At 58.4% G+C, this 132,553-nt stretch overlaps 11 protein-coding genes and 1 non-coding gene across 32 annotated transcripts in view; 5 read left to right on the top strand and 7 right to left on the bottom strand.

The window, feature by feature from the left end:
* The window catches only part of ADAR (adenosine deaminase RNA specific), an 11,171-nt gene extending 882 nt beyond the window's left edge, over positions 1-10,289 (top strand). Inside the window, exons 1-14 of the mRNA XM_059832200.1 lie at positions 1-289; positions 1,601-1,791; positions 1,882-2,026; positions 2,486-2,636; positions 2,909-3,036; positions 3,281-3,437; positions 4,469-4,640; positions 5,222-5,315; positions 6,722-6,850; positions 6,961-7,094; positions 7,575-7,757; positions 8,233-8,345; positions 9,243-9,370; positions 9,682-10,289. The exon at positions 1-289 is cut by the window's left edge and continues 882 nt beyond it. Coding sequence (XP_059688183.1) covers positions 1-289; positions 1,601-1,791; positions 1,882-2,026; positions 2,486-2,636; positions 2,909-3,036; positions 3,281-3,437; positions 4,469-4,640; positions 5,222-5,315; positions 6,722-6,850; positions 6,961-7,094; positions 7,575-7,757; positions 8,233-8,345; positions 9,243-9,370; positions 9,682-9,922 — 2,255 coding nt within the window. The 3' untranslated portion in view covers positions 9,923-10,289. The remainder of the gene's footprint in view (positions 290-1,600; positions 1,792-1,881; positions 2,027-2,485; positions 2,637-2,908; positions 3,037-3,280; positions 3,438-4,468; positions 4,641-5,221; positions 5,316-6,721; positions 6,851-6,960; positions 7,095-7,574; positions 7,758-8,232; positions 8,346-9,242; positions 9,371-9,681) is intronic.
* Positions 10,290-12,645: 2,356 nt separating this feature from the next.
* On the bottom strand, positions 12,646-16,658 carry CHRNB2 (cholinergic receptor nicotinic beta 2 subunit). The gene is made up of 6 exons (XM_059832034.1): positions 16,616-16,658; positions 15,835-15,980; positions 15,688-15,732; positions 14,499-14,608; positions 13,415-14,375; positions 12,646-12,855 (listed from the first exon to the last, which is right to left on the bottom strand). Exons 1-6 carry the CDS (start codon positions 16,656-16,658, stop codon positions 12,685-12,687), a joined length of 1,476 nt encoding a protein of 491 aa, XP_059688017.1. The 3' UTR covers positions 12,646-12,684.
* A 911-nt stretch (positions 16,659-17,569) lies between these two features.
* Positions 17,570-26,167, top strand: UBE2Q1 (ubiquitin conjugating enzyme E2 Q1). The gene is given in 14 exon segments (XM_059832229.1): positions 17,570-17,617; positions 17,619-17,855; positions 19,246-19,350; positions 19,702-19,806; positions 20,163-20,213; positions 22,346-22,486; positions 23,061-23,145; positions 23,609-23,669; positions 24,212-24,302; positions 24,404-24,462; positions 24,736-24,784; positions 25,014-25,109; positions 25,277-25,343; positions 25,744-26,167. Coding segments are annotated over 14 exon segments (1,227 nt in total). The 3' UTR covers positions 25,776-26,167.
* Positions 26,168-30,092: 3,925 nt separating this feature from the next.
* On the top strand, positions 30,093-34,058 carry SHE (Src homology 2 domain containing E). The gene is made up of 6 exons (XM_059832352.1): positions 30,093-30,506; positions 31,152-31,278; positions 32,111-32,419; positions 32,869-33,019; positions 33,120-33,239; positions 33,689-34,058. The coding sequence occupies exons 1-6, from the start codon at positions 30,111-30,113 to the stop codon at positions 33,873-33,875; spliced, it is 1,290 nt and encodes a 429-aa protein (XP_059688335.1). The 5' UTR covers positions 30,093-30,110; the 3' UTR covers positions 33,876-34,058.
* A 2,361-nt stretch (positions 34,059-36,419) lies between these two features.
* On the bottom strand, positions 36,420-40,066 carry IL6R (interleukin 6 receptor). The gene is made up of 10 exons (XM_059832333.1): positions 39,967-40,066; positions 38,266-38,517; positions 38,057-38,180; positions 37,716-37,900; positions 37,471-37,631; positions 37,243-37,387; positions 37,115-37,158; positions 36,904-36,982; positions 36,695-36,803; positions 36,420-36,609 (listed from the first exon to the last, which is right to left on the bottom strand). The coding sequence occupies exons 1-10, from the start codon at positions 40,064-40,066 to the stop codon at positions 36,420-36,422; spliced, it is 1,389 nt and encodes a 462-aa protein (XP_059688316.1).
* Positions 40,067-41,494: 1,428 nt separating this feature from the next.
* ATP8B2 (ATPase phospholipid transporting 8B2) lies at positions 41,495-53,441 on the bottom strand. Its single transcript, XM_059832105.1, has 27 exons — positions 53,381-53,441; positions 50,069-50,127; positions 49,241-49,354; positions 48,956-49,054; positions 48,703-48,764; positions 48,479-48,551; positions 48,038-48,108; positions 47,789-47,868; positions 47,420-47,578; positions 47,257-47,345; positions 46,986-47,182; positions 46,043-46,251; positions 45,776-45,819; positions 45,535-45,700; positions 45,269-45,457; positions 44,946-45,061; positions 44,616-44,780; positions 44,422-44,533; positions 44,175-44,280; positions 43,904-44,048; positions 43,633-43,816; positions 43,219-43,442; positions 42,805-42,888; positions 42,383-42,628; positions 42,109-42,247; positions 41,883-42,013; positions 41,495-41,782 (listed from the first exon to the last, which is right to left on the bottom strand). Exons 1-27 carry the CDS (start codon positions 53,439-53,441, stop codon positions 41,495-41,497), a joined length of 3,612 nt encoding a protein of 1,203 aa, XP_059688088.1.
* Positions 53,442-54,173: 732 nt separating this feature from the next.
* Positions 54,174-56,159, bottom strand: AQP10 (aquaporin 10). The gene is made up of 6 exons (XM_059832104.1): positions 56,055-56,159; positions 55,217-55,343; positions 54,984-55,121; positions 54,773-54,891; positions 54,472-54,689; positions 54,174-54,399 (listed from the first exon to the last, which is right to left on the bottom strand). The coding sequence occupies exons 1-6, from the start codon at positions 56,157-56,159 to the stop codon at positions 54,174-54,176; spliced, it is 933 nt and encodes a 310-aa protein (XP_059688087.1).
* Positions 56,160-56,766: 607 nt separating this feature from the next.
* Positions 56,767-58,718, bottom strand: HAX1 (HCLS1 associated protein X-1). Its single transcript, XM_059832373.1, has 8 exons — positions 58,663-58,718; positions 58,194-58,408; positions 57,934-58,085; positions 57,778-57,823; positions 57,544-57,659; positions 57,277-57,427; positions 57,057-57,203; positions 56,767-56,911 (listed from the first exon to the last, which is right to left on the bottom strand). Exons 1-7 carry the CDS (start codon positions 58,713-58,715, stop codon positions 57,085-57,087), a joined length of 852 nt encoding a protein of 283 aa, XP_059688356.1. The 5' UTR covers positions 58,716-58,718; the 3' UTR covers positions 56,767-56,911; positions 57,057-57,084.
* A 1,998-nt stretch (positions 58,719-60,716) lies between these two features.
* On the bottom strand, positions 60,717-87,207 carry UBAP2L (ubiquitin associated protein 2 like). 6 transcript variants are annotated; one of them, XM_059832368.1, is made up of 27 exons: positions 87,081-87,207; positions 86,423-86,500; positions 85,880-85,990; positions 83,146-83,347; positions 82,754-82,849; positions 81,966-82,011; positions 81,570-81,682; positions 76,216-76,268; positions 74,641-74,726; positions 74,022-74,193; positions 72,926-73,127; positions 71,394-71,671; positions 70,939-71,111; positions 70,005-70,194; positions 69,327-69,381; positions 68,699-68,873; positions 68,427-68,499; positions 67,526-67,721; positions 67,331-67,419; positions 66,558-66,611; positions 65,809-65,890; positions 64,048-64,265; positions 63,854-63,959; positions 62,571-62,638; positions 62,050-62,247; positions 61,552-61,602; positions 60,717-60,925 (listed from the first exon to the last, which is right to left on the bottom strand). In XM_059832368.1, the coding sequence occupies exons 1-27, from the start codon at positions 87,168-87,170 to the stop codon at positions 60,830-60,832; spliced, it is 3,351 nt and encodes a 1,116-aa protein (XP_059688351.1). In that variant the 5' UTR covers positions 87,171-87,207; the 3' UTR covers positions 60,717-60,829. The 6 variants fall into 6 exon arrangements, with proteins under 6 accessions (XP_059688351.1, XP_059688352.1, XP_059688346.1 ...); XM_059832369.1 differs by having other exon boundaries at positions 83,179-83,347; XM_059832363.1 differs by having other exon boundaries at positions 66,558-66,605; positions 83,179-83,347.
* Positions 65,993-66,127, bottom strand: LOC132320167 (small nucleolar RNA SNORA58). Its single transcript, XR_009484552.1, has one exon. It is a non-coding gene; the product is annotated as a small nucleolar RNA SNORA58 (small nucleolar RNA).
* A 4,234-nt stretch (positions 87,208-91,441) lies between the features above and the next one.
* C33H1orf43 (chromosome 33 C1orf43 homolog) lies at positions 91,442-95,416 on the top strand. 3 transcript variants are annotated; one of them, XM_059832290.1, is made up of 7 exons: positions 91,442-91,510; positions 92,382-92,483; positions 92,744-92,852; positions 93,105-93,158; positions 93,473-93,639; positions 93,759-93,817; positions 94,244-95,416. In XM_059832290.1, the coding sequence occupies exons 1-7, from the start codon at positions 91,442-91,444 to the stop codon at positions 94,440-94,442; spliced, it is 759 nt and encodes a 252-aa protein (XP_059688273.1). In that variant the 3' UTR covers positions 94,443-95,416. The 3 variants fall into 3 exon arrangements, with proteins under 3 accessions (XP_059688273.1, XP_059688275.1, XP_059688274.1); XM_059832292.1 differs by lacking the exon at positions 93,105-93,158 and adding an exon at positions 93,217-93,225 and having other exon boundaries at positions 91,443-91,510; XM_059832291.1 differs by having other exon boundaries at positions 91,443-91,510; positions 92,744-92,870.
* Positions 95,417-99,864: 4,448 nt separating this feature from the next.
* Positions 99,865-119,805, top strand: TPM3 (tropomyosin 3). Of its 14 annotated transcripts, XM_059832212.1 has the most exons (11): positions 104,105-104,236; positions 107,651-107,784; positions 108,624-108,741; positions 108,986-109,056; positions 110,421-110,496; positions 110,980-111,042; positions 111,205-111,274; positions 113,103-113,181; positions 115,107-115,170; positions 118,789-118,911; positions 119,514-119,547. In XM_059832212.1, the coding sequence occupies exons 1-10, from the start codon at positions 104,105-104,107 to the stop codon at positions 118,864-118,866; spliced, it is 885 nt and encodes a 294-aa protein (XP_059688195.1). In that variant the 3' UTR covers positions 118,867-118,911; positions 119,514-119,547. The 14 variants fall into 14 exon arrangements, with proteins under 14 accessions (XP_059688196.1, XP_059688197.1, XP_059688200.1 ...); XM_059832213.1 differs by lacking the exons at positions 104,105-104,236; positions 115,107-115,170; positions 118,789-118,911; positions 119,514-119,547 and adding exons at positions 99,865-99,978; positions 100,355-100,480; positions 117,940-117,992; XM_059832214.1 differs by lacking the exons at positions 104,105-104,236; positions 113,103-113,181; positions 115,107-115,170; positions 118,789-118,911 and adding exons at positions 99,865-99,978; positions 100,355-100,480 and having other exon boundaries at positions 119,514-119,805.
* The last annotated feature ends 12,748 nt before the right edge of the window (positions 119,806-132,553 follow it).

Raw genomic sequence — 132,553 nt, 5'->3', positions numbered from 1 at the left:
TGAGTAATTATGATAACTCTGAAAACGGCAAGTGGGCCACGGATGATATCCCAGATAATCTGAACACTATCAACAAGCAGTCCGATGAGTTAGAATCCATCATGAATTCCCAGTCTTTCTCCAGTTACGCCGCCCAGTTTGAAACTGCTTTCCCATGTACGCCCGTAGAGAAACTGATGGCTTGTCAGGAGAAGAACCCAGTGAGTGGTCTTACCGAATATTCCCAGTACACATACCAGCACTGTGAGTTTGCCATGCTGGAGCAGAGCGGACCCTCTCACGAGCCACGGTAAGAAAATATCCTACCTTTCCTTAGCTGTCTTTTTGCTTAAAATGATCAGACTTCAACTAATTTCACCCACTCAGCTCGGTCCTGAAGGGTCTGCTCATTAAGGTTTACTTCGTTTCAGAAGAATTAGCCTAGTTGATTTCTTGCAGCAGCTTAAAAAAAAGAAACACAACAAAACAAGGCTAAAATTTAACCCCAGGTAGCCCAGTTTTGGCAACCCTGCACCTCATTCTGAGCAGCAAAGGTGGGATTCATCCCTTCAGCTAGGTCCTGTCTGATTTAATCACTTGGCTTTCAATTTCATTGTATAGGGAGAAACTGGTATTTCAAAGCTAACTCTTAAGAAGCTCTCACCCTGGAAGTGGTATAAAGGGAGCCCGGAACAAAGTACTTGGGTGCAGATATCTTGGGTTAGACGAGGTGAACCCACTCGGGACATTTCTGTGGTGTAGCAGGTCAGAGCGGCCTCTGTGAGCAGAGCGTGTAGAGTGACACTAGGTTTTGTGGAGTCAGTCTCTGGAGTCCTGCTTCCCCTTGCTAAATCGTGGCTGTTCCTGAGCACCAGTGAGACGGTGAAAAGCACCATATGTGCCACACTGGAATATGTCAATAGATCCGCTAGACAGGAAAATTGGCCTAATTTCTAAAGATGGAATCCCAGGCTTTTTATTTTACTTTTTTTCTTAAGGAGGGATCTGAATGGATTCAGCCCCATAACCCTTCTCCAGATCTGATTTGACCCGTTCTTGTTGGAAGCAGGTTTCCTCTGTATAGGGCTGGAGGACAGAAGAGAAGCTGTGTTTGTTAGAGTTCATAGGGAGGAGAGAGACAGAAACATCACAGGCAAGAGGTTTACGTCTCTGAGATGGTGTGAATGCACTGGATAGCCAGGGAGAATGCCGGAGGGGTGAGTGACCCCAAATGACCAGGTGCAGATGGAACAGGGTAGGCTGCTTTTAAGCTCTCTTCATCCCTGTGCAGAAGACAGAACTGAACTGCACTTTGTGTACAGCCATTACATGTTTCTGGCGCTTGTGGAACAAGGCAATTCCTCCTGTTCCTTCAGAACAAAATCTGGACCTGCTCCTCTTGTGAACAGCTCTGGAAACGCGATGAAACGAGGCACAGATGCAGAGCTGTCGGGGCACCCTTGGTATTTTTGTCTTCTTCATGTGGCAGCCTGGGTTTGCTCTCCCAGCCAGGAGCTAGCTGTTCCTTCTCGCTTGAATTCCAAGAGCAGCCTTACCCGCTTGCTCTGAGGAGATCCCACTTTTGCCTCTCGATTTACCTCTTTGGTTTTCTCTTTCAAAGATTTAAGTTCCAGGCGGTGATTAATGGGCGCCGATTCCCACCAGCAGAAGCAGGGAGCAAAAAACTCGCTAAACAAGAGGCAGCAGCTAACGCTATGAAGGTCCTGATGAGTGAAGCGGAGAATGGAAGACATGGTGGAATTAAACGGGAAGAGCCGTTTCCCTCCGACAACTCTGAACCGGAATTGGTGAGTCTTGTTTTCTTTACTTGCGAGGCTGGTCAAACGGTGTTTAGTCTGAAACTGGTTTCCTCCATCTTCTTGCTGTAGCCTTTGCATCCAGAGCCAGAGTCGTCATCTGCGCCAGCTCATCTCAACCTGCTTCCTGGGAAGCACCCTATCAGTGTATTAATGGAGTACGGACAAAAATCGGGGAACACGATTGAATTCCAGCTGCTCTCTCAGGAAGGCCCACCTCATGATCCTAGGTATGGCATATTGTTGTCAGCATTGGGCAGGAGAGAAACCCTTTCTTTAATATCCTTCCTCTTCAGCACGCTACGCCCATTCCTGGACTCGTTACTGACCGAGCTGAGTGCTCCTCTTATCCGAGGAGTCTGGGCATGGCTCCTCCAAGACATCTGCCTCCAGAAAGAGACCAAAACCAATGCCCTTTCTCAGAGAAAGGCTGCTGTTTCTTCTACCAGGCCAGGAACAGGTTCCAGTCCTGTACCTTACCTGGTAGTGCTCTACTGGGAGTATTTAGGGCCATAGTGGTAGATTTAGGTTGGACTTGATGATCTTACAGGTCTTTTCCAACCTTAGTGATTCTGTGATTTAAATTGGAGATAACCCAGAAGGATTTAACTTGAACTGGGAGAAGGGGATAATAAACAGATCAAGACACCTATGCTTAACACTTTTCATATGCTATAATGTCCTGTCAGGTTCAGCTACTGTGTGAAAATGGGTGACCAAATTTTCCCTGCTGTGGTAGGAAACAGCAAGAAGGGAGCAAAGCAAATGGCAGCAGAAGTTGCTGTGAAGATTCTTTCTGGAGAGTCTGTACCCCAAGTCTTACCTGAACAGGTACAAAGAGCTTCTTTATAAGACCCAAGTGTTTTGTGTTGGGTTCCCCCGCACTTTATTTCATATTCCACTGGATTTCCCCCCACAAGGGCACGTGCTGGCTCTGGCGGAGGCTTGCTGAGTGCTCTTGGCCTGTGGTAATACCAGCTGCTCAGTATTTAACAGCCTTCTCCTGTCTAACTCTGCTCTAGCCTGTCGTGAAGCCCCTTGGTGACCAGTCCATGCACAGCTGTGGACCGTGGATCGCCACTCCGGATGAATCCAAGGTGGCGAAAGCGAAGGGTGTTGGGGAGCTCATCAAATACCTTAATGTCAATCCTGTCAGTGGCCTGCTGGAATACGCCCGCTCCAATGGGTTTGCCGCAGAGTTCAAACTCATTGACCAGTCAGGACCTCCCCATGACCCCAAGTAAGTAGCTGCATCTGTCCAGGAGGAAATTTTGCATTGTTGTCCTGGAGAAAGGGCAGAGAAAGCAAAATTCCTGATGCAGTTCGAGATGGCAACAGGTTGAGCTGCTGCCTCTGCCAAACCTTACATCCTGATGGCAATAAGCTACCTCCACTCCTCTCCTCTCTCCGCTGAGAGAATTTAAAAACCAGACTGAAATCCATAGGTTTCTTGGTTTCTCAGAGGTGTGCTGCTCTCTTTATAGGTTTGTCTATCAGGCGAAGGTTGGAGGCCGTTGGTTCCCAGCTGTAACTGCGCACAATAAAAAGCAGGGCAAGCAGGAGGCAGCTGACGCAGCGCTGAGAGTCCTGATTGGGGAAACAGAGAAGATTGAGCGCATGGAAGGGACGAACACCACCGAGGTAAATCCTCTTCCTCCAAAGCTGGGACTGCTTTTGTAGCCCTGCCTGTCCTGTGCCGTTCAGTCCAGCAGAAAAATGCCTTCAAGATTAACTGTGAGATCTTTGTTCTCTGAAGGTGTAGATAAGCTGACGTTTTCCTGAAGTGGGTTAGATGTTTCCTGAGGGCACAGACGTACTCTTCCCTCCTGCTGGCGTCTGCTTTAGGGCTAAATTATCATCAGGTTCTTCCACAAGCTACTGAAATGTGTTCCTGTGGTGGAGCAGGAACACGCTTGTTTTTAATTCTGTGACTTTTTTTTTTTTTCCCCCCTCCTTCCAAATTCCTTCATGCTGCGTTAAAAATTGTGTGTCAGCTCAAAAAACTCATGCATCAGATAAGAGCAAAGCTCTGGTTTTGTCAGGATGGCTGTCCCAAACCTGTGCCGCTTTAAATCTCACTTAGAGTTCTGTGATCTCTTAAAAGCCGCGTTCCAGGCTGCACAGCTGAGCACAGCAGCTGTGGCTCTAAATAGAAAAGCCATCAGGGAGAATTCGTCAGTCAGCAGTGGCAGAGGAGGCAAGTGCCCGTCTGCAATGGGAGTGACTGTGCAGTCTCCTCACAGGCAGCCAGAGAAGGAATTCCTCCAAAGCCAGTAACAGATTTCCTTGGCTGAAGCTCTGGGAACAGGCAAGATGGGTTTTGTTCCTTTGCGATGGGGGTTTCCCCTGGCAATCTCAGGAGGCCATTCCTCAGCCCGTTTCGCTCGCTGCCAGGAAGACAGCTTGCTGCTGTCTCTAAATGACGTGCTCAAAGCAGAACTCAAAGCGTTGGACAGGGTTTTCCCAGAAATACCTAAAAGAACTTCACCCACCCCTTGACACAATACCGTCCATGCACTCAGCCCAAAATTGCGCTGCCTGTAGCTCATGTTTTCTGTGTTCCTGCCTTCTGCTTGGATAGCTGTGCTTCAGGTTCGCTACTTCTGGAGCCGTTTTGTTCCGTGACCTGCTCGTGATCCCTTAGCAATCCTGGTCTTGTGTCCCTGTTCCAGCTCCCCGTGAGTGGCAGTACCCTACACGATCAGCTGGCTATGCTGAGCCACCAGCGCTTCAACACCCTCACTGCTCGCATCCAGCACAGTCTGCTTGGACGGAAGATCCTGGCTGCCATCATCATGCGGAAAGGAAACAAGGGCCTGGGAGTGGTGGTCAGCATCGGAACGGGTATGAAGAGCTTCTTCCAGCATAAGCTGAACTCTCGCTTCCCCGCTAGACTCCCTGTCAGCTACGACTAGGGAATGGCTCTTGCTGTAAGCTTCTTCAGAGAGGGCAAGAAGCGTTCCCAGGGCTCGCGTGGTGTCACAAGTGATCCGATTATAGAGAGAGAACAAAGCGAATGTGCCTGCAGCTATATTGCTCTTAATCTTTGCTTGCATTGCTACGCGCTAGGCTGTGCATCAGAGCATGGATTCCTCACGTCGTACAGCACAAGATCCCTCAGCTGCCTGTACCTGAGCTCCCTTCCTAGTTATCTGCCACGCTTCCACCCAGAGCGGTGGGCTGAAAAGCACTCAGGAAGGGATACTGCCCCTAATCTTGTGGCAATTTACGTCTCTGCTGTCCCTAAAGTAGCGTGTGCTCTTTGTCCCTTTTCCTAACTGCGTGGATTAGGATAATGATTTAATAATCAGGGTGCTGCTGCTGCTCAGTAGCCCAAAGAAGTAAAACTTGAAGCAAGATGAAACCCTCCCTCTTTCTGTGAAGCTGTGTGTTGACTTTGACACTTGCCTTTTTATTTATTTCAGGCAATCGTTGCGTGAAAGGAGAAGAGCTGAGCTTGAAGGGGGAGACAGTGAATGACTGTCATGCAGAAATCATTTCTCGAAGAGGCTTTGTGAGGTGAGACAAGGGGAAACCTGAAGGAGAAGGAGAGGGGCCTGCCAAGAGGTGCTGACCCATTCTAGAGGGATGTAGCTGTGATGGTTCCTTGCTGTGTTGACAGAGGCTGTGATCCTCTAACACTACTGTTTACCCATGTGTTGTTAAATAGAGGGAAGTTATTTCTGATAAGAAAGGGCCATGCCTGAATGGTGCCCAAATTAGTACCGAACTGGAAACTTGCCAAGAGCCCAAGGGCTGCATCTGATGTACTTAAAATAAAGTGTCCTGCAGAGGCTGCTTGGCCGGCACACAACGCGCTGCTTCAGTCTGAGCACAGCTCTGAGCCAAGGTGCTGGGAATCTGCAGGCCAGGTCCCTTTGTGGCCTTTCTGGATCTGGGTGTAGAAGGCTTCAGGAAAACATATCGAATGTGTTTGTGTTGATAAGTCAGAAATCCTTTTGCATTGGTTGGAAAGGGTTTTCCCAACTCAACGGCACAATTGTTCTCTTCTCTTTATAAACTTTCAGTGCGACAATTTCTTTTTTAAAAATAAAGTGAGATGAAGTTGGACTAGCCTTGTCTACCCTTCCACTTATGAACAGCAAAACCAGCTGCTTTCTTAAAGCCTTTGCCTGCTGCCACTATACTCTCTGTGTTCCTCAGCACTGGAAGGTGTTGAGGGCAGGTCCCCGGCAAGCTGCGTACTGTCTGTCTCGGCTGTTAATCTTGACAGCCGTGGCTTCTGGGCTGCTCAGGCACAGCAGAGCCTGTCAGAGGTGAGAACAGTGAGCTCCACCTCTCCTTGCAAAATAATTCCCTGCACAAGCTCTGCTCGAGTCGTCTCTGTGAAGTTGCAGTTTTTCTTTAGTCCTTGACACTATGTTGGAGACCTCAGGGTTTTTCCCTGTCCCCAGACAGAAGCAGCCATAAAAGACCCAGTCATTGTAAACAGATCATGGGGTTGTGCTAATAATATCGCTTGCGTTCAGCTGCCCATGGGGCTGTTTACTCTTAATGCAAACTTGGTGCTGACTAAAGGCGCTGGGTTAACAACCTTGAAGTCTTCTTCGCACTCGGATCAGATGCACACAAGCAGCAGCCAGCCAGGCTCCTTTCTCTCTTGCCAGTGCTTCCCTCTGCTCACATGACAGAATGCTTATTTTCTATCACGTGTCCTCTGCGTGGTAGGAAATGTGCTTTATTTCATGCCTTTTCTGGTAGCATCAAACACTATTCGTTGGCTTCCAAGTATTCTCGGCTCCTGGTCTTTGCTCTCCCATGCGGCAGGACCAGGAGCAGGTGACGTGGTGCGACAGAGGCAGAGCTTGGGACCCTGCCTGTCCCGGGCACGGGCGGTGGTTGGATTGAAGTGCTCCTTGTCTGAGGAGCAAAGCAGCCTTTTGACGTGATGTTGTTATTTTCAGGTTTCTCTATAGTGAGTTGATGAAGTATGACCCGTCTAATCCTTCCTCTGCAGAAGAGAGCATTTTTGAGCCAGCGGGAGGGAAGAGACTCAAAATAAAGAGCAGTGTTACCTTTCACCTCTACGTCAGGTTTGTGCGGGGCTCTGCAGGGAGCGAGCGGCGTCAGCAGCGCTGTCGCACCCCTGGGCCTGGCTGTTTTCAAAGAATCAGTGCTAACCTGGGGAGTGTTTGTTTTCTAGCACAGCGCCTTGTGGAGACGGGGCGCTCTTTGATAAATCCTGCAGCGATCAGGCGAGCGTCGTGGGGCAAGCCCAGCATCAGCCTCTCTTTGAGAACCCCAAACAAGGCAAGCTGCGGACCAAGGTGGAGAACGGTGAGTGCGTTCGCTCCTTGCGCGGTGGGGTGGCTCCAGTCCTCTCCTCTGAGCCTTTCTGGAGCTCCGGAGTTTCCTTAGCCCTCTCTGTGTGGTGCGGTTGTGGGATTTGAAGCATTCGGGAACCAAAGGGATGGGGCCATTAGGGGGATTCCCTTCTCCTTCCTCGTTCTGCCTGTTGGACTGCCACACTAGCAAGAGTACAGCTGAAATTTGCAGCAAAGCTTATATGTCTTTGACCTCCCTTTCAAGCACTATTTCATTCTGCTTCAGCCACGTGAAAAATTACTCATCTAATCAGTCCTGAGTTCCCATTTTTGTGATACTAAAAAGTTCCCCGAACCTGGAGAGAGTCTCACTCCAGAGGTCACTCCATGCCTGCGCATAGAAGATAGTTTCTTGTGCGGTCGCTCATGGGGTTTTGATTTATTGAATATCTGACTCTTTTTACAGAAAAGCTTTTCTTCTTCTCTTGTGCAGGGGAAGGTACCATTCCTGTGGAGTCGAGTGACATTGTGCCCACGTGGGATGGGATCCAGCACGGGGAGCGGTTGCGAACCATGTCCTGCAGCGACAAAATCTTACGCTGGAATATACTCGGCTTGCAAGGGGCGTTGCTGTCACACTTCATAGAACCAGTTTATCTCAGCTCCGTTACACTCGGTATGAGACCCGCCGTCCTTTCTGGCTTGGGATGGATGTGCTGCTCCGCTCCTTAGAACTGGCTGCAGCAACAAGTAACCTCCCTTCCCCAAGTGATGGAAAAGCTTGTTTGTGGAGGCTGTAGGAGTAACAGACTGAAACGTCGTTCTTGGCAGAGCTGTGCTGTTTGGAAGTGAAAAGGGAGTTTGTGGATTTGATGCTGTGGGTGGAGTGGATTTTTCTCCAAGGTTCTTGATTTTTAGAAGGCACATGTGATCTAGGAGGGTGAGACAAAAATTGCCTGTTTGTGTCTTTGGTGAGAAATGTTGCAGTCTATAAACCTTCGTTTATCCATCTAGGGTAGACGTAGCTGTCGCTGATCCACATGGCCGTGAGCTTTCCGGAGCTTGTGAGAAGTGCTGTGGTTCGCAGGGTTTGGCCTGTCCGTCGCCCGTGGCCATCCTGTTTCCTAATGCCTTCACGTCTGTCTTCACAGGTTACTTGTACAGTCAGGGTCATTTAACACGTGCAATCTGCTGCCGCGTGGCAAGAGATGGGAACGTGCTGCAGGAAAAGCTCCAGGCTCCGTATCACGTTAACCATCCTGAGGTACTGCGGGCTTGGCACCTCTTCGTTTTTCCGTCCCCCCTTCCACCTCCGCCCTTGGCTTCAGGCCTCACTCTGCAGGGGGGTCACCTGGCAGAAGTTCTCCAGCCAGGGTCACAGAATCATTAGGGTTGGAAAAGACCTGTAAGACCGTCAAGTCCAACCACCAACCCAACCCCACCATGCCCACTAAACCATGTCCCGCAGTGCCACGTCCACACGTTCCTTGAACACCTCCAGGGATGGTGACTCCACCACCTCCCTGGGCAGCCTCTTCCAGTGCTTCACCACTCTCCCGGTGAAGACATTTTTCCTAATATCCAGCCTAAACCTCCCCTGGCGCAACTTGAGGCCATTTCCTCTTGTCCTGTTGCTGTCACTTGGGAGAAGAGACCAACACCCACCTCCCCTCAACCCCCTTTCAGGTAATTGTAGAGGGTCAGGAGGCGAACAGCCAGAAACCTGCCCCCTTTGTCTCATCCCACAGTGTCCGGGGGTTACTGGCAAAGGCTTGGTATGGAAAAAAGGCAACCAAGCTCACCCCCGTAGCCTTCAGCTTAGTAAGAACCTAATGCTTGCTGCTCTCAGGAGTTTGGGATGAGCTGAACCCCTGCCTACAGGGGATGGAAACTCCTTGGCTTTCACATGTCCCAGATGAGATCAGACCTTGCGTGCCTCTCGAAAGAAACAGCAGCAGCAGCGAGGCACTTCGAGCGTGGGGTAACAAGTTTTAACACGCAAAGCACCAAGCATCTGGGACGGAAAGTAAACACTAGGCTCTGCCACAGGCGAGTGTGGGGTGGGGGGTGCCGTGTGCCCCGTCCCTGGCCAGAGACTCCCCTTACCAGCGCGCTCGCGCAGCAGGACTGGTGTTAAGAAACCCTCTTACCTCTTGTGCAGGTTGGGCGAGTCAGCGTATACGACTCTGCAAGGCAGACGGGCAAGACGAAGGAGTCTTCGGTGAATTGGTGTCTTGCTGATGAAAGCGAAGTTGAAGTCTTGGATGGCACAAAAGGGAAAGTAGATGGGTAAGAAGAGCCTTTCCTGACGCTGCTTTTCTGTTTGGGGAAAGGGGGACAGCTCTGAAGTCGCGGGTACACTGTGCGCTGTTACAGCACCTTACGTGTGGGGAGGGTTGGAGAGAGGAATTGCAAGCTGATGTAAGCAAGCGCTCTTGAAGCACAACAAAATATTGCCCAGCCCGGACCCTACAGCAGAGCCCTGCTGAGCCAAGAGATCTCACAGGCATCCCATTGCGGGTTTTCCCCTGTGCTCCCTGCTCCTCTTTGCTCTTCAGAGTGTCATGTCCTTCATTGCTGCCTTTTGTCTCCCTTCTCAGACCAAAGCTGGAGGTGTCTCGTGTTTCCAAGAGGAAAATGTTCGCCCTGTTCCAGCAGTTATGTGCCAAGAACAACTGCAAAGACCTGCAGAACCTCTCGGTGTACTCAGAGGCTAAGGAGGCGGCCACGGCGTACCAAGAAGCCAAGCAGCGCTTCTTCAGCACGCTGGAAGAGATGGGCTACGGCAGCTGGATCCGCAAACCCCAAGAGGAAGATAATTTCTCTTTCCCTGATGCATAATGAGACGCCCTGCGTGTGGGGGGGGGTGAGTGTGCACAGGCGTGTGCGTGGGTGTGTGCGTCCTTCTTTCACCACCTTCTTTTTGAAGTGGAACCAGGAGCGTGCAGCAGTTTCCCCTGTAGGCCTGGCTGCCTTCTCTCTCTGCTCTTGTCACTCTGAGACCCTGCCCTTTCTCTTTTTAAAACGTGCATGAAAAATACTGTCTTTCTTTTTTAAGCTAGGGCAGGCTCAGTCCCTCTTTGCTTTTATGTTTTCCTCTCCTCTTTTTTTAAAAGAAGGCACAAGAAACCAGAGGGATTTTCGGACTGCGAGCTCGAAATCTTTGGACTGCGCATTACAGATCCCTCTGGCAGGTTTTGAGGCAAATTTTCTCTTTTGAGGAAAAAAAAAAAAAGGCAAAAAAGCTGACTGACTGGTTTTATGTCTCTCTGTCGGAAGGTGGCTGGCAGCCCATCTGAGCTGGGACACGGGACTGATCTTTGCAAGACAGCCGGCAGGACCAGCATAACATTCCGCGTTAATAATAAAAAAAAAAAAGAGAATTTCTGTATTACAGCTGGCTCTGTGCCATGGGTGTATTAATCCCTGCAGAGTGAAAGAGGGGCCCTGGGTGGGGTTTGGAGAGGAACGGAGGTGAGTTATGAGTTATCGTTTGCTAAATGATGAATGATCTTGTGCAGAACTGTGGCAGTTGAGAATTAAGCCTCTTGCCTTAAGCCAGGGGCTCATCAGGTAGAACTGAACCCTCGGAGGGCTTGAGCATACCCTGAAGTGCCGGGGCAGGGTTCTCCTGGCTCCTTCTCCCACCTCTGTCTCTTCGATGGGGTGTCTCCTTTCCAGTCCGGGAGGTCACCTGGGAGGCTGGTGGTGGCTGCAGGCCACGGTGTGTGTCTGCTTACATCTGAGCTCAACCACACGCCAGATGTGCTTGTGGAAGGGGAGAAGTAAAGACGCTGTTCCCATCCAACCGCAAGTTTATTGGATGTTGCAGAGCAGCCTGCTCTTGGAGCAGCCCCTTTTCCGGGGCACAGCTTGTGCCGCCTTTGCCTGGGATGGGACAGTTGACACCGGTGAGGTCAGACAAAGAGACCACAAAGCGCTTAGCGTGGAAGCGTAGCCCAAACCCAAGAGGAGCCCAGCCCGGGGAGCAAGGCGCCGGCTCTGCCGGTGCCTCAGGCTTGTGCATCTCTCCCTGCGCAGCAGGAAAGGATGCCAGTGGGCAGACGTGCTGTGGCCGAGCAGGTTAAACGCTTGCTGAAAGGCTGGCTGTCGTGGGCTCGCCCTGCCCGCAGCTGCTGAAGGGCGCTGGGACGCTGACTGCGGCGCAGAGCTGCGAGGGGTGGCGACAGCCTTGGCCTCCCCCTCTGGAGCAGGGCCCCAGGGGCAGCGATGGCACAAGGACAGAGCTGGGGCAGGGGGGGTTCTCCGTCCCCTGTGACCCCCAACATGCTGCCCGCTGCTCAGGGTGCTGTGACTGGGGCTATCAGGGCACCCTCCTGCTCTCCCGGGACTCGCGGGGCTCCGCTCCCCGCTGGGACGCAGCGGGACCCCCCTGTCCTGCACTCACCCAGGGCTGCACTGACAGCAGAGGGGATGCAGAGGTGGGTCAGGTCCCTGGTGTGGGGCCAGCAGGATGCTGATTTCATGGCGAAGCTCTTAATATTTAACTATTGGGGTGCATCCCTGAGAGGAGGAGGTCCAGGGGCATCCCCTGGAGCAGCCCGGGATTTCCCTGGCCAGGTGAAGTGCTGGGATTTAAATTAATTTCTAGCGTGCGGCTTCCCCCGGCGCTGCATGCCGCCGGCCGCCGTCTGCGCCGTGCTCCCTCCAGCACGGAGGATTAGTGGTGTTTATAGCAAATGCTCTGGTTCGATTTACCCCGATGAGGCCGATCCCCACCTGCGAGGGGAAACGTGGGAAGCGCTGCCGGACCAGCCAGGGCTGCGCTGTGACCTGCGGCGGGGGCCTGGCTGCCGGCTGCCCCCGGCTTGAGTTGTGATTGAGTTGTATTTTCCTTTTTCCGTGCACAACTCGTATCGTGGCTGCTCTCTGCTCCAGTGCACCGAGCCTGGAGTTTAGCAGGGGATGGTGGCACTGCCAGAGCGCGGAGCAGCCCCTGGCACTCGCTACCCTGGCCCTGCCTGCAGGTAGGACCTAAAAATAGCATCCTCCTGCCTGGTACATGTGCTCATCTCGAGGAGCCGGAGCGGAGCAGCCCCATCCTGCTCCTGCTGCGTCAGCGCGGCTCTGCCCGGCTCCTGGGAGCCCCAGGGATGGCGCGGGGGTCCGGCCGGGGGCTGCCCGCAGGGGCTGGGGCACCAGCCCATGGCCCCACATGGTTGTCTGAGCGGGAGGAGATGCGGTGAGCGGCCGGCGCTCCCGGGAGCGAGCCAGGCACGTCCCGGTGGGGCCGGTTTCAAGCTGCCACGCTCCCTCCCTCGGGAATTGGCATTTTCCACTTCCAGAGCTGATTCCTCCCCGGCTTCTTACCTTGGTCACAGGGAGCCGGAGCTCCCCCCCAGCCCTGGCTGCATCCTGCTTCCTCCTGCCCCCGGGGAGCGGTGCGGGATGAAACGACACTAAAATGAACCAGCCCCCTCCTGTGTGAGTATTTATTGGTTTGCAGTGGCTGCCCGGAGCCCGGCACCCGGCTCTCCGGCCCCGGGACCGGCTGGCCCCCGGCTCGGCGGTGGGGAGAGGGCATGGGGCCCACGGTCCCTCGCTGTCCCTGGGGCCGGCGAGGGTGGGCGGCTGCCCGGGCACTATTTGGAGGTGGGGGTGCCCTGGCCGAGCTGCAGCAGGGAGTTGGTGGCGTAGTTCTGGAAGAGGGGCTGGAGGAACATGCCGACGGTGCCGAAGACGCAGACGAAGACGAAGATCCACAAGAAGAGGCGGTCGATGACCATGGCCACGTACTTCCAGTCCTCGCTCACCTGCGCGGGGCCGGGAGAGATGCCGGGTCAGGTCGGGGCCTCCGGCATCACCCGGCACTGCCTGTGCCGCTGCCGGCAAGCGGCTGGACGGGGAGCTCAGCGGCTCTGCAGAGCCCCGAATCTGCTCCCTCAGCACTGCGGCTCCCAGGGCTGCCTGCCAGCCGCTGTGGGCCCCGTGGGGCTCAGTCCCCCCGCTGCCACCCGTGCCGCTGAGCCCGGGAAACTCATCTCCCCAGTGAGCTGAGCTGGGGGAGGTGGGCAGCGTCCCCTGGCCCTGCAGCCCTGTCCGGGGCCGGCTCCGCCAAAATCTGCAGCCTCCCGGGAGCCCTCCGGGTTTGCAGAGCAACTGCTCCAGGCTGGGGCCACAGTGGCGGGTCGGGGGCCAGGGCTGGGCCCCCTGCCCGGGCAGGGGCTGCGGGGGGTCCCGGGGCATGGGGCCGGGCAGGGACCCCCGTGGTGCTCATGCATGTCCCTTCCTGCCATGCAGCCATGCACCAGCACACGCTCTGCGCCCCACGGCCATACGTGCACCCCACATCCCCTGCCCACCCCGACTCACGCTCTGGTCGTCGTCCTCGCTGCGCATGTGGTCGGCGATGAAGCGCACGCCGTCCACCGCCTCCTCCAGCCCGCAAGCGCAGCCGGCCGCAGGGGCCGGCGCCTGCCCCTGCCGCTCCCGGTAGCCGTTGAGCCCCTCGGCCTTGGCAGCGCCGGGGTTGGCGTAGCAGGTGCAGGCGCGGGCGCCGGTCCGGAGGAAGAGGGTGGCGGTGGTGGCGTGCTCCTGGGTGTGGCGGCGCTGGCGCAGGCGCTGGCGTGCGCAGTTCTGCCGCGGCTGCTTCATGAAGAGCAGCGCCGGGAGCTTGTGGAGGAAGAGGGTACGGACCCAGGGCGGCATGGTGTGCGTGGTGGGCGAGCGGTGGTGCACGTTGAGGACGCAGACGCTAGTGACGATGGAGAAGGTCACCAGCACCATGGTGAACATGAGGTACTTGCCCACCAGCGGCACGTCCAGCGAGGTGGGCGGCACGATCTTGGAGATGAGCAGCAGGAAGACGGTGAGGGCGAGCAGGACGGAGATGCAGAGCGTCATCTTCTCGCCGCAGTCGGATGGCAGGTAGAAGACGAGGATGGCCAGGGAGGTGATGAGGATGCAGGGGATGATGAGGTTGATGGTGTAGAAGAGCGGCTTGCGCCGGATGATGAAGTCGTAGGTGATATCCACGTAGGTGGAGTCGTCGGGGTTCTCGTTGCGCCGTCCCGGCAGCGCCACGATGTCCCACTCGCCGCTGGGTGTGAAGTCATCCAGGCTGGCCACCTCGCTCTTCAGCACCAGGTCGATCTCGGTGCGGTCGTAGGTCCAGGAGCGGAACTTCATGGTGCAGTTCTGCTGGTCGAAGGGGAAATGCTTCACCTCGATCTTGCACGCGCTCTTGTAGATGGCCGGCGGCAGCCAGAAGATGCTGCCGTCGTAGGAGATCACCGCGTTGGAGTAGAAGGAGACCTCGTACATCCCGTCAGCGCTGGGGCAAAGGGATGCGCTGTCAGCCCTGGCCCTGCCCCAGCGGTGCGACGGCACCGGCCCGAGCCCCGGATGGGGTTGGGGCACACATGGGCCCCCCCCTGCCTCCCCGAAAACCACCTACTTGTTGTAGAGCACCACGTCGGGCAACCAGATGTGCTTGGAGGGCAGGCGGACCTTCTTCATGTTGTCAAAGTCCTCCGGCTTCCAGGTGAGGCGGTAGTCCTCCCACTCCTGCGGACAGGCAGGCTCAGCCTGGCTGGGGGGGGGCCCGGGGCAGGGGGGGGGGCAGGACAGGGTGGGACATGGGGGGTCCCGGGGCAGTGGGGGGGTGGGCCCAGGGCAGGGTGGACATGGAGGGTCCTGGGTCCTGGGGCAGGGGGGGGCCCAGGACAGGGTGGATATGGGGGGCCCTGGGACAGGGTGCAGGGGGGTCCCAGGGCAGGGTGCAGGGGGTCCCGGTGCGGGGTGGAGGGGGGTCCCAGGGCAGGGTGCAAGGGGGGCTCCTGGGCTGGGGTGCAGGGGGGTCCCCGGGCAGGGTGCAGGGGTGTCTCGGGGCAGGGTGCAGGGGGGTCCCGGGGCAGGGTGCAGGGGGGTCCTGGGCCGGGGTGCAGGAGGGTCCCAGGGCAGGGTGCAGGGGGGTCCCGGGGCAAGGTGCAGGGGGGTCCTGGGCCGGGGTGCAGGGGGGTCCCGGGGCAGGGTGCAGGGGGGTCCTGGGGCAGGGTGCAGGGGGGGGTCCCGGGGCGGGGTGCAGGGGGGGTCCTGGGCCGGGGTGCAGGGGGGTCCTGGGGCAGGGTGCAAGGGGGGGTCCCGGGGCAGGGTGCAGGGGGGTCCCAGGGCAGGGTGCAAGGGGGGTCCCAGGGCGGGGTGCAGGGGGGTCCCGGGGCGGGGTGCAGGGGGGCCCTGGGACGGGGTGCAGGGGTGTCCAAGGGCAGGGTGCAGGGGGGTCCCGGGGCAGGGTGCAGGGGGGGGTCCCGGGGCAGGGTGCAAGGGGGGGGTCCCAGGGCAGGGTGCAGGGGGGTCCCGGGGCAGGGTGCAGGGGGGGGTCCCGGGGCAGGGTGCAGGGGGGGGTCCCGGGGCGGGGTGGAGGGGGGTCCCGGGGCAGGGTGGAGGGGGGCCCTGGGACGGGGTGCAGGGGTGTCCAAGGGCAGGGTGCAGGGGGGGGTCCCGGGGCAGGGTGCAGGGGGGTCCTGGGGCAGGGTGGAGGGGGGGTCCCGGGGCGGGGTGCAGGGGGGTCCCGGTGCGGGGTGCAGGGGGGTCCCGGGGCGGGGTGCAGTGGGCCCCATGGCCACGGCAGAGTCCAGGGCTCCCACCTGGGTCAGCCAGACGTTGGTGGTCATGATCTGCTCCCGCTCGTGCTGCGGAGAGAGCGGGACCGGTTACTCGGGGTGCCGAGGGGGGGCTGCAGGACCCCCTCCCTTCCCCGGTGGACAGGGGGAGCAGAGCCCCGGCCAACTCACCACACTGATGAGCTGCGCCAAAGACACCATCAGCTGCACGGTCACCAGTTCGGAACCGTTGGTCGCCGGCCGGATCAGCTTGTTGTAGCGTGCGGGGTCCAGCAGATACTCGACCAACCGCTCCTCCGTGTCCGTGCCCAGGCTCCCTGGGGGGCGGCGGGAGGCTGAGCCCCACGGCGGCGGGCAGAACCCCCCGGGAGGGTCGGGACCCCCCCTCCCGGGGCTGAGTCTGAGCCCACCCCGGGCCGGGGGGGGTCTGGGCCTGGCAGCTCGGGGGTGGGTGTGACGGTGTGCGGGTGTCACAGGCGGTCACGGGCCGTTCTCAGGGAGGGGGGGTCCGGGTGTGGGGGGGGGGGGGAGATGGGGGGACCCGGGGGGCTGCCGTGCCCGGGAAGGAGCGGCTCCGGGGGGGTCTGGGCAGGGCCTGGAGCCCCGGTGCTGCCGGAGAGTGAGCCTGCAGCTGGGTGCCCCCCCCCGCCCCCCCCCATCCGCCCCCTGCCCACCCCCGGCACCGCCCCGGCGGAGCGGTTGGGGCAGCCGGAGCCCCCGGGACCGGCGGTGCCGGGGGGGCCGCAGAACCCCGGGGCGGGGAGCACCGGGAGCGCCGCCGGACCGGGTCGGGGCAGCGGGAGGAACCGGCACCGCAGCGGGGCCGGGACCGGGTCTGTGCCGGGTCGGTACCGGACGGTCCTGTGCAACAGGCGCAGCCCCGGGGCCCGGTCCGGTCCCCTCCCCACCGGTGCCGGTGTCTCCCCCCCCCGCCCCGGTCCCCGGCACTTACGTCTGAGGGCGGCGAGGAGGCAGAGGACGCGGAGCAGCGCCATGGGGGCGGCCCGTTGCCGGTGCCGCTGCCGGTGCCGCTGCCGGTGCCGCTGCCGGTGCCCGGGCGCTGTCCCCGGTGCTGCCCGCGCTCTCCGCGGTGCTGGAGCCGGCGGCGGCGGCTGCCCGGGCGGGGCGGCCCCGGGCGGGAGGCGGTGCCGGGCGCTGCGCCGGGGCCGCCCCGCGCTCCCCGCTCCGCCGCCGTCACCGCCGCCGTCAGCGGCCCCGGGGCCGCCCCCGCCTCCGCCCCGCCGCGCCCCGGGGACACCGGGGGAGCAGGGGGCACCGCGGTGGGCTCCGGGCACCCCCCCCCCCCCTCCGCTCCACCGGGGTCCGGGCCCCGCCGCCCCCGGTCCCTGCACCGGCACAGCGGGGCGGGGGAGCCCCCGGTCGGGAACCGAGGGGGGGGAGCGGAGAAGGGGGGAAGGTCCCGGGCAGATCCCGCGCCCCGGAGCCTCTCCGCGGCCCCAGAGCCCCCCCCCGGCCCCGCCACACACGGGGAGGGGGGGCTCAGGCCCCGGGACCCCCCCCGGATTTTAGGGACCCCCGGGCCCCCCCAGGCTCCAGCCCCCCCCCGCCGGTGCCCCCCCCCCCCCGCCGGTGCCCCCCCCCCCCGCCGGTGCCCGATCCCTAGGCAGCCACGTGACCCCCACGTGACCCCCTCCCGACCAGGGGCGGGGCTCGCCCCTCCCGCTCGTCCCGCCCCCTCACTTTCCGGGGGCGCCTCCCTGGCGTCACTTCCGGCTCGGCGGCGCCCCGCCCAGTTGCGCAAGCGCTTCCGGCGGTTGCGGCCCCGCCCCTTCCGTTGGCAGCGGGAGGGGTCACTTCCGGAGAGCGGGGCCGTCCCGCCGCCATCTTGGGCCGGCTCCGGGGGCTGCGGCGGCGGCGGCGGCGGAGCGGGTCCCTCCATGGGAAGATGCAGCGGGCGGGGGCGGAGGAGGCGGCGGGGTCGCAGGCGGCGGCGGGGGGGGCCCGGGCGGAGCGGGGCCGAGGTGGCGGCGGCCCCCGCCGGGCGGCTCCTGAGGCGGGAGCTGCGGCTGCTCGAGTCCATCTTCCACCGGGGCCACGAGCGGTTCCGCATCGGCAGCGCCTGCCCCGACGAGATCAGCTGCGAGTTCGTCCCGGGGGCCGGGGCCCGAGCCGGTGCCTCCGGTTCCCGGGGGCCGCCGCCGGGGCCCGTCCGCATCCACTGCAACATCACGGTGAGGCCCGGGGGGGGGGCGGGGGGTGGCGGCACCGGCCCTCTGCGACGGGCCCTGGCTCCGGGGGGCACCCGCGGGGGCGGCCCTGGGACCGAGAGGCCACCCCGGTTCGGGGAGCCAGCCGGAGCGGCGGCTGGGGCTGCCGACCGTTGGGCGACGGCGGCCCGTTGGAAGCCGGCGCCGTTGCCCGGGGGGGTCTTGTGGCGAGCTGGGCCCCGGGCCCCGCCGTCCCCCGGTGTGGCCGGGGCCGGCTGCAGGGCACGGGGGGACCGAGGGCAGGCTCAGGCGGGCGCGGGGGGGGATTCTGCCTCCGCACCCCCCGCCTTCCCCGGGCCCCTGTGAGTGGGGTGCGGGCCACGCTGAGCCCCCGAGCTCCGCGGGGCTGCCTTCACCGTCTCCCGGCAGAACAAGTCCCGGAGCCTTCACCCTCGCCCAGCGGGCGCAGGCAGGGCCTGGGGGGCCTGGTAACGCCCGGGGGGACACAGGGTGCCCTGGCCATCCTGATGGCCCCTTCCTCCCCGGTACAAGACTCTGTGCCCCCTTTTTCCGTGCTTGCCCCGGGGTGGGTTTTTTTTTGGGGAGTTCCCAGGTGGCCCTGACCAGTGATGCCCGGAGGAGAGGGGACCCGCAGCATCAGCGTCAGGCTCTTGGTGTCCACTCTGGCTCGTCCTCGCCTGGGTTTTAGGGGAACCTGGTTCTGGGTCAGTTTGCAATGGGGTGCAGATCCCATCTCGCTTGGCGAGTTACAGCTGGTGTTGCGACTCCAAACGAGGAGTAGCAGGGCACGGAAAGCCCCCGGTGTGGACTCTGAACGGGGCCAGTGTCCGGGATTTTCCAGAGGGGCGACTCAGGAGCATTGTCAAAGGCCGTCAGCGGCTTTGCCCCGGATTAAAGGCACCTGCTTGGCCTCTGCCCCTGCGCGGGTGCTGTCAGGTTGTGCACACTTGATTCTTCTCCTGCTGCGCTTCTGATCTGGAGCTGGGGAGGCAAGAGGCCCGCGGGGCAGCGTGAAACACCCTCGGTGTCCTGCCTTAACCGCTTTGCCACCCCGCAAAGGCCTCAGTGACCAAAGAGGTGGCCAAAATGCCCCCACCCTCCATGTTCCACCCCGCTCCCCTGGGCTTGGGGGAAGCGGCACAGAGCTGAGCCAGATCAGCGTGGTTGGAGCAGGGGTTTGTTTTGCCCTTGGCCCCAGGATTAGCCCGGAAGGAGGATGCCGGTGCTCGTGGGCTGTTCCGCTGATCTCTGCGGTCTGGAGGGATCCATTTGCGGGACGCGTGGGGCTGCAGCTCCCTGTCCTGCCTGGCTCGCTGCTCTGTTCCCCACCGGCTGCGTTAGTGGGACAGACGCAGTTGCAGCAGCTCAGACACCACCTTCTCCTTCTCTCCAGGAGGCTTATCCAGCTGTTCCCCCGATATGGTCTGTGGAGTCGGACGATCCGAACCTGGCAGCTATCCTGGAGAGGCTGGTGGAAGTCAGGAAAGGAAATACGCTGGTGAGGGGGTGCTGCCTGGGGAGAGGGGAGTGGTGGCAAGAGGCTGGCTGCTTCGGGAGGGTAAAATCCCTGCTGCGTGCCTCCAGCCACCCGAGGCAGGGGGTTGCGTCTGGTCTCAAGGGTTCAGGAAATTTGGGATGAGCAGCTCTGACTTCTCTTCGGTTTGATGCTGGCGTGTGATTTTTTTTTTTTTTCCCCCGTGCCCGCCGCCGCTTGGAGCGGGAAGGAGCGGCCTCCGGGCCTTCGCTCACTCCTTTGCAGGGGAAGGCGTCGGAGCGCTGAGGACTGCTGAGGCTTAGCTTGGCGTGTGGGTCTCTGCGCTTCTCTGATGCTTGTCTGGTCTCTGTACAGCTTTTGCAGCACCTGAAGCGGATAATCTCCGACCTGTGCAAACTCTACAACCTTCCCCAACATCCAGATGTTGAAATGCTGGACCAGCCTCTGCCGGCAGACCAGGTGAGTGACTCGGGAAGAGACTTTCTAAGCTTATCAAACAAGTTCCCTGGAGTTTGCTTTAGAGGCTGGGGGTTCCTAACCCCCAAAGGAGGAACGCAGCAGGTGAGGTGTTGATCTCCTCTCCCTGGGGTGGATTCCTGTCCTGGCTGATGCCAGCTTGCTCCGTTGGGCCTCGGTGCGGTTTAGCTGCACTGGTGTAGTTTCCTGGAAAGGTTCCCGGCTTCACTCTGCCTTTAATTTAGTTCTGCTTGTAAATCCTTGTTTAACTTCACCTCAGAAGTGTCTGGTAAGGCAGGAGAGCGTTGCCCCGGGAAGCTGACAGTGCGATCTTCGTATCTGTCCTTTTGTCCCCACAGAGCACACAGGAAGAGGTGTCCTCTGAAGAGGAAGATGAAGAGATGCCAGAGGTAAGTGGCATCCTCGCTGTATGAGGAAGTACCTCAGAGAGCTGAGCACAGCGAGATGCCTGCTGAAAGGTGTGACGGCACAGGGATCGTGTCTGGGAGGAGCTCGTGGAGTCCAGACAGGGAAGAGCCCGCTCTTTCGCTCAAAGGCTTAGATTTTTCTCAGAGTTTTGCTGCTGGGGACCCAGGTCCTGAGCTGTGGATGGGAGCGATGCATTCACAAACCACAAGGGACCGCAGCAGCCGAGAGGCGTAGCCGTGGCCTCCAAAGGCATGCAGACGAGCTGAGAGCGGAGCCCCTTGGACAGTTTCTCTCTTGGCGTCTGCTGCTGTGCTCTAGAGCCTGAAATTTACTCACGAGCGATGGGATTTCCGAGTTGCCCTTGCTGGCGGGGAAATCACACCGTGAGAATGGGACTCCCGCAGAGAGGATTAGGTAGGATGGCTCAGTGTGCGAGCGAGCTAGTTGGCAGGAGTGGCAGAGGCAGCCATACTTCACTGCAGGCTGAGAATATCGTGCTGCAAAACCCACAGGCTTCAGTTGTTTGGTTTGCGGTTTAGAGATCTCTAGAAGTGGGTGGAATAATCTTGAATCTCCATGGTGACGTGTAGCGATGCCTCGCAGACTTCTCCTGGGGTGTGAGAGGCACGGGCACCGAGTCAGCAGCTCTGCAGAACCTGGGGGCAGGTCACTTAGCAGCAGCATGCCTAGCAGTTGTTGGGGTTTAAGCAAAGTTAATAGCTTGCTAAATCAAGGCTGGCCTTTGCCAGGGTCCCCGGAGAAAATGAGGAGGCTTAAACTAGTACCAGCAAAACCTCGCATATCTGCAAACTTGCTGCTTCGTGGCAAATTTGTGATGTGTGAGTCCTCACGCTCCTGTGGGCTGGAAAAGAAATCCTCGGGAACTGAGTGTTCCCCCTCGTGCTTTCTGCTAACACCGCGCGTCGTTGTGCAGGGACAACGCTCCTGCTTACAGCAGAGGTTTCTTGCTGAGCGGTTGGATTTGTTGGGCTGTGTCGGAAGAGCAGAGCAGCAGAGCCGTACCCTGGTGCTGATATGCATTATGCAGGTTAATCCACTCGAGGGATTTTCTAGGAGGATCTCTTTTCCTGTGTGACAGTCTAAAAATGTCAAAGCCCTTCCAAAAATGCTGCTCATCCAGAATAGCAGCAGCTAGCCTGGAGAGGCCGAAGTAAATACTTGTTCAGAAGATTTAATACCAGCGCTGGAGCTGTGCATACCCACAGCCGTTTGCAGGCGGCTTCCAGGTAGCTGAAGCCTGTGTGCTGACGCAGCGCAGTAGCCACTGTGCATGGGGAGAGATCTCTGCAGTGGCCCCTGATTGCTGTGACTGGTTTTTACTGATTATTAACATTGGGATCTTTGACAACAGCGCTCGTCAGGCTGATATGTGGAAAGAGGTGAGGTGCTGAGCCTCTGCCAGGGTTAGGGAGGGCATCGGGGGCGTGCTGTGCAGTGGAGAGCTGAGCTGATCTACAAAGAGCCTCCAGACACGCTGTGAAACATCACCTCTTTTTGAGGGGAAAACGTTCCGTGCTGCTGAATTTTGTGTGTGAGGGTCTCTTCTTCTTGTGCTGATGGCAACCTGTGTTCGTGTTGGGTTTTTGCTTGTAAAGGGGGAACAACGCAGCCCGGCAGCGCTGCGCCAAGAGTCTGCGCTTTGTTCCGGCCATCCAGGAACGCGGCACAGTGCTGCTTGAGCCCCGTGCGTGCTGAGATGCAAGTGCCCTTGAGTTACATGGGGCTCGTTGGGGAGCATACGTAAGACTAATGGCTAATTATAAACAGGCGTGAGGCTTGGCAGGGAAGAATCCAACGAACAAAGAGCTTGTATGAGCCCAATTTTAATTCTGGAAAGGGAAGTGTGCCGCTCTGCCTGCTGGCTTTGGTATGGGAGGGCGGCAGGGGCCCAGTGCCTGAAACTTCTTCACAGACCGTGCCCAGGCCTTGTGTCTTCCACCCGGTTTGTGCCTCAGATCAGGGCTTGGGACTTCTGGGGAGGGAGAGTTGCACCGGGCATCCTTCCTGGTTCAGGGCAGCTTCCGTATGCAGTACTCGAAGCAGGGAGGAGTGAAGATGAGTCTCCTGCCTAGCTGTCCTCTCCCCTTCCCAGGACACTGAGGACTTGGACCACTATGAGATGAAAGAGGAAGAGCCGGCAGATGGGAAGAAGACAGAGGATGAAGGCATTGGGAAGGAAAACCTGGCCATTTTAGAGAAAATAAAAAAGAACCAGAGGCAAGATTACTTAAATGTACGTGTCACCCGGCGGGCGGGCGGGCGGGTTGGGGAAGCAGAGGGGCCCAAGGGCGAGAGCGATGGAGGCACCAGCTAGCCCTAAATCAAAGGGGGCGTCTCTGGCCAAAGGTACAGCAGTTGCTCTCAGGGCTGGCGTGGCTGAGGCAGAGAAGTCTGTGAACTGCCTCTGCAGCTCAGGGAAGTAAGCGTGGGCCTTGGGTGCCCCCGAGGCATCGATGCTACGTGGGGCAGCCTTCCTGCAGTGGGATCTGGGGCTCCCCTCTGCTCCCAGGAGCTGCACCTCGCTTTAGGCCGTGGAGGTGGCTGGTGGATTGTGCTTTCATACTCCTGGGCTGAGATTCTTAGGCAGTTGAGATTCTTACGTGCTTCTGCTGCAGCTGCGCTGCCTGGGGTGGCATATTTGGGGCACGGGAGGTTGCTGTAGGGGGAAGACTGAGAGGTGGGGGACACGGTAAGGTCTGGTTTAGAGGCCAGACAGGAGTTCTAGCTCAGGTGTTGGCCTCGTAGAGCAACAGCCGTGGTGGGTGCGGTGTAACAATGCAACTTCCCTCCTCCCAAATTCCTTGTAGGGTGCAGTGTCTGGGTCTGTGCAGGCCACCGACCGGCTAATGAAGGAGCTCAGGGATATTTACCGATCACCAAGTTTCAAGGGCGGTAAGTACTGTGGGGAGCCTGAGGGAGGGAGCTGCTGCTCTGCTGTTCGTGCCAGGGTTTTCCTCGTCATTCTGGGTGGCACCTAATGGGCCTTAGAGCTGTTCTGCTCTGCTGGGGAGAGGATCTCCGGCCTTCGGTGGTTGTGGCTCTGTCAAGAGCGAGCAAAACTGCCTTACTGGCTCCGTTCCCTGCCAGTGCTGGATGGAAGCAAGGAGCATGCTGTGGGTGGGAGAATTATCTGGCTTTGAGGGTGCTGGTGCTCCTGCCCCTTTCCGAAGCTGAAGGACTCGGGGGGGAAAAAGCAGTCATAGGAAAACTGCTGCCCTCAGAACGGTCCTTCTGGATAAGTGCTGCTTTTCACAGGGGTCTGTGCCAGGCCGAGGTCATGCTAAAGGGCCAAGGGGAATTTGAAATCTGGGTGGTGGCTCAACCCCCCGTAGTGACGCGCTTCTCTGCCTTGCAGGATACTATGCAGTTGAACTAGTGAACGACAGCCTCTACGATTGGAACGTCAAACTCCTGAAGTAGGTGGCATAGCTTGGGATCATGCAACTGTGGTGGATCTTGGTGGTGGGACCAAAACGTCCCCGTGAGCCAGAGGGGAAGTGAGCAGGGCAGGGGAGCACCTGGCAGACCTTGGGTTAGCCTCTCTCGGGCAGCTTGCTTGCTGTCTCCACATCAGAAAGGAGATGACATCTCCAGAGAAAGATGAGATAATCTGAGGGCTCTGCAAGTCTGTCTGCTGTTCCTAGAGTCCTGGAAGAGGTGCATCAGACAAAACCCCGAGCTTTCACACCCTCCAGACACCAGTGCTGCCTTTTCCTTGGGCCAGGCAGTCTTTATTTTTAAGCTGGCAGCATGCAAAAAGGGTGTGATGGTCTTCTCTGCAAACCGGGAGCAGAATGCTGACAGCCCGTGCTGTCGCTGCCCTCTGGGTGAGAACCCGAGGGCCCACGCGGCAGCCAGGTTGTGCAGGTACGGTAGCTCTGGGCTTCGGTGGCAGTGAGCGCGGCTGACTTGAGGTGCACCGCCTTGACTCTGACCCTCTGGGGTTTTCCTTCGGCAGGGTTGACGAGGATAGCGCTTTGCACAATGATCTCCAGATCCTAAAAGAGAAGGAAGGAACAGATTTCATCCTCCTAAACTTCTCCTTTAAAGTAAGGCTTCCCGTACCTCCCCCTCCTCGAGATACGCCTGCCTCAGTGAGTCATCAGAGAAGACGTTTCTCAACGGCTTTGCTTCCCTTCTCTTGTTCCAGGATAACTTTCCTTTTGATCCACCATTCGTAAGGGTCGTGTCCCCGGTGCTGTCAGGGGGGTAAGTAACTGCCTGTCTGCTCGCTGAGGTCTCCAGCACCGCTTCCTGCAGCAGTTTTCACTAAGAGTTTATCCAGTCCCGTAATCTCCCCCATACGAGTTTGCAGTAGCTCTCCCGGGAAGCGTAGACGGGGTGGGGGGTGGATTTTTTTTTTTTTTGAATGTGTATTTTTCCATCTGAGATCTGCTCTGAGAAAATGGTTCATCTCTGGAGCAGCGGGTGGGTGAGGCTGTGTCCGTCTCTGACGTAACTTTGCCCAATTCTTTCCCCAAGGTATGTTCTGGGTGGCGGTGCCATCTGCATGGAGCTACTTACAAAACAGGTGGGTACTGGCCGCTACGTGGACTTGGGTAGCTGCTGCCGTCTGCCACGCTTCGTATTCCTGCTGCTCGGAGCCTGCTGGCAGCTGAATCCTGCCTGTACCCCTGGCTGGCAGCTGCCTGGCACGGCTTTGCGATGCCTGTGCCGGGCTCGGGAAGGCCCTTTCGTTGTTGCAGGGAAGCGGGGATCCCGTCCGCATTGGCCTCACTGTGTTCCGCTCTGTCCCTCAGGGCTGGAGCAGCGCGTACTCCATCGAGTCGGTGATTATGCAGATCAGCGCAACTCTGGTGAAAGGGAAAGCGCGAGTACAATTTGGAGCCAATAAGGTAGGGCCCGGTCAGCGTAAGAGAACTTGAGGAGCGGTTGGTAGCGGGATGGAGGCAGATGAGCGGACAACCGGCTCTGCGGCAGCGCGGTTCACGTAGGGAGGGCGCGTGGGATGGCTCGCACCGGGTTCTAGCTGGACTGACAGTCGCCTTGGCTTCCCTTGCAGAATCAGTACAGCCTGACAAGAGCACAGCAGTCCTACAAGTCCCTGGTTCAGATCCACGAGAAAAACGGTAAGGGCTGAGGGAGAGGGCGTGCGTTTTCCCTTGCGAGTCCGGGCTCCCCTAGGCCAAGCGTCCAGACGAGCTGCTTGCGTTTTTTTCTGCCCCAAGTGCAGAGATTACCTGGAGCGAGATGACAGCCGGCAAGGGCAGCCGCTCTCTGACACAGAGCGCGTGGCCGCAGCATCCCTCTGCCCTTCCCCGCTGGGCTCCTTCAGCTGTAACTAGAGACAGCGCATCGTTGTCCGGGTGGTGTTGGGCAGTAACCCGGAGAGGTGGCCCTTTGGAAGTGGGACTCGCCGTGCTTGCGCTGCCGCTTTCAGCAGCTTTTCCAGCTGCGTGTTTCCAGGCGTGGATTCGCGTTCCCTGGGCAGCTACGTACGTCCCTCACAGATCTCTCCTCTTGTTTCAGGCTGGTACACACCGCCCAAGGAGGACGGCTAACACAGATGCTGCGGGACCAATCTGATTATCTTCTGGATGCTCTACTTGGATCTTAACGATGCCTCTTGGCTTTCTCCCAGGATGTAATAGCGCTGCCTGTTGCAGGACAATAATGGCTGTTTAAAAACTCTAAATAAAACTGTTTAAGCAGTTGGACTGACCTAAAAAACACTTGCTGGACCCTTGCTAGCAGGCATTCTTGTTAAAACAAACTTTCGAGCCTCTTGTATCGCTGGAAACTTTCAACTCTACTCCAGTCTAGAGCGTCCTCCTTACCTATGCTATGGATTTAATTTATTTTCTTATTTCATGTACACTGCTTTTTTTTGTTACAGTGTATGATGGATGTGTATGGAAAATGTATCTTTGGAGAAAAATTACAGTTTGTTAATTTGAAGATGCTGGTCTGACTAACTCTTTTTTTTTTTTTCTGAGCTGCTGCTGGGTGGATCGTACCCCGCGCTGGCAGCGGCAGGGAGCAAACCCCTTTGCCGCAGCCGTGCCACACTGCATCTGCAGCCCTGGTCCTGTGGCGGGGCGGTGGATGGAGCCGAGGGGCTGTGCTGGAGGTGGGGGTGCAGGAACGGCCCAGGCCTCTTGGTGTTGGCCGGGAAGCTCATGGACAAGCCCCATGGGAAGGTCCGAAACAGCCGCCTTGCAAGAAGAAAACCCTTTTGTTTTTTGGGAACAGGGCAGCAGTGCTTCTGTTCCCTTTTTCCCTAGACCAAGAACAGACTTTTCTCTTTATAAACTGCAAACTTACACCTCTGGAAGTGGAGAGGGGAAGATCTGTCAGGCTTCCCTGTGTCCTGCTGTGGATGAGGGGGTTTGTAGGCACACCAGCTCTCACCCCAGACTTCGCTGTGGCCTGTCTTGCCAAGCAGCGAGAGATGAACGGAGGCTCGGCTGTGACAAACCGGGGGCTCTAGCCCTTCCCCAGGCGTGGAGGGGAAAGGCAGCCGTGCCCCTCGTACCTGCGATTGCTGTGCTGCGGATGAAAGCTGCGGAACGTAGGGGAGCGCGGGCAGCGCAGGGTGCGATCGCTGCTCTCGCCCCTGCCCAGGACTCTCTCCTGCAGCAAGCGGGACGGTTCTGTAGGGTTTTATTTTATCTTTCCTCCTCAAGTCATCATTCCCGCTCGGCTCAGTGCTACAGGGCTGAGCCCCAGCCCTTGGCGGAAGGCGTTGCTGCTGTCGTGCCCTCTTGTTTCAGTCCCTGTTCCCTGCTTGAATCCCCCCTGCTCTGTACTGAGGCTGATGGAAGGAGATTTGGGTGTTGGAGCTCCTCTGACTTCTGGTGCTGTGTCCTCGGCTGGAGGACATAGCTGACTCATTAGTGTCAAAGCCGGACCATCAGTATTAATTCACTGTGTTTGAATAAAAGTTATTAGAAAATCAAAGGGCCTCAGAAGAAGTCCATTATCTCCTCCAGCAGCTGCTCCCCTCTTTAGGCGGTGTCCTGCTCCGAGCCTTGGAATAAAAAGATGAGCCTTGGAATAAAAAGATGAGCCTTGGAATAAAAAGACGCTGCAGGAGAGGGATTACTGATGGCTGCTCCGCGCTTGCTGCAGGGGCGGATCCGGCCTCGGCCGCGGACTATTTTTAAGCACTTTGCTGAAGGATTGGAGGGTTTGCGACGCTGAGCAGCTCTGCTCCACTCCTCCGCCCTGGACAGCACCCGGCGGGGTCCTGGGTGCTCCCCAGCCGTGTCCCTGGTGCTGGGGGGGACGGAGGCAGCCGCACTCCGCTCCTTCTTCAGCTCAATTAGCACCAAGGAACCTGCTGGGGAGGGGGGTAGATGGTTTAACGAAGGTTTAAAAAGCTCGTGGTGCTGCGATTTGGTGAGGCGGGGGCTGCGCCCGCCAGCCCCAGGGATGGGGTTGAGTTCGGGTACGCTGAGTCGATTGGGAGAGTTCATGGCACGCGCGGTCCCAAATCCTGGCGGCTTTCTGGGCCGGGATGAGCGGGAGAGTTGAAGAGGGACCTGCAGGACCCTCCGCCGCTCAGATGCTGACCCGGCGGGCGTTGAGGCTGGAAGCGTGGCAGGAACAGTGCGAGCTGGCGTCTGGCAGGCGTCTGCCTGTCCCGTCTGTTCTCACCCGCCCGAGCGTCAGGATCTGTCCCGCTCCGAGACAGGCTCAGCGCTCGTCACCACCGCGCTGGCTCGGCTCTTGTTTTGGCTTCTCAGGGAAGCAGGCGCGCGGTGCCATCTGTCACCGCTGCCGGAGACGCTCCCACAGCCTGCGGGAGCTGGCAGGGGACAGGGAGAGACTTCCCAAAGGAGACGCGTGGATGGCGCGCAGCGGGGAACGCCGCCGCGGCACAAAGCCACCGAGACGGTGCTGCCTGTGCGTCTGTCCTGCTGTTGAGGCCCCCGGAAAGGTTAAGGATTTAAATCTGCCAAGGCTAGAAAACGAACCAGCACCTTTCACGTTAAGCTAGCACCCGAGTTTACCGGTGGCGGCACGGTGTTTTCCGTGGCCTCGAGAAGGCGAAGCTGAAGCCGGCCAAGATCCCACCGCCAGTTCGGGCGCCAGCCTAGCAGCGGCGCTTTGCCACCGCAAGGCGCATCCTGCCCAGCAGCGCCGGCGAGGAAATTGCCACCACTTCCTACGGCACTGCCGGTGACCCTGCACCCCTGCTTGAGGCTGCCCAGCGCCCCGGCACCTCCCTGCACCCGGACGGTGGTGGGGGCACGGTGCTGGGGACCAGCCGTCCTTGCCGAGGTGGGGGTCTGTTCTCCCAGTGCCCCCTCACAGTAGCAGGAACCCCCACCATGAGTAGGAGCTGGCTGGTCCCTGGGGACGTTCTCCAGTCCCGGCAAACAGGAGGAACCCATGACCTGCCCCGAACCAGGGCCGCTGGGGACTGGGGGAGCATCTTTACCTGCAAAACCCCGTCCCCATCGCTGTTGCGGGGTTGCAAAGGGGTCGGGAAGGGGCCCCCCCACCCCGGCACCGCGCAGCCCAGCTGCCAGCCCAGCAGGAAGCCAAATCACTGGGCTCAGCTGGGGTTTTCCGGCGAGGTCTCGGTGCAGCAGAAGTAGGTCTTCGCCGGTGTGGCGCGAACCACAGCCGCGACGGCAGCGAGCACAACAGCGGGGCCGTGCCCTCGCCCCATCGGGCTGTGCATGGGGCCTGTGCTTGGGGTGGGGGGGGTCTGTGCATGGGGTCCCTGCACCGGGTCTGTGCATGGGGGGGGGTCCATACATGGGGTCTTTGCACGGTGGGGGTCTGTGCACAGCTCCGGTACATGGGGTCCGTGCACAGGGGCTGTGCGGAGGGTCTTGGGGGGTACGGGTCTGTGCCTGGGGGGGTCCGTGCACGAAGGGCTGTGCACGGGGGCTGTCTGGGGTGGGGGGGGTCCACACACAGGGTCCGTACGTGGGGGGGGGGTCCATGTGAGGGTCAAGCCCCCCCTTGTCCCATCAGCCAAGCAGTGTCCCGAGGTCTCCCAGCCCCACCGGGACGGGACGCACCCCCCACCCCCCCCACCCCCCCCACCCCCGCCGTTCTCAGCAGCCCTCGGAGACCCCGGACGGGGAGGACGGGGCCGGGGCTCCCCGAGGCTGCCGGGGCCGGTGACCGCCCGCCCGGCCGGTGCCGCGCCGTCCCCCGGGGCCGCCCCCTCCGGATCTGGGCGGGGAGCTCCGGCCCCACCGCCCCCTCCGGCCCCTCCGGCTCCGTCCCGTCCCGTCGCGTCCCGTCCCGTCCCGCCGCCGCCGCATGGGGCCCCCCGGGCCGGCCTGACCCCCATCTCGCAGCCCCGCCGCCCCCCACCCCCGGAGACGGGCCCCGCCGAGGAGCCGCGACGGGACCCCCCCGGCTGCCCGGCCCCGGCCGGACCCCCGCAGCACGGCGAGCCGCCCCCCCGGGGCCCTTCCCCGGTGGCAGAAGACCCGGGGCTGCCCCGGCCGGACCCCCCCCCCTCCCCACGCCCCGGACGCCCGGCGAGACCCCCCCCCCCCCCGACTCGTCCCATCGCTGGAGCAGACCCCCCGGGACCCTTCCCCGGGGCCAGGGACCCCCGGGGAGACGCGGTCCCCTCCCCGGGACACGGGAACCGGCACCCCTGGGGACCCGCCAGCCGTCCCCGCGGGGGCGAAGGCCGTCTGGAGCCCCCCCGCCTGCGTCGGGGGGCGAAGGCCCCGGACCCCCTGTCCGCATCCCCCCGTCCCCGTCCCGGGCTGGCCCCCGACCGCCGAGGGTCCCGGGGCTGGGGGGAGCCGGGCTGCCCCGTGCCCCCCGGCTGAGCCGGCCCTGAGCCGGTGGGGCGGCCGTGGGGCGTCGAGGAGCCCCGGGGGGGTGGCGGCAGCACGCTGTCCCTCCCCGGCCCCATGGCGGCCAAGTGGTTCAAGGAGTTCCCCTCCAACCTGAAGACGGTTTCGGAGAGAGCTCGGCCGGGCAGCGGTAGTCTGGGCAAGAGCCGCAAGAATTCGGCCGCCGAGCTGGGGGGCTGCCGGGTCGGCCCGGGGGGTGGCAAGGAAGGGGGTGGCCGGCTGTCGCGGGACAACCTGCAGGGTCTGCTCCAGGCCGCCACCGGGAAGATGCGGAAGAACTCGCGAGCGGAGGGGGGCACGCCGGAGGGACCCCCCAAAACCTGCGGCACCTACATCAACCGCCTCATCAAGGTGGAGGCTCATGAGAAAAACGGGAAGGGGTACCCTGGCCCCCCACCCACCGGCCTGCCTGCCCCCGAGCAGGACAAGGGGAAGACCCCCAAGACAGAGACGGTAAGGGGGGGACTGGGCGGGCGGGGGGGGGACATGATTCGGGGGAGCGCATGGCACTGGCAGCTTTAACCGCTTTGGGCTCCGGCTCATTAGCCCGGCTAACCCCGGCCTTTCATCGCGGCCAGCTCTGCTGCCTTCAAATCCCGTTCAAAGCTCCTTTCATCCCGAGTGCCCTTCATCTGCCGGGTCGGGGGGAGCGCTCTCCGGGCCCCCCCCCCTTTGCCGCGTCCCGCCGTGTGCCATACCACCCTGACCCCGGCATTTGACCGCTGGTTAAACAAAGGCTGACGTAAAACTTTTCTGGGAAGCCGGACTTTAACCCCCACACAGCCCTGGGGTGGCTGGGCGCCAGTCGAGGGGGGGGTGGTGTCACCCAAAAGGGTCCCTGAGCCCCCCCCAGGCTCCTCCCCACCACTGGGGTGCATAGGGATGGGTGCTGTCCCCCCCCAAAGGTGCCTCCGGGCGCACCCTCGTGGGGTTGTAGCATGGCTCCATCCTCCCCTGGGGACCCCAGTGTCCCTGTCCCCTTGCCCGGCTCTGCGCCGGTGACATCCCCGCCACCCCGCTCCCACTCCACCACCACCGGCATGCTCGGTGGGACTCCCGGCAGCCCCCTGAGGCCGGTGGTGCCCGTCCCCTCCCCAGGTCATCATCCTGGAGGACTACGCCGACCCCTACGACGCCAAGCGCACCAAGGGGCAGCGGGAAGCCGAGCGCTTGGGGGAGAACGACGGCTACATGGAGCCTTACGACGCCCAGCAGATGATCACAGGTACGTGCCGTGCCATGCCACCGCAGCGCGGCTGGCACCGCTCCCCAGCCGGGAGCGCGCGGCCGCCCTCGGAGCCGCCCGGCGCGGGAGGCTCCGGGAACAGGAAAGCCGCTCGCCGCTTCCTGCGGCTGCGCGGGGCCAGATAAGGAGCGGGCGCGAGGCCGGACACTGACCTGTGCCCGCCGGCCCCTCGCCTGGTGCCACGACCTGCTGCCATCGCCCGACGAGGGCACGGGGCCGGTGCAAAGCCCTCTATGCCCCCCCCCCGCCCCCAGTCATCCCGGGATGGGGATACAGCACCCCAAGGGTCCCCCGCAGCCGTGCCCCCCAGTCAGCGACCCCCCGGCCGGCGCGGCGGCCGCCCAGCTGGCCAGAACAACAGGAACTGACTCGGCCGGAAGCTGGAAATAAAAGATTTGCTGCTGATGGTTTTTTTCCGTGCGGGGCAGCCTGGGCTGTTTGGCGGAGCCCGGCGCCGTGGGGTGAAGCGGGGGGCTGGGGGGGGGGGTGTGTGTGTGTGAGCCCCCCGGGGTGGCCTCCTGTGGGGCCGAGCTCCAGAGTGGGGTGTAGCATCCTGCCGCCGCGGAGCCTGGCCGGCCCCACCGGCGTGTTTCTGTGCCCGCGGCGCCGGCAGCCTCGGGGCTGCGACAGCAGGCCAGGCGCCATGAGGATGGGCCCCTTCCTGCGCCGGCTCCTCCCAAGCCGGTTCCCAATGGGGCGTCCCCGGGACGGGGTCCCTGGTGCACATCCCTCCCCAAGGGAGGCGTTGGGAGGGGGGGTCTCAGGGGACACTCAGCCCCCCTCCGTGACCCACTGTCCCTCTTCCCCGCAGAAATCCGCCGTCGGGGCTCCAAGGACCCACTGGTCAAAGCCATCCTGCTGCTGGAGGGTCCCGGCGAGCCCGGGGAGGGGGGCGGCAAGCCGGAGCCGGCCAAGCGGCCAGCGGGCAAGGAGGCGGCAGGGAAGGGGCCACAGCTCTACGACACCCCCTATGAGCCCGGGGAGGGGGTTGCTGGGGGGACCCCGGAGCGCAGGGCGAGGGCCGGGGACGGGCGCCTGCCCGAGAACGACGAGCGCCCGGCGGGCGAGTACGAGCAGCCCTGGGAGTGGAAGAAGGAGCAGATTGTCAAAGCGCTGTCAGGTAGGGGACCGGGATGGGGACCGGGATGGGGACTGGGATGGGGACGTGGATGGGGATGGGAGCAGGGATGAGGATGGGAATGGGGACAAGGACAGGGATGGGGACGAGGACAGACATTTTAGCACAGCCTGTAGCGGTAGGACAAGGGGTGATGGTTTTAAACTAAAAGAGGAGAGATTCAGACTAGATAAAAGGAAGAAATTCTTTACGCCGAGGGTGGGGGGACGCTGGCGCAGGGTGCCCAGAGAGGTGGTGGGTGCCCCATCCCTGGAGACATTCCCGGTCAGGTTGGACGGGGCTCTGAGCATCCTGATCCAGAGGAAGATGTCCCTGCTCGTGGCCGGGACATGGAGACGGGGACGGGGATGCGGACAGAGCTAGGGATGGGGATGGGGATGGAGGTGGCATGGAGAGGGCTTTGGGGGCTCACATCTCATATCCCCCCCCAGTCCAGTTTGAGGGCTCGGAGCGTCCCAAGGAAGAGGCACCGCGGCAGCACCTACGCCAGAAGAGCTGGACCCCCAAGATGCTGAAGCCGGCGGGCGCTGAGCACGGCGAGGGGGAGCGCGTGGACCCCGCCCTGGCGCTGGAGAAGCAGCCGTGAGTCGCGAGGCCGAGCCACGTGTGGCAGCCGGGGCGGAAAATGGAGGGGGGGGTGTGTCTGGGGCTTTGCCACCGCTCAGCATTCCCCCCCCCACAGCTGGTACCATGGGGCCATCACGCGGGCCGAGGCGGAGAGCCGGCTGCAGGCGTGCCGGGAGGCCGGCTACCTGGTGCGCACCAGCGAGACCGGCAGCGGCAAGTACTCCATCGCGCTCAAGTGAGTGGCTGAGCGGCCGCGGAATGGGGGGTCCCGGTCCCTGGACGGGGGGTCCCACCCTGGAGGGATGTGACGGGTCCCACCCTGGAGGGATGTGGCGGATCCCACCCTTGAGGGATGCCGCAGCAGGAACCCCCCCCGGGTTGTTCACACCAGAGCCCTGATGGGGTGGGAGGACTCGGGTCCCGGGGAACGGCACCCCCCCACCCCAACCCATGGGGGGACCCAGGCATCCTGGCGCGGCGCTGGGGCGGGGGGTAGCGGCGCGTCCCCCCTCCCCGGTGCATTGTCGGGAGCGCCGGTGGCGTTTCCTTCCTGAGGAAGCGGAGCCCCTGGAGCCGAAACAATCGGAGCGGGACGGGAACAAACAGGGGTGGATGCGGCCCTGGCTGCGGAGCGGGCGGGTGCCGGGGGGCTGGCGGCACCACTGACGCCCGCCGGCCGCCCAGGACCAGCCAGGGCTGCGTCCACATCATCGTGGCCCAGACCAAGGACAACAAGTACACGCTCAGCCAGGCCAGCGGCGTCTTCGCCAGCGTCCCCGAGGTCGTGCACTACTACTCCACCGAGAAGCTGCCCTTCAAGGGGGCCGAGCACATGGCCCTGCTGCACCCCGTCCACTGCAAGCTGCATTAGCGCCCGCTAATGTCCCCCCAGACTGGCCCACGACCCCCAGCCCCGGAGCATGGGGCAGGGTCCAGCCCCAGCCATCGCTGCGTGCCACGGGAAGGGTCCGGCAGAGGACCCCTCGGTTGCGTCCCCAGCCTTGCGGGGACCCCGCTCCTGCCTGCTGGCAGCTGCCCGCCGCTGGACTCCGGCAGGGTGGCACTGCCCTTTTGCCGGGACGCATCCTGCCCGCCCTGTGCCGGAGCTGACCCCCTGCGAGGCTGCCTCCAGCGCCCGGGGCGGGGGGACGCAGCGAGACTGGGATGTGTAACGAAGTAGTAAAATAAACTTGTTGGCTGCGAGGAGGTGGGTGGTCCTGGGGGGGCTGGGGGCGGTGAAGTGGAAGGGATGGGGCAGGGATGGGGCTGGGGGCTGCAGTAGGGAAGGGATGGGGCTGGGATGGGGCTGGGGGCTGCAATAGGGCAGGGATGGGGCTGGGATGGGGCTGGGGGCTGCAATAGGGAAGGGATGAGGCTGGGATGGGGCTGGGGGCTGCAATAGGGAAGGGATGAGGCTGGGATGGGGCTGGGGGCTGCAATAGGGAAGGGATGCGGCTGGGATGGGGCTGCAGTAGGGAAGGGATGGGGCAGGGATGGGGCTGGGGGCTGCAATAGCAAAGGGATGGGGCTGCAGTAGGGAAGGGATGGGGCTGGGATGGGGCTGGGGGCCGCAATAGGGAAGGGATGGGGCAGGGATGGGGCTGGGGGCTGCAGTAGGGAAGGGATGGGGCAGGGATGGGGCTGGGGGCTGCAATAGGGCAGGGATGGGGCTGGGATGGGGCTGGGGGCTGCAATAGGGAAGGGATGAGGCTGCAGTAGGGAAGGGATGAGGCAGGGATGGGGCTGGGGGCCGCAATAGGGCAGGGATGGGGCTGGGGGCTGCAATAGGGAAGGGATGTGGCAGGGATGGGGCTGGGGGCTGCAATAGGGAAGGGATGCGGCTGGGATGGGGCTGCAGTAGGGAAGGGATGGGGCAGGGATGGGGCTGGGGGCTGCAATAGGGCAGGGATGGGGCTGGGATGGGGCTGGGGGCTGCAATAGGGAAGGGATGGGGCAGGGATGGGGCTGGGGGCTGCAATAGGGAAGGGATGTGGCTGGGATGGGGCTGCAGTAGGGAAGGGTTGGGGCAGGGATGGGGCTGGGGGCTGCAGTAGGGCAGGGATGGGGCTGGGGGGCTGCAGAGGTGCAGGGATGGGGCTGGGGGCCCCGAGGGTACCAGGAGGAGCAGGTGCCCGGGCTGTGGGTGCTACATGGGGGTGCAGCGAGACACCCAGCCCCTTCCCTGCCTGGGGCCCAGCTACCGGGCTCTGCTCTGCCCGCAGTGGGGCCGCAGCGCTGCCCAAAACCAGGGTAGGTTTTTGGGGCTGGGGGCCCATCGGGGCTGACCCCAGGATCCATCCCCTCGCCCCCCCCCAGACATCACCTGCCTGCTTGGGAGGGTGGAAGCGTTTGACTCAACCCCAAACTCGTGCTGGCAGGAGCCATCCCGGTTTCAGGAGGCAGGGGTATCGGGGCTCCCCCCACCCGCACATCTGCATCCTGCTGAGCTTTTTATAGAGCGGGGCCGGCTGGGGGGAGGCGGGGGGAACACAGCCTCCCCAGGGTGCCCAGGCACCCACTCCCCTCGCCCTGCGGTTTCCTGCCCGGGTGCAGCTGCAGCTCCCCGGGGCATTGCACAACCCGGGGTGGGGTGGGCTCCTGCCGGGGGTACTGCATGGCATGGGGGGCATGGGCTGGGGGACACTCCTGGGCATGGGGGGCACAACCTGGGGGTGCATGGCAGGAGTTAGGTGGCATGTGGGGGGGGGCACAGCATGGGGTGCACAGGGCGGGAGGCACTCGGTGGCATAGCGGGCACGGCACGGGGTACATGGCACGGTTAGGGGGCACAGCAAGGCATAGGGTGCACGGACTGGGGGTGCATGGCCTCGATTTGGGGGGTGCACAGCCCAGCCCCACCCCACCACCCCCTGGAGTCACTCCCACCCCCCCCGAGCACCCACTCCGTTACAAATCCGAGGCATTTATTTAAGAGACACGTTTTGCCACGTTTCCCCAACACGTGCTTTTAAAAATAAGCCCCGGGGGGGGGCACAGGGATGGGGCTGATCCAGCCAGCCCCCCCCTCCCCGACACCCGCAGCACTGCAGGGGCTAGGCCCTTCCCCATGGGACCCCCAAACCCGGCCCCACGGGTAGAGCCCAGCCCGGCTCCCACGCTCCGGCACGGCCGTGCTTCCAGCGCCTTCACCCTTGGCCATCCCAGCTTGGCCGCGGCCCCGGAGCTGCTCCCCCCCGGGGGACCCATCCTGGGGGCCCCCGTGGCTGGTTCTCCATGGGGGTGGCACTGATCCCCCCCCTCCTCAGAAGCTGCTCGCAGCCCTGGGGGTGGCTTTCGGCACCCTGGGATGGGGGGGGGGGCTGCTCCCAGGGCCACATCCCAGCCCCGGGACCCCTCGGGGCCAGGGACCCCCCCACCCGACCCGCAGGTGCCTGCCAGCGCGTCCAGCCCCGGGCTACTGCTCTGAGAAGAAATAGTCCAAGTTGGTGACGTGGAGAGCCCCGGGGGCCAGCGGGCCGGGGGGGGGGAGCAGGGGGGTCTCACTGAGAGGGGGGCTGGGGGGGCCCAAGGGCACCAGCATGTGCTGCCCCTCACCCTCCGGCTTGGCCGCCCGCTGCCTGCCCGTCCGCCACGTCTGCCTGTACCTGCAGGAGGGGAGAGCAGTCCCAGGTCAGGGGGGGGCCCAGGCAGAGCCCCCCCCCCCGCCCCGTGTCCCCCCCGGGCACTCACCTCACCACAATGCCAACGAAGAGGGCGATGCCCAGGAGCAGGCTCCCCCCGGCCACCAGGAAGGCGTAGGGGGATGCCATGGAGCGGGCGCTGGCTTCCACGATGGCCCCTACGGCAGAGGAGGGGGGGGGGGCAACAGGCTTGTTGTGGGGACGAGTGCCCCGGGGGGTCCCAGCCCCCCCACAGCCAACCCAGGGACCCCTCCTCACCACCAGCGCCATCAGCAGCATCTTCCCCGAAGAGCTCGGGGGGCAGCGTGACCCCATAGGTGCCATCCTCCATGGGGAACTGCAAGAAAAAGCAAGGGGGTGCGATGGGATGGGGCAGCCCCCCCACCCTGGTGTCCCCTTGTCCCACACGGGGACGTGGGACCCAACCGGGAGCGTGTCGTGTCCCCCCAGGGCTGAGGCTGTGTCCTACCTGCGAACTGAAGGGTCCCATTTCAGAGGTGAGGTCCCGGGGGTCTGCAGGGTCGGGGTGGGGGGAACGTGAGGCTGGGGGACCCCGGGCTGAGCCCCCGGCCTCAGGGCCGCATGTCCCCCTCCTACCTGTCCAGGGGATGCCCACCGCCTCCCGGCTCCACTCGCTCCACGCGCCATGGCCGAACTCCTCCTGCGCCCGCACCTGCACCACGTGCCGCGTCCCCCGCCAGGCATCACGGATGTCCAGCCATGTCGTCGTCACCTGGTCCACCTGGAGGGGACACGGGCAGCGTGGGGTTGGGGACAACCTCGCCAGGGCCGGGGGACAGCCCCACGCCGGGGAGGGGGTCTCACCTCTGCGAAGGTCTGGGCGGGCTCGGGGCGGTAGCGGACCTGGAAGCGGAGCCAGTAGAATCGGGGGTCCCAGGATGAGGGGTAGGACCAGTTGACCCGCAGCCGCTGCGGCGCCTTCTCCAGCGCCTCCACCGTCACGTTGATGGGGGGGTCGGGCTTCACTGCCGGGGAAGCGGGGGCTTCAGGGCCCGGCACCGTACCGCACGGCCGGTCCCGGCCCATGGCAAGAGAGGAGCGGCACTCACGGACGCTGCTGAGGGTGATGATCCTGTCCTCGCCGGCCGAGCTGCCGGCACCGTTGTTGACGCACGTGGACACCACGAGGGGTTTGGTGTCGTCGGCGCCGGGTGGCACCTTCACCCGGCAAACAAACTTCCGCGCCTTGGAGAAGTAGCGGCACCGCTGCTCCGTGGCGTTCTCAACCACGAACCTGTGAGGACGTGGCTTGGATGGAGCTGTGGCACACACCGGGCACGGGGCAGCCCCGGCTGGCGTCGGGGAAAGGGTCCGCGGGGAGGGACAGTAAAGTCCCTGCGTCCCGTGCCGTGGGGTCCCAGCCCCATGTAGGTGCTGGGATGGCACTCACCTCTGCTTCACCCAGAGCATCGCCCGTGTCCCCGGGGACGGCTTCACCCGAAGCGGCCACTCGCACAGGACATCTTTGTCGTGGCTCCGCCGGTAGCAGGAGACTCGGGGAGTTTCGGGGGGCTCTGCAAGGCAGGGAGGTGCTGGGAGACGGGGGACGCCGGACCGGGCGATGCCGTGAGGGAAACCTCCGCCCCAGCGCGGACCCACCTTCTACCAGCAGCCGCAGGGAGCGCAGCGGCTGGCCCCCCACGTAGCAGCTGTAGCGCCCCGAGTCCTCGTAGCGCAGCCGCCGCAGGAGCAGCGTGTTGCCCTCCGCCAGCTGCCGTCTGCGGCCCCCCACCGCCGCCGTCCCCCGCTCCTCCACCTGCCAGGACACGGTGACGTTCGCCAGCCCCTCGTCCTGGCAGGTCAAGGTGACGTTCGCTCCCGGGCGTCCCAGCACCGTGTCCCGCGAGAGCCCTGGGGGGACGAGAGGGGGTCAAGGCAATGGGAGACGAGACCCCAAGCCCCGTGGGTGTCCCAGAGGAGGGGGGCACCCCACCATCTGCTCCCCACGCCCAGCGCCTACTCAGCGTCAATATTTGCAGAAGGCACCGAGCCGGAGCGAGCGGCTGCTCCCGCTGAGCCAGCGATTCCCCCCCGAACCAGGCACCGGCCCCCCCCGGCACACGGACCCCCCAGAACGGCCGCAGGGACGGCCACCGCAGCACCCGGCCGGGGTGCGAGAGGGGGGGTCCGGCGGTGGGACGCAGCCGGGCAGCGTGGGGAGCGGAGAGCTGGGAGCGGGGCTGCGGGGGAGCCGCGGGCTGGGCTGGGGGGTCCCGGGGGGCCGGTGCCAGAGGGGTTAAGCGGCCGGGCTGGCCGGGGGCACCGGGCCAGGCCTGGGCTGGGGCCAGGGCGGCCGCCCCGGGCAGCGCTCCCGGCTCTCCCTGCAAAGGTCAACAGCCAGCGAGGACCTGCTGCTTCCCGTCGGCTCCTGCTGCCGGGAACGCACCCAGCACCCAGTCCCCAGCACCCGGCCCCCAGCACCCAGTCCCCAGCACCCGGCCCCCAGCACCTTGTCCCCGGCACCCACCCAGCACCCAGCACCCAGTCCCCAGAACCCCATCCCCAGCACCCACCCAGCACCCGGCAACCAGCACCCAGTCCCTGGCACCCACCCGGCCCCCAGCACCCGGCCCCCAGCACCCTGTCCCCGGCACCCTGTCCCCGGCACCCAGCACCCAGTCCCCAGCACCCGGCAACCAGCACCCAGTCCCCGGCACCCACCCGGCCCCCAGCACCCGGCCCCCAGCACCCACCCGGCCCCCAGCACCCCGTCCCCAGCACCCACCCAGAACCCAGCACCCGGCCCCCAGCACCCACCCGGCCCCCAGCACCCGGCCCCCACCCAGCACCCGGCCCCCAGTCCCCAGCACCCGGCCCCCAGCACCCGGCCCCCAGCACCCACCCGGCCCCCAGCACCCGGCCCCCAGCACCCACCCGGCACCCAGTACACAGCACCCACCCGGCCCCCAGCACCCCGTCCCCAGCACCCACCCGGCCCCCAGCACCCGGCCCCCAGCACCCGGCACCCGGCCCCCAGCACCCACCCGGCACCCAGTCCCCAGCACCCACCCGGCCCCCAGCACCCAGTCCCCAGCACCCACCCGGCACCCAGCACCCAGTCCCCACCCGCCGTGCCCCGTCCGCGCACCCTGCCCGTCTCCCCGGGCCCGGCTGAGCTCCGCCGGGGCGGACAGGGAACCGTGTCCCCCCCCCAACTCCCCGTGACCCGGACCCGCGCGGCGCCGGTACCGGGAGCAGCGCCCGAGCCGAGGCAGCCACACCGGGGGGGGGGGGGGGGGGCACACTCCGCCGGTGGGCTCCCACCGCTCCAACCCCCCCCCCGGTGCCGGTCGCACTCACCGGCGGGGCCGCAGGGCCGCCCGGGAGCGGCGGCGGCGGAGAAGAGGAGGAGGAGGAGGAGGAGGAAGAGGAGGAGGAGCAGCCGCGGCGACCGCTCCATGCGCCCGGTCCCGGGCAGGAAAACATCGGCGGAGCCGCCCGCGGCGCGGCCGGTGCCCGCGGTTGTGAAACCGGGGCGGGGGGGGGGGGGGGGGGGGGGCGGCCCCGCGGCGGCAGCACGTGCGCCCGGGCGGGGCGGGGCCACCCGGCACCGGGGGACGGGACGGGACGGGACGGGACTGGGTGGGGTGGGGTGGGTGGGGAGCCGCCACCGCCCCCTCCGACCCCCGGTGCCCCCCCGGTGCCCCCCCGGTGCCCCCCGGTGCCCCCCACCTGCGGCCACCGCCCGTCCCCCCGCAGGACGCGGCAGAAGCTGCTCAGAACAGGTTTGTTTGTTGTTTTTTTTATAAAATAAGCTGGTTTTGGTTCTTTTTTTTCCCTGTGGACCCGTAAAATGATACAATCCCGCAATATAGAAACGTGTAATAAATTAGACACCCCAATCCTCGCCCTCCCCCCCCCAACACAAAATAACCCCCAAACACCCCCAAAAATAGACTCCGGCCCAGACCAGAGCCTGTCCTGAACAGTTTCCTCTTTGGTATCAAGCAGAGAGGGGACCCGGGACCCCAACACCCCCCGCGACCCTCTGGCAGGGAGGGGGTGATGCCCACCCGCACCCCCCGGGAGTGGGTCCGGTCCCCCGGGAGCTGGCGAGGAGGAGGAGGAGGGAGGAAGCGGGTTGTGCAAGACCCCGGCGTGGGAGTGAATCACGGCGGCCTGCGACACCCCTGCTTCCCGCAGAAAGCAGGAAGGAGCCGGGGAACGCTTCCCCTTTCCCACCCGGCACCCCGTCCCGGCGCACCCCAAGGTGGGGGGCCGGAGGACGGTGACAGCCCTCGCCCCCCCGGCACCAGCTCCCGGCCCCCCGCGCTCTCTCCGTAACCAGTCGTGCCAACACTGAGAGAAACAAGTCGCTCCGTAAACTTGGAGGGTTTTTCCTTCCTTTTTTTTGTTGTTGGGGGGGTTTTTTTGTTTTTTTTTTTTTTTTTCTTTTTTTCCCTTTTTTTATATCAAAAGAAGACACGTGGGTGAGGGGCGGGGGAGGGGGCAGGGCGCTGCCGCAGCCCCCCCGGACCCCCCGCGCCTGCCCGCAGCGGTGGCTCTGGCATGATACATTCGCGTGTGATGGGGTATTTGCACTCCGTGGAGGTGAATACTGACAGAGGAGCGGCCCGGGGCGGGGGCTGCCGGGGACAGTGTCCGTCCGTCCGTCCATCCCGGGGACGGGAAAGAGTATTTTTGGTTACACTGCGACAGTCCAGACTCCTCCAAACCTCAGCACCTGAGCCCACACGGCCTCTGCTCCCCCCGTGGGACCCCCCCCCCCAAGGAGAGGCTTGGCCCCCCCCTGGGGCCACGGCGAGAGAAGGGGGCGAGGGGGGCCCCCGGCTGCACGGGAGGGGACGCGACATTCCCCCCCCCAGCCTCACACCTTGAGCGTCTTGTCGGCCGCGCCGCTGGGGCTGCCGTCGGTGCTGCCGTCGCTGCCCTTCTTCTTGCGCAGAGTCTCGATCCAGCCGGCGCTGGGGCGGGCGGCGAAGCTGGAGAGCGCCAGGGAGCTGAGCCGCATGTTCTTGCCCGACATGATGAGCTCCCCAAAACCCTCTTGGTGGGAGAAGGCATAGCCGGAGCGGCGCGAGCCCGCACGCCCCACGCGCCGCATGCACCGGTGCTGAGTCTTCTGCTTCTTCCGTACCAGCTGAGTGTAGCGCACCTGGGGACAGCGCAAGGGGACAGGGTCAGGGACCTGCAGAACCGCCTGCCCCGAGGGGACAGGACCCTGTGTCCGCCCCGCCGCGGCCACGCGCTCTCACCGTGTCCGAGAGTTCGGGTTTCAGGTCCAGCTTGAGGAAGCGAAAGGCCACGACAGGCATGATGCAGACGACGGTGGTGAGGGCGATGGTCAGCCAGACCGTGGGCTGGGCCAGCGTGTTCTGCGCGTTACCTGGGCGGGAGGGAAGGGCGAGTCCAGCCAGGGCTCGGCCGGGACAGCACCCTGCTGGGGTGGGGGGGCATCGCTCAGCCCCCCTTGGAACTCACCCACAAAGCGGAACTGGTTGGGGAACATCTGGAAGAGGCCGTCGCTGTGCATGGCGAAGAGGATGGCGAAGTAGGCGGCCAGGCTGCCCCAGATGAAGAAGTGGTTGATGGCCGTCCAGAAGCCCGTGTCCAGCCCGATCTGGCGGAGAGGGGAAGGAGGAGGCAGGGCTCAAGGGACAGCCGCGGTGCTCTGAGCACAGCCGCAGGGCAGTAAACCTTCACCTGCCCTTTGTACTACAGGCGAGGGGCTGAGGCCGAGCAGCCGCGTCCCTACCTGCACGCTGACGACAATCACGAGGGAGGTGGCAACGGTGACGGCGAAGGACTGGTAGTCAGCCAGCTGGGCGCCATCGTCACGGGTGGCGTCAGCGAAGACGCCATAGGGGATGAAGAACATGAGGACGGAAGTGTAGATGCCCTGGGCGATGCAGATGAAGAACTCCCGCTTGTTGAAGAGCAGGTTCAGCTGCCCGGGCTCGTAGAGCTTGGGATATTCCATGCTCCGCTGCTCCGGCACATCCTGGGGGCACCGGGCATTCTGGGCACCTCCCTCCAGCCCGGCACCGCCCATGGAGGGTGGGGGACAGCCCAGCCCAGGCACCCAGGCAGCCCTTCCTCCCACAGGGTGGGCCACGAAGGGGAGCCGGGCCGCTTCCTCTCGCACCCAGAGACCCCTCTCACCACCCCCCGCCGTACCTGGTCGAAGACGCCCATGGCGAGCACGGGCAGCGAGGTGTAGACGATGTTGTACAGCGTGATGAAGTACTGGTCGTACACGGTCTGCACGGAACGGAGTGCTCAGGGGGACATGAGACCTGCCCGCCCCGCGCCCCAGATGGCCCCTGCGTCCCTGCACCCACAGCTGCAGGGATGGGAGACCCACCGCCAGCCCCCCCCCCCCGTGGGTGCCCACCCCAAGCGGGGCAGGGTGCTGCTGCCACCGCGTGGCAGCCCCAGCCACGCGGGCTCCTCGCACCCAGAACGAGCGTTGCAGCGCTCCGGAGGGATCCCAGGATGAGGCCCCACAGGGAGCTTGGGGCACGCTTCTGAGCAGAGGGGTCCCGCAGGCAAACCCTCCCCAACTCCGAGCGCATGGAGCCAGCAACTCACCTGCGCCGAGAAGCCGCAGAAGAAGCCAAACCAGAAGTGGACCATGGTGAAGGCGAAGTTCTTGTAGAAGAAGTAACAGAGGAACTTGCACATGCGTAGGTAGGACCAGCGCCCGTGCACCAGCAGCAGGCGCTGCAGGAACTTGAACTGTGAGAAGGAGTAGTCGGAGGCCAGCACCGCCTGGATGCCCTCCTGCCCGCTGATGCCCACCCCGATGTGGGCGGCTGCGGAGGGAAGAGACACGCGGAGTGAGAAGGGCTCTGCCAGCAGCACAGGGGACCGGGGGTGGCAGCTCCCCAGAGGGACCGTGTTCCTGCGGGGCACAGAGGGACAAGGACAGAGGCTGCCACGGGCCCCGGGACGGTGCAAGGGGGGACCTGTCCCTCCTGCGGCTCCCCGGACCCCAGGACTTACTCTTGATCATACTGACATCGTTGGCCCCGTCCCCGATGGCCAGAGTCACGGCTTTCTTGTACTTCTTCACCAGCTCCACCACCTGGGCTTTCTGCAAGGGCGTGACGCGGCAGCAGATGACGGCCTTGCAGGCACATGCCGTCTCCAGGAACTCCACCTCCATGTCAGCCTCCAGCGCGTGGGCCTGCGAGGAGAGCGGGGGAACAGTGGGGGGGCACGGCCCGCAGCCGGGCACGGTGCCCCATCCAGCCCGGCGCTCCCAGGTCCCTACCAGGCTGTGCCCGTTGATGACCAGGGCATATTCGCCTGCGATGGCTTCCAGCACGGAGGTGAGCTTGGAGGAGGAGAGTTTCTCCTGGTAGGAGAAGCCATTGCCCATGGAGCGCGACGCATCCATCATCTTCTCCCGGGCTTTCCTGAGGAGAAAGAGAGGGGTCAGGGAGCCCCAATTCAGGGCAGATGCCCCAGCTCCCCCACGCACAGCCATGCCCCACGCCGGCCCCACACGTATCCTCTGCCCGACTCTGCCCCCCAACCCTCACCTGAGCTCCTCTCGCACCTCCAGCACAGTGTGGCCCGTGACCACAAACACCTCCGTCATGTCGTCCGTCAGCATCTTGCAAGAGTAGCCGATGTTCACAGCCGTTTCTGGGGACAAGAAATGGGGGGCTGAGCCAGGGTTAGCTCAGGGGGGAGTGTCTGTCCCACCACCCCCCAGGCAGGTGGGATCCAGCCCATGAATGTCGTCATCTCCAGCCAGCCCAGACCCCCACCCCAGCAATCCCTCACCCTGTTTATCCCCTGTCAGCACCCAGATCTTGATGTTGGCCAGCGTCAGGATGGCGATGGTTTCGGGGACCCCCTGCTGCAGTTTGTCCTCGATGGCCGTGGCTCCAAGCAGCTGGGGGACCCAAACAGGCAGGAGGTTAGCAGGGGCTGCCCCCCAGCCGCCTCCCGCTCCCCAGTGCCCCCGGCCCACGTACCATCATATCGTGCTCCACCTCGTCGTAGAGCCGAGCCAGGCGATCCTCCCGGGCCTCGGGGGCACTGCCGGCTCGGTGCAGCCGCTCGGACCAGTCCTCGTAGTAGCTCTCCTCCAGGTCTTTGTAGGCCAGCACCAGCGTCCGCAGCCCCTCGCCAGCGTATTCCTGCAAGCGGCCGGAGTCTGGGTGCACAGGCAGACCCCGACGGTGTCCCCAGACCCTGATCGTCCCCCCAACCCAACCCAGGACAGGACACACAGCCAGGCTCCACGCTTCTGGGCAGCCCCTCTTCCCTTCGAGCCCTGCCCGCAGGCCCCTTGCCCCACTCACATTGAGGTGGTCGGTGGTGACGTTGGTCAGGTCCTGGTTGACGGGGTGCAGGCGCTCCAGCAGGATGGTGTCAGCACCTTTGCAGTACAGCCGGATCTTGCCCTCGGGGCTGCGGACTGCGGGGAGCAGGGGACAAGCTGCCTGGCTCAGGGGTGCAGGAGCAGGTCCCACTCCAACCCCCAGCCATGACCCCGCGATGCCTCCACAGTCACGTCACCGTCTGAATGGGGCTGGTCCCCAGCACACTGCACCGAGCCCCCGCACCCCAGCCCCACCGCGGCCCTCCCAGCCCCACAGCCCCTGTGCCGTGCCCAGGACCTCACCGATGACGGACATGCGCTTGCGGATGTTGTTGAAGTCCAGGATGGCCAGCAGCTGGTAGGTGATGGCTCGACCCAGTTCATGAACCGTGATGGTCTTGGGCGTACGGGACCGGAACACGAAGCCGAAGTTTCTGGCAGCCGTGACCAGCGCTCCCTCATCCGGGGACTGAGCTTTGTAATACAGCTCCCCTGGGGACAGCACAGGGGGTCAGAGCCAGCGCTGCGCCCCAAGCCACGCAGGGACAGGTCCTACCCTCTGCGCCCACCTTCGCTCTTCTCCTCAGACATGACGGTGTGGCAGAGCGAGAGCAGGCGGAAGAACTCGTGTACGTGGGGGTCTCCCAGCTTGACAGCTTCCTGCAGACTGGGGTCCCAGAACTGGAACCGTGGGTCCGCCAGCGGGTTGAAGGAGAAGTCGACTGGCTCTGGCCTCTGGCAGGAGAAGAGATGGGGTCACCTCACTGCGGCACGCGGCGCAGCCAGGCACCGGCTCTGCGGCACACTTACCTCTCCCAGCTCCGCTTTGCGACCCAGCACGTCCTGCATATCACCTGTGAACGGGGGCACCGAGTTAATCAGGCCAGGGACCCAACGCTGCTGCCCCACTGGCACCCACGCCCAGGAGGGCCACAAGGCAGCGGCAGCCCCACAACGCTATGGCTGAGCCCCCTCGTCCCCTGGCTGCCCCGAGTATCCCAAAGGGTCTGCAGGAGGGAGCCGGTGCACCCACACCCCGCAGGCAGACCCAGCCTGGCCCCGGTGCCTTGCGCTCACCATAGCTGTGCCCGTTCACGGAGCACTTGCTGAAGACCATGATGTTCTGGGTGAGGGTGCCGGTCTTGTCGGAGAAGATGTACTCCACCTGCCCCAGCTCCTCATTGAGGGTGGTGGTCCGGGCCTCGGCTGGCGTCCGGCGCTTGGCACAGTACATCTTCTTGTCCCAGTTGATGAAGTAGCTGTGCCCAAGACGGATCACCTCCACGCTGCAGGGGGGGGACACAGCCGGGTGTCACCGGGGCAGGGCAGCACGCTCTGCTGAGCCAGCGACGGGCACACACACGCCCACCCCAGACACCCAAGCGCCTGGGGCACCTCGGCACCCAGGGCCCCCACGCTGCTTGCCAGCTCCCGCGCCCCTTCCCCGGGGCTGGCCCGCACCCGTTCCTACCGACAGCCACCGCCAAGCCAGGGCTGGGGACACTGGGCCTGGCACCGAGGGGGCAGCTCGCGGGGCTCCCCGGGCATCTCACACACCTACGCGCCCCGAACCCCCTCCCCGGCCCCCAGGGCAGACAGCAATGAGCTAGTGGGAGGGGTGGGGGTGACACGTTCTTACCTCGGGGCTAAGGGTGACAGAACCCATGCTGGGGAACGAAAAGAGAGAGAAATTAAAAGAGAGAGAGAAGGGGACAGTGCAGGAGCCTGGGAGCTGGAGGAGGGCACAGCAAAATAACCAGCATGCAGCCAGGGCAGGGAGAGACGAGCAGCCAGACAGACACAGCCGGGGGGGGCCCCGAGGGACCTGTGGGCTCTCAGGTTTTGGGGTACCCCCGAGGGCAGACGTGGCCCATCACCAGGAGAGCAGCCCACGCCCACCCCTTGCACACAGCTCTGCCTGTGGGTCTCCATCCCTGTCTCCCCTCCCCAGAGGGCACCCCTAATTCCTGGTGCCTGCCCCTCGCACACCCCCAGCCCAGCCCCTCGGCCCCTGCCCTACCTCACGTAGAGCGAGATGGGCACCACAGTGTTGAGGATGATGATGTAGGACCAGAAGGAGAGGAAGCCGGAGAAGAAGGCACTGTGCACCCCCTCGTCCCAGGGCAGGTAGATCTGGAAGCAGACGCCCACCTCGTGCTCCCAGATGGCGTTGCCGATGGCCAGGATCACCCCCATGCACACCAAGAACCCGAAGATCTGGGGACAGGACGGGATATCAGAGCCCCAACCCCGCCAGCGCCGGGGCTTCCCGGGATCTGCCCTCCGCATACCCAGAGCACCAGCGTGTTCATCAGCCGATCGATGCTCGTCCGCTTGAACTTGGTCCGGCCGCTGTTCTGCATCAGTTTTGTGTCGGGCCCTGGGGAGAGGGAAGGGCATCAGCGGGGTCTCTCCCTTCCGCGCAGCGCAGCGGCGGCAGCTGTCCCAGCCCACCTGCAAAGACGACGAGGCCGAAGCACCACTCGGTGTTGCGCAGGACGCAGCCCCGCAGCAGCATGTTCTGGTTGCTCAGGGGGTACTTGTTCTCCTTCCAGTACAGCGTCCCGCCAAACTTGTCCAGCTTGTTGTTGGGGGGTTCACAGATCACCTCGCCTGGGCGCAAGGGATGGCTCGGCTGTAACGTGGCTAGCTCCATCCCAGTGCTCCCAGCACCGTCCCCAGCTCCCCAGAGATTCGCTTCAAGCCGCAGGACCACAACACCGCGTGGATGGTCCTGGTCTCTCCAGGGTGGACCCACGCCAGGTGACGGAGGAGGAAACCCAGGGGCTGCCCCATCACAGAGGACCGGTCGCAGGCACTCACCGTCAAACCGAGCCAGCTTGCTGGTGTCACCCAGCTCCGAGGTGACGGGGATGGCCTGCCGCACCTTCATGTTAGTCTCTCTGCGGGCAAGGAGGCATCACGCGCGGGGTTAGCGACAGCCTGGCAGGGAGGGCCTTCACGGATGCTCCCCGGTTTCAGATCCCCGGCAGCTCCTGCCCTGCCCACAGCATGTTCTCACTCCTACCTCTCGCCTTCCCCTGCCACCCGAGGCGAGCTGGGGTTACCTACCCGTCCAGCTCCGCGGTCTCTATGTAGCACAACCCATGGGGTTCGCTGCTGGAGAGGAGGAGGAGGTCAGCCTGCCGGGAGAGACACGTGAAGGGTTGTGCTGACACTGGGGCTCCCTTACGCCTTCCCCAGGGAAGCCCCTGGCCCTCGGATGCCAGAGGCCAGCGGGGTCTCCGGAGCCACATGTCCTCAGCAGGGTGCTACCAGCACCCTGGCCTGGACACCATCGCCTGAAGCGCCCACATCAGCCAAATCCCCAGAGTTCAAGCACGGCTCAAACGCTACAACATAAATGCAACTTCCAGGCTGGAAAGTCCCCGATGTCTCCACCCCAGGAGGTGATGGAGGAACACAAAAGCAGAGTGGGCGCAGCACCACGCCGTGCTGCTGTCCCTGTGCGCCGCCCAGCCGGGACCGTGCTCGTCTCGGGGCCACACTCACCGCCACGAACTGGTTGTTCTCCAACTTGATGATATCTCCGACACGGACATTCATCCACTGCTCCTGCCGGAGGCTGCAGAGGGACAGCAGAGTGGAGTTAGGCAGGAGCTGGCAGCATTGCTTCTCCCCTGCCCCACTGCGCTCTGCCTCTGCCTGCAGCCCTGTGCCGTGTCCCGCAGGGCCCCGTGTCCCCTCCCCGGCTGCCCCGTCCCCGTGACACTCACACTCCGCCGATCAGCACCTGAGACTGCCGGTTGTTCACCTGGTTGTCGCTTTTATGGCGGAACTGGGTGCGGAGGGGGAGAGACAGCAGCGTCAGCCCCTCTGGGGACGGGGTCCTGCATCCCCTCCCCTGCAAATGCCATGGCCCCGCGCACCGCACACCCGCACCAGGGTCACAGCCCCCTGCCCAGCCCCAAGTCCCCATGCCCAGCCGGCAGCCAGCCGGGGTAGAGGGGCGCGTGGGGGACCACTCACGTAGTCATCGGTGGCATCTTTGACAGCTGTGATGGTTAAGACAAGAACCAAAGGCACGATGGTGGTGAACCAGGAGAGCGAAGAGATCTGCGGGATCAGCTGGGGACAGGGAGCGGGAGTTACAGGGGACCAGCCCAGCCCCAGGCCCACGCTACCCCTGCTCGAGGGCGTCAAACCCACCGCTTCTCGGGGGCAGAACATGCCCTGGGGCCTCCCAGCTGCCCAGCCGGGGGAGGACAGCGCAGGGGGGGACCCATCTGCCTCCCGGAGCCCCCCAGCACTCACCTGCAGGATGAGGAGGAAGAGGAAATAGGTGTTGGCCACTTCCTGGAACTGCTCGAAGAGGTTGACAGGCAGGAAGGTGACAATGTTGTACTTGGAGGTCTTGATGCAGTTGCTCTGGGGACGGACGGGGTGAGAAGGGGGTTCACGAGTCGCCGAGGCCCTGTGACCCCCCAGCATCGCTCTGGGGGCAGGGCTGCAGCTCACCGTGCCCCTAATTTGGGAGCTCTGGACAGCAGCGTGGACCCCCCTGCTCCTGCCCCTGCTCTAACTCCGTGGCAGCTTCCTCGAGAAGCTGATTCCTCCGCCTCGCTCGCCAGCCGCTACCCAGAGACCGGTCTCCTCCGGCAGCAGCATCCGGAGCATCCGGGCGGCAGCACCCGGCCTCCCCCAAGGGTCACCCCAACCCAGACCCCCGGCTCCCCCCACCCCGCAGCGAGGCTGAAGCAGGGCCTGGCCTGGAGCAGCCAAAAATAACCTCCAGCGCGGAGGGGGAGGCCAAGGTGAGCGGTGCCCTTCCCCCAGCGGCTCCGGAAGCTCGTTAATTAGCCACAGAAGGACATCGGGGGGAGCAGGCAGAGCTGGGGGGTTCCAGGCCCTGGCAGAGGGTGGGGGGCTATGCCCCCCTCCATGGGAGCACCCTGTGCCCCCCTCCAGCCGGGCCACCCCGGCCCCGGAGCTCTGTTGGCATTAACGTCTCGTCAGCACAATTTTCTCAGGGACAAACATCTATTTTTAGCCGTAACCCCCTCTCCGTTGAGCCGGAGGGTGATGCAGTCCCCAGCACCCCAAATCTGCCTGAGCCGGATGGGGCTTGGCCACCCCACTCACCGCGTACTGGAACTTCTCGTTGTACTCCCGCGCGTTGGCTCGCACCCGCCTCTCCTCCTCTGCAACACAGCGCGTCCCGTCAGCCTCGCACCCCACCTCCCCTCTGCACCCCCAGACCGCCCCTCTGCACCCCCAGACCGCCCCTCTGCACCCCCAGACCCCCAGCCTTGCTCCCCTGCACCCTGAAAGCCCCCCGGGCACGCCCAAGAGCCCCAGACCCCCAGGGGAACAGGGAAACTCCCCCCCAGCCGTGTCGCGTGGCCCCGTGCTCCCCCCATGCCAGGACCCACACCCCTGCACCCCCAGCCCTCTTCTTCTGCACCCCCAGACCCCCCAGCCCTGCACCCCCAGACCCCTAGACCAGAACCCCCATATCCCCTACACCCAACCTTGCTTATCTGCACCCCCAGTCCCCCAGCGCGGCTTAACTCCAGCCCTGAACCCCCAGACCCCCAACCTTGCTTCTCTGCACCCCCAGACCCCCAGTCCTGCACCCCCAGACCCCCAGCCCTGCTTAACTGCACCCCCAGACCCCCAGTCCTGCACCCCCAGAGCCCCAGCCCTGCTTAACTGCACCCCCAGACACCCAGCCATGCTTCTCTGCACCCCCAGACCCCCAGCCCTACACCCCCAGACCCCCAGCCCTGCTTAACTGCACCCCCAGACCCCCAGCCTTGCTTCTCTGCACCCCCAGACCCCCCAGCCCTGCACCCCCAGACCCCTAGACCAGAACCCCCATATCCTGTACACCCAGTCTTGCTTATCTGCACCCCCAGTCCCCCAGCGCTGCTTAACTGCACCCCCAGACCCCCAACCTTGCTTCTCTGCATCCCCAGACCCCCAGTCCTGCACCCCCAGACCCCCAGCCCTGCTTAACTGCACCCCCAGACCCCCAGCCTTGCTTCTCTGCACCCCCAGACCCCCAGCCCTGCACCTCTAGACCCCAAGCCCTGCTTAACTGCCTTGCTCCTCTGCACCCCCAGCCCAGAACCCCCAGATCCTGCACCCCCAGACCTCCAACCCTGCTAAGCTGCACCCCCAGATCCCCAGGCCCCAGCCCTGCACTGCCAGGCCCCCATCTCTGCCCCCCCAGCCCCCAGCCCTGCTTAGCTGCACCCCCAGACCTCCAGCCTTGAACCCCCAGACCACCAGCCCTGCACCCCCAGACCAGAACCCCCATATCCTGTACACCCAGTCTTGCTTATCTGCACCCCCAGTCCCCCAGCGCCGCTTAACTGCACCCCCAGACCTCCAGCCCTGAACCCCCAGACCCCCAACCTTGCTTCTCTGCACCCCCAGACCCCCAGCCCTGCACCTCTAGACCCCAAGCCCTGCTTAACTGCCTTGCTTCTCTGCACCCCCAGCCCAGAACCCCCAGATCCGGCACCCCCAGACCTCCAACCCTGCTAAGCTGCACCCCCAGACTCCCAGGCCCCACCTCTGCCCCCCCAGGCCCCAGCCCTGTGCCCCCAAACCCCCATCTCTGCCCCCCAAACCCCCACCTCTGCCCCCCAGGCCCCATCTCTGCCCCCCAGGCCCCACCTCTGCCCCCCCAGGCCCCAGCCCTGTGCCCCCAAACCCACATCTCTGCCCCCCAAACCCCCATATCTTCCCCCAAACCCCCATCTCTATCCCCCAAACCCCCACCTCTGCCCCCAGGCCCCATCTCTGCCCCCCAGGCCCCCACATCTGCCCCCCAGGCCCCAGCCCCACGCCCCTAAACCCCCATCTCTGCCCCCCAGGCCCCACCTCTGCCCCCCAAACCCCCATCTCTGCCCCCCAAACCCCCACCTCTGCCCCCCAGGCCCCACCTCTGCCCTCCAGGCCCCCACCTCTGCCCCCCCAGGCCGCACCTCTGCCCCCCAAACCCCCACCTCTGCCCCCCAGGCCCCAGTCCTGCGCCCCCAAACCCCCACCTCTGCCCCCCAGGCCCCATCTCTGCCCCCAAACCCCCACCTCTGCCCCCCAAACCCCCACCTCTGCCCCCCAGGCCCCAGCCCTGCCCCCCAGGCCCCACCTCTGCCCCCCAAACCCCCACCTCTGCCCCCTAAACCCCCACCTCTGCCCCCCAGGCCCCAGCCCTGTGCCCCCCAAACCCCCACCTCTGCCCCCCAGGCCCCATCTCTGCCCCCCAAACCCCCACCTCTGCCCCCCAGGCCCCAGCCCTGCGCCCCCAAACCCCCATTCTGCCCCCCAAACCCCCCCACCTCTGCCCCCCAGGCCCCACCTCTGCCCCCCAAACCCCCACCTCTGCCCCCCAGGCCCCAGTCCTGCGCCCCCAAACCCCCACCTCTGCCCCCCAGGCCCCAGCCCTGTGCCCCCCAGGCCCCACCTCTGCCCCCTAAACCCCCACCTCTGCCCCCAAACCCCCACCTCTGCCCCCTAAACCCCCACCTCTGCCCCCCAAACCCCCACCTCTGCCCCCAAACCCCCACCTCTGCCCCCCAGGCCCCATCTCTGCCCCCCAGGCCCCAGCCCTGTGCCCCCAAACCCCCATCTCTGCCCCCCAAACCCCCACCTCTGCCCCCCAAACCCCCACCTCTGCCCCCAAACCCCCACCTCTGCCCCCCAGGCCCCACCTCTGCCCCCCAGGCCCCAGCCCTGTGCCCCCCAAACCCCCACCTCTGCCCCCCAGGCCCCACCTCTGCCCCCAAACCCCCACCTCTGCCCCCCAGGCCCCACCTCTGCCCCCAAACCCCCATCTCTGCCCCCCAAACCCCCACCTCTGCCCCCCAGGCCCCAGCCCCGCACCCCCAAACCCCCACCTCTGCCCCCCAAACCCCCACCTCTGCCCCCCAGGCCCCACCTCTGCCCCCAAACCCCCACCTCTGCCCCCCAGGCCCCACCTCTGCCCCCCAAACCCCCACCTCTGCCCCCCAGGCCCCAGCCCCGCACCCCCAAACCCCCACCTCTGCCCCCCAAACCCCCACCTCTGCCCCCCAGGCCCCACCTCTGCCCCCAAACCCCCACCTCTGCCCCCCAGGCCCCACCTCTGCCCCCCAAACCCCCACCTCTGCCCCCCAGGCCCCAGCCCCGCACCCCCAAACCCCCACCTCTGCCCCCCAGGCCCCACCTCTGCCCCCAAACCCCCACCTCTGCCCCCCAGGCCCCACCTCTGCCCCCCAAACCCCCACCTCTGCCCCCCAGGCCCCAGCCCCGCACCCCCAAACCCCCACCTCTGCCCCCCAGGCCCCACCTCTGCCCCCCAAACCCCCACCTCTGCCCCCCAGGCCCCAGCCCCGCGCCCCCAGCCCCGCTCAGCTGCACCCCCGGCCCCGGCCCGGCCCCGCCGCAGGCCCTCCCCGCACCCACCCGCCCCGCCGGGGGCGCGGACCCGCCGCCACTTCTCGGGCATCTCCCGGGGCACCGTCATGGCTGCGGGGCCGCGGCGCGCCCCGGCGGCGCCATCCCGCTCTGCCGCTGCCGGTGCCCCGGCCCGGGCCCTCCCGCCCCGCCCCGCCGCGTTGCCGGGGCAACGGCCGCACCGGGGCCCACCGGGGCCTACCGGGGCCTACCGGGCCCCCGCCCCGACCCGCTCACCTGGGGCCCGGCGGGCCGCGCACCGCTCCATGGCCCGCGGCCCCGCAGCCCATGGGGAGCCGGGGGCCGGGGGCCGGGGCCGGGGACCGGGGCCGGGGCCGCTGCCGCCGCCTCAGCGCCCCATGGCCGCGGCGGTACCGGGCGGCGGCGGAAGTGATGGGGCGGCGGCGGCGGAGAGCGACCGAGCGCTGCCCCCGGGGGGGGGGGGGGGGGGGCGGCTTGGGGGGCTGCCGGGAAGCGGGGAGGGCCGCCCCGGGGGGAGCCGGCTGCAGCCCCGGTGATCCCGGGGGGGGGTGTCCCAGAGCACACCCCCGGGGGACATGGGGCAGCCCCGGGGGGGTCACACGGGGGCAGCCCCCCGCCCCGGGCCAGGGTCCCCCTCCAGCCAGGCCTGGCCGGCTCTGTCCCCCCCCCCCGCCCCGGGGGGCTGCCCCCCCCCCCCCCCGGTGCCCCCGTGTCCAGACACAAGACACCCCATGGCCCCAGCGCTCCTTTAATGGTGTGATGGGGACTGTGGGGGGGGGGACCCCGCCGCCAGCTCGGGGTGGCGGGGGGGCCCCCGGCGTCACTTCTTCTGGGGCAGCATCCCCTCGGCATCCTTCTCCCCGGGTGACACCTCGGTGTTTGGGGGGACGGCGGTGGTGACGAGGACCAGGGAGTTCTGCTCGGCCGGGGGGTCCCCCTCCGCCGGCGGGTAGTGGAAAGCCACGAGGAGCTGGTAAAGGGCCGAGCCCACCGTGGCCCCCACCAGCGGTGCCACCACCGGCACCCACCACCACCCATTGCCCCTGCTGGGGATGGGACACGGTGGGCAGGGGGTCACCGCTGTCACCCCCCACCTCACCCCCTTCCCTCTAACCCACCTGAAGACCTCGGCGCCCCAACCCGCCACGTAGGTGAAGAGCCGGGGCCCGAAATCCCGCGCGGGGTTCAAGGGGCAGCCGCAGTTGGAGCCCATGGAGATCTCGATGGAGAAGACCAGCAGGGCCACGACCACCGGCTCCAGGCCCTTGGGGACACCCTTGTTGCGGGTGTCCATCATGGCCAGGATGCCCACGATCAGCAGCGCCGTGCCTATCACCTGCGGGGCCGGCGCGGCAGCTCAGCACTGCGGGGACCGGCATGGCCGGAGGGTGTTTGGGGGGAGCCGACACCAGCACCCACCTGATCCAAGAAGCCGTTGGAGAGGGAGAGGTAGTCAGAGGGGTAGGTGGCAAAGATGGAGGCGGTTTCCCGGGGGCCGGAGGCGGTGAGGGTCCCGTTGCTGTAGTACTGAATGGCATCTGCGAAGCAGAGGCAGAGCCCATCCGTGAGCCCGGCCACCCCGGCACAGCCGCCGTGTTCCCCCGCTGGGCTCCCGTCCGCCTCCTCGTACCGTAGTAGAGGACATAGACAGTTCCGGAGGCAATGAAAGCTCCAGAGATCTGCACGGCCAGGAAGATGGGAAACTTCCACCAAGGAAACTGCTCCAGCAGGCACATGGCGAGGGAGAACGACGGGTTCAGGTGGGCCCCTGCAACGGAGCGGGGAGAGGCGCTGGGATCGGAGGGTCCTGGGGGATCTGGAGCCGGGGGACGGCAGGAAATGGGACCCCCTCCCCAGCCTCACCGGACACTCCCCCCGCCGTGTAGACGGCCACCATGACACCCAGTGCGCCCGCCAGGTAGGAGGTGAAGATGTTCCCCTTCGTCTCGAAGCTGGTGACCATCTGTGCTGAGCCGCTCAGGGTGATCAGCTGGAGAAGAGTGACACGGCTCCACCGCGGCCCCCCAGCCGCTTGCTGAGCCCCCCCCTGCTCCCCAAGGGCCGCTGCCCCACTGCGCTGCAGTCGCTGGTGGGATTAGCACCGATGCCAGGCGGCAGAAGGGCAGCGAGGCGAGGGCTGCTCCAGCGCCGATGCCTGTGCTGTCACCGTGGTTTTGCTCCCCCATCCCCTGGGCTCCAGCTTTGGGTGCCGGACGGGACAGGCAGGGCGGCAGTTACTGGTCTGGCTTGTGGTTTTGACAGCAAGGTAAAAAATTATCAGCAATTAAGTAATCTGCTTCCCCGGGGAGAGGGTGGGGAAGGGGTGCCGCCAGTGTGGCCACGGTGTCACCGTTCACCATCGCGGGATGCAGCCCAAATGCCAAGCATGGCTCCGGAGCCCCAACCTTTGCCTGCTCCGGGGCAGGAGGCGTCAAGGCACTCGCCGCCCAGCGCCGCTCCCTCAGGCAGCACGTGGCAGTGCCCGTGCCCTTATTGCACCGGAGCCGCTGCGGCAGAGGGCACACCATGTCGTGGGAACAGGGTCCAACCGGGAGGCCAGGCACCGCCAAGTCACTCGGCGAGCATGGTGCAGCCCCAAATCCCCCCATCCGCGGCGAGGGACGGGCAGGGGAGCCCTGGGACCCCCAGCACCTGCCACCGCCCCACGGTCAGCCCCAGCCCACCCGCGTGCCCCGCTCACGATGAGCACGAAGACGGCCAGCAGCTCAGCCAGGCACTCCCGCGCCAGCTGGTTCTGGATGCGGAGCAGAGCCTGGGCCCTCTTCAAGAAGGAAGCGGAGCCCATGGTGCCGGTCGAGAGCAGGCAGCAGCGACAGCAGCGCCGGTGTCTCCGTCCCGGTGTGATTTTATGAGCCCCGGGGCTGGGGTGGGTGATAACACGCAGACTTTAAACCAATCAGGGCCACACGGCAGGGAGACGCCTGGCAGGGACCAGAGTCCCACGGGGAGCTGGGGATGGCAGCGCCTCGTGACGACAGCGTCCCCCGGAAGGACCAGACCCGGCGGGAGCCCCCGAGGATCCCCGAGCGGTCGTGGGGAACTGAGACCTCGCTCAGGTGAGCCGGCACGGGTATTTCCCCTCCAGGGAGCCCCCCTTTTTCCCTGCCAGATCCCTGCCCAAGCCGCAACCGCAGGCAGCGCTAATGAAGAGGCCTTGGAAAGACTCCCAGGATGGGCCCTTGAGAGCGGCCCAGGGGAGGCGTTAGCAGAGCGCCGGGCAGGCAGGGAAATGGGAGAGGGAGGTGGGCAGGGAGCAGCGCGGGCACGGGGCCAGGGCAGAGGAGCCGGGGGCTGCTTGCACCCGTGGGCAGCCCCCAGGAGCCACCCCAGCGACCGTGCGGCTCCCTGCCTCCGAATCGGGGAGGTTCTAGCTTGAAAGAGCCTGTCAGGTCGCTGTTAGCATAAATAGACTTTATTGCTCTGTACACACGCGCACACACACACTCGGCCCCCACGGGGGTCCCCACAGCTCCGCAGCGCCCCAGGAGGCAGGCAGACCCCAGCCCAGGCATCAGCTTCCAGCAGGATCTGATCCATCTGCAACAAAAACAGGCGGTGAGAAGAGGCTGCTGTCCGCCACCTGCCCTGGATGGAGCCAGCAGCCCTGGCCGTCAAGCCGGCATCCGTCCCCACAGCCCTGGGAAGCCCCGGGGTCCTCCCACCACACACCCATCACACATACGGGGTGCTCAGCCGGGGCAGGGGCACAGCTACCAGCTCGAGAACCAGCGTCGGAAGAAGCTGCCTAGCGCAGACGAGGCATCACTCAGGTTGGGAGCGCGGAGCTCGTCTTGCCGCGGCCACGTGCCTGCAAACTGCGCCAGCTCCCCTGAGAGAGCAGGGAGAGCTTGCTCAGAAGGGACCCGGCCCGCTTCCCTCGCCCTCCTCAGTGCCCCACTCACGGTCATCCATGTTGACCACCTCCTCCCGGTAGTCCTTGCTCTGCCCGTCCTCCTTGGTGGTGGTGATGAAGGCCTGGTCCCCCCTCCGGCGGGTCACCGTCGTCTCCCGGTGGCCCTGGCTGTCCTGCACGGTCCGGCGCTCCTCCACCGCCTGCGCAGAGCACGGAGCCCTAAGAGACGCCACCACCCCGGGTTCTGCTCCTTGCACCGGGGACGGCGTCCCCAGGCCACCCACAGCCCATCGCTGCACCCGCAGGGGACACTCACCCCATCAGGGAGAGTCACTTTGGTGACGGAGACGCTCTGGAAGTAAGAGTGGGACTTGGGCTCGTCAGGTCTCAGGATGGTCCCCAACCCCGCGGAGGAGACCTGGGAGTCCAGGTCTGCGAGAGAGATGTGAGACGGTGACAGCAGCGTGGGGACGCGCCCCGACGGCTGCGGCAGCGCGGGCAGGTAGAGCGGGGAAGGCAGAGACCTCGCCGCCCCGCTCCCGGCACCCACCTTGGTCTTCCTTGGGGCCAGGAGGAGCCACGGGAGCATCTTCCAGCTGCAAGGCAAAGCCACGTGCCGGTGACGGGGAGGCAAAGTGCGACACCGCGACGGCAGGCTCCGATGGCCGCCACAGCCGAACCTGCGCGAGGCAGAGCCCTCACCCACCCCCAGGAAGGGCCTCCAGGGCCGGGCCGGGTCACTGGCGCACCCGGGGCCTCCCGGGGACGCGCTGGGAGCGGGGCTGTCCGGCTCCTTCAGCATGGAGTCCCGCAGCGGTCGCCTCGCGTTGCCCTCGCCGGGGGCGGGCAGGGGGGGCTCTGGGGAGCAAAAGGGGGTCGGGTCAGGCCGCGCCGCCCGAGGGGCTCCGCATCGGCCCCCGGAGCCCCACTCAGGCCGCGGTGGGGGCAGCCCCTTCCCCTCCCCACCGAAGGGCTGCGGGGGCCCGGCCCAGGCCCCCCCGAAGACACCCAGGAGCTCGCCCACGTCCCGGAACAGCTCCTCGAAGGCACCGCGGGACCCGCCGGGGCTGAAGCCGAAGCCGAAGGCGAAGTCCTGGGGGGGCTGCGCCAGGGACGGGCCGTCATCATCCTCCTCCTCCTCCTCGTCCCACGCCGCGCCGCCGAAGAGCGGGTCCCGGGGCCTGTGGGACCGCGGCGGTGAGAGACACCCGGGCCCGGAGCAACCGGGGGCCGGGACAGGACCCGCGGGGCAACAGGGAGCTGGGGGGGAAGGCGGGGGGGAACCGGGACAGGGCCTGTGCCGGCGGGGGCACGGCGGGACACCGGGGGGAGCCGGGCCGGGCTCTGCGTGGTCCGGGGGGACCAGGGGCGCCGAGTCGGGGGGGGCTGCGGGTCGGGGGGGGATCGGGCCGGGCCGGGGGCGGGGTCCCGGTACCTGCGCCGCCCCGGGAACCCGAAGAAGCCGCGAAACGCGTCGTAAAAGCTCATGGCGCTCCGCCCGCCGCCGCCCGCTGCGCCCGGGTCGCGCTGCCGTAAAGCGCCGGGGCCGCGCAGCGCCGCAAAGCGCCGCTCGGTGTCGCGAGGCGCCGCGGCCGAAGGGACGCGGCCTTGAGGGAAGGCGGATCCCCGGGGCGCCCGCCCGGCCCCGGGGGGTCAGGGCCCGGCCCCGGGGCCACGTCCCACCGCGCAGACCGCCCTCGGCCCGTGCTTTTCGCAGGCCGGAGCCTTCCCCATCTGACCGCCCCAGGCCCGGGGCGGCTCTGCGGCCTCTCGCTCCGGCCGCCAGGCCCGTGCTGCGGCCTACATCATCCACCGGGCCGGGGCTTGTCCGTCCCGCTCCCGAGGAGGCCGCCTGGGAGCGGCGGCCCGGGGCACGGGCAGCCCCCAGGGCAGAGCCGTGTCCCCGGGCGGGTGCCGGCTGCCTGGAGGAGCCGTAGCCGGTGGTGCAGGCTGAGGCGGGGGACGCCGCGGTGGGGCTGGGCCAGCCGCCCTCGCAGGGGTCTCGGGGAAGAAGGGCGCGGGGGGAGCGGCTGCACAGCACCCTGATGGGGCTGGGGGTGCGCTGGGCTCGATCCTGCACCGCCCGGGGGTCCTGCAGCCCCGCCAGGTGCCCCTGGTCTCTATGTCCCCAACTGAGCTCCATCAGTCCATCCCACGACCCTCCCGCTCCGCCACCGGGCCCCCAGAGCACCGGGAGGGCCTCGAGGCAGCTCCAGCTTTGCCCCTCCCGAGGCAGGGACCCCCCCAAGCCCCTTACCTGGCAGCTCGGCCACCCTCCGTCAGCAGCTCCCAACGCTCTTTCAAGGAGACCCATGGGTGAAGGCGGCTCAGCACCCACTGCTGGGGCACCCATGGCTTCCTGCCACCACACCGGTGGTCCGGGCCCCCTCCCCTGCTCTGGGGACCCCCCTCCCGTGGCAGTCCATCATTTCCTGAGGCCCTCATGGTGAGGAGAGGGGGTGGAGAGCACCCCCAAACCTCAGTGGGGTGCACAAGGAGCACGGGAGCAGGCGGCAATGGGGACAGCACAAGGCACAGGGGGAGGCAGAGAAATGGAGGGTTGGGAAAGGGACAGGGGAAAGGATGGTGACAGTGGCCCTGTACTGGGATCCCAGGGCCAGGAAAAGGAAAAATTCACAAAAGGGGAGGGAAAAAAAAAAAAAAAATGGGGAGGGGTTGGGGAAACCGCTCCCCCCCTTGCCCGGGGCCTCCCGCACTCCGCACCAAAAAAACGGAACCAGGCTGAGAAGGGAGGTATTAAAAAATACACACGTCACTTTGTGATCTTTATTCTCTTCAGTAAATCACCCGCAGGGGGGCTTCAGTTGAAGTGACCAGTTTGAACTGAAAAATACAAGATCTGGACTGCATAGAAAAAAAAAAAGACAAAAAAACCCAACCCAAACCCAAAAAGCAGAAGATACTTACAGCGTGCAGGGGGGGCGGGCAGGACCTGCACTCGGGGCCCGTGGGGAGGGAGGGGCCGCAGATGGAGAACGTAAAATTGGGGGGTGCCCCCCCCGGGGCTCCTCTGGGCCGGTGGCAGAGAGGAGCAGAGGATGGGCAAGGAAATGAGAGAACTACAGGACGGCGTGGGGTTTTTGTTTTTATATACAAGACACATTTATCCATTAAATTTAGAACACGGTACAAAAAAAACACTTCAACTAATTCATCTTACAATGCTGTTCATATCAATTACTGTTCTTATTCCTAATAATAAGGGGGTTTGCTGTAGGCGACTTGCAGCTTCCACTCCTTTGGATCCAAGAGGTTCTGGGGCAGCAGGAGGTGAGGGGGGAGAGGGGAGAAAGGAGTAAAAACCAAAAAAGGCCCCTACGGCAAACGGTTCAGAATCTGAATGCAGAGAGAGGGGGGGAAAAAAAAATAAGGAAAAAGAAAAAAATACAAATTCTATATTACATACAACAGGAAAGGTGGCTGAAGACAACGCAGAGCCGCCGGCCGGCCCGCCCTGCCCAGGGGCTGCGGGGCCCGGGCGCTGCCCCGCCGCAGGGTGCTCTCCTCCCCGGGATCCTTCGGCGTCGGGTTCGGTGGGATACTCTTCTGGAAGCAAGTGGTGGGCGAGGGCCGCCCCGGCCTCAGTTGGCGCCCCAGCTGTAGCTGTTGTAGGCAGACTTGTTGGCCTGGGACTTCTGGGGGATGGAACTGCCTTGGCTGCGCTGCCCGGAGCCGCTCTGCGGGAAGGGGGCGAGAAGGAGAAGCAGGCGGTTATCGCGAGGGAACCAGCGCTGCCGTCCCCGGGGTCCCAACCCCGGCCTGCTCTGCAGGGCGATGCTGGCATGCCTCGGGCGGCTCGGCCACGGGCACCGCCATCCCCACAGGACGGCTCCAGCCCGCAGACCCCGGGCGCTGCGGGCTACGGCTCCTCGGTGCTCACTGACCCAGCGCAAGCTCCCTGGGGCCACCAGCACCAGGGCACGGGCCGCCTCCTGCACCAAGCAGCTGGCCGGTGGCCCTCGCGCCATGCTGTCTGCCGCCCCAGCAGCCACAGGACCCTCCCTCCGCTCTGCGCCTTCCTCCAGACCAGCACCCTGCCAGGACCGCAGGCAGCGAGGGCCCTGGCAGCTCCACGGGGGCTGCCGCGCGGCAGGGAGGGGGGAAAGGGGGGGGAAAAGGGTCGAGCAGGGGGGTGTGTGTCTGTGCGCGCGGGTGTGTGTGTGCACATACTGACTGAGGGCCTCTCTCCTCACCTGGCGGGGCCACGGGGGGGAGAAGGAAGGGGCTACGTGAGCCTGGGGGGCCTTAGGGGCGGGGGGAGACCCCAGGGCAAGTGCAATGCATTATCAGAGAGGTTCATTACCTGGTCTTCCTGCTGGCGTTGGCAGCACAGTATCATCTGCAAATATGGAAGCTGTTGCAGTACCAGGATATGTAAAATAAAGGGACAAACTATGACAATAGAAATCCACGGTTAGACCTGAAAGCTACGGCAGGGTCGTGGCTGTGGCGAGTTAACCCCTTCGCTGCTGGCCTGCGGAGCCGCCACTCCGAGGAAGGGGGAGGTCAGGGCGTACCAGGCATGTCTGCGTGAAGGGGCACTACCCGACCGTACCTGGTACGGCCCGGCAGCAAGGGGGCTGTGCCGAGTACCCCCCAGCGGAGCGCACCCCGGGCCTTCCTCACCTCGTCCTCTTTATCGGCCCTGTGTGTATGTGCAGGTGTGAGCATGTGCGTGTCACCGCGTGTCCACGTGTGTCCGCCGCAGGGCGTGAGGGAGGGAGGGAGAGGGGGGCCGGGGGGGAGCGAGAGCCCTAGGAGATACCCCAGCAAGGGCCGGGGGGCCGGGGGGGTCGCTTACCTGCCCGTCCTGCTGCAGGTGGTGGTGGAGGATCTGCGAGTGGGGCTGCTGATGCGGGGTCAGGATGTGCATGAAAGGGGTGGGGGGGTACGCCGCCGCCGTCGCAGGGTTGATGGGGCCGCCGCTGCCCAGCGCCGAAGGCAGGTTGAAGGAGGCTGCCGGGGTTCCAGTGTGAAAGCCCTGCTTCTCGAAGGATTGCTGAGGAGGAGACGCCAATGGCGGAGTAAGGGCTGGGAGCTGGGCGGCGCTCCCCTGCCTTTGGCTGGCAGCGTGCCCCTTCCCGGCTCTACAAGTCACGGGCCCGGGAGTCTGTGCGTGGTGCAGAGAATGGACAAACTCTCTGCCCATGGCTCTGCCTGGGCTTGGAATTGCTCTAACTTGGGAAAGGCCGAGCATTTCCCTTCTCCCTGGCTGGCTGCTCCAAGGGGAAGAGACCTCATGGCCCAGGGAGGCTCACTCAGAGCTGGGCTTCCACTCCCCAGCAAAGTGCCACCTTTCTGGAGCGCACACCAGACACTAACCTGAGTTTTGGAATAGACAGAGCCCGAGATGTCCGGCACTCCTGTATTACTGGATGTCACAGATACACCTGGGGAGAAGGAAAGGCAAGGAAGCATCAGGCAGCAGCCACTGGTTCAGCAGGAGCTACTGCCGCTAACGCCAGCATCGGGAGGTAGAAAGCTCTAGTGGCCCAGCAGCCGGTGATGACAGATATCGTCCTAGGGAGCAGGGTCTCATCAAGGCCAAGCTGCAAAGTGCCTGTACAAGTGTAAGCTCTTTTCCTCTGGACACGAGCAGTTTCTGAATACCTCCAGAAACAAATTTAGGGACCTGCTGCCACCCAGAGAAATGCACATTCTTGAAGAGCCCAGAAAATAGCAACTCTGAGAAGAGCTGGGGGGATGCAGCAGACAGACAAGGAAACAAACTCCCGGCATGACACGGTAACAAGAACGGTCCAAGAGCTCCTTGGCTGTAAAACAGGCAATTGCATGTAAAGGCGACTCAGCTGTGGGCTGGGATGGTTGGTGGAATGACTGGCAACACTGGCACACAACCCGTGTTTGATGCTGGCTGTTTCTAAAAGGTACAGAGGAAAGCCTCAGCAATCATTTAGGGCCTGGAAAAAGTGTTGAAATGAAAGAGGTTTGAAAGACTCAGTACCAGGTGACCTGGTACAGAGCTGAAGTGTCTTCGCAAAGAGAAAATAGCGTCTGGAAGGGCTCTAACGTAGTGAAAAAGCGCACAACAGGAATTTAAAGGCTGGAAGAGGGACCCAAACACAGGCCCTTTATAGACAGCCAGACATTAACCAGTGAAACCCAGTACCAAGACTAGTGGCAGGTTCACAACCTTCTTGCATCTTTGAATCAAGACAGACACTTCTCTAGAAAGCATGCATCTGCCAAACACAGGAGTCAAACAAGTTCCCAGGCTCAAATCTAGAATAACTACTGTTCTATCAATCACATACAGGCAGTAAAAAATAAAAAACAAAACCAAACAATTCAGCAGCTTAAGCTCTTTGATGCAAGTCCACGGCCCCAGCCATCCGACTGCTGGGCACAGAGGAGGGCGTGAAGTGCTCTGTACTCCTCAAACCTGCTCCGGACCTGGATACAGAATAAACCTGGGCCTTTCCAAGGAGAATCAAATGACCTGCAAGTTGCACCACAGCCATTTTCCTCCCTTGCTGCTGGACACAGTAAGGGAGCAGTCCCCTTACACGGCCAGCGAGACTGTGAACAAGCCCTGCCACTGTCGGTAACTGGTGCTGGGAAAGATGCTCTGTCGGGTCTCTTACCAGTGCTGTATCCATGAGAGCCGTAGCCGCTGGGCTGTTGAAAAGGGGTTGCTGATGCGTTGACGCTGACATTCACACCATGCTGCTTGGAAGAGGTAGGAGCAACCTACAGAAAGGAGAGAAGCAGAGTGAGGAGAGGCTTGGCTGCATTGCCCTCCTGCCCGAATCCCACGCCCTGCCTCTGGAAAACTCACAGGGAACACGGCGGGCCCGTATTGGAAGGTGCTGGGGAGCCCTGGTACCCCTGTGTAGTACGGCAGACTGGTGTAACTGTAGCCAGGAGGCAGCGCTGGGTTCAGGAACGTCTGCTGCGTGGTGTGGTGAGTCTGGGTCTGGCTCTGCTGAGGCTGGGCCAAAGTCGTTGCAGGAGCGGGGGAAGAGGCATCACCTCGGCCAAATTTTGTTAAGTCACCTGGAATGCAGGAGATGAAAGAAGACTGAAGAACAGACATGTCAAATCCTGGCCCATTCTAGCTCAGCCCAAAGGTGACCCAGCCTTTTCATCAACGGTGCCTTGAATCAACCCCCCTCCTACAGCTACTGAGCACTGCAGCCCTTGCAAGCCCTCAGACCCTTGCGCACTAATAAGGCAAAGCTGTTAATTGCTCTCCTCTTCCCCGAGAGGAAGGCTTCAGAGGGGAAGGGAAACTCACAGCAGCCAATCTACAGCGCTGCACCGCCTGATGTCAACCTACGATCCGGCACTGAATAAACCTGCCACCGGCTGCCTGCTCAGCGACAGAGCCCAGATGCTAGAGCTCTCCCCTAAGCCCTCTCCGTGCATCAGCAGCAGCCCTGAACACAACTCAACTCTCTCCAGAGCCAGACAGGAGGCCAGGGGAGCAGCCTGGGGGCCCTGTCCTACCGGCAAACAGCTCCTCATTGAAGAGAAGAGTATAATATCTTCCAGTTGAGGATGTGTGAACAGCCCCTTTTTACAGCAGGGCTCACAACTCCCTCTCCTGCTGGGTGGCAATGAATCAAATGCTGCGGCAGAGGCCCAGAAGCCCGCAGAGAGTACTTCAGAAATATCGCTTCCTCTCTTCCCAATCCAGGCACGGCGCAAGGGCTTGGCTGCAGGGCTCGGGGAAGCTCCCTTTGCTGCTCTTTATGAGCACCTGCTTGGCTCTTCCATGCAAACACTCTCCCTATTCAGAGCTCACACAGTAAGCCAGTGAATTTCTCAGTGCTGCCCCAGCTCGCAAGCGAGTCCAGGATAGCCACAAACATTAATTATCACCGATGTTAACTTGGCAAATTATCCATGCAGCAGTGCCGCACTCCGAGCTTGGGATTTCAGCTTCAGCGTGCTGGGCAAAAGCACTTCCACACAAACAAGCACCTGCTGAAGCAGGGGAGAAGTGGTGCTGGGAAAAAAGCGATCCACAAAGTGCAACAATGCCTAAAGCACGTGAAAGCTCAGCACAACCGCTGCCCACTGCGAATCAGCAGTGTGAATAAATGCACCTACCACGGTCAGTGAGAGATCAGCCACGCACTGGGCATTTGGTTTGAATCTGACAGGTCCTAAACGCCCTGTTTTCTTTCTCCATGAGACTGTCACATAGATAAAAAAATTGAATTTCTCCAAATTTTGTGTTTCTTTGTATTTTTACTTCAAGTGCTTGAGAAGCACTGCTTAACCCCTGCCTGACCACGACCTGAAAAGCAGTTCCCTGGTTTTACACCTCACAGATTCTTTTAGCCCTTCCTCGCTCTCTTTCCAACTCCTGCATCAACTCCTACTTGTCCAAATCTTCTTGGTAACATGCCTCGACACGACCAGATGATCAAAGAGAAGTCAAGAATTTAGCTGCTGAGAAACATGCTCCAGACCAAAGGCAGTGCAGGAGGCTGGTGCAGACGTAGCTCCAGTGGACAATGGCACAGGAAACTAATAAGCAGCAGCACGAACACCTGATGGGATATGCAATCAGAGCAGTCTTTTTCCCTACCAGAGTACGGATTGCTGCTCAGGCTGCCATCTCTTCCAGTCAGCGGGGTGGTGGGTGTAGGGAATGGGATGCTGTAGTAATCCTGAAGGGAAAAAACAAAAGGAGAATAAGTTTTATGAGCTCTGTCCGAAGATGCAAAGCAGTATCTTCTGGAAAAGAGGAATTTCTGGACTACAGCCGCTAGATATGTTGGAGTATTGCAGTTCAATCAGCCACATCGAGGCTGATCACAGCCTACAGCAACTCCAGGTTTTTGTAGCATGCACCATCCCCCTCGTCTGGCTATCAGAAGAACCAGATAAGGTCTACTGGTATGCAGTCCTTAAACTGCCTGGACTTTCCCCTCCACTTCACAACACAAGGGACACATGTCATATTGCTAAATAAAACCCCTTCTCATAGAAGTATTCAGCCATTGCCTCTTTCAAGGATCAGAGGCAAGTACCTGCAACAGCTCACCACGCCACTGTCGGGCAAAACAGCTCTGCCTGCTGCAGCTCTCACATTCCCTAGCCCCACCATCGACACCGCTATCTGAATACCTAGTGCTCCTAACTCCCCAGGTGCAAAGGAGCAATCGATTAACTCCTCACTACTGCCACAGAGAGGTGCATCCATTTAGCACCCTGTTTTGCCAGCTCTTCAGGACTACCTCACAGCCTGACCCGTCCGTACACCCAAAGCACGCAGCACCGGCGAGCTGTTAGACCAGTGGAAGTGGCCGGCCCATGTCAGTCTTCGGTACTCACCAGTGGGAATCTCGTCTGGAGCATTTGCAAGTCATCATATCCATACACCTGTGGCTAGAAAAAGAGCAGGAGATGATGTTAGGGACACGGACTAGATAAAGACACTTACCTAATTTTAGATTAAACATTTAGATAAACGTGAGAGAAAGCCAGAAGCAGACAATCAGAAGCTACACAATTACCTAGGTGCAGGCAGCCAGCATTCCCTACCGCAAGACTGACACTGCCAAGAGTGTTTTTATGAGCTGTTCAAATGAAGAGTGAGCACCAATGCCTAGCACTGCTGCTCCAGACCACAAAGGCACTTGACAATTTTCCTCTGGGAATTATTCCAACACCGAAATCTGTCCTCACCTTCAGAAGATGGCTGTGACACTGCCCTAGACTTTGTGGCAGTCGCCACCCTTGTTCTGACTCTTTGGTCTTTGTCATACCATCTTGCTAATACAGCTCCACGCTTCCGTGAGCCGTGCTGTGACCAAGGGCTGTTGCTCACCAAAGGTTGGGGAGTCTGTAGAGAACGGGCAGACAGAATCTGCTCTGGGGTGACCAGAATTACAGACATTTACCCCCATGGGCACATATATTTCCTCTGCTGCTGTTTTATAGGAAACAGCAGATCCCAACTCTCCCCATCCAAGGCAGTCCTGCTGCGCTGATGTTACAGTTTTTTGTTTCGCTACTATGCTACATCCCTCGCTGCTAGCTGAAGACAGAGCTAGGAGGGATCTAGTGGCATGACATGACTGCAAAGAGCCGGTCGTCCCACTCACCGGATAGGCGTGTAGCAACCCTGGAGCCATGATGTACGGATTAGGCAACAACGGTGGGACTCCAGGAGGGAGATTGGGAGGGGCTTTTCCTGAGAAAGAAAGAGAAAGGGAAAGTTCCACAGTGAAGCAAACAGCAGAAGCTGTGTCTCTCAGACCCTGCACCCTCCTCCGGTTTAGCAATACCCAGGGAAGTACCTGATGTTGTTGCAACGGAGCTGCGAGTCGAGGCAGTCACCGTGGAGTTACTACTGAGACTGAGGCCCAGGCTGCTGACACTGCTGAGACTGGATGAAACGCTTACGACTGGCGGGGCGGCTGATACTGTGCTGGAGGAGGTGGAGAAAGTGCTAGCAGAAGAATGGAGGCTTGCTTCACTCTCCACACTTGTGTGCTAGGGAAGGAAGGGAAGAGAGTTAGGGGACCAGGCAGACGTTAACAACGCAGAAATATTGCAGGACGCTGTCTACACAAAATATTGTGTGGCTCTGTCTGCACCCGGACGTTCCTGAAAGCCTGCAACGGACTCGGCTGCTGCAGGCTACAAAGAAACCTGCTCTGCATCTGGCTTAAGTCCAAAGTCCTGATAGCAGCCAACCCTTAATGCTTCCAAGCCTCTCGTGCGGCTCTGTCCCAACATGTCTGTCTGCTGGGAGAAGCAGGGTTGAGCACCGCATTTGCGGCAGGGAGATTTATTCTGCTGCAGAAGCCAATACCCTGGGACTCTGTACTGCAGGAGCTCCAGCAGTGTATGTGTTTGAACAGTGACACTCCATCAGCTACCAGTTTGCTCTGACGTCTGGTTGCAACTCTGCAGCACTTTCAAGAGCTGCTACAGGCTCAAAAGGAGCTGCTGCTACGTCTGAAACAGGCAGGCTGTCAAAAGCCTCGAGCAGCGGTGCACAGACAGTGTTCTGACATAACCCTCCGTCCTCTCTCCACATAACATCTGAACTCCAGCGGGACAACCAGCACCCTGGCAGCTCCTGTTACAACTGCAGACCCCACCAGCCGCACACCCAAGGTCACGCACACCAGCAGACCTCTCCAAGCTGAGCAGGAATGGGGGTGCACAGCACTAGAGCACACCCCAACTCACCAGAAGAGTTGAAGTTGACGTTCGCCCAGAGGATGTGGATGAGGACAGACTGTTCTGCTGCGTGGGTAATGTACTGCGGAAGGAGGAATAAAAGGTTGTCAAACTAAGGTGCAAGAGTCACCACTGGTAGCACCAGGCCAGATCCCATTCCCGTCTGCTCAGATGGGATGAGTCATCTCAGTCTTCCCCACCACATGAGACAGACTGATGGCTACTACAGATCCCTGCTTCTAGTTCTGCTTCTCTAGAAATCCATCCACCACGCTGCTCACCTGCTGAGTTGGGCGGTGGTTGTACTGGGGAGTTCCTCACTGTGGCTCAGGCTGCTCAAAGCTGTTGAGTGTTGGCTGGCTGTTGTCAGCAAGGATGATGCAGATACCCCATCGTTGAGAGGCGTGATACTGGGAGCAGAGGGGGAATCAGATTTCACTGCGGGGCCTGTAGCACCTGCGAACAAAAGCTTTGGGTTAGGGGCAGCTACTCGCAGCACCTGGAGGGCAATTCAGTGGTGAGGATCAGCAAAGGCTCAGCTAGAGGAGCAGGAAGATCTGGGGCTTCCCTTGCTGCTGCCAGCCAGTTACACACTTGTGACAGCGTGATCGTGTTTACGTCTCACTTTACCCCACCACCACCACCTCTGCAAAGAGCTTCAAGACCTACAGATGAGGTGCCTTTCAAAAACAAATCAGAGTAAATTATTGTCATCAGGGAGTGACTCATCAAGGATCTCATGGATCCATCAGCAGAAAGCTGTTCAAGGCAAGCAAATAATCTGAGTGGCAGCAATTAGTCCAGCAGAGAAGGGACTTGCTATTAGCACAGATAACGTTTTTCATCCAAAGGAAAGAATACAAGCAGTACAAGAGACTCAGGACACCCACTGCACTGACAGACTCTTACCTTCAACGGCCTGTGTGGTTTGTAATGGCGTGGGTTGTACAGAACTGAAACCATTCTGAGGAAGAAGAGAAAAAAAAAAAAGAGTACTGGGCATTGCAGCTACTCATTTCCAGAGGCAGATCTAGTGTCAGCCTCCTCCCACACTCCCTCCTCAGTTGTGAGGAAGGTATGCTACCAACACATGTCACCAGACTGCGTTGGGGTCGGTCCCAAGCTCAACTACCCCAGTGCCAGCGCGTCCCCCAAGTATGTATTTGAGAAAGGAGTGCAAGAGGTTTCTCTGCTGCTGGTAGTCAGACTGGGTCAACATCCTCAACCCAAGTTCATTAGCCAAAATTGATGTTACTGAACTTGCGTGCAGCATGCAAGAATCAAATCCTTAAGACAAACTAAATCCTTAGCCTGAACGCCACTCTGCAGCAGGGTAATTATGCGTGACACGACACATGGCCTGCAAACAACTTAACCGCTGTTAACCCCACTGGCCCAGCCCCAGGTAAGTAACGTAACTAAGGGCTCTGGTAGCAGCCAGAAGAAAGCTCTCACAAAAGTCCACGAGCCACATGGTGAGGCTGGAGGACCGCAGAAACGCTTGATAAACCACTTCGCTTTCCCCGAGACAGTGCTTCACACACTATGCTTACTCAGCACAAAGGGTGAGCAAAGCTATTTTCCTACCTTGGCCTGGGTCAGATCTTTCTGGGGCGAGGAGGAGATTGAATTTGGGTATCGCCTTGTCTGGGTGGATCTCTGTTCGTACAGTGGTCCCTGAGCGCTGTTCTGGGAGGTAAATGTTGCTGTCTGTATTGTGCCGCTCTGGTAACCAGACTCCTGGCTTTGATTGGACGAAATTGTGGATGAAGATTCACTACGAAGGGGAAAAAAAAAGAAAAGGAGTTTACATTTTCCTTTAAAACAGCCCTGCTGTAAGCTGCTGACCCAGACTGTGCGCTCTTCATTTCAAATCTTCAAAATAAAGAGCCCCAAGCATCAGCATATAAAAGCACCACACAAAGCAGCCGAGCAAACCCAGCAGAGAAACACCCAGATAAGGGCTAGCCCAACCACAGGAGGATGCTGGCACCTAGCTCCAGCCTGGCCTCACACACTGCTGTGCTCTAGGTGACATTTCATGAGCTGCCACCACTCAGGTCCCAGCACTCAAGGGACTGGCCAGATACTAAGGGTCAGCCCAACAGAAGACAGGAACACTTGGCTTCGGCAAGGCATCATCACCGTAGATACACTTACTCCACTGCACCCCGGCTTTGCCAGGCAAAAAGCAGGACAAAGCACACAGAATCTGTTCACCAGGGACAAGGAGCAGTTGCGCTGGGGATTCCCCTCCTGTGTTTCCAGCAACACACTTTAACGGCAGCAGGAAACGTCTGCTTTTTGTATAAGTACCGCAGGCCAATCAGTCATAGAGCTGCCTGAATGAGTCTGCTGGCAACTTTTCCTTTGCTGTTGCATACGTTGTCCCCCCTTTGTGACCATGGAAGAGTCAGAAAGGGTCTACTAGTATGCAGCATAACTAAAGCCCACGGGACAAGCTACCTTCCAAAGCTCATTGCTTGGATTAATCGTTCCCTTCCTCACGCCTGGTCCTCACCTAGCCGTGCTGGTGTACAGGCTGCTTTGAGATTGGCTAACGGCGGCGCTTGTTGTGGGCGTCGATTCGTACTCCGCGAGAACAGGCTCCGAACCAAACTGTAACGCCCCAAACTGCAGGTTTAGCCCTGAGATATCCGCTGAGCCAGGCATTTCCACCGCAAGTGCAGGAATCTGCAAGGGAGGAACAACGGAAAGGGTCAATCACTCCCTGGGGTCAGCATAGAAAATGACTTTAGTATCCACATTTCCCAGCACACGACGGTAGTTACAGGCTTGCAATCCTCTGAATTACGCTGTTTAACCCAGGCAGGCAAGCTTTTCTCTGTCACCCCGACAAACACCCAATGCCAACAGCAGGAAGGTCAAGCTCAGCCCTTCCCTCACTAGTCCCAAAGGGATTTTTCTGCAGCTCTAACACAATACAACACCTCCTTCCCCACCATTTATCCACACCTTTGATGTTAACGATGCTTTCTTCTTTTGCTGCTTCAGCTTCTGCTGTGCTGGCTGGGGACTGGAGGACTGGTTGTCCGATGAGCCTGGGGACATCTGGGGAACAGGATTGGTTTTGCTGGGCAGCGGCGAGGAAGGGGGTGCCGGCACAGTCGTGGAGGCAGTCACCACAGGCTGTTTCTCCTGCATGAACACTTCTATCATGGTTGAAGTTGACGTGAAGGCCTGACGCTTGGTGAAGGGACTATGCACGGAAGAGTCCGTTGGGTTCTTGAGATCTACCGGGGGAGACAGAGTTGAGTTAACAGAATTTGTTTCCTTAAAACTAAATCAAATTGTGACGCTTCTCAGCATCAAGAAAAATAAAATCATTTCACACTATGACTCCTCCTGGAGCCTGTTAAAGTCAGAGAGCAGAGAACCCCAGCATCTCCACTCCCCGCCTTGCACTCTCACCACCATCAACACTGAGCCCTTTAAGCCCTTCTCCCCTGAGCTCCCTCCACCATCTCTACAGGACAAAGACAGCTTGCGCAGCAGAAGTCCTCCATCCTCCAAGAAAAGCTGGACTTCAGAGTCCCTTGTGTGGAGGCACTGCATGTCAGAGTCCTGCATGGGCCTGACGCTGCTTCCTTCCCCCTTTCTGCCAACATTGCTGCATTTCATTGCCTGCTCTTTCCCCTGCAAGTACTGAGTTTCCTCCAAACAACACCACTGCTTGGGGCTGCCCACCCTCAGGTCTTTGCACAGCTGCACCACCCTCCTCCTTCGCCTAAGCCTTACCGCAGCTTATTAAAAAACAACTCCTATTCTCTCCAACTCTCCTCTGTGGCTCCTTGTCTGAAAAGATCAGGAGCTGCCAACACTGACTGTTACTAGGACAGGGCTCGATTTTTCTTCAGCTTAGAGTTGAACCAGAGCCATTTCCCTATAGCAAGAAATAAGACACACAAGCTGAAAGAAATGGCACTAGTACTCGACCACAGCAGGGCTCAGCATCTCATTGGAAAAGTAGGAACCTCTCTTAATCACTGTTTATTCCCTCATGCCAGCGCAGAGGTAGAGTTACTTCCTGGCATTTAACAGTCACCAGAATTGAATTCCTTTGAAAGATAACATCAGGTCAGCAGTAAGATGAGACTGACAAAGGTTGGTATTCAGGAACTACTTTCCAGAGGTGCCCACTTTCAGACCCTTTCTCTGTTACACAGCTTTACACCAGGAATTAGTTCTGCACTCTGTGAGGGCCTCAGGAATGCCAGATCCCTGGCCCTGAATTTGACTGAACGACAAGAGGCAGACGGATTCATCTGCTCTAACTATAAAAGGAACAGGGAAAGACTCACGTGCACTATTAGATTCTACTCTCACAAACTTGCACCCATGGTTCTTTTAATCTCTTCAGCAGTTGCCTTGGTTGTGAACTTGTGATCTGGCCCTCCGCTGAATCCCTCACACTGCTGCTTGCAGCACGTTTCTGCAGTTTTGGGAGAACACGCTCCCCTTTGGGGAGCCCCGCTGCTTTTCCTTACCATACTGCACGAGAGACGAGGTCTGCGTAGTGGATCCCATGTCCCAGGAAGCAGCAGTGGTGCTCCCGCCAGGCTGGGTGTGCTGAGCAGCCAGCTGAGCCAGGGCTTGGGCCGTCTTGAACTGCTCCAGGAACTGAGAACCTGTGGTACTGCTGCCTTTGGCCTCCCCAACATCTCCAAACCCTTTCCCCAGCATGCTCACCTGCAATTTCAGCAATGAAATAACAAAGTCAACATCTCCCTTGGCTTGGAACTTGGGTCAGAGGACAGATACATCTCAACATAAGCCTGAACGCACTGTACCCTGCTGCTTCTCACTGGGTGCCTCAGCTTAACACTCTTGAGCTCCAGACACACACAGGCACTGCTGGCAAGGAGAGCTCATACTTCTCTCTCAGCCTTTATCGCATGTGAGCGTAGGTATATTTACCTGTTGCCCAACCCATGGCATTTTACAGTGTCATGGAGGCTTGCAAGGAAAGTTAACAGGTAGGATCTTTAAAAACGTACTAAGTTATTCACGTACATTTGGTTGTGCTAGAAAAGACAACCACCAGGAGAACTTGGCTTCACAGTTAAGGTGGTTTCGAAAATCCTTCCTGAACTATCTCACCATTAAGCGCACAATTTTTATTTCTTTTGCTCACAGAAGTTACACAAAAAACCCCATGTGTCCAGGTCTGTGCACATCCCTGATTCAGATTCAATGCCTCCTTCCTTCACCTGTCACTAGATGCCAGCATTTCATCCCACACCAAATTCCCAACCAGTCCCACTTCTCAAACTGTTGAATTTGCAAGCCCTGGACTGCAAGAACAGTTTTTCCTTTCCTCTGAGCAGGAAAGAAGCATGCGTTGCAAGTCTGGCAAGGGCAACAGGGGAGGAATTATCCCAATTATTTCTAATTAAGCAATGGACTTCATGCCTCTGTATTCAGAGCAGATTGGCAAATTATCCAAGCGGAGGACTCTGCCACCCGCAAGAAGCAAGCAGATGTCAGAACTGTATTTCCCATATCGCCCAAATGCAGACAGAACGTCAGGGAAGCCAACACCTGCCAAAACCCGCACGCTGGCAGAGACCAGCGTTTCCTTACCATGCTGTGGTGAGAGAAGGAGTTACCAGAGGCAGGCTGGGATATAGCACTCTGCTTGGAATTGCTGAACACCAGCGGCTGGGCCAGGGAAGGAGCCTGGGATGACTCCAGATTTGTTGACTCATTCTCCATAGAAGAGGGAGTCTTTCCTAGCAGGACTGCAAGATCGATTCTGGGTAAAGAAAGAAGATAACCCACTGATGTTAACACCCCTCACTTCCATTACAGCAGTATCCTACCTCCAGCCTCACATTTTATAGCTTTTACTTTACTAATTGAGTGAATCTGCAAAACATCGACTCACAACTGCCAGTAGCAACCTCAAAAGGACAGAGACCAAGCAAGATCCTGCATGGCCTTCTATTTTAAAGCATGTCTTCCATTAATTTAACACAGCAAAATGCCGCCAAACCTGAAGAACCAGCAGCAGAGCCTAGGAAAACTCTAATCCAGGCTTAGGACCCAGAAACTCCTAACTCAACATCTCCACTTAAATCCCCCATCTTAGTCAGAGCTGCGGCATTTTAGCTAGCTGGCAAGGTTTAGTCTGAGATGGCAAATTGCTCTGGGACTTGTGTGCCGCTTTTCCCATGTAAACAGCATCACCATGGACTATCACCTCTGTCCAGCTGTGATTGTCACATTCTCGGCAGGCAGAGGCACTGAAGACACGTTGGAGGCGGTGAAGATCTTTGTCTCAGACAGCTGAAAGAAAAAAAATAACAGGACAAAGAATCCAAAAGTGAGAAAAGCGTCTCAGGACTCCAAGTAAAGCACACAAACGTTTGAGACAAACACCCACAGAAAGACTCAAGAAATTCAAGTGTTTAGACTTAAACTTCTCTAACATTTGGCTCCCATCAGAATCAACTTCTATTTCATTCGCTTCTTCTCAGGCAAGTGTACAAATCACCTGCCAGTGCAAAAAACCACCCAAATCCTTCTACAGATTTCCTGTAGTCCACAACTCCACTAGGGCTGCTGGGGTCTTAGGTAGGTGCTCTGAATTGATGGTACGCAGCATTGATCTACAAAACCCACTGCACAGGTAGGTGCAAGCATTGCTAGAGAAGTCGAAGAAAAAAGCTTCAGACCCATAGTTAAGCTTCCAACGATCCTGGCCTCACCTGGACGATCTGACCAGAGACCAACAGATCTACTTCAACTATGGAAGGGAAAGTAACATTGCTCAAAAATGAATGCAGGGGAGATTTAATGACTACCTGGGATGTAGCCTGGAACATATCTCAATATGAACAGCTTTTATTCCAGGCTGAGAAGCTGCCAGCAACTAACTGCAGGAGTGTAGAAACAAAATCAGGAACCCCTGGGGAGCATATCACACACACTGAAGGTAAGAAGGGCTATCAAAGGCTCTCTTCAAGCAGACACCTGACTGAACAGACAGAGAAGCTGCATGCGTCTCCAAACGCAGCAGGAGCGCTTCCTTCAGACGGTACCTGGAAAGCAAGAGCTTTCCCTTCGTGCCCGTTCTGTAGACTTAGCAAAAATGAGCATGCAAAACTAATAATAATACTAAAAAAGCCCAACCCTGCTCTCATCTGCAAGAACAGAAGTTCTCCCTTGATTCAGGGAGGGACTGAAGCCCATTTCAGAAGAAACTGATACAGAGGCGTTAAAAGTAGGTGATTAACAGCGCCCATCCTCCCCTGAAGGACACACCAGGTAGATAACAAAAAGCAGCAAGACACGCCAAAGAGCAAGTTAGAAGGTAAAGCCAAGAGCTTCTGTTCAATCCAAATCACAAGGACCAGCAGAGGCATGTGACACATGTACGAAACCGCCGCTGCCTCCTCCACAGCACATGGTGTGGATCAACAGCAAACCTTCCCAAACTGCCACTCCACCAGAAGAGCCGAGCAAGAATCTTGTGTGGACCCAGGCCAGTTTATGGAAGAATTCAATCATGCAGTTGCAGGAAACGAGAGGACCAAACTCGATGCCCCAGGAGATCCCTTCCTGTCTCGTGTAGTAGAGCTTGTCATAGGAGCATACTTTAGAAGCAGCGATGTTTACTCATTCATCATAGCTCCTGGAACTGGGAGCCTGGCTTGGGCTATGCCCATAGTTTGGGGAGGATGGGCTTTGCGTTCCTCTCGTAGCTGTGTGTGTACAAACAGGACAGCAGCCTGCCGGCAGACACATGGAGCAGAGGGGTTTGGAGAGTACCTACATCTTCGTTCCAGTCCTCCGTGCCCCATTCTTCTGTCGCTGCCCTCCACGCACCTACAAGGATAACAACAGGTAGAGAAGTTATGTGTGCTTCAAAGTTCTACCTCCAAGAGCCAGGGAAGCACTGGGGAGCTTTGCAAGCAGCTGAGAGGATTTCTATTTGCCAACCAGACAAGTTAAAGCAGTTGACCCCAACCCACGATTCATGGGCAAGGTACCGCAATGGGATCGCCTCAGCCTTGCTCGGGCAGGCAGGGCTGAAACAGAGGGACCGCGGGGCTGGCAGCTAGGGCAACGCACACACCCCGACACCGAACAGGAAAGCTGAGCTTGGCAAGGAAGCCCCGGCATCGTCCCCAGCCTCCTTGTGCCATTTTCCTGATCTCCCCGCGTATTGCGGTAGCTGCAAGTTTCTGCATCCATGAGCAGTTAGTGTTACCCCAGCAGCTCGGACAGAGCACCTCCTTCGGGGGCTTCCTGCCAGCTCTTGTGCAGGACCTCACCACCCAGTTAAACCTGAAGTTTCTATAAAACCCCGGGACAACTGAACCATTCACACAGTTCGTGGGGTTTTTTCCCTCAAAAAAACCCCAACATTGAAACCTCACTGCACCAGGACCTCCTGTGCACAGGCAAATGGGAATCAGAAAGGAAAATTTAAGGGACTACGCAATTCCCACATTTTTTGTGACCAATTTCAGAGACATGCTCAAAGTGAGTAGCTTAAAATATCAGGGAGAAAAGCACAAGATTTCAGCTGCAATCCAGCACAGTGCAATTTGTAAGAGAGCAAAATTCACCAGCAAAAAAAAGTTTTGCCTGGCCGCATCTTCAACTTGTTCCGTCCCTCTCTTTCATCACAGTTTAACCTCAGTACTTTGAATATTATGTGGTGACTTCCAAATCCATTAGAGCGCTTAAAATTTGGTTGGGAGGAGAGCAGGAGCATTTTACATCCCAAAAAACTCAGAGCGTAAAAACAGCCCCGTTTTGCGCAGCTTGTTTTCAGCCCATGCAAACCAGATCAACAAAACCCAACACAGCCAACAGGGTTAATCCTGGAGACATTTACAAGGACAGAACAAGTTGGCATCAGCCGCTTTATAAGCTGAAAGCCTTTTACAGCATAAAAACAGCCCGTGGGGAACGAGAACATTGTGGATTCTTCTGCAGGACACAATCAGGCCCACTGAGATTTTGGGGGGAAGAACACAGATCTTCCCATATACACTTTAATTATGAGGCCAAAACATCCAAACAACTGCTTGCCTAGAAGTGGGAGATTTATTGCGTGAAGTACATACGTTATCAGCAAATTATTCTTTTTTTCATTGTTGTTTTGTTGGGTGTTTTGTTTTGCTTGACAAGTTGAGCCAATTCAAGAAGCCTGCCTGGACATTTTTATTTTTTTTAAATATTCAAGTTAGAAATACGGATATGAATACAACATGACTTTCTTGAGCGCCAGGAGTCTCAAGGCACACTACTCTACCCTTTCCTCCCCAGCCAGAAGCATCAGGAGGAGTTCAACACATTCAATGCAAAACACATCTGGGGTTTACAAACCCAGATTCCACCATTCCTTAGATTTTTTTTGTGCCCTCACAGCAGTAGCGAGAAGGCTCTTTTACGGATTTTCATGGATCAGGAAGATCCTACCAGCTCAACTCTTACACAAGAGGTGAAGTGGGAGCTGGAGGTACCTGGGTCAGCTGCAGTTAGCAGGGGAGAGCAGGAAGCCAGGAGAGTTGCCCTAAGAAGAGTTTGTGCATGTAGGAACACGGCACAGGGCTCTTTTAGTCTTGCTCACTTGGGGGAAGCGAGAAGAAAAGCAAAGCAGCACGAAAAGCAGAAGGGAATCCTGCAGGTGAAGAGCAGCCATTGACGGGGCTTTCCTGGCAAGTCTACTTCTCGAGTACCGGACACCTATTCAGCCTGGCTTGTGCTCCTTGCACACAAAGGGACAGATGGAAAACCGAAGACACACGATGTACAACCGGGCATTTACCAGAAAAGCTCCAGAAAGCTTCCTAACCAGCACAGTGCGCTTAGTTTTTTTAAAGAAACAGAGTGTATCACTCTCCATCAAGGTCTTCCGAAGGGGAGAGCTGCAACGCAAGCAACGCCCTGACACTTCTAACACCATTTCAGAAGTGTCATCTTCTGAATGGCAACCCCTCCTCTCTGCTTTAAGCCCTTCAAAGAGCTGCTGGTCTTTAAGCTCCTCAAACCAGGAAAAGGGGAAAAAATTAAAAGTCAATAGGCATTTGCAAATATGAATGTGCTGAAATAAAAAATCCCATTGTGTCTTCAAGATTATTTTTTTCCCTCCCAAATACACTATCTCTTCATTTTAAGCTGGGATATGAGCAATCAGCTTGCTCCTCCCTCAGCCCATCAGGTGGTCTACTGTTATCCTGATAACTGGATACATGCTGGACGCCCCAGCCTGGAAGGGTGACAGACCCAAACCCCCCAACTCTGCACCTCAAAGGAATGCAAATGCAAACAAAGCCAAAGTGTGGCAAAAACACAATGGCAGCACTGGAGCAGCTGGCCTTGTGCTGCTTGCAGGAGTTAAAGATTAACCCAGAGGTGAGAACCACGAGATGCTCCGAAGCAACAGAAGCACTCCAAGTACGTCTGCCTCTGGGCCCCTGCAAAAGAGACTCCACAGCCTCAACACTCCTCCTCCTGTCCTGACCTTCAAGAGCAAAGTGGTGAGTTCCTCCAGAAGGGCCCTTAGCCTCGACTTCCAGACCTCAGGTTAGATGGAGGAGACGTTAATCAAACACTATTTTGGCCTCGTTATGGACACCAATGGGATTCGGTAGGTATAAGGCAAACTGGATCGTCTCATGGGTGTCTCCTGGCTTCATGAGGCATAAAGGTATAAAAGCAGAAAATAAAGTGGCCAGGAAGTCAGCAGCTTTGCCATCAAGCATCCCAGTCATCTCAAAAATCCACCGTCATCTTCAACTGCAGGGCAGGTCCGCTCAGGTGAAGAAGAGCAGCCGGGCAGCAAGAGCACGCCAAAGCAGCCATCAAGCGCGTTGCTCACCCAGAGGTAGCCGTAAGCAGAGGCAAAGCACTGAGATAGTTTAACCAGACGAATTCCCCTTGCAGCAGTGTTTTGACCCTAAGCAGATACGTAGCAGGGAGGCCAGCAAAGCGATCGCTGCGGAACTGAACCACCGCGCCGAGGAAACGGCACAGGGACAACAGCAAGTCACAGCTTTCTGGATGTGAGACAAGCAGAATACGACTAAGCTGCCTCACGCTTCCTCCCCTCGGGTGGGATACTCTGTCATCAGTGCTGTGGACACGGAGCTGCTCTGGGTATCGAGAAGCAGTGGCCGAAGTTAAAATTTACATAATCCACAAGAATTTGGGTTAACCTCTCCCAATTTACATTCAAGGTATCAGCATTAGTAAAAGCACAGTCAGAACAAACGTCAAATATTCATTAAAATGAACAAATTAAGAGAGAGAAGAATGACATATCCACAGATATTTCAGGTTCTTTTAAAAAAAGCTATAAAGTAAAGGTATCCGGGGCAGTTAGTGCACCTGGATGTATCGTACCAGGAGCAGTGTCAAATTTTCGGGGATAATTTGACCCCTCACCCCCAATGAAATCAAGTCCTGAAACAAAAAAACAGAAAAGAAAGACAACCAGTGAAATTTTGACTTAAAGAAGTGAATGCGAGTTTCATTGCCCCCACGTACACCAGTCACATTGTACCTGTGGATATTGTTAAAGAGATGCCTGAGGCTACTAAAATGGAAACAAAACAACCACGCACGACACAGGTGAACAGTGTAGTTGCACGATAAACTTTACAGCTGCATTGTAGTACTAGAGCAAATTTGAGTTGTTCTGTCAGAAAAATCTTCAATTGCCCCCAACCATGCTCTAACCCACTTTGTTCCACAATTCCACAAAACACCAACACAGAAAAAATCCAGAAAACGCACAGAAGCCTGTTCAGACTAGACAGTTAAACTTCCAGCATGTAGAGCTCATCCACTCCCATCCCTTTTTCCTCCAGAAATGGAGGTACAAGCGTACCCACTGCCCTTGACACATGCCTACACTACTCCCTCCGGTATTTAAAACTCCATTTCTCAGTCGGCCAGAAGATGATCACTCAATCTCCTAGTGTTTTACAAAACCATACTTATTTTTTTCCCCCCTTTCAAAACAGCTTTCCATTTTCTGAAAAAAACAACCAAACAAACCAAAACCCCAAAAAACATCAAAACACAAACCAACCCAAAAAACCCTACACTAACAGCGTGTAGTAAAAGGTATCACAGTTTTCAGTACTTCATTTCTCTCTTTCCAAAGCTATCAGTTTTTCAGCAAGTATAAGAAATATACAAGTGGCCTAATGCAATAACATTATTATGGTTGTGAATGCTTCTTATAACCAAGATGTGGTATTTACCTGAATGCTCAAAAATCATGGAAAAATAGTTCGACTTCACGCTGGTGCAAGATTGCTCCATAAAAAACCCAAACAACCACTCTTAAAAAAACCCCACACAAATAGACTACTTACGATTAAGGATTGTCCCTTGTGACTCTGTCCAGTTATCACACTGCAAAATCTGAGTTCACTTGTGTCTTACAATAGTGTGCATACTTGAAACAAAGAAAAAAGTACCATTTTTCCAATGCAACAGAATGTGCAAGGGCAGATTGGTGTTCACAAACTGCCCAGTGAAGAAACGTTTGCTTCAAACAGGGAAGCGATGAAGATTTCTTTTCAGCTAGCCTTCTGTAACAAGGTCTCATCCTACAGCAGTTTGAACAAGATGACCGTGAAAGAGAGAACGCTCCCCACATCGAAATCAAGAGCAAGACATCTGAACTCCAAGTAATATTCTTTGGAGGATGCACCAAAAAAAAATCAGGAGAACTTGCATGTGTTTATCGAGACATCTGAACTCCGAGTAATATTCTCTGGAGGATGCACCAAAAATCAGGAGAACTTGCATGTGTTTATCACACTACAGTTCATAAAAAAGACTTTTCCAAAGGGGCAGCATGGTTTTTACTGGAAAACAAACGGAGGCCTCCCTGTGCCTCTGTTGGGCAACAGCACGCACAAGCTCACAGCAGAACAATCATCCAGCTCCCAATTTCCAATGTGGTCACCCTAACAGATGCAAAGGCACCTCCAGGTGCAAAAAACCAGGGTTACTGAAATCCACCTCTGAACCAACAACCCGTTCCTCCGTCCCTGAGCCAAAGACCTACGCAGAACCTCCTCAGTGCAACTGGGTGGATGCAAAATCCACCCACCCTCTAAATACAAAACAGCGAACATGTGCATGAAGACCACTTACTTGTGCCATCATCCGGCTCAAAGCTGCCAGTGTTGTTCCACGTGTTGTTGTTGCTATTCCCGTAGTTCTCATCCGTGCCGGCTGGCTCGGCATAGTCAGCTGGGTTGAAAGTTCTGTAAGGAATACGAGGATAGAAGTTTTTACTCCCTCTCCCGAAGCATTTTAAAAGCAAGTGATTTTATTCAGACCATGACACATCTCAAAGAGTCTCAAAAGACAGTTCTCTCAGCAGAGGAATGCTTCAGCTACACCAGCCATTCCAAATTTAAGTTAGCATGATGCGGTTTTGGCTTTATTAACAAAAAAAGGAAAATCAGAAGACAAATGACCGACGCAAACAGTACTATTCACACACTAAGACTTATTTTTGCTGTGGTTTGTACCAGTGAAACTTACCCCATGCCTTGGGCAGAAAATCTTCCCCCTCGCCTTCCAGAGCCACCTGTAAAATATACACACACACACTGCTGAGCACCTCTCTTGGCTCTGCATCCCCGGGGAAAGAAACACTTGAACAACATATGGAGTTCTGATGCCCAGAATATGAAAGTCGTGAGGATCTTCCCAAGTTGATGGGATTTCCAGCAGCGTCTTTATATGTTTGGGAATGACCTCAGCTGGCTGGCAGTATAATTAGCAATGCGTGATTCCAGGCTCAGATGAGGTTTCCAGCTGGCACAAACCATAAGTACCGAACCCCAGGTTCTGATTTCTGCAGTGTGTGTCCTCAGCAACAATTCCTGAGCACCACAGATTTTGTGGAAAAATGAATTCCTGCTGTTAAGTATTTAAAAACCAAGCCAATCGTTTGCACAGCAATGGTGCTCAGACATACACGTGCAAGAATGAGGAGGAGCCAGATTCTGTTGCTAAGAAGCAACTGGCCCACCTGCCAAATAGTCACCTTAGTTTTTTTTAACTTCCCACCTCTATACAGGAAAACCCTATTTTTTCCCCAACTCCATGAATGGGACATTAAGAACTAGATACTGTTTCCGGCATGCTTAAGATGGGGAAGCAAAGCGTAGGCATTAAGTGTAAGCATAAGAACAGAAATATCAAGTGCTTATTTTCAGTTTGGCAACTCCTCCCATAAAGGAGACTTTCAAACCTCACGGAGGAGATAGATACGCTGACGTAATTCTTCTCCTCCCACCCCCTCTGACCTCAAACCCCATGCGTACCTCGGCCTCGGCCACGTCCCCGCCTCCCTCTTTCCGTGCCTCTTCCAGAAGATCCTCCACTCTTACCACCGTCTAGCCCATTCTCCTGGCCCCGAACTGAAAGACAGAACAACGCAAAGACAATTTCAAGATTCATCCTGCTTTAGGGAGGGTACAAGACCAGACCTCAAACACCGAAGCGCAGTAGCTGTGCGGGAGACCATGCCAAACACTCCCATAACTTCTTTTATTTGTGCTGACGGTATTGAGGGTATCACCCAAGGAATCATCTCAGACACGGAAGCATCAAACAGCGCCACACGCACAAGGATCGTTTTCCTCAGATGCGTCTGCCCAAGAAGCTTTACTGACAGCTTTTATGCAGCACAAAGTGCCTCGGTGCGCACTGTCACAGTTAAGGGTGTTATTAAAGGGCAGGTCCATACACTCTCTTCCACGGCTGGCACCTCGCCCCCGCCTCGGTGGCCCGCCACGTCGTCTGCTGAAATCCCGATCCCTCTCCCGGTTTTCTTTGCTTTCTTCGCTGGGTTCTGTCTGTCCACTCTCCTTCTGTCCTGAGACACCCTTCTTCTTCCCGACCATTTCCCAGGAATGCTGAAGGTTTGCAGAGGGGAAAGAAGTTAATCACAGTTTGATTGATGCAAGATGCAAGTATACACATATTTAAACATGCTACAGAGAATATAACAAGGGTCTCCAGAAAAAATGGTTTCCAGCCCAATTTTTTTTTTTAGAAGAGTCTATCAGCCTACACACAGTACAGCTGCTTCCTTCAAGGAAAGCTCTCTTACAGCTGACTGGCAGGCAGTTTGATGTAACAGGAGATGAGTTATCCTATTTCTGCAAAGATCTACTAAGCCTCTTAAATACAGGGGGCAAAATACTTACCCAAGTTCAAAATGTGGATAAATTTACCCTGTTTAGGGGAAAAAAAACCCTTGCATTTCATACAGGTCACTGTTTTGGGGAGCTCTCAGGATAACCCCGTAAATGTTCCAAAGTGCTCTGCGGTTAACGTTTTGGGTTAAGTTATTCTCTCAGATGCAGAGTGATTTACCAAAACCCCTCCCCTAAATAACAGCTCACAGGGAGAAAAGTATCACAGAATTTATCCAACAGGCAAGTTCAAGTCATCCCAAGTTCAACTGTAAGAAGTTAAGCACGCCTCCAGCTTACTGCCGTGGGCCCGCATCGGTTTATTTTATGACAGTCTGCAGCGGTTTCATACTCTTAAAGTGATGCTGCACACTGTTAGAACAATTAAAAATAGTCACAAGTCATTGACAAACACCTGAAAACATAACTGGCAGAGAAGTAAACAGCTGGTTTTGGATAGCAACATGCAGGGAACAGTGACAGAAAAAACAGAGAGGCACAAACTGCCTTCAAACCCAAGGCTTCTGAAGTCTCTCTCCACAGGTTTCTGGCTCAGAAGGAAATTCAGGGAAATATTTACTTAGAGTACTGTAATTTTAAGCCAAATCTAACCCAATGCTAAGATCACGCCAGCTCCTTTACTGTTTGAAATACGTTACGTTATGAGTAACTAGCTCAGCAGGTGAGCTGTCTTCATCAGCACAGGAGTATCTGAGCAATTAGCAAGTCTGTCTCTTACCAGAAAATCCCCTTTACGGGATTGCTGCACAAGCTGAATCCTGGCCAGAAGCAGCTCCAAGACCTTTGACCAATTACAGTGCAGACACTGCCTGTGCTCAGTGCTGCGGATACCGGCCCGCGGGCCCCCCATGGCACTGCAGGCTGGAGAAGTGGCAGGCACTCGTGGGCTTTGCTCTGCCAACTCCGTTTCTGCCTCTACAAATCTTCCGCAGTAGCTGTGCCTTGCCCTGCATCTCACTCTGCCGGGCGTTTCAGCTGCTCGAATAAAGGAGGTACTGCTATATAACAGGGTTTGCCGCACGCTATCCTGGATGCCATTTTCATGAGCAATGTGTTCATCTAGGAAGTGCAATTGCTGTGATAGCAGGAGTTTGCCGTTTAACTAAAAGCCGCCGGTTACGAGGGATGTGGAGGAAAATACCGTCACGGCAGAGTTTTGCCTCAGCAATGCACATTTCTATCACCCCCCTTTCTAAAAGGATTTTCCAACAGCTATTATGTTCAGTTGTCAATGGAAAGGGTTCTCTAAAGGCAAAGAACCCTTATGTGCACTGTACTGAACTCAGCCGGTGCCAAAGGTAGCAAAGCACCTGACGCTGGGGAGCAGCTACATTACACAGAATGTAGTCTGAGCTGTCCAGCTCATCCATCTACGCTGAGGGCTAATAATGAGAAAAAAATGAGCTAACGCATAATATTCTGAAGCGATATTAGAGCCTCAACTCTACAAAGAGTTGAGTCAGCTTCAGCCAAACCAGGGTGCTGGGAGGATACATTTGATCAGCAGAAGTTTGGAAGGATCTGATATTCGTAGGCTTTTTTCTGGGCTGTAACAGAACTTGCGCCTCTGCTGCCTTTGTCACAAAATGAATGACATCCTGCGCACCAGGCAGAAGGTTCCTCCTAAGCAAGCGCTCACTTGTTCTCAGAGCTGACTTTGGCTTGCCTGAGACAGGCACGGGCGTGAGTGACAGCAGTCGAGCCTAACTCCACAGAAAACAAACAGCAAAAAGACCCTCAAAAACGTGGCATGGGCAGCGGCACACAAGCCAGTCAGCACATTGCTAGGAAGCAAATGTTTAGGGCCAGAGTCACAAAACCGTGTTACTCTAACAGAAATGAACCACAGCTGACACATACCTGCCTTTCAACATGGGTCACTCAGCCCTCGTGGGGAAAGATAAGTTACTTCACACTCACAGCAGTGTGAAAGCTTATACAGATGCCACTGTACTGTTGTCAAAGTGCTTGGATTCAAAATGAATAGGAAGTAAATGATCTATTGCATTTTCCCCTCTATTCCTTTGGGCCTGCTGGTCATGCTCGTATTCTGTGCAAGCCTACAGAGAGCAGCGTTAAGAAGCCAGGACACAATCACACTTTACATGCTACTTGTGCAACTAGTCAGTCATTTTGGCTCTCATTATCTAGACATTACTGTATGTCTTGTCTCCAAATATGCAGTTACACTGAACTAGGCCTCACCAGATTTACAGGACCCAATCCTACCGTGTCCGGATTGCCCTCCAGCAGCACGTTGATGGCTCTGTTAACATCTCCGTTGCAGTCATGCAGAGCAATCACACACTCGTCCTGGTTCTTGCCTGTGATGTCGATCAGCTGTAGAGAAGACAACACCATGATCAGCGTGTTCCAAACCAAGAAGGCACCGAAATCTCTACGGGTCTCTTAGGAGGCAAGCAAGTTGAATCCCAAACCAGAAATCCTACAAAGAAATGTCAGGGTTTGGGAGTCTCCCCAGCTTCCTCAGCTTCATTATGTCCCCTCAATGAGAAGTAACTGAGGGTGGGAATTTCTGAGTTACCGTTGTTTCACCACAACCCAACCTACAACCTCCTTTTCTCAGGATAACACCATTCCCTGCATTCTGGGGCTCACCAAGGCAGGCACTAGAGCCCCTGAAAAACAAGCCAGTCCAAGGAAATTCAGGGAGCAGCCAGCCACATCCCTCCCACCCCCCGCAGCATTCACAGTACTCTCGACATCAATCTTGCCTTCCCGTCAGGGTTCACCCTCACTTTCCACACTCACTTGTTTCACCTTCTCCTCAAAGTCAGCGTCGTTGTGGTCCGAAATCATCTGTGCAAGTCGAATCTGTTCCGCAGTGGCCTAAAGAAATCAAATGGAGAAAGAGAGAGCACGGTTAGAGCGGCACATTCCAACAAACCTTCCTCCAAAGGCCATACTGCTTCCCTGAGATCTCTGGAAAGGAATCAATATGATGAAGAGGAGGCGCAAACAAGGGTCAGAAAGAGGAAAGCTTCAGAGAGAAAATCGGACAGAAGAGGAGCAAGCAAGGGGAGTATGGAAGAAAGGGACGTACTGCTGGATGGCCTCACTGCACCGGGTGAGCGACAATCACCTAAACTACGTCCATTTTGAGGCAACCCTTACCACCACCAGAACATCAAGACCCACTGCAGGCGGCTTCTCAGCCACTTGCATTCATTAAAGTGAACGGGGAATGGTCAGATGGAAGTGAAAACAAATCTCAGCCCCGGCTCCCGCTCGGAGGCACCGATGCGGAAACCCCACCGTCAGTGGCCGCCCAATTAACCTGGCTCTGCGAGCAGCACCCTGCAGCACACGGGAAGTTCGTTAGGCCAAGCCCAGCCGTTAGCGCTGGGCCAGGCAGGAGTGCCAGGTCTCCACCTCCAAGCTAACTGGTTTCCATGGACGCTGCCCTTACCTGCGGCCGCTGCTTGTGCTGTGTCTGGCTCTGTGTCTGTGTCTGCTCCCAGTTCCCCCGGGCTCGGTTAGTGCCCACCGATGTCATCATTTACAGTATATACAAATAACAGTATTTACAAGGTAGAACTCTGTGGTGGGTCAGGGGAGAAGAGAGAACAGACTGTTAGAAACCAAAAACAAAAGGCAGCACCAAGACTGAATGATCACGTGGGCGAGGCAGCCAGTAAAGCCGTCGCAGGCCCCCACCCTCCCCGCCGCTTCCCGCAAAGCCACAGCGGGCCAGCCTACCATTTCCACGTGCCCCCAAGACAAAAAGGCCACTTGTACTTCTCAAGGTTTCTCCACCACTACCACAGCGGAGCACTCAGAATGAAACATCACCTGCGTCCAGGTGGGAGCAATCGGGACCCAGGAGCAGAAGTACTTGGGGTAAAGGATTTAATGACTCGCTGCTAAAACACAAGTGCGTAAGTGGGCATGGATTTGCCATGACCGGGGCCCTAAGAGGGTACAGAGCAAGGAACGCTTGAAAAAAGGTCTGAAGAAACTTCGCTTTGAGAGCAGAACATCTCAGAGCCTCAGACACATCAGCTACTTCCCCTTCTCCTTTCTTGCCTTCAAAGCAAGACAGGGGAAGCAAAAATGGTGCTACAGGTTTGTGGGATATCGTTTTAAAAAAATACCACCCTTGTAGAACTGCCCATTTTTGCTTGCTTCAATTATTCCCCAGAACTGGAAATATTAAGTTTTCTTCTACTGAGTATTCTAGATTAAAAAAACTACCAAAAAAGTGAACTAGATGTCAACAAGGAACAACAGCCAGTAATGCTGTCAGGTAACTGCTCGAGGCAAAACATCCCAGTAAAAGTTCAGGCCATGGAGCATCCAAAGCAAGTGGAGTTTTATAACCTCACACTGGGCTTCAGGGGAAGAACCCAAACCGGATGGTTAGAACGGGATCAGCAGTGAGTAGTTCTACCCTGCCTATCATCCCCCAGACACAAGGGATGCCAGGCACATCCCACGGCACTCAGCAGGACTTGCTACTTCTGAGTCCCCGAAATCTCAATAATCGCAAGCTTCACGTTTTCAGATTTCATTAACAAGACTGCGACGCTTTCCTCCAAAGCAGCAGGGCTTGCTCCAGGTGCTGCTGCTGCAGGCAGATGCTCGGGACAGGGGAAGGAGCCACAGACAGAGCGTAAGAGCAAAGAGGAAACCCGAGCAAGAAAATCCAACCTGCAGTATATGATCTCAAACATTGCTTGCGAACACCAACGTGGCAGCACAGAGCAAGGCCCAGCGTGCAAAGCGGGGAAAGCTCAGAAGCAGCGTTAGCGAACGGCCCTGTAAGAACTGGGGAGTCTCTTGTCAAAGTCCGCGAGCGCAGGGCTCCACCAGGCTGAGAGACCTTTCCCCGAGAGCACGGAGACCCTAATGTCACCTCCGTGCCATGGCCCGATGTGCACGCCACCGCTCCTGCTCCCATCAGCATCTAGCATTCATTTGTAGGCAAGTTTTCAAATGCAATTGCTCCCACAGCTTCCCACAAAACCCCAAAAGTTCGCCCTTTGGGGCCACCCATGCCTTGCGGCAACTTAAAAACACAGTTTTCCAGCTATACAGTGCCAAGGTTTCTTATCAGGAAACAATCCAAGCTGCCTGTCCGGTCACCAGGAGCCCCCAAGGTGCGTGTGACACCGAGCAGATTTAAGGAAGAGCACCAAGCCTGGGCTTCACCCAAGGCAGAGCAGACAAAGCCTTCTGGGCTACGCAGCCATCCCTCCCACACTCCACGCAGGCTCCTTCCGCACAGTATTTATTTTCACTCTCCACCGCTACGTCCCTTGGAGTTCTAAGTGTTTCACGCACAAACAAGTTGTCATATTAAACCAATTTGGCAGCAGAACTGCAGGCCCAGAGGGAAGCAATCCTGCGCGTTTGCAGTAACTTAATCTGCAATTTCAATAGGATACAGTTCCAGCAGTCTGCTGCCCCGAACCTTTGTGCAGTGGCTGGGCATTGTTCAACAGCTGCCACGCTCCGCTCTGCCCAGCTGCGTTTCTGCCACGATTAAATCATGACTGTTTTTTCTTTAACATGCAAAAACCACAAGAAAAACATCTATTACAGAGATATCAGCCAGGTCCTGACCCTGCTAAGACCATCGGGTAAGCGGGCATCCCCACACACCACCACATGCGCTGCACCGAGGGAAGAGGACTCGGCTGCTGCTAATTTATTCCTCAATCATGTAACTTCAGTACAGCTCACGGGCAACATTTAACTGCAAATCTTGGTTATCCTGACACTTGAACTGGCCCTGCATGGAAGTAACAATAATAGGAGTTTACCGGTTCAAAGCAGTCTTCATCAAAAGTGGTTCCCCCCCCCTTTTTTTTTTAATTCAAACAGCAAACCCATATATATTCACCAAAACAGACATAATAAAAAGGGCGACTCCAGCCAAAGCGAACCGTGGCTGATCCACACCAGAGAAACAGCATTAAACCGGGCGAACGCTTACGTTTCAAGACAACGGGAAAGCGATGCATTCGTATAGGATTTAGGGAAAACAAGAAGCTTCACAGCTACAGGTTACAACATCTTTTCTTCAAAGAAGCTGCAAGTAAACGTGACGCGCTTTGTCGTTACCCCTTTTCCTTTTCAGACCACATCGCTACTCGCCTTCTACGTCTAGAGAGGAGAGATTCTCGGCTGCACGAAACGTGGAGTCTCCGGAAAAAGAGGTGATACAGAAACGTAACGAACTGTTCATTTTATTAGAAATTTCAGGTAAGTTACAATTTTAGAACAAGGATCTGTCAGTCACATCCGCTATCCCCGGCTGTGTCAGACCTGCCAGCCGATGCCGGGCGAGTCCCGGCACATCCCAGCCTCAGTTTCCCTTATCTGTTAATACAGAAAATTGGTATTTCCATCCCCCTCCAACAAAGCTTAATTAACACGTGCAAAAGGCTCCGAAGCTCCAAAGGAAAGGACCACGGAGGGCAAAGTATTCGGAAAGATTTTCCTGCAATGTGGGACAGAACAAGCACCCAAAGGAGCCCGACGCGGGGGGCTGGTTTATCAGTGTTATGATTTTTCCTCTGGAGCAAAGACATTGCGGCTGCAAACCGAGTAACTCCCATGCGTGCCAAGTACAAGATTTTGGGGGGATGCCCCCGGATACGCCATCAGAGACCCCAGTTTGGTATCGATGTGCAGCGCTTTATTGGGAGGACTCAGGGGCCGGTGCTGCCGTCCGGGAGCGTGCGGGCAGAACACCCCACACCGACACGGAGGCGAGTGCCACGCACGGGACCTCGAGCGGGGCACACGCTCGCGGGCCGGGATTGCTCCAGGACCACCAAACCCGCATCGCCCGGGAATTTCGAGCAGGCCACCGGGAGCAGCGGCGGGGCCCGCCCCGTACCGAGGGGCCGCCGCCGGTAGCGGCTCCCGGGGCGCTGCCGAAGAAAGGGGGCCGGAAGCGGGCCCGGTCGCACGCGAGGAGCCCCGAGAACACGACGGGATTGGGGCAGCGCGGCCCCCATTGTTACCGCCGGCAGCGGCGGGGCCGGGCGCGCCCCGGGAGCACAGCAGGGCCGGAGCCGCCCGGTCCCGCGGCCCAGCAGGCCCCGCGGCCCAGCCCGCGGCACGCAACAGGGACGAGCGGCCGGAGGGAACCGGAGGGAGGCGGAAAGGGCCCGCGGGGCCGGGCGGCAGCCCCCGCGGCGGCGCGGCGCCAGGCCGGGCCCGCACCCGGGAGGCGGGCAAGCGCAGGCCGCTTCCGCCCTCATGGCCGCGGCCGCCATTCCCCCCTACGCCCGCCTCCAGCCCGCCCGCCCGCCCTCACCTGCGGCGGCCGCGCGCTACGCCAGCCCCCGGCTGCGGCCCGGCCCACTAGGCCGCGCGGGGCCCGGCGGCGGCGGCGGGGCGCGGCGGCCGCCCCCGGAGCGGCGCGGCGGAGCCGGGCGGGCGGCGGCGGGGCCGGGCGGGCCGAGGGGCGCGCGGCGGTGGCGGAGGGGTGGGGGAAGGGGGGGGGCGGGATTTAAAGGGGCCGCGCGCAGTTACCGGAGCCGCCGCCGCCTCCGCGCAGCCAACTTTACCTGGGTCTCACCACACTGACAACTACCAGCGGCGCCCGCCCCCATCACGTGACGAGGGGAGGGGCGGGGCCAGCCCGGCTTCACCCACGTGACGCGCAGGGGACGGGGAGGGGCGCTCTCCTGGCGGTACGCGTGTGTGACGCGCCGCGCCGCGTCACGTGAGAGCGGATCCTCTCCCTGTCACGTGGTGGGGGCGCAGAGCGGCTTCGGCGGCCGCCATGTTGTGCGGCCCCGGGCCGGGCCGGGGATGGCGGGGGCCGGCAGCAACTGGCTCTCCGGGGTCAACGTGGTGCTGGTGATGGCCTACGGCAGCCTGGTGAGCCGGGCGGGCGCGGGGCGGCCCCGGGGGACGGGGACGGGCCCGGGTGTCCGGGGAGACGGGCCTGCTGTGTCCGGGGGGACGGGGCCCCCCGTGGAACCGGGCCCGGGGTGTCCGTGGGGCTGCTGTGAGGCCGGGCCCGGGGTGCCCGGGGGGCCCCCGTGAGGCCGATCCTGGGGTTTCTGTGGGGCTCCCGTGGGGCCGGCCCCGGGGTGTCCGTGGGGCCCCCGTGAGGCCGATCCTGGGGTTTCTGTGGGGCTCCCGTGGGGCCGGCCCCGGGGTGTCCGTGGGGCCCCTGTGAGGCCGATCCTGAGATTTCTGTGGGGCTCCCGTGGGGCCGGCCCCGGGGTGTCCGTGGGGCCCCCGTGAGGCCGATCCTGAGGTTTCTGTGGAGCTCCCGTGGGGCCGGGCTGGGGCCCGGGGTGTCCGTGGGGCTGGGCCTGGGAGGTCCGTGGGGCCCCGGTGAAGCCGGGCCCGAGGTCTCTATAAAGCTCCAGTGGGACACGTCCCAGGGTATCCGTGGGGAACTCCCATAGAGCCAGACTCGGGGTCCTCACAGGGCTGGGCTGGAGTGCCCGTGGGGTCCTGGCGCCTGTGGGGCAGGGAGAGAACGTAAGCAGGAGCCTCTGTGGAGGTTGGGGTATTTGTGGGGCCGGCCCAGGTGTCCTTGGGGCTCCTGATGGGCTGAACAGGAACCCCTGTGCTTGCCGGGTTTGGGGGGTCTGTGGGGCCCCGTGGTTGCTCGGCCTGGGGTGTCCATGGGGTTGGGAACAGGGTGTCAGTGGGGCTGGGCCCGGGCTGCCCGTGAGACCCCCCCCCGGGGTGCCGCTCGGTGTGTCTAACCCCCCTCCCCACTGTGGTGCTCCAGGTCTTCGTCTTGCTGTTCATCTTCGTGAAACGGCAGATCATGCGCTTCGCCATGAAGTCCCGCCGTGGCCCCCACGTGCCTGTCGGACAGCACGCGCCCAAGGTGGGTGCGCGCGGCCCCGCGGTGGGGATGTGCCCTCCCTCCCCTGCGCCCACGGACCCATCCACGCCTGGAAGGGCAGGCAGGGTCTGTTTCAAAATCGGATGTTTCCAGGAGCTGCCACCTCGATGTGGTGATGGGCAGCTAGAGAGGGAGCAGGTTTATTTCAGAGGGGCCCCGGGACATGACTGTTACCATCCTTGTGATCCCACAAACAAAGCGAGTGCTCTATAAATGTTTGGGTTTTTTTCCCTGCTGTGCAGGATTTAAAGGAAGAAATCGACATTCGACTGTCGAGGGTGCAAGACATCAAGTATGAGCCCCGGCTGTTAGCTGAGGATGACAGCAGGCTTCTGCAGCTGGAGACACAAGGTACCCTCTCTCACTTGAGTGTCAGTCAGAGGCCACTAGAGACACCGTCCAGTGCTTGTCCCGCTATAGCAGGTCATTTCTCTGGGGCTGAGTGGCGTTGTTGGCCTCTCTTGTTGGCTGTCTTGTTGCAATGTCGCGTTGGGCGAGCCGACGCGAGCTGGTGTCTCTGCACTCTGCTCCTATCTGCTTTCCCCACCTTCCTCCTGCTGCCAAGTTTTGCAGAGCTTTCAGTTTGGGTTTTCTCTTTGCCAGGCTGTTATAACTACCTGTACAGGATGAAGGCGCTGGATGCGATCAGAACATCTGGTAAGGGAGCTCAGGGCAGGAGTGGGAGGGGAAGGGTGGAGAGAGACGGTGTGTGGAGGAAATAAGGGTGCGGCGCGTTGGCCAGCAGCCTTGTGATAAGGCTCAAGGTACTTGGGAATAGCAAGTCACTTATCCCACCCGGGGCTGGCAGTCTGAGGGTCCGCTCTGCTCACGCGTTGGGAGCAGTCAGCAAACGGAGGCAGCAGATGTGGTGGGAAGTTTAATTAGCTGCCAACTTTGATGTTGTCTGCAGGTGAACACAAGCGTTTTGACCTGTGCTTCAGCCGGTTGGGTTGTGCCTTTTTATTTTCCAGAAATCCCATTTCACGCAGAGGGCCGGTACCCAAAGTCTTTAATAGGGAAGAACTTCTGTGCCTACCTGCTGGAACTGCGAAATTCCAGCACCTCCTTCAAAGGCATCCGCAAAGCCTTGATCGACACCTTGCTGGATGGGTACGAGAGTGCCCGCTACGGCACTGGGGTAAGCGCCGGCGCTGCATCGCGCAGCAGGCTGTTCCTGCGCTCCAGTCTGACGGCCGGACTGAGGTTGTGCTGTGGCCTTGGCTGGGTTTTTCCACGGTCCTTTCTGTTTGCGTCCAGGTCTTTGGGAAACCGGAATATCTGCAGTACCAGGATGCTCTGAACGAGCTGGCAAATATGTAAGTGTTACTGCCGGAGTGTGTAGCTGGGGTGAGGCAGTGGCTTCTTGGGCCCCAGCAGCCCATCATGGAGGTGTGAACAGAGACAGGTTTTGGGGCAAAACCCAGCCTCTGAGTCATGGGCTGTTTACGCCTGTCCATCCTTCCAGGTTTACTTACTCCTTACAGTCCATCTGTTAATGCGTTTTTGGGTCTGTTACTTGGTCGCAGTCCACGTTCCTGTTTGCGTTGGCTACTTTGAGCCAGGGACCTTGCGTGGGCTCCAGGCCTGGCACCTGCAAAAGCGCCAGCCTTGGTTTTCAAAACCGCAGTGAGCGCCGTCATCCTGAGGGCAGATCTGCCTCACGTCGGACAGACGGATGCCATGGTCGAGCGGTTCCTCTGGGGAGGGCGGCAGCTGTGACGGTACCTCTCCTCTCCCTGCAGGACCAAGGCCCGGGGAGGCAGCAGCCAGCGACAGCATCAGTCAGCGGCGAAGGACCTCACCCTCTCCCCCGAAGTCTCCAATCCCGCCACCATCCAGGTCACCTACCTGCCTTCCAACCAGAAGAGCAAACGTGCCAAACACTTCCTGGAGCTGAAGAGCTTCAAGGATAACTACAACACGCTGGAGAGCACCCTGTGAGCTGCACAGGGAGCACTGCTCCGGGGACCTGCCACGAGCAGAGCCCCTTGCTGGGTGCAGCTGGTGTCCTGGGCAGGTTTTGGCCGCGGTTTGGCGTGCAGGCAGCGTTGGGAGGAAGCGGCTGTGCTCTCAGGTCTCCCTCTTGCACGATGTTGGAGATCGTTGCTCAGCGGAGGCTCCGTTTCAGCTGGTGGAGCTCGGCCCTCGCCAAGAGCCCGTTTCAAAGCAGCGCGCCCGCCTGCTGAAGCCGGAGGGGATTGGCCCGTGCGGCCTTCTCCGCGGCAGGCTTGGGACACGCTTCAGACTTGAGGCTTTGAGTCTGGCAACGTCTTGGAGCCCTGGCCCTGTGAATAAACTCTGATTAGCTTTAGCTTATTTATAAAAGACATCGATCCCAGCCAGCGCTCTCCTCCACCTGTCCTCTTTCCCCGTGACAGCCGGCGGGGCTGATGCTGTCTGTCCATCCTGTCTGTGTGGGTCTCAGGCTCTGGAGCCGCTCATCTGTTCTTTCCAAAGGGTGAATGCTCTTCTTTTCCCCGTGGCACCGTCGCTGCCTGCTGCTCTGAGCCAGGCGTGCCCAGCCTGCCTGTGTGCCCGGCCGTGCACCAGGGTGCCTGGACGGACTGTAAATAGTTTGGTGGCCGGTTCTCAGCCGCCGTGGCTGAGGTGCCTCTTTGGGCTGTGGTTTCTACTCTTTTTCTCCTGCAACTGGGCATTTGGGGACGTCTCGGGCAGACAAACACCAGCTTCGAATGTCCTGTCTGTCCTGCCAAGGGGGTGTTTCCTCCCACTCTCACCAGCGCCTCGTGTGCCAGCGGCTGCCGAGCCCCCGGGGGTGAAAGCTTGCGGCCCCCAACTTGACGTCTGCGTCCTGACAGGCCGATGGCAGCACCCGCTGCTCACCAGTCACTGCAGCGCGTACCGCGTGGGACGGGGGCCCCTGCCCCTCGCCTGGGCCTCTGCACTCTTTTTAATTGCTGTTTAATAAAATGACAGTTACCCTGAGCAGGATGCGTGCCGTCAGCCTCTGACTACGGGGAGCCATTCCCCGCCGGATCCAGGGCTGCGTCTGTCCCTGTGCCACTGCCACAGTAATCGGGATGCCGTTAACGGTGTGGCTGATGCAGAGGGTGATTGCGGGGTCCCTGCAGTGCCCGCCATGGCAGCGGCAAGCAGCCAGACCCCCTGGCTGTGGCGGGAGGAGGTGGGGCGGGTCGGGGAGTGGGGAGGTGGCTGTCTTGGCGCTCCCGGCAGCAGTTGGGGATGGTGGGGTGCAACATCCCCGTCGTGCGGGTTAAACCCTGGACACCCCAAATGCGTTGCTTTGGTTGCAGGTCTTGGTGAAGGGGAGCGGCTGCATAAGGCTGCTGGAGAAGTAGAGCCGGCAAAGGGAGCCCTGAGGGCTGAACCCCCTGTGCCGGGGGGCAGCAGGCAAGGGGGAGCCCCGGTGTGGGGCGAGCTGGGGCCCAGCCCTGCGGGCAGGCTTTGCGGGGGGCAGGTGCTGGGCACCCAGTCCTGCCCACCCCATGTCCCCACAGCTGTGGGCAGGCGGCCGGGAGACACCCGCAGTGCTGGGAGAGGATCTGGGCCACGGCCCGCAGGGTGCTGCAGCGGAGGATGGAGTTGGAGCTGCGCCTCGCCGGCAAGGAGCAGACGGTGGTGAGGCTGGGAATGGGTTGGGCACAGCCAGGTGCACCCAGGCCTGTGCTGCCAAGGTTGGGTGCCCCCCTTGTCCCACTCCCGTACCACATCCTGGGGGACCATGCCTCCCAGCACCGGCAAGTCAGGGGTTCAGCACCAGCTCCTGTGCCCAGCAGGTCCGTCGAGCCGCCCTGCACCGCTCCTCCAGGATAAGCACCAGCAGCAGCAGCGGGAGCTGTGCCAGCTTGGGAAAGCCTTCTTCGTGGAGCGGCTGTGAGTGGCTGACCTGGTGGGCTCAGCACCGGCCTGGCATCACCCAGCTTCCCGGCTGAGAATAAAACACCTTGAGCAAGATGGGGGCTGCGGCTGCTGCGTGCTGGGACGTGGGAGAGCCCTGGGCGGAGGTGGAAGGAAGGGGCAGCCCAGCACGATCACCATGGCTGGGATCTGGCAACGTTGCCCGCGACCCTACACGTGCCGGATCCTGCACACGCGGTCCTGGCCATGGCCACGCCAGGAGATGGCAGCACGGCCAGTGTGCCTCCGCCAGCCCTGCGTGCTCGGCAGCTGGGTCCCACTCGCTGCACGGATCCTGCCGTGCTGTGCCGGCACCGGGCACACGCTCCTGTCCCCTGTGGCATGGTGCTCCTGGCCCTGCGGCACAACCCTGCAGCAGCGGGGAGAGGAGGCCGGCTGGTCTGGATGCGATGCTCCCCAGCCCCACTGACTGTCCGGGCACCCCTGAACCCCAGTTTGCTCCCCAGCTAGGGGGGCCCCGTCTCCCGCCTCCTGTCCCCGCTGCCTGCGCCCGACCTTGGTGTCTCCCGGCCCCAGGGCCCATCAGTGCCTGCCCTGGCTCTGCTTATTGACAGGGCTGGGGGCCGCCGGGCTGGCACCCCCTGCCCACGGCCCTTCATTAGTTCGGCTGTCGGGTTGCATCATATCAGCCGCTGCTGCACGCATGCCCCCGGCTCCCAGCACCGTGCTGCTGCCACATGTGTCCCTGCCATCCCCACTGCCACCCTCCCGGTGAGGTCCTGCTGCCACCCCCATGGGGCCAGAGCTCCATATCCCCCAGCCCAGGCAGGCAGCGGGGCAGGGACTGTGCCCTCGTCCCTGTGGCACTCTGGCTGCCCCATGTCCTGCTCCATTGGCCCCCCAAAGTTTGCTCCCCTGCAGAGCCCCCAGTGTCATTCCCAAGGTCCGTTCATCCCGCTGTGGTGAAGCACCCGCATGCCCCGAACACCCTGAGAGACCCTGTGTGTCCTCGTGGCTGGACGCTGCTGGGTGGGTCCCAATGGCCACCCCAGAGAGGATCTGGGGTCCTGCCTTTGTCACCCACCTGTGCCCAGCACGAGGGGACCACATCCGCATGAGGGATGGGGCAGGGTGACAGGCCTCCTCCGGCCGCCCCGTGAAAGGAACGCTCCTGTGAACGGGGGGTCCCAGTGGCTCCCCCAGGGCAAGAGGACAGGGACACAGGAGGAGGGGACGTGGGGCACAGCCCCCCAGTGCCAGCCGAGGCTCGTCCTTGGGCAGGGTCACACGCAGCCCCTCAGTGGCACAGAGCCCGCCGGGACGGGCCGGCTCCCCGGTATTGACGGCCCTGCTAATGATGGCGGAGTGTGACCGGGGGCAGGAGCAGGCGGCGCAGGGCCATCGACCCATATCGACCGGCAGCGCTCAGCGGCAAGGGCATGGGGGTCCGCAGAGGGGGCAGCGGGACGTCGATGGGTGGTAATTAATGGGAACGAGGCCACGTGCATGGGGCCAGGGCGCTCGCCGGCCACGTCCCCCCGCCGGGCGCAGCTGAGCGCGGTTATAAATGGTGGCTGGGCGGCCCCTGAGCCAGACCGCCGAGGAGCCCCCCAAGCCGGCCCAGGTAAGGCAGTGACGGACGTGGGGTCCCCTCGGTCCTGGGCGCACAGGGACGGGTGGGCAGCACTGCTTGCCGTGCCATGCCATGCCATGACGTGCCAGTCCATGCCATGCTGTGCCATGGCGTGCCATGGCGTGCCGTGCTGTGCTGTGCCAGGAGACTGTGCCCGCAGTGCTCTGCTCCGGCTTCATCCCTGCTGCAGGACACCTCCTGCTCGGGCACCGGATTCCAGAGCTGGTGCAGCCGCTCAGGCAGGCTCCAGACATGGAGGCCAGGGTGCCACCTGCGCGGTGCCCTGGGGACATCCTGCCTTGGGGACATCCTGCCCGGGGAAACAGCGAGGAGTTAACCCACCTCCCCTGCTCTCAGCCTCTCCTTCTCTCCTTCTCTTGCAGGGAGCTGAGCCCTGGGTCCTGTCTGCCTCCGCCTGCCCCTGCCTCTGTCTGATATGTTTGATATTAGGTTGTTTTATTGGAAAACCAACTAAATATCAAACATATTCTTACAGCGCCAGGGATGCCCAGCGCCGACCCAGCGAGATGCTGCCTGTGCCCTCCTGTGGGCAGCGGGGAGGGTGGGGGGGATTCCCTCCGCACCCCTTCCCGCACCCCCTGACCTCCGTCTCGCTGCTGCAGTAAAACCCGTCTGCCCGCACCGCGTGCCCGTCTCCGTGGGGCCGGGGAGAGGGAGCCGGGAGCTGCCATCCTCGGGCACCAGCAGAGGTTTGGGATGACGGCAGGGTCAGTGCTCACCACCTGTCCCCCCGCTCACGCCTGGGATGATCCCAGGACAAAGGCGCGTGGCCCCGTGCCCACAGCTGGCTCCGCTGCCCCGGTCCATGGGGTTATTTATGGCTCCCAGGGCATGGAGGTGCAGCAGCCGCTCGGGGCCCTTTGTGGGCATTGTCCTTCCTGGAGCCCTGCCTGGGGAGCGGGGAGTTGCCACCAGGGTCAGTCTCTGCCTCCTGGGTCCCTGGGTGCGGACCCCCTCAGCTCCCAAAATCTGTCTCTGGATGGGAGCATTGGGTCTCCCCCGTGGGACATCCCGACATGGCTCGCGGGGCCGGCGGGACCTTGTGGCTGGCGCGAGGAGGCTGCTAATCCCCCGGCTGCGTAGGAAGTGCTGCCGCTTTCCCTGAGAATTCCTCCTCGCGTCTGGGGAATTTGCTCCTCCAGCTGCCAACAGCATCTTCTGCCTTGCTGCCAAGCACCGGCATGGCCGGAGCTGGGCTTGGGGCTCAACAGGCTCCTGGGGGGCTCTTCCCTGGGTGTCGGGCTTGGCTCCCCCCGCTGCTCCCTGCTGAGCCAAACAATTCGGGCCAGGGGCTGCTGCTAAGCCCCTGCTCTTAAAATAGTGCCGGGCTGAGCTTGCCCTTTTCCACGCCGCCCCCGGGCATGGGTAAATGTCAGCCCGGGGGCCACCAAAACATCCCAAGCCCTCAGTGGGGTGCAAACCAGGGGGTTTCGCTGCTGGTGCCGCACGGACCTGGCTCAATGCCTGCTCAGCGTGTCCCGAGGGAGTGCCGGGTGGGAGCACGGTGTCCCCATGACACTGGCCAGGGTGTCCCATTGCATGGTGGGGGGGGCAGACGGCTGGGACAATGCGGGACCCCCTGCTCGCAGACCTGCCGCTGCTTTTTATAACCACCCCAGCTGTCCCCAGGAGCCCAAATAAGGCTGTGGCCGCCCGGACCCCCCCAGGGCAGACAATGGGTCCCAAGCACAGACTTTTTGGGAAGGTGGGGAGGCGGCGCGGCCCAAGAAAGGCAAAGCCCCCGCACCGGCGGGCAGGGCAGAGTTGATAAACCGGGCAGCTGGGCAGCAGGCAGCGCTGCCGCCCTGCGTGCCCCTTGCCCGTCCTGCTGCCTGCCGCCCCGCCGCCGGCGCCCGTGACCCACCGAGGATGGAGGCCATCAAGAAGAAGATGCAGATGCTGAAGCTGGACAAGGAGAATGCCCTGGACCGGGCGGAGCAGGCGGAGGCTGAGCAGAAGCAGGCGGAGGAGCGGAGCAAGCAGGTAGGGCGGGCGGCGGAAGACCCCAGCCCGGGGATGTTTGGGGGGATGGCTTCTCCCCGTGCTGGATCATGCTGAGCCCAGCCCCAACACAGACTCTGGCAAGGGGAACAAGGGTGTGAGACCTGCCACCATCCCACAGCTTGGGGACCGTGTCACGATGCCGTGGGGCATCCCAAGGGCTTCCCAGGGCTCAGCCCCTGCCAGCTGGTGTTATGTGGGACAGGGACGGACACCGTGAGGCAGAGCTGTCCCTGGGGTGGGGCAGGAGGGATGCCGTGGGGCAGAGCTGAGCCTGGCATGGGGTGGACAGGGCTCTCTCACCGTGCGGGGGTCTGGAGGGGGCGTCCACCTGCGGTGACTGCCGCTGCCCTTCCAGCTGGAGGATGAGCTCGCCGCCATGCAGAAGAAGCTGAAGGGGACAGAGGATGAGCTGGACAAATACTCTGAGGCCCTGAAAGATGCCCAGGAGAAGCTGGAGCTGGCGGAGAAGAAGGCGGCGGATGTACGTATGGGGTGCAGGGTGGGAGCTGGGTTGGCTACCCTCCCCTTCTCGCCCTCCCGCTGGGACTGCAGCCCTTCCCTGCAGCCTTGGGGACGGAGGAAGGTCCCTGTCAGGCTCAGCGCACTCCTGGCAAAGCTGTGCGGGTGTCTGGGAGCAGAGGGTGACCCCAGGAAGGACACATCCAGGGGCCACCCACGGCCACGCAGGGGATAGAGGGATGCTGGCAGAAGCCGGTCCCAGCTTCTTCCCAGTTGAGGATGCCCTGGGCAGCCTGGGAGCAGGGACGGAGCAGGCTGGGCAGCCAGGCTCCCCGAAGCAGGGCACGGGGACCCCAAGCTGGGGGCAGAGCCACAGTGGCTGGCGCAGCGAGCAGCCCCTCGAGCATGGGACGTGGGGTCTGCGCGGGTCCCCAGGAAGCTCCGCGTCACGGCTGCTGCCAGAGGAGCTGAGCTCCAGAGGAGGAGGGAGCCCTCGTCTCCCCGGGCAGGCGGAGGCCATGTGGGCAGCGTGACAACGGCACAGCCCGGCTATTGTTGGCTGCTGTTTCCAGGAAAACAATGGCGCGAGCGGTGCAGGGTTTCGCTGGCCGGCCGCTCTCCCGGGCATCACGAGGCACGGCATCTGGCCCCGCTCATCACCTGCCGGGACCTGGCAGCCGGAGAGGCTGTCACCTTGAGGGGCTGCGATGTCTCAGGGCTCGAGTGTCGGGGAGATGCAGATCTTCCCTCCTGTGGGAGCCGGGAGAAAGCCCCCAGCTCCTTTCCCTCGACGGGATCAGTTTTGACATCCAGCCCGCAGGCAGGAGCCTTCCCCTCCTGCTACACCACTGACACCGGGCCATGGGGCAGCACCCCAAGCCCCGGCACAGCGCCTGGGCTGGCTCTTGCTGGCACACCCTGGCTCCAAGCTGGGGGCCGGGGCGTAATGGGGAACTCCTGAGCCCTCCCTGAGCCCTGGGCGGGTTCGTCAACCCTGGTGGCTTTGCTCGCAGCTTCCTGTCCCAGCCCCGGCTGAGCATGCCGGCAACGCCGGTCCTGCGCTGGAGCTTGGCACGTGCCGAGCGCAGTGTTGCAGAGCTCTGGGGAGCCCTTTCCCTCCCTCAGACCCTTCTTCCCTCCCTTCGCTCCCTGCTGGCATTTTCACGCTCTTTCCCTGCCGTCACACCACAGCGCTGAGGACCACATCCCCACTCGCTTCACAACTCGTTAATCCCTTGCTGTGCATTTGGAGCCCCCTTTTTCTGGCCACCACCCCCCAGGGGGGCTTTTGGGGCTCCCCCAGTTTCACCTCAGCTCAGCGAACGGTGGGGACGGGAAGAAGGATTTCGCACCCCGGAGCAGTGCATGCACAGAGCTGCCTCCCGACTCCTTCCAGCCAGCGGGAACGCGCAGGGTCAGGCCCTTTCAGTCGCCACCTCATCGTGTTAAGCTGTTCGGCCGGCCGAGTACGTGCCAGCCCTCAACAAACGCACCCCTGGGGTACGTGTCTGCCCGGCTGCTGAGGTTTTTAGGAGGCGGCACAGGGGCGGCAGCCCGGAGCCCCTTTCCCTTTTATTCATGTGCCCAAAGCGCTGCCGAACAGGCTTCGTGGTGAGCGAGGGCAGCGGCAGGTCTCGGTTATGTTTCTATCGAGCTCTCGGGGGGCTCCGTGACCCTCGTGGCACAGAGGAATGCCGCGCTCGGCAGCGTTTTCTCGGAGAGTTTTAGCAACGGCCAAAGCCATCGCAACGGCGGGTTTTGGCAGGCAACAGCGGAGCGGGAGCCTGGCAGCAGCGCTCCGCACTGCGGCTCGGCGCAGCCGGCGGGTGCCAGAGCCCCGTCCCCGGGGAGGAAGGAGGGGAGCGTGATCGGTGCAGGGCCGTGGGGTCCCGGGCCCGGTGGGGGTCTGGGGCTCTCCAGAGCGGGAGTTGGGGGGGGGGGGCGGTGCGTGAGCTCAGCCCCCGGGAATGCGGCGCCGCTGCGGCCCAGCCGTGCCCGTATAAGGCCCGCGGGGCTGAGGGACAGGGTGGCCCCACGGCGGCCCCAGCCCCACGGCGCTCCCGGTGCTGCGCAGCCGCCGGGCCGCAGGACCCCGATGGGTGGGGGGGCCGCGTGGAGCAGGGAGGGGGCCAAGGGGTGCGTGCACCCATGTGGGGCAGGACGTGGAGGCCCGTGTGGGGCAGGCTCCCAGGATTGTGTGGGGCAAGGCCAAGGTCCTCGGGCCCCTGTGGGGCTGTCCCTGGTCCCCATACCATGTGGGGCAGGTCCCGGTGTCCCCGGCCCGTGTCCCCACACCCATGTGGGGCAGGCCCTGCTGTCCCCATACCCAGATGGGGCAGGTCCCAGTGTACCCAGGCGCCCCTGGGGCAGGTCCCGGTGTCCCCAGGCCACCGTGGGGAAGATCTTGGTGGCCCCAGGCCGTCGTGGGGCAGGTTCCGTTGTCCCCCTGCCCCCGTGGGGCAGGTCCCGGTGTCCCCAGGCTGCCGTGGGGAAGATCTTGGTGGCCCCAGGCCGTCGTGGGGCAGGTTCCGTTGTCCCCCCGCCCCCGTGGGGCAGGTCCCGGTGTCCCCAGGCTGCCGTGGGGAAGATCTCGGTGTCCCCAGGCCACCGTGGGACAGGTCCCGGTGTCCCCAGGCCGCCGTGGGGCAGGTCCCGGTGTCCCCCCAACCTCGTGGGGCAGGTCCCGGTGCCCCCAGGCCCACGTGGGGCTGGACCTGGTGCCGCGTGGGGCAGGTCCTGGTGTCCCTCCGCTCGCGTGGGGCAGGTCCCGGTGTCCCCAGGCCGCCGTGGGGCAGGTCCCGGTGTCCCCAGGCCGCCGTGGGACAGCTCCCGGTGTCCCCTCGCCCCCGTGGGGCAGGTCCCGGTGCCCCCAGGCCCACGTGGGGGGCAGGTCCCGGTGTCCCCAGGCCGCCGTGGGGCAGATCTCGGTGTCCCCAGGCCGCCGTGGGGCAGGTCCCGGTGTCCCCTCGCCCCCGTGGGGCAGGTCCCGGTGCCCCCAGGCCCACGTGGGGCTGGACCTGGTGCCGCGTGGGGCAGGTCCCGGTGTCCCCAGGCCGCCATGGGGAAGATCCCGTTGTCCCCCTGCCCGCGTGGGGCAGGTCCCGGTGTCCCCAGGCCGCCGTGGGGCAGATCTCGGTGTCCCCAGGCCGCCGTGGGACAGGTCCCGGTGTCCCCAGGCCGCCGTGGGGCAGGTCCCGGTGTCCCCCCACCCCCGTGGGGCAGGTCCCGGTGTCCCCAGGCCGCCGTGGGGCAGATCTCGGTGTCCCCAGGCCGCCGTGGGACAGGTCCCGGTGTCCCCTCGCCCCCGTGGGGCAGGTCCCGGTGCCCCCAGGCCCACGTGGGGCTGGACCTGGTGCCGCGTGGGGCAGGTCCCGGTGCCCCCAGGCCCACGTGGGGCTGGACCTGGTGCCGGGTGGGGCAGGACCCGGTGCCCCCGCGTCCCGCGTGGGCCGTCCCGGTGTCCCCAGGCCCCGCCGCCGCGGAGCCGGGCGGCGACTCCCCGTCTCCACGGCAACGCGGGCGAGGGGGGGCGGAAGTGACGTCACTTCCCGGGCGGTGGAGCCGGGGCGGCGGGTTCCGGTATTTCAGGGCGGGGCCGGCGCGGCGCGGAGCGGACCGGCGGGACGGGACGGGACGGGACGGGAGGATGGCGGGGGCCACCACCATCGAGGCGGTGAAGCGCAAGATCCAGGTGCTGCAGCAGCAGGCGGACGACGCCGAGGAACGGGCCGACCGCCTGCAGCGGGAGGTGGAGGCCGAGCGCCGCAACCGCGAGCAGGTACCGCCGGTGCCGCGGGCCGGGCCGGGCTGCGGTGTGGGTCGGCCCCGCCGCTGGCCCCCCGGGGAGGGGGTACCCCGCAGCCGGCCGTGCCGACCCCCGGGAGGGTGTTTAGCGGGGGGTGGAGGCGGGGCGGGCGGCGCTGCCGCTGGTGCGGCGCTGCCGAGGGTCGCTCCGAGCCGGGTCCGGGCAGCGCGGCGGGGCCCGGGGCTGCGGGGGCATCTGCGGGCTCCCGGCCCGGGTCTCCGGGTTCCTGCGCGACCTCAGCTCGCCGCCATCCGGGCCCTGCGCCGCTCGCCGTGGTGTCTGCTGAGGCCGGGGGGGTTCCTCCCCTCCGGGCCAGCGGCGGGGCCAGCGTCCCCGCCGTGGGTCCGGTGGCGGCGGCGGCTGTCGCTGGGGTCCCCTGGACCCCAACCGTGATGCCTCGGGCGGTGCTGAGGAGTGACTGGAGCTGGAGGCAGCCGGCGGATCTTTCTTTCATTGTTACCGGTCTCCCGAGCCAGCCCGGAGCTGAAGGCGGCTGGTGGGGAGGCGCTGGGGCGGGTGCCCGGTTCCCGGTCGGGTTCCCTGGCCGCTTGCTCGCTCCGAGCTGCTGGAGAGGAAGGGGAGGAACCCGGCCATCTTGTCTGGCCCAGTGTTGCAAGCACAAAGGTGCGAGTAGCCTTGGCATGTGCTGATAAAATGGAAGTGATCTCACTCGTGATGCTGCCAGTGCAGGAGCTGAGCGGAAAACTCTCAAGCTCTGCATCCTGCCCAAATCCCAGCGAGCGGGAATCCCCGCCGCCCCCAAGACCAGTGGCCTCGGGAGAGCGCGTTGGGGGCAAGCAGGGACTGGGCTGGGATTGCTCAGAGGGAAGGAAGGAGCAACCACGGTAGAATCTGAACTAGCGAGCGCTCGCAGCTCCGTCAGGCCGGGGAGGCAGGCAAGGCTGGTGTCATCGTGGGGACGGCGGATGGGGTGACACAGGGCACGGGTGACACCCATGGGTGACCGCCTCGGGTCTGAGCGTGACTCTCTGCAAATCTGCGCAGTGCCTTTGCTGGTGTTTCCGTTCAAAATGTGAAGCTGAGGCTTTCCCCCCCGCCAGTGTCCAAATCCAATGTCTGTGACAAGCAGTGTGGTGCTGCTGCTGTGGGACTGATGGGGCTTTGCTGTGGGGCGATGGCAAAGCTTCTGCCACGCAGTGGGACGAGGCCACTCCCAGACCTCAGCTGGGCTCTTTCTTTGCAGCCACATAAGGAATTCTCTTGCGATAGCGGCGTTGTCATGGGAACCTGCGTGTTTCTCCCAGCTCGCTGGAGCCTCTCGACTGGGGAGAGAACCAGTGCTCCCAGTGCAGTGGTGTCTTGTACTCACGCTGTGACCTGGTCCTTGGGTCCTGAGGAACGTCCCTGCGGGATCTCTGTGGCCTGGGGAAGCAATGGTGAGCCTCGAAGGCCGAGGCGAGCTCTGCCCTTGGCTTGCAGGGCTCCTGGTAGCTCCCTGACTCAGGGCTGCCTTCCTGAAGGAAACATGGAGTAATGGGAATGCGCCGCTCGGCAACAGGGCTGCCTGAAAGTGTCACCCCCATGCTCCAGGGAAACCTGACAGCTTCAGCTGTGTCCAGTGAGAAGCAGAAAGGGATGTGTAAGGACCCTTCTGCAGAGGGAGGGAGGCAGTTCCTTAAAAGCAAGGGTGTTTTTTTGGGTGGGTTAACTGCTGTCTGCAGGAAGTCAGGGCTCAATGATTTGGTTCAGGGGGTCAGGAAACAGACGCCTGCTGTGCTGGTGTGTCCCCATCCCCGGGAGGAGGAGGAGGCTCTCCACCTTGACAGCTCGTTGCTTCTTTAATAGGTAAAAGACATGTGTGCCAACTAGTCTCCTTCCCAGTTCTGTTTAACGTATCATCTTGTTCCTCTTTAAGCAGACCACTTCCTCCTCCAGAGGAACGTGCTGGTGGGGCTGGCTCTGGGGCAGCCCGCTGCAGCACTGCCTTGTTTGAGCATCAAAGTGTTGCGGGTTTCCCTGGTGAAGAGCAGGGCGTGCCGGCATGGGAGCTCCTCTTCAGTCTGTGTTCTCACAACCTGGTCTTGAAACATGCTGGGGGGGGTGCTGAGTGCCTTGCTGCCAACCGGGGGGGAAGAGCTCGGACAGCTTCTCCCGCGAACTGAACATGATTTGTGTTGGGCCCTGCTCTAACACTGGCTTCTTTCATCGCTCTGCTCCTCCCTCCTTGGGCATGGTTAGAAGCAGCATGTCCTTGCAGGCTGCTTTGTTACAAGTAGCTGGGATATTTCATATATGCCTGGCATGTGCCTGTGCATGGGTTTCTGCAGAAGATCACAGTGCTGCTCTGAAATGGCTGCGACCCTCTCCGTCTTTATACCAGCACAGTAATCCTGCTGGAGAGCAGGATTCTGGGTTCCCCTGGCGTGGCTCAGGTGGGGTGTTAGTGACCCCAAAGTGTCTAGGCTTTTCCCCAGGCTCTGGTTGGGTTTGACACAGACTGGGCTGTAAGCAGACACCTCGTGGCTGACAGCAGTGCTGCTGTAACAGGCCTGGCTGGGGCTTCTGATCTCTGCCGATTCATTAAAGCCTCGGTCACTTTTGTGGTCATGCTTCTGGCAAATGTGCGGCACCTGTGGGCCCTCAGCAACTTCACCGGCTCCTGGCATGTACGACTGAACTGAGGTGGCTGTCTGCGTGTGGCTGTTGCTGGGGAACAGCCTCCTCAACCTGTCTCAAGACTGGATGGGGCTTTTGCTCTTGCTCTGGGTTATTAGTGAATTGCTGGGAGGAAGGAAGCCTAGAGCACAGCTGGCTCTCTCTGGGGCTCGAGCCGCTGGGGTTATGGCTGCTACAGCGATCGGCTGAGCCCTGCTGCTGCCCCAGGTCAGGGCAGTGCTGAAGAAAGCCTGGTCTGCCAGGGCCCTGACACAGCTTGGCAGACCTCTGAACCTGTTAATCTTTCTCACGTTGCTGATGAGAGGGCTTGTTTCAAGCAATGCTCATGTTCGGATCGCATGGGTAAACTGACTTTGTGCTAAATGGTAGCTGTCACATAGCTCTGGTGTGGTGGATAAATAGGACTGTGATTGATGGCCTGGCAGGATTACAGCAGCTGCAGAGAAGACCCATTAGCGTAAGTCATCTACTTAGTGTTTATGGCTTAAACTGTCACGTCAGCTCAAGCTGACAGGCGAGAAACCTGCAGGATGACTGCTGCACAGACAAAGCGTCTGTGTGTGAAATACTGTGAAGCTTAACGTGTGTGCAAGCGTATGGGAGCGCAGCCTCTGTAAGAAGGTGGATAAAGCGCCCTGGCTTTGGTTTGGCTTCCTGTGTGCTGCTGCTGACCTGAAGGCAGACCTCAGCTGCCCTGCACTAACTGCTGAACCCGCCACAGAGTGAGTCACCCTCATCTGTTCCCTCTAGGCTGAGGCAGAAGTGGCATCTTTGAATCGCCGTATCCAACTGGTAGAGGAGGAGTTAGACCGAGCCCAGGAGCGCCTTGCCACAGCTCTGCAGAAGCTGGAAGAGGCGGAGAAGGCTGCAGATGAAAGTGAAAGGTGAGCAAGGGCTGCTGCTCTCACTCTGTCAAACATCTTAGATGTGTTCCTGAGTGAGGGCCTGGTGCCATCAACCTCTTGGGCTTCCTGGAGGGTGGGAAATGGATACCACATCAAGGCTGGATGTGGGAGTCAGTAGCTGCTTATGTGAAGCAACTAAAACAATGCTGTTGGCCTTGAGTGAGTATCTTGGAACCTGAGGCTAAGGAGCGAGTAAGTGCTGTGTGCTACCATGCATCCCCGCCTCCAAGGGAGGAGAAATAAGTGGGTTCTGAGACACTGTTGACTTGTAAAGGTGGCTGCTGTTGGGGAAGCCTCTCTTCCCACTGCCTCTGCTAGCATCCTCCCTTCTGGCAGACATCCCCTGACCTGGTGGTGTGATTCATCGGGGAGCGGTCCACTTCCAGTTGGCTGATGTCCTTCATCGGTGCATATGCTGTAGTGAGCAGCCTGACCCAGCTGATGTCCTGCCATAAAGGCGGACTTGGCTTTTCCTGCATTCCAGCCTGGAAAGTGCTTGGCTCAGCCATGTGGAGTCCCTAAGACAGCCTGGCTTGTTCTTCTCGGCAGCACCACGTTTCCCTCAGTCCAGGTGCTCAATGAGCTGCCGGGGTAATGCTCCAAGGAACGGTTAATTCTGAGCAACTGAGGTTGCTGTATTTGCACTGGCCCAGCGGTGTCTGCCTTCCTGTGCTACCCTCACACTCGGAGGTGTCGTGGCTCATAAGGAAGCAACATGGTCCTGGGGGAGCACTGTTAATGCTCTGAAACCCATTACACCGTTGGCTTGTACAGGATTGTTTTATACATCTCCCCTCCCTGTGCTTTGTTTTGGGCAGAGGCATGAAAGTCATTGAAAACAGAGCTCTGAAGGATGAGGAGAAGATGGAACTGCAGGAGATCCAGCTCAAGGAAGCCAAGCACATTGCAGAGGAGGCGGACAGGAAGTATGAGGAGGTGAGACCCTTGGGTGCTCTAGTACAGCTGACCCTGGCCAGGAGAGGCGGCTCCTCTTCCTGCTGACGGGGCTTTCCTCAGCAAACTTGGGGGGAGCCTGGCTCTCAGCAGAGCTACATCATCAGTGTTTCCCCAAAAGACTGGCAGCTCCAGTGACTCCTGCAGGTGTTCCCTTTACTGCCTGGCACAGCCTACAAGTACAAAAATCATCTTCCTTCCTCTTAACTCTAATTGTCCCTTCCAGGTTGCTCGGAAACTGGTGATCATAGAAGGAGATCTGGAGCGTACTGAAGAGAGAGCTGAGCTTGCAGAGTCGTGAGTAATCTGCTCGCATGTAACTGGCACGTCTACCTTTGCATGGGAACTAACACAGCATTTCTAACCTTGTTACACAAGGCCTGAAGCACAGGGTGGGTTTAGGTCCTCAGATGAGAGAGTTGGAAGCACTCTCCTGCTCGGAACAGGATTAGGTCCACTGAGGATGTGGAGTTTGCAATGATTTGCCTTGTAGTGGAGATGTTCTGCCCCTTTGCATGGAGGGATTCCCTAATTAGTGAGGCCAGAGAATCCTTCTCCACTCAGCATTCACCAGCACTGCTTTGTACGTATGGTCACGAGATCCTTACACGTTGCTGCGGGGCACGTGAGTGCACAGTGCTTGTCCTAAAGGGGCAGAGGCCTCCCGGGCCGGGAGCTGAAGTGGCATGCAGGATGGCCAAGGGCAGAGCTGTGGCCGAGGTTGGTCTCTGGCCTCTTAAGATATTTGCAGTAACCACTACAGACTTCTGCACTGCTGAGCAGCAAGCTGGACGACTTCTGCTCGGAGCAGACACACAAATTGTGGTGTTTGGGCTCGTTTCACCTGTCTGGATGCTTTAGCTGATCCTTGAGGAGCTGGTCAGGGCCTTTTTGTACTCTGGGCCTTGTCTAACAAAGTTAGTGTGTACGCAGCAGTAGCACTGTGCTTCCTGCCCAGACATGCATGTTGTGACCATGACTTCTTTGTGTTTTTCCCCTACCCCCTTTTTTGCTCTGTGGTATTGTGTTATTGGTGCTCCTTTTGACCCTTGCCCCCACCTGGCTTGTGCCATCCTGTGACCGTCACTAACAGTCGTTGCCGGGAGCTGCGGGAGCAGATCAGAGTGATGGACCAGAACTTGAAGTGTCTGTCTGTTGCCGAAGAAAAGGTACTAACCTTTCCCTTCTCGAACCATTAAACCAGAACTCTTGTGGTCTTCTTGCTACGCTCCTTCCCTCAGCTTAACTGCATCTTTCTCTCTCCTGGAATGTCCTGTCCTCTCTGCCCATACTATTCCTGTCTGAGCAGTGGTGGCTGTCCATCTGTCAGAACAGCTTCCCTCCTTACAGCAAACTAAACATGCAGTTTCTACTCGAAGACTCAAGGTCTGGCAGAAATCTGTGTCCACGTCTCAGCTGCTCAGCTCGGTGCTCTGCGCATGTGCTGGCAGAATACTTAAAACATGAACTTGGAGGAGGGAAGGGAACTTGCTTTCCGCACAAGTGCCTCAAAGCAGGGTCCCATCCAGTCTGATTGCAGACAGTCTCCTAAAGAACTTCCTGGTCTTCCCTGCACATGGATTCACTTCTTGTCTCTCCTGTCTTTCCCTCCCACTTCTTCTTTTCCTTTTTCTCCCCCCTTTCCTTACAAAACCCCACAGTAAATGTTCCGAGCTGGAAGAAGAGCTGAAGAATGTCACCAACAATCTCAAGTCTCTTGAGGCTCAGGCTGAGAAGGTAGGGCTGCTTGTCCAAGGGCCAGAAACATTTCTGTTTTGCTAGGAGGGTGTGTGACAGCGGAGCACCCACTGGGATGGAAATGATGCAACTGCAGCCTTAAGCAAGCAAGGAGAGCTGTGCTTTGTCTCCCGGGAGAGCTAACGGATTTCAGTGCAGGGCTAATGTTGACTGTAGAAGCTGGGAGTGTGGGAAGTCTGGCTGCCCTTCCCTGCCTTGAGGCAGACTCGATCAGCCAAGGTGTTTATGCTGCTGGGATGAGAATTTTTCTGCGCCCAAGTTTGTGTTACATGCATGATGTGGGACTTGCTGCCTGACCCAGTTCTGTTGGACTAGGGTAGGGATGTGAACAACTCGCAATCGGAAGTTTCTGTGGGCATGTGCACTGCAGTGAGGAGTTTAAGTCTCTCTCTGTAGCTGTGGGCTCTCTGGAGTGGGAGGTACCTAGGGCTGCTGATTGCTGACTCCTCTCCTTTTCCACAGTACTCTCAAAAAGAGGATAAATATGAAGAAGAGATCAAGATCCTGACTGATAAACTCAAAGAGGTGAGTGACCATGTTGGGATGGCCCAACTGGGTGAGCTGGCCTCAGCTTGATTGGGGAGACATGTGGAAGGTGGGAGACTTCATGTCCTCAGGCTCATGCATCTGTAGTCCTTTGCTGTATCCCAAAGCTGTTGTACTAACTGGCTCGCTTCTGTCTGGCAGGCGGAGACCCGTGCTGAATTCGCTGAACGGTCTGTAGCCAAGCTGGAGAAGACCATTGATGATTTGGAAGGTACATTCTGGGGATGGGAAGCCAAAGCATATGTAGTGAGGAGTGGGGAGGAGAGGAGGGCTGTCTCCCAGATAGCTGGAGAGTGGAGACACTGCTCTGCTCCTCAATACTTGGAGCATGACTTAACTCGGCCTCCAAGGTGAGGCTTGGTGCCTCTGGGCACAAGAGTCGTGCCCCGTGTATCTACTCTGAAAACAGTTCCCTGGCTGTGCTGCGGCAGATATCAAACTCTTAATCCAAACACCTTGCTGTATCTGACTGATAGTGATGGGTAGTGTGGCTGGTGTATCTTGATTGTGATGTCCTCAGGAATGTAACTGGATTCCTATGCTCCAGCTTAACCCAATTTAAGGAGTGGCATGGGGAAAACAAATGCCTGAACTCAACAGGAATTGGTTACAATAACATACTTCTGTGCAGAATCTCATGCATGTGGCTGGCTGCTGCAGACAGTGTTGCTGCAAGTTAACCACAGTAGTCATTGAGTCTTGAAACAGCCCCCACGAAGACTCAACTCCCCAGTGTTGGTCCTGGTTCGAGATTAAATCACCAGAAGCCCCACCCATGCAGTGTGGTGGTCAGCCTGTGCCAAGGATGGGTTCCTTTCCTCCTCCTGTTCCTGGTTTCGCAGTACTTCAGGAGCACTCCTGGGGCCAGCCATCGCAGAATCCTACCTTTCCCCAAGACACGGAAGGAGAAGGTTCCAACTGCCTCCCTTAAATCTGGGGCTGTGGCTGGATTCTTCTGTGGATAGCTGTGGGCTGGAGTGGTGGTGCTGGTAAACCAAAACTCTTACAGGCCTCCTGCCTGGACCACAGCATGTGCCTTTGTGGTCTTTTAGTGCCAGGTCTTGGAGATTCAAAGCCACATCCTACCAGAGTCACTCAGGAGGTTTTTTTTATCTAGAAATAGCAATGGTGTCAGCTGAGCTGTTCCAGAACCGCAGCCAAGCAGCAATCTGAGCCACCTCATGATCCAGGGCAAGCTTTTATTGGGAACTGCAAAAACTCCTCCAAATCCCTACGTGCTCCCCTTGAAACATGTTGATTGAGAGTTGGCTCTGGTCTCCAGCCTTGCCGTTGAAGTGACCTAGTTTATGACAAGTGACAAAGTTCTCTGGGCTCTGTGAGGCCGTTAACAACATTACCAGCTGTACTGTAGCCTAGGCAGCCAGAGCTGGGAGAATTCTGTGCCAGCGCTGCACAGTGCTCAAGGAGTGCATCAGTACTGAGTTTCAGGACTGCCTCCTCGCCTGAAGGTGGGTGATCTGCCTGTCTGCTCCATTATCTGATGGAGAACACAGGTGTGGCCTGTCTGTTAGGCTCACCCTGCCTAGCTGTGTACTACAGAGTGGGAATTCCCTCTGCCCAGGACTATTATGTGACTGACTTCTCCCAAGACGGTTTTTGTATTGAGACTGAAGGTGAGAACAAAGCACCTCAATTGATCTGTGCCTTCCTTAGGTGTAGCAAGCTTCTCCCTAAGTGGATGGAGTTGCCCTTCCCTGCTATTCCTCCTGTCAGCGGTTCTTGCTGACCTAGCTGGGCAGCTTGTTCTCACAAGCTGATGTGGTTTGAGTTCTTGGCTCTGGTCCCCTTGGAGCTGGCTTGTAATCCTGGAAGGCCCTTGCTGGTCAGACTGTCCTCAGGCTGTTGGAACCCTCCTGTTCATTGTTGGGAACCAGTACGGAGTCGTGATGGCTCTACATCTAACTTCATTTTCTTCTGTTCATGAATCCCGTACTGCTTTTCCTGCCCCAGGGTGTTGGAAGAACTCCTCTGCCTTCCCTCATTGTTTCCCTTTTGTTCTCCTCCTGAACCTCTTCTAGATGAGCTCTATGCCCAGAAACTGAAGTACAAAGCAATTAGTGAGGAACTGGACCACGCCCTGAATGACATGACTTCCATGTAAATATGAGCTGGCTGGTGTTTGCCTCTTGCTTCAGCAGGCTAGACCGCCAGAGCTTGCTTGGTTTGCTGTGATTTTCATAGTTGGAGAACCAATGGCACTGTGTCTAGGTTACTTCTACAGATCTCTGCCTCGAGGATTGTGGAGGCTTCCCTGCAGCATGCTGTACTCTAACTCTAGGTCCTTGTGATCTGCATGTGTAACACCAAGTGCTGTGCTGGCCTGAAAGGGTTCTGACTTGAACTCTGCGAGTGCAATTCCCAGTCGCACTGGGAAAGGCTTCCTAAGGTAATGTGGCTTAGTTGCCTGCTGGAGCCACGGGGCCATGGTCTCAGGATTCCTTCTGGAAGAGGCTGTGGATAGCATTTGAGTGGCTTCCTTAGGAATTGCCGTAACAGGCTTGACATGGGCTGGATCATGAACTGATCTGTGGAAGTAGCTGAACTCCTATGTTCCTGCAACTTTGCTACTCGGCTTCTTGTTCAGATTTGCGGTGGGTTCTGCTAACAGCTGCTCCGCACAGTCCTTACCACTAACCAAGGAGAGGCCAGGTACTTGCACTACAGAGGAAGAGCCTTAATGCTAGCATCTGAAAGCTCCCTAAGCAAAGTTTGCTGTGCACAAACACTTAAGCTTCTCTTAAAATTAGTGTCTCCTTCTGTCTCACACAGATAAGTCTTGCGATTCCAAACTCCACTTTGGATTTGCCTCTCTGTTTGGTGGCTTGTTCTGCATCTGCACCCTGCATTCATGCTCTCATCATCTCACTCTCAATTCCAGTACCTTTTTCCAGTTACTGTGCACAGGGCGTCACTCGGAACGAGTGCCTTAAAGACGCTGAAGCTTGACGGCAGCAGCGGCAGCAGCCCCCCAGTTATGCTGCACTTGCTCCTAAACAAAGCTCCCCCTGTTTGACCCGATGTGCCAGACACTGCTGTGCTCTGAGGGGCTGCCCTTTCAATGTCTGGGTGTAGCTGGGAGTATGTTGTTCTCATCTGCATATCTTGTGTAGAGCTATAAAGCTCCTTTTGTATTTCTCTTGCCTCTTGCTTGAGCATGATGTCACCTTTTTTTAAGGAAAACAATTCTTGTATAAATTGAATGGAATGGCTGGTGCTTTTGAGAAATGGGTTTCTAGTGACCACTTGCTGCTTTAGAGTAACTGTTTCAACGTTGCCTTCAAACCAGTGTAACCCTCATCACCCTTGGTGGAATACACAGACTTCATTGACGCGCTGGATTTTTCCCTTTGGGTGTCTTTTTGGCTCACAGATGTGAATTGCAGCTCTGCAAACGGTGCCTCAGTGTGCAGCATGCTCTGTAGGGTCAAACTGGAGGCTGGGGTTTGTAGCAGGAAGTCCTCGAGCTGTGCCTGCTTCAGCCTGGCTGAAGACACTCCTCTCACCTGCCTGTGCTCTGTAGTGTTCACTGGCATCAGTTGCCAAATGCTGGCTTGCAGTGGGAAGTCACCACACCTGATAGTCACTAAGTCACTGGCGGGGTGTGAAAGCTAATAAATATCAAGTGAGCTCTGGCTGGTTTCCAGTTGGACAGGACTGGTTGGGTGTGAGGTGCTGCCTGTGCCTGCCGGGGGGATGTATGAGTCCTTGTTTCAGGAATGAGAATGCACCTCAGCAGGGCTGTGGGCATCTGAGGCAGGGAATCTGTGTTTTGCAGAGTCCTCCCCTCCCCGTGCAGGGACTGAGGGTGACAGGATCCTCCTGGGAATGTGGCATGAAGCCTTACACTGAGCACTGCAGCTGGTGGCAGGCTGCAAACACTTGACGTGCGTCACCACTGGTCTGAGTCTGTTGCTAGTTGCTCTGGTATCATAAACACTGATCAGCCTCTCGTAACTGTACATGCTGCCTCATGGTGGCTTGTCAAATACTTTTTCCTTTCTGGATTGGTTCATCTGCCACAGTGCCCGAAGAGCCCTTCATGAACAGAGTTTTGATGAAATGGGACACCTCCCATGGTTTCCTCAGGTTTGTGTCACTCCATTCTCCACACAAATGGCACTAGCAGTAAGCATAGTCCAGACACGCTGAACTGCCTCAGCCTGTTCTCACTCTATCTTCTGTGTTAGGGCTATCCCCTCTCTGCTGGGTCTGGGTGGGGAAGGAGGGAGCATTCCCGCAAGGGATTTCAAAGGGTAATAGCTTGGAAAGCTCTGGCAGTTGGTGGTCTGACTCTCCCCGGGTATGGGGCAATAAGTCTGTGCCCTGTAAGCACAAAGCAAGAACCCATAACTCCTTGGTGACCAAACCTGCAGCTGGAGTAGGGGGTCTAGATCCTGTGGGAGGGTCGCTAGTATCTGGGTGTGTGGAGGCTTCCAGCCCAGCGTTCGGTTGCCAGCTCTTACCGGGTGGGAGGTGGCACCCTGCCCTTGTGAAACAGCCTCTCTCCTCATGGGGAGGTCCTGTCAGCTGTGGGTTTATTACTGACTTGCACTGTGTGGGGCTGGTGGCTTTGCTGTTGCACAGTGGTGTTGCAAGCGATGTTATCAAAGGCTGGGCTGTGGCAGGCCCTTTCCCTGCTTGTCCTGATGGAACTCTACACTGGGTGGTGGATGGATGGGTGGGTGATGCAACTTCTGCCCTGGGAGGTTTTAAGAGGCTTCTGGTCTGACTGGATTGCTAGACTTGTGCAGGCTGGTTACTGTGAGCTGGGCTGTTGACTCGGAAGTGCTGCAAATGCAGATTAGCTGACCAGGAGGCACAGGTCCTGGAGTTCCCCAGGTTGCAAGGAGGGCTGGTAAGGCTGCCCGGCGGGCTGGGTGGAGAAGGGAGCAGGCCAAACACTGGAGCTAGCCCCAGCAGCCCTGGGCAGGTGTTCCACGTTGAGGAGCTGTTCTTGAGGTCTAGGAAGGGTCATGCTAATGACTTCAGTCATTCTGCTCCCTCATGTGGGTGGATCATCAGGTCCCTGTCCACAAGCAGTAACGCTTGCTTGAAGGCTGTGAGCCATTGCACCAGCCTACAGTCTCTGGTACTTCTGACTGCAGTTCACTCCCATCCTCTGCTGCTCTGGAGATCCAGGACCAGCCTGGATCAGCTGGGGCTGGAGATTGGTATCAGGGTGCTCAGCCTACCTGCTCAGAGCCAGCATGGAGGCCAGAGAGCAAGTCCCTAGCAGTAGTAGTAGCTGAGTGCAGGGTAGGCTCTGGTGTAGGCCAGGATGGGCTGTACCTGTCCCCCATAGCATAACTTCCCTCAGCTTCTAGTTAGATTGTGGTGGGACAGAGATTGTTGGCTTCTCTGGCTGTTGCTTGGTCCCTCAGTGGCCTTGAAGGGACAATCAATCAGCATTGTTACCCTCTGTCCTGCAGAGTGAGGTGCAGCTAGAGCAGGTGCTGAGGGCCGAGAGGAGCTGAGAGTAGCTGGGTGAAGGTGAGCTTCCCCGCCTTGTGTGCGGCTGTCACGCTGGAGGGACTGGGCTTGAGATGCTCTGGAGATGGGGATGTGCTTTGGCTGCTCCGTGTGAACAGCTTGACTCAGTGTCCTGAATCTTACCTGGCCAGGTCTTGTTCAAGAGCAAAATATTCCTAGGTTGAAAGCAACGAGGAATGGTGTAGATCCCCTTCAGAGGGTGGCCTAGATTCCTAGGGACCTTGTAGTACAAGGATTTGAGAAGAGGCCTAAGGCCGGTGAGAATTGCTGTGCTTTATGCTCACTCATCAGGCAGAGGCAGCAAGCTGTGTGTATCGCTACAGTTTGTGATGATTAGTTCTGCCAGGCTGGAAGCTGTCCTATAAGGATTTTTCACTGCCTGGAATTCCCCCAAGTGCAACAATGGAGTTGTCAGGCCAGGAGGACCCTGCCCATGCAGATGGGCAGAGATAGATGCTGAATTGGTTCTCTGCGGTGGCTGGTTGTGGCTGACAGGCTGCATGGCAGGACAGTGGCCATACAGCCCTGAGAGGTGTCCTGGGAGAGGATCAGACTGGTTCTCCCTTTCCCTGGAGTTGCTGATGAGCACACATGCTTGGTACTAGCCTTGGGGACGAGTGTGGCCGCTAGAGCCCTGCGAGGCTCTAAGGACATGCACTGGGTGGGAGGTGAAGGCTGTCAGATGCAGTGGCATTTTATGCCCTGATCATTTAATTCTGGGGCAGATGTAAAGTAGAAGCCTGTGCTCCAGAACTTCCTCTGTCCTGTACCCGAAGCAGATATTGCCTTCAGTCCTTGTCTAGTTGTGGTGGGTTGTTAGTGTGGCACAAAGGCATGTCCTTGGAGGAGTGTCCTCCAGGTCAGGTATGAGATGCTGTCATTCTTGGTTCTTCTGCTGTCCCTGTCCTACTGTGAAAACCCCATCAATCCCACTGCTGTGTGGTGTGGCTCACACTGCAAGGTGATTCTGGTTCAGCTGTGGTAGGACTACTTCTTTCTGCAGAGTGCTCCACAGGCTTAAAGCACATCCCAAGTCTCTCTCCTTACCTGGGTACAGCCCAGCCTGCAGGCTCCTCTTCTGGTGTTCTCCTCTTCCTTTCTTTGCCTTCACAAGCCCTTGGCAGCACTTATATTTCTGACTGCGCTTGGCTTCCTCTGTGATCTTCCTGAGCTGAAACACAAGTTAGAGTAAGACAAACCTTTGTTCTCCCCAGCTTCATCTGTGTAATAGCCTAGACTTGATCCTCAGAGGCATGCGTTACAGAGACAGCTTATTTGATGTGCTCATCTTGGTACTCTACTAACCTTCCCTTTCTCTCTTTTTCTCTCTTCCTCTTGTTTCCCCTAATCCTGTTGCTGCTGCAGAGCGCCTGTACAGCCAGCTTGAGAAAAACCGCCTGCTCTCTAACGAGCTGAAGTTAACGCTGCATGATCTGTGTGACTGAGAAGGGGGCCCACTAATGCCATTAAACAAGCTTATTGCGACCACCAATGCTGTGGACCACAGTGAAATCTGATCATTCTTAAGACTGGCAGACTTGCAAATTTTAAGCAATTGCTGCTACTTAATGGGGCACTTGAATTTATCCTCTAATTTATTTAAGATTTTTTTTTTATAAAGGTAACCTCTATTCTTGGTAAAGTAACCCTCAGACTTGGCTGTTTTTTGAGCAGTCTTGCTCGCTTGTCCAGGGGGTCCTGCCTGGCTCCTCCATGGAACCAGAATGACTGCACCCACCAAGAGAGGCGTGGGGTGAAGTTAGGCTTATGTCTGCTAGAAGATGCCTGTCAAGTGCTATGACTTCATTTACTGTTAGCTGAATGACTGTAGGATTTCCTGCTGCATGGAATGATGGCTTCTAACAATAAATGACTGACCTCGTGGTCTGTAAGGCACTGCACACCTGTAGTACTTTCCTATATAGCTGAGTCCTAACCTAGAAGGTTTGGGGGAAGCAGTCATTCCCGGGGCCTGACCCCAGTGCAGTTGCAGAGCCCCAGAATGGGTTGGGAAAGCTCCTGGACATCTTGAAAGCAAGTCCCAAAATCCACAGCATGGAGCTGTGTCTGGAGTGCCTGCAGGGAATCTTTAAATGCTGCAGTTGCTAGTGCTCTAGGAAGGCTGCTTCTTGCTCTGTGCACAGTTTCTGACCCTGGGGAGGTTGGGGAGTGGCTTTGGGAAACTGCCTGTACCTAAAGGACATCTTTCTACAGCCTTTCTGTCCAGTGTCCCAGCGTGTGGATCTCTTCAGTGGTAAGGGTGGGCTCACCTTTGGAGTAAAGCCTACCTAGAGTGCTAGTTGCTGATCTGAGCTCTCCTCCTGGCTTAAGAAACATGTGAGAATCGACTGTGCAGCTGCCTGTAGTCTCGGGCAGAGTTGCAGCACCCTTGCTCCTACTTGCTCCCTGCCTGCCCTTCACTGAAAACAGCCTCTTCCCCACTGTCCTTGAGGCATGGTTGTCTGCTCCCTGCTGCTAGGTAGTTACGGTCTTGGTGACCAGCTTGGCATCTCTGTCCTGTGCTGGGGGGAAGGGGGGCACAACCAGCTGTAATCCCAGGGGGTGATTTTCTAAGTGTGTTTTACCTCCGCGTTGCTCTTGGGTGGCTTGCTGGGCCACGGGGTTCTGCTGTCTGGAAGTGTTGAAGCCCTGGGGAAAGCTAGCTACAGTCGGAGGCACCTGCATGCAAAACACTGCCTAGAGCACTGGCTAAAAGTACATCGTGACCGTGCCGACTGGGAGCACCGGCAATGCGAGAGGCAAGGGCTACAAACGAGCCGGGTAACTTCAGTGCTTCTAGCTGCACCCAGCCAGGCACCCCCAGTCTGAGGACCTGCTGCGGCAGCGTGCTGGGAAGGGGCTAGCGCAAGCTTTCTTTGGCGAAGGTTTCTCGGTTGTCTGAAGCTGACTTTTAACTCCTGACTCTTGCTTCCTGCCAGATAAACTGAAATCCACCAAAGAGGAGCATCTCTGCACGCAAAGAATGCTGGACCAGACCCTGCTAGACCTGAACGAGATGTAATGGATCCCTGCCACTGCCTCCGCCACACGATGCCCGGGGGGCCAGCCCAGCCGCTGCTGACCTCTAACCCTTGGGGACCAGAGTTTACTTTCTGTTGCCAACTTGACCAAACACAAATCTCCTTCGCCTCAGGGTTAAAGGCCATCAGGTTGGGCAGAGCTTCAAACAGCATTATTAAGGGAAATAAACAATGCAATAATGTTTGGGGAGCATGTTTGAGATGTATACATTTTGTAACTACCTTTTTTTGTAGCAACCGTTGTAAACATTCCAAATAACTTGCGAGGCTGGTGAGCTACACTTCAAAGCTCTTGGCTTTAAAATTTGGTATTAACCTTCTGTTAATCAGCTCTGGGCCACCCTGCTTTGGCAGAGGAGGAAAGAGGGCGTGATGGTTCTGGCTGTGGGCCACTGAATCAGAGTAGCTGGGCTAGAGATAGAAGCCTGTTGGGAAAACTTCCTTTCCAGGAGCTGTTTGCCAAAAGAGCAGTTCAGTTTCTCAGCTTTAAGGTAACTCTCTGTGTTGTGGGGAAGCAACTTGGGCAAAAGGAGACTTTTTTTTTTATTATTTTAAAGCCAAGCCTGTTATTGGAACAATTGAACCTTCACAGGGGTTGTTTCCCTTCCTCCCCCCCACTGTTGGCCACTTCCTTCCCTGGTAGGCTTAGAGAAGCCGTGGCCCCTCTAACCCATTGCTACACAGGGGTTGAATTTGCCTTCACTAAGTGCTGATGCACCAAGCTTTATCGCTCATCGCTGGGTTACACTTAACAGCTAAAGTACAACAGCCTTGTTTTCTTGGAGAAGTTTTTTTTGCCTACTTGGAGGGAGGGAACCAAGGCCTTCCCTCCTGGCCAGGAGTGCTCTTAGTGTCTTAATAAGGTACAAGCCATCTTGCTGTGCATTGCTGATGTGTAGTTGTTGTGAGGTGTGAGTGTGGAGATGTGTCAAGCTCGCTGCGTGTAGCTTGTGCTCGAGCATGCTGCTTGGTTGTAGCAGTTTTAGGGGCCAATCTGGAGAAAAGAACCCTATCAAGTGTTTTGATACTAAATTGAAAAATTGTCTTACTGTCTTTTGAAATAAAAACCAATCCCTCCACGCTGCTGTCTGGCTGCAGAGCTTTATTGTGTGCGAACCGCTCCGTCTGGGCCTGCGGGGGATGAGGGTGGGTGTGAAGACCGGGGCCTGTGCCTGTCCCTGTCCCTCAGGGAGGGGACCGGGGGTGAGGTAAAGCCAGGCTCGCCTGCTTCTTCCCGGGACCAGAGCGCAAAAGCAGGCCTGTGGGGGTGAGTCCTCCCTCTTCTACCTCAGCCCTTCGCGGGGGGGAGCCGCTGCTTCCCGCAGGGCGAGTGCCCGTGGGACCCCCCCCCCTCACCTCCGCGCCGCCGTCACCTCCGCGCCCCGGCCCGGTAGGCGGCAGGGCGCATGCGCACGGCCCATGGGCTGAGTTACGCACTACGCCTGGGCGGGAGCGGCGTGGTGGGCGTGGCTATCTCGCGCATGCGCAGGGCGGCGGCAGGCGGGAAGCGAGCTTAGCTGTCAGCGCCATGGTGGCTCCAGTCTGACAGGATGAGGCGGGCTTGGCTGTCTGCTCTCCTCTTCCTCCTCCTGCTCTTGGTGGTGCCTGTCTTTGCCTTTAAGCTAAATATGCCCAAAGTGTTGCGGCCTTTCAGCCGGGAGCTCCGGGTTCCCTTTGAGCTAGAGGCTGAGGGGGGCAGTGGTGTGGGGAAGCAGGGGCCGATGCTCCTGGTGAAAAAGGGAGTGGTGTTGAGGGGAGAAAAGCTATGAGGAGTGTTGAGGGGGTGGGAACCCTCTGGTAACAGGGCTAGAGAAAGAAGGGGCTAAGGGAGGATGTATGGAGGAGGGGTCAGTGGCTTCTTTTCCTGGGCTGGGGAAAGGATTGGAGAGCACAAGGGGCTGTCCTGAAAAAAACACAAAACCCTGAGCTCAGGATCTTCCCGTGGGGTGGTGGGCATGGCTGTGCTGTGTGCTTGCGAGACAGAAGGCTCTTGCCTTGTTTAAAACCACCCTAGTCCAAGGGGCCTCTGCAATCTGACAGGGAGCAGGTGACCAAAGGGATGTTGTCCCATCTGCTTGTGCTTAGCTGTGGGACACCAGTTGGTGTAGTCAGAGCAGGTTGGTTTGTTTTCTGGGCTCTTATTGTTGACCGGTGCCAACATCAAAACTTGGAGAAGAGGGACCATGAACTGTTGGCCTATGCACCTTTGGAACTTGAGATGTGAGCTGGTGCGAGTGAGCTCTACCCAGCACTGAGACGAATGCATTGAAGCAGGTTATTACAGGAATAAATACTAAAAAAGGGAGTGTTTTAATGATGATATAAACCTGCATATATTTAAGCACTCTGCCACTTCTTTTTTTTTAAGCCCATTTAAAGATACACCTGTGAGTGGAGGGGGGGAAAAAACATCTCCCTGTCTTTCTTTCAGGTCTTTCTCATGTTACAATATAGTCACTGTTGAGCCCGTTTATGAGAACGGTGCCATTTGTTCTCAAAAAGCTTTGGTGTCTGCTCAGCTTTCACAAGCCAGAAAGCTAAGCGGTGTTGTGACAGCTGAGGAACGTGGTAGGTAGAAAAATAAAAATTCATAGAGCAGAGGATTGTATGTATAGATGTAAATTTTTAGAAAGAACAACTTAGTTTTTCTGTTGAAAAACCTATGGTTTATGATAGCATATTATTCAGGCTCTGTAGGACAGGAAGCCACCTGTTTGGTCTTTATTGTTTTCAGTAGTACTAGCTTTTCACAAGTTTTGAAGCCAGTATGAACTTGTAGATGCTGAATTAAGGATTATTTGTTCTCTTGTTGTAGTGACAGGCCATTTACTCTGTTGTGATGTCATTGTTGATATGATAGACAGTACTGAAATTATCTCCCAAACTCGAGAACGGTGTGTGGACAATTCTCCCCTGGAGTTGGCTGTGAGAGCTCTGGACATCAAAGCTATTACCTGTGAGATAAGCTCTCCTGCTGTAATTCCAAAGTTGTAACTCTTCCTCCCGAGAAAGAAATGCTTCTTGTTGTCTTCATATTTAAAGGGAAAGGAAGTTTGGTTTTACTATGTCAGCCAGCAAGAATCCATGAGTTTTAGTCTCTGTGGGAATTCTCCTTTCTGTAGATGATTGTCAGATTCCTGTAATTTGTAAAGTGACCTTTTTGCAGAATTAGAACTTCCCCTTGAACATTAAGAGCTTGAACTTTGCGACCAAGTTATTGTGCCTGGTGGGTCTGACCTTCTTCCAGTCGCCTGGAGGTGAAGACAGCTACTGTGAGAGCAGCACAGTTGGGACAGAGTAATCTTGTCTTTGTTCATGAGGGTATCCTTCTGAATAGAGCTGCGGCTAGATCTTATGTCCTGATACGTGGCCGTCCTCTTTCCCAAGTATGACCAACCTGATTTGTAGTAAGAGAGACTGTGAGTAAAAGAGACTGTAAAGGCAAACCGGAAATTTTTGGGGTCCGATTCTGAGTTTCCCTGAATGCTTTAACTTCTCAGAGTAGTTGCTTGGCCTCTCTGAGGATGTCCGTATTCTCTTTTAATAAAACAAAAATCGTGAAAGAATTCCTATACAAGAACAAAGATGTTCAGATGTGAGCTGCATCTGGTCTTCCTAATTGCACTATCTATGTTGTAGAAGTTGGATTTTAAGGTAATAGGAAATGAAACCTTGATTGTAAAACTCTCACATTTCTTTTTTTTTTTTATCGGGAACATACTTCTCCTTTAAAATATAATGTTGGCAGCAGGCATCTAAATCTTAAGGCAAAAGCAGACTGCATCTTTTCAAGTGCATTGATTTGAAAATTTAAGTTGGCTTTTCTCCGTTTGATGGGTTGCTTTCTAAATCAGAGTAATTAACTAAACTAAAGATTAACAACAGAGAATGGGCCTCAGAGTTTGGAAAGCATGTGTCCTGATTGCCTTCGTGCTGCTTCTGTGCTGCTTGCTGAACTATTTTTGTTGGAGAGTGTTTGGATTCAAGAATTAGTTTTTACATGACACTGGATACTTCGGAGGATGAATAATGAGAGCCTTTCTGCTTCAGTCACTAATTCCTATCCAGAAAAGTTTCACAGTGACCATAAGTTCTGGCTCCCTCATGGCTGTCCTTCTCCGTTCTGCACTGAAAGCTGTTTATTGGCAGCAGAAAGATGTCTCCGTTACAGAAATTAGCATCGCTAGCACTCTCATTGCTCTGGAACAAAATGTGATGCAAACGTCAGGTTTCCAAGCCAATTTAGGAGTGCTTCTGTTATTAATCTGCAGATTAATAACTTTTGATAATAAGAGTTGTGTTTCTTAATGAAAAATCCGTTACCACCATTAGTTGCCGTTGATGGTTCTCGGGAGCAATCCACGTGTTTTATTTCAGGTTTCGCTGTCTACCCAGGAGACAGGTGGGTACTGGAAGTGAAGCGAGAGTATGCGATCACCGTAGAAGTTTATGACACAGACAGCACTAAAGGGTATTTATCTGATGTGAATATGTGTTTAGTTAACAACGAGCAGCTGCCAAAGGGAGTGCCATGATGAACTGTGTTACAGATATTTAGCACTAATAAGGGAATGAGAGAGAGGGAGAGAAGGAAATTAAGCCTTGCTATGTTGTTATCTCAGTCTCTCCCTCATGCACATTTCTATTCACATTTCATCCATACCAATCTTCTTACTGTGTTACAAACCTCTACAGAAATACACAATTCTGTGAGTGTTTGTGGAAAGTGCATCAGGTTTTCCTTGGAAGGGAACACAGTTTTCACTGTCAATTTGCAGAACCTGAGAATAACTCACCATTTTTCGAAGGAGTATTTTGAAGAGCTCTTGTCTTCTTATAACGGGTCTTAACATATAGTTCAGGTCCTGAAAGATGGCATCACAGGGATAAAAGCTGAACTGGTTTCTGTTCTTCTGCAGGTAAGAGGCAAAGGTGGTAGCAATTTTCTTCAGAATTTTTTTTTTCTAGTCCCTCAGGTCATATAATAATACTCTTGTTCACAACTCTGTGAAAGGAACTGCTCTGTGGTTCAAGTTACGCCATACTTGTCGTGCAAGAGCAAGTTACTCCCTACAAGGTTTTCGTAGACAATGCCTTCTGCAGTTTCTGCAGTTGTGAGCGGTCCAAGAGGCAAATTGGACTCCCTCAGAAATGTGAGAAACCAGGCACTTTGACAGAAACGCTGGGAAAAATTGAACTACAGCAGCGACTCTTGAACTTTCTGCTCTGGTGTCGGAGCAGCAGCAGCTCTTACCTGAGCTGTGTGCAGCATGGCTTCTTACCTAGAGCACGTGCAGGTCCATGTCACCCTTGCTCTTTGCCAAATAGCATTCTTGCAAACAATTTCCAGATGAAGTTTTGGAGTGAGGGTGTTCCAGGGACTATTCTCCAAAGGTGAATTAGATGTAGTTTTTGAAGCTGATGAGTTTTAAAGCAGAAGCAAGTTATTCTTGCCAACTGGCCTCAGCACCTGGGAATGTGAATTAAATGTGTTCAGGAACTAATATAAATGTAGCCACAGACTCCTGTCTCTAATTTTATACAGAGCGAAATATTTTGGAGGCAATCCAGTGTGTTATAGCAGCATTTTGATTACCTCAGAAAAGAAGCAACTGGTTTCAGATAATGTGTTTTTTAAGCTTACATCCTAAGCAATCAGTACAAATCTTCTTCGCAGGATTTCAGACCTGTTCAGGCTTGTATAAAGTGACTAGTTCTGTTACGTGTCATTTGCTAACGGTTAAAAGTGCGAGCTTTCTCCTTTTGATGGTAAGCTACTTTGCTTGAAGGATTGCTTCCTTTTTTTCCCCTTGTTTGTAGGATGGCTTTGAGGCTTGCTTCCCCATACCAGTCAGCCGTGAGCAGGAGGTGAAGATTTACCTTCCCATCAAGCTGTCACCTTCTTTCCTTGCATTTCCACACCATCCTATGGAAGTCTTGTATCAATATATACTTCAGGTGAAGTAAGCTATGGATAGGAAAGTCATGAAGGCCTTCGTAGTGTGAGAGCCTCTTCCAGAAGAAAAGTTAGTTAAAAACATCTAGCCAGTAGAGGCTCAACGAGAATCCTGAGCACTGAATGGGCCAAAACACTCATTTTCCTTCTTTAGCCTTGTAACAGTTCTACTCCCGCACAGCTCTCTGTTTAGCTCCCTCCAGCAAACCCCATTTTTGTTGATAAAGCAATGTATACTTTTTCCTTTCTCCAGAGATGCCATGCTCTTACCCTGAAGTGTTCTTCCCCACCCCCCCACGCTTTTCCTCTATCTTCGTCTCATGTCTTTTTGTTGTCTTGTTCTTCGGTCACATGCCTGTATTCCTGGGTCATTTGCTGTTCGATTGGCTGTGCATCATTAAAGCTCACTGGATTTTTGAACTGTTGACAATGTTGTGTAAGAAGAGGCAACAGAGATGCACTTTTTGGTCCTTAGTTACGTGGGGTAAATGGTCTCCCTGGGTCTTCGCTGGAAAAATGGAGTTTATTTGGTTTTACTTCAGTTGTAAAATAAGTCTACATGTTTTTCATTTTACTTCTGGCAGTCCATTGTGAGATGTAATAGGAGTTTGAAAAGTACTTTGGGATCCTCAGCTGAAAAAGTTATAGGAGTGCTGCTGCTGATTTTGGTTGGGGTTTTGGGTTTTTTTTATACTGTTACTCCGTAGCTAAGCTAATACTGCTTGCTTTGTTACAGGAAATAATCCTGTGGTAAATTGTGTGGGCTGAGCCCAGTGAAGCTTTTCTTATGTCAAATCAATGTAGTTGCCTACCAACAATTGACGTAGTTGATTTGAGCAATGGCTTTTGAGTAAACACCTCCTTTCTGTGAATTTAACTTCTCTGTAATATAGACACAAATGTGTATTTTCTTCAGTTACTATGTGTTTGCCTCTGCTTTCATTATAGGTCATGCCTTTGCAGCCTGGATTTTTAAGCCTGGAAATGTATGATCTCTGTTTGGGATTCCTGGGACCAGTTACGGCCTACCTGCGTGTGTCTGACACGCATGAGTTGGAGGTGGATCTCACTGAGAAGGTGATCCAGTCTTAGGGAAGCTCAAATGTTTCGAAAACTTAATGTGGTAGGATGTATTTCCCTGCCCACAGAGAGGAGGGAGCACCAAGATAGGTCTTAGGATTAAGCATCCAGAGCAGGACATGGATACAGAGCCCTCAAGGAAGAATGTATGAAGCACTCTCTTCCTTTCTCCTCTCCCCTTCTCTTTTTAATCTGTCTTGAGATTGGCAAGTCTCTCGTTGTTACTGTTCGAGTCCTGGGTTTTCAGTGACTTCCCTTGCGGAGCAAATACTTCAGGTACGTGAAGCTGAAGCTTCAAGTAGCATCTCCTATCGTTACGCTTGTGTGAGTATTACAGTTGGCAGGTTGGAGCACTCCCAAGTATTAACTGATAATGTTCACCTTGTATTGAAAAAACCCAGAACTGATAATTACAGAAGAAAACCTATTTACAACCCCCTTGCTATTCGCTGGCTCACTGTGTAAATGTTGGTAGAGTGCATGAAAGGTGTCAGGACTGTAATTGCCAGCTTTAGCAGTGAGGTCTCAGGAGAATATCCACTTACCCTTTGGTAAAATGTTAATGAATTTCTAGATAACTTTTTTGGCAGGCTGTGGCAATTAACTCGAATTTGTAAAGCTCTTTGAGATCCTGGTTGCAAGACTAAAATGTTTTTTCATCTCCCACGGCCTATGTTTCTGTCTTACCACACGGGCATATGAAACACATCTGAAACAGTGACATATCTCTGCATTAATTCAGACCTGGTAGCTCAGTCCATAAATTTTCTTTTGACAGAAGAATTGATTCCCTCACACTATTTATTAGATGGTATTTTGCCACTCGGAGCTCTATGCGTCTTCTGTCTAGGACTACGGATATCTGAAAGTTCAAGCCTCAATAGTATAGTAGTCACAAGGAGTCTTCACAGGCAAATGGAAGAAGTGGGAGAATATTCTGAGTTGTACGTGCTTCGAGCTGTTGCTGTCAGCCAGACAACTGGTAGCTATGGCCTGGGACAAGATGGGAAGAAGATTTACTTCTGCTGCTCAGAAAGTCAAACTAAGAGTGCACAGCTTTTACTTTGAGTGTTTCTGATCCGCCGTAGAATCCTTTTTTCCGAAGTTCTTTAAGGAAAAAAAATTAAAAACCGCACTTATGATGATACTCTGAAGCCTCGATGTTTTATGTCTCTTAAATTCATATAAAAAAGGATCCTATAAATAATTGTTGTCAGGGACCATTGATACTAATTCTGTATTTTGGCAAAGTATCCATGGTTTTCTCCTAGTCCTTTCATTTAGAAGGCAGAATCACTTCCATCACTAGAAATCTCTGTCCACTGTAATAAATTTGTGCCAAGATCTCCTTAGACAGGCTTATGGGATTCAACACTAACAGACCTAGTATTCTGTCTAGTCATGTTTCACAAAAAAAGAAATGTGTACAACATTTTACAGCGGAATATTTTCCCTTTTACCAGGTATTTTCCTCCATTTAAACTGACTCCAAAGAAAATCACTCTTATTCCACACAGTGTGATGCAGGTGAGCATTATTTCTTCTGAACAAGTTAGAATTTTTCACTCCCCTTCACCTATCGCTTCCTTTACCCCTCAGTATTGATATATATCAGGAGAGATGTGCAGCAGGCAACTGGAGACATTAATTCCCTAAACCCCAGGGGTTAGATTTGCTAATATATGTATGTTTGTTTTCCTCAGTGAACAGCTTGTGTTTTATTTAAATATACTTCAGGTGATGTCAGAAGGTGTCAGTCCATCATCCACTTCTCTGTCACTAACTGCTCCATGGCTGAGGTTAACCGACTTGGGCAAGTAACGGCGAGGACAGTCAGAACAATTGTGATACAGGGTGCTGTCCAGGTGGTTAGTGAAGACACAGGAAAAGTTTTTTCACAGGTTTCTTTCCATTATATCCTTTTCTGTCTCATCCTTCTGCTTGGAAAGAATGCTAATGGTTTGTCTTAGTGGCCTTGACCTTGAAAAGCTGGCCTGGGAAAAAACTCCCATGATGGCATATATGATCTCGTATTGTACTGTGACAGCTAAGGGGAAGAGAGGGTTGTAAAGCCACTGTTTCAGTTTAACTTGTTTCCTACTGTAAGCAAGAGATGAGGCCTTTACAACTTGGATGGGAAGCTGCTATATCTCCACCCATTTTTCTTTTTTCTCGCTTTCTGGTGCCCCCAGGGGGATATTGCTAAAGGCAATATTCAGTCCATGAGAGAAGTCAACAGGAATCAGAGAGCTTTAAAAGAAATCTGTGTTAGTTTTGTCAGCTGTTACCAGCATTGTAGAGGTGACAGTTTGGAAACGGTAAGCCAGTGTGGCAATATAACCACCTACTCGGCAGCTCCTGGAGTTGTGGTCGCTAAACCTTCCCTGCTTGGCGAAAAACAGCTGAGCCCTTAACCAGGATGTGGGCGGTTTGTTTCCGAAGTAGAGCTATAGACCACCTCAGGCTGTTTAGTTTACTCAGATGTCTCAAAGCTTAGTTGTTGTTTTATTTTCGCAGGATCAAGTGGAATTAGAAGTAATTCGGTTAAAAGCAATAAGCATTCACATACCTGCCACAAAACTTACAACAGTCACTGAGGTAGGTACTGTAGCCGATACGGAAAACTTCTGTTGGCCAGAGGTTAAGGAGGATTCTTACCCTAATAGGCTTCTGCAACGTATAACTTACTGCAGGTTTAAACCCGGAGGTGGGTGTTCACTGAGTGATGCAATCAGTAAAAAGAACTTCTTCAGTTCTCTAATTCAGTAATTCCAGCATGCTAAAGCGAGTGCTACTAGCTCATGAAACAGAACAACAGCCTTGTCCAGCTGTCCAGGCTGGCTGCTTTAGTCGTGGTTACCTAACGCGAGGAATTTGAGAGTTGTAACGGGCTAGAGCTCTGCACTTAGCTGCAATTAGGGTCTGGGAAATGACTGTGTGCCAGCGTGCAGGGGAGGGCAGCAGAGAAATACCACGGGGTTAGTGAGGAGGAGCCTAGAATTGCCAAAACACAAATGCCTGAAGTAGCAGTACTGACCTCAGTTGTAGCTCACAAATGCACGGTACTTTCTGAAATGCCTTTGTAGAGGTTTGGAGTGTTGTCACTTGCTTTGGGAATTGATTTGTGGTGGGAAGAGGATAGGATCTTTTCACTGAAGTTAGTCGTTTAATCGAGGGAGGGGAGGGTTTGTTTTATATTTTAAAAGACCACAGAGAATATACTGCTGGTAGTAAGTTTATGATGCGTGTATCATCTTTCCCCTTCCGCTCCTAATTTTGAAGTGTTCGTGTTCACTTTCTAACGGTGTATAATGTGACCTAATGATTTGTCTGCTCTTCGTACAGGATCGAGGTGAGAAGACCAGAATACAGGAAACCTAAGATGACTTCCTATTTCTATGGTGACAATATTCTTCCTTTGCAGATGCCAGTCTTCATGGTGGGGCTGAACAGCATGCTGACTCCTGTTTTCCTTCGGTAATGCTAACCCCGAACCAATGTTCCAGTGGTCAGTGAGCAAAAGAGATGTTCTAGACCTTCTTCCTCAACACACAGAGGTATGGAGCAAACCACCAAGAACGAGTTTGAGACCCAGTGCTGTGGCTGAAAGCATCAGCAGATGGGGCAGGCAGCATTTAGGATTCTTAACTGAGCAGATGAGCCTTGAAGACTGTACGGCTCACGTGCTATCTTCCCAGTCGATTGTAGTTAGTGTATGAAGTTAGAGCATCTCACACCCTTTCTGTCATTTCTTTCTCAAAATCTTCTTCGAAACATGCAAGCCTTTGCAGAAGATTTCGCATAAAACTTTTGACTCTGTAATTATACTGCTGTAGTTCTCTTTACCTACTATACGTATGGCCCAGACGGAGATGCCTGAGATTGTGTGCCGTTAGAAACTCCTGTATGCTGTATGGAAAGCAGCGAAGTCTGAACAGATGAAATCACACCTGTGCTAGAAGATCTCATCGTTCGGAACAGAATCCAAGAAAAAGGAGATTTTTCTGTTTCTACATGTGGCACTTTATCTTCTTACTAAAACTAGCCGCTTAATGCAAGGACTGGTTGACCTGTAGTGACAGCTGTGCTGTATTTCTAACAGCTTTCCATTCAGCTTCCATCAAAGAACAATGTCGCTACAGTCATGTATATGAAAGCAGCAGGTAGAATCAGTATTAAGGTAACGGTGCAGTGTCTGAACGCATCTGCTGGATGGTTTGAAGGAAACTGTACTGAACTATCAGATGAAGTGCAAATCCTGGTAAGTGCCAGATCGTGCTCGTTAGGGAGGTAGGTGTGTTTCGAGTGGAAGAAACTTGCAGGCAGTATGCATGGACAGATGCATCCAAAAAGCTTCCTTCCAGGCGTACATATTAGGCATACCAGACTGCTCCAGCGTGGGTCCCCCGCAGGGTCACAAGTCTGGCTAGAAAACCTGCTCCAGCGTGGGCTCCTCTCTCCATGGGGCCACAGGTCCTGCCAGGAGCCTGCTCCAGGGCGGGCTTCCCACGGGGTCACAGCCTCCTTTGAGCATCCACCTGCTCCAGCGTGGGATCCTCCACGGGCTGCAGGTGGATATCTGCTCCACCGTGGACCTCCATGGGGTGCAAAGGCACAGCCTGCCTCACCGTGGCCTTCACCAGGGGCTGCAGGGGAATCTCTGCTCCAGCGCCTGGAGCACCTCCTCCCTCTCCTTCTTCACTGACCTTGGTGTCTGCAGAGTTGTTCCTCTCACGTAGTCTCACTCCTCTCTCCAGCTGCCGTTGCGCAGTAACTTTTTCCCCTTCTTAACTATGTTATCCCAGAGGCGCTACCACCGTCGCTGATGGGCTCAGCCTTTGCCCGCAGCAGGTCCGTCTTGGAGCTGGCTGGCATGGGCTCTGTCAGTCATAGGGGAAGCTTCTAGCAGCTTCTCACAGAAGCCACCCCTGTAGCCCCCATTACCAAAACCTTGCCATGCAAACCCAATACAACTGGCTTCCACCAGTTTGCACAAACATTCCTCCCCTGGCTAGGAGTATCAGAATTACAAAGGGCTGTCATAAACATATCTATTGTAATGGAAGAGATGGGTAACGCTGTTTCAGCCTTACAGTTAGAGGTAAAAGCAGCATCTCGGGTAGCCCTGCGAAACAGAGTGCATTAAACTGCACTCAGCAAAGGTATATGTATATACCACGTGCTATTCAAATGCAGACCAAGGTCAAAGAATAGAAATGGACATATATAAAATTTGAGGTAAACTTCAAATACTCCAAAAAAAACCAAAAAAACTTTTTAACTGGTGTGGATGGCTTCCAGACATGAAAGAATGGTTAGGGAAAAACTGCTTAAGACAGCACTGAAGTATAATTTGTTAGGATTATTAAATTTGGTGCTTATGTATGCCATAGTTCAGCTGATCTTGTGTTGCAGGTAGGTGAAAAGGTAGAACACGGCCTAACACAAGCAGAGGCTAGTTAGGTGGTAGAGCAGGCGCAGAACCTCATCCTCGCCTACCCCCCTCATTCTTATCAGAGCCCAGCTCCAAAACAGACACCTGCTGAGACCAAAAGCTTTTGGTGGCCCTTGCCTTCCCTTGGCAGCCCCTCTGCCATCCCACAAACACTCGCTCTTGCTCTATCACCTCACCCTGACCCTCGCCCTTGCCAGAGCCCGGGTCCCACAAAACCCCCAGGGCACTCTGGACAGAAGCAGGCGTTGGAAAAGCCAAGCAAATGCCAAGGGGCTCTGCGAAACACAGCGGGGCCCCACACGGGTATCGGAAAAACCTGGCGAAGCCTCTGGGTACCATAGAAAATAGCAGGGCCCTGCCAGTGCACGGGCAAAGCCGCGGCCCTGCTTCCCGCTAACGTCACTGGGGCCTTCACCGGGGTTTTCCAGGGCCCAGCCGCCCTCCGGA

This window comes from Gavia stellata, chromosome 33 (assembly GCF_030936135.1).
Source record: "Gavia stellata isolate bGavSte3 chromosome 33, bGavSte3.hap2, whole genome shotgun sequence".
Lineage (NCBI taxonomy): Eukaryota > Metazoa > Chordata > Aves > Gaviiformes > Gaviidae > Gavia > Gavia stellata.
The sequence above is the reverse complement of the archived record's forward strand: the minus strand, read 5'-3'. Positions and strand labels throughout refer to the sequence as shown.

Excerpts from the sequence above, each read along its gene's own strand:
- HAX1 (XM_059832373.1), bottom strand. The coding sequence starts at position 58,715 with ATGAGCTTTTACGACGCGTTTCGCGGCTTCTTCGGGTTCCCGGGGCGG. Across the intron at positions 58,409-58,662 it reads GGGTTCCCGGGGCGGCGCAG|GCCCCGGGACCCGCTCTTCG; the intron begins GTACCGGGACCC and ends GCGGTCCCACAG. Across the intron at positions 57,428-57,543 it reads AAGTGACTCTCCCTGATGGG|GCGGTGGAGGAGCGCCGGAC; the intron begins GTGAGTGTCCCC and ends TGCTCTGCGCAG.
- ATP8B2 (XM_059832105.1), bottom strand. The coding sequence starts at position 53,441 with ATGACGGTGCCCCGGGAGATGCCCGAGAAGTGGCGGCGGGTCCGCGCC. Across the intron at positions 50,128-53,380 it reads CCGCGCCCCCGGCGGGGCGG|AGGAGGAGAGGCGGGTGCGA; the intron begins GTGGGTGCGGGG and ends GCTGTGTTGCAG. Across the intron at positions 43,817-43,903 it reads TCATCAACGGGCACAGCCTG|GCCCACGCGCTGGAGGCTGA; the intron begins GTAGGGACCTGG and ends CTCTCCTCGCAG.
- UBAP2L (XM_059832368.1), bottom strand. The coding sequence starts at position 87,170 with ATGATGACATCGGTGGGCACTAACCGAGCCCGGGGGAACTGGGAGCAG. Across the intron at positions 82,850-83,145 it reads CTTTAATAACACCCTTAACT|TTCGGGGCCAGGAGAATGGG; the intron begins GTGACAGTGCGC and ends TCTGTCTTTCAG. Across the intron at positions 70,195-70,938 it reads CTGTACACCAGCACGGCTAG|TGAATCTTCATCCACAATTT; the intron begins GTGAGGACCAGG and ends TCCCCTTCGTAG.
- CHRNB2 (XM_059832034.1), bottom strand. The coding sequence starts at position 16,658 with ATGGCGCTGCTCCGCGTCCTCTGCCTCCTCGCCGCCCTCAGAC. Across the intron at positions 14,609-15,687 it reads CCAACGTCTGGCTGACCCAG|GAGTGGGAGGACTACCGCCT; the intron begins GTGGGAGCCCTG and ends GCCTGTCCGCAG. Across the intron at positions 14,376-14,498 it reads GACGTGGTGCTCTACAACAA|CGCTGACGGGATGTACGAGG; the intron begins GTAGGTGGTTTT and ends CCTTTGCCCCAG.
- C33H1orf43 (XM_059832290.1), top strand. The coding sequence starts at position 91,442 with ATGGCGGGGGCCGGCAGCAACTGGCTCTCCGGGGTCAACGTGGTGCTG. Across the intron at positions 92,853-93,104 it reads TCTGCAGCTGGAGACACAAG|GCTGTTATAACTACCTGTAC; the intron begins GTACCCTCTCTC and ends TCTCTTTGCCAG. Across the intron at positions 93,640-93,758 it reads GTGCCCGCTACGGCACTGGG|GTCTTTGGGAAACCGGAATA; the intron begins GTAAGCGCCGGC and ends GTTTGCGTCCAG.
- IL6R (XM_059832333.1), bottom strand. The coding sequence starts at position 40,066 with ATGGAGCGGTCGCCGCGGCTGCTCCTCCTCCTCTTCCTCCTCCTCCTC. Across the intron at positions 38,518-39,966 it reads GCGGCCCTGCGGCCCCGCCG|GGCTCTCGCGGGACACGGTG; the intron begins GTGAGTGCGACC and ends TCGTCCCCCCAG. Across the intron at positions 36,983-37,114 it reads TGGGACCCTTCAGTTCGCAG|TTCCCCATGGAGGATGGCAC; the intron begins GTAGGACACAGC and ends TTTTTCTTGCAG.
- AQP10 (XM_059832104.1), bottom strand. The coding sequence starts at position 56,159 with ATGGGCTCCGCTTCCTTCTTGAAGAGGGCCCAGGCTCTGCTCCGCATC. Across the intron at positions 54,892-54,983 it reads TGTCTATGTCCTCTACTACG|ATGCCATTCAGTACTACAGC; the intron begins GTACGAGGAGGC and ends TCTGCTTCGCAG. Across the intron at positions 54,400-54,471 it reads TGGGGCGCCGAGGTCTTCAG|CAGGGGCAATGGGTGGTGGT; the intron begins GTGGGTTAGAGG and ends TCCCATCCCCAG.
- SHE (XM_059832352.1), top strand. The coding sequence starts at position 30,111 with ATGGCGGCCAAGTGGTTCAAGGAGTTCCCCTCCAACCTGAAGACGGTT. Across the intron at positions 30,507-31,151 it reads AGACCCCCAAGACAGAGACG|GTCATCATCCTGGAGGACTA; the intron begins GTAAGGGGGGGA and ends TCCCCTCCCCAG. Across the intron at positions 31,279-32,110 it reads CGCCCAGCAGATGATCACAG|AAATCCGCCGTCGGGGCTCC; the intron begins GTACGTGCCGTG and ends TCTTCCCCGCAG.
- TPM3 (XM_059832212.1), top strand. The coding sequence starts at position 104,105 with ATGGCGGGGGCCACCACCATCGAGGCGGTGAAGCGCAAGATCCAGGTG. Across the intron at positions 109,057-110,420 it reads AGAGCTGAGCTTGCAGAGTC|TAAATGTTCCGAGCTGGAAG; the intron begins GTGAGTAATCTG and ends AAAACCCCACAG. Across the intron at positions 110,497-110,979 it reads TTGAGGCTCAGGCTGAGAAG|TACTCTCAAAAAGAGGATAA; the intron begins GTAGGGCTGCTT and ends CCTTTTCCACAG.